Here is a 112,324-nt window from a genome sequence, read left to right as displayed (position 1 = left end):
AGGCTTTTCATTGTTTATTTTGTGATGTTATCTGTAATCCTATATATATAGTATGAGTTTTCAATGCCAGTACAGATTGCAGAGATGCTCTGTAATGTTGGCCCTAACCCGTTCAATAATTCAAGACAAGGTGTGACTGAAAGGATTTCCATCGACTGTGTTTTAGCTGCGACCAACAGGTTGAGTCCCACAGTGACTTAGACATCAATCCTCACTCTTAAGGTCCGATCAGTCATGGTTCACTGGCACACAGAGGCATAAATCCACCTTCAGTGTGCCAGCTTGTCAGGGGCACTTTAAAATATTTCCCTCCACCAGCTTATAGCTACAAAATGTTATCTGTTGACTGTTGTATTTTATCTTGTGCCGCTTCCTGAGTCAAAAGTACTAAAATGAAGGCAAAGCTCATTAGTTCAGAGAAGAGAAACTGATTCTATTTGCTGTTTGATATTATTTATTTCTCTCAAACTGAATAATTGTCTCATGGGAAAAGTGCTAAAAGCTAAACGTACACCAGCAAAAATCATGTACTGTAAATATAAACAAACTAATCTCCGTGTAGAGAAGATTTCAGACAATTTATCTTTTCTCGGCTCGGCCATACATTACTTTGACTCTGGAGTCTGGAGAGGGGATCAGGGGCTCGGGGGCTCGGGGGCTCGTTGGCGCGGTTGCTGCAGTTTTATTTATCATTGTCAAACTTTAAAGGAACATACAGAAACTGTCACACAGGCTGTTTTATATTCCTCTGAGAACACACACACTGTATCCTCCCACCCATCCAACCTCTACTAATGGACTGCTTGCATGAAGTTAATGGTCCGAGCACTACCACAAAATTGTTAAATTAAAAACATGCTCTGGTTGAGAATGCCAATAAACTCAATTGAAATCAGAGCCAGTGGAGTGGGAGTGAAACACTTTGCACCATATCTGACACATCGGAATCGAGCATAAGCTCAGTATTTGTTAGTACACACGGGGAAATGGGCCAGAAACACAAAGCTCAGTAAAATCACGTCTCAGTAACTTCAGTATGATGTGAAGCAGCAAAATGTTGCCTGTGAAAAACTTCGCGCAAATGTTTGAGTCAAGTATCTTTTTTAAAAAATATGAGCTTTTCTTGGTAAGCATGTAAATGTTTTTAGCACTATCATAATTCAGAAATAGAAACACAATCTGGCAACAGCTTTTTGTGGAAAGTACACAGCAAACTTTATTCAAATGTTGCCATGTTTATTAATACAGTGCTCAAATTGGACCCAAGTGCTGTAGCTCAGCAGTTGCATGACACGATCTTTGCATGTATCTTGGACATATTTGTATATATATTTATATCTTGCAGTGGTGGCCGCAAATAGTCAAATATATGACAATTGAATCTGCCAATCTCAGTCTTAAAGGAAACAAAGCATCATTGCATTCGAACTGAATGTGGGTGACGAATGTCTGATTTTCAAGGAAAAGCTTGGTTTCTCCCAATAAATCATGATTTATTGACTAGTTTGAGATATTTATTTATTTTATTTATTTCTACATTTCTATAGCACGTTTCAAAACCAGGGTTACAAGGTCCATTACAAAGTGCATTATCATGGAGGCAATACAACAGTTAAAACAAAAATAACAGAACATCATCAAAAACAGTGAACAAGCATTTAGATATAAATAGAAATGATAGAATGCAAAATTAAAATATGTATAAGAACGTTAGAAATCATTGCACAAATGCCAGTCTGTACAAGTGGGTTTTTAAAAGTTTTTTAAAATGATACACAGACTCAGCTGCTCTGATACTGAGGGGGAGCCTATTAATAATACTGTCAATAAAAATAGAAGTAAGGGTACTTTTGTGGGCAAAAATCAGACGTGCCAGTAATTTAGGCCCTGCACCAAAATGAAGAAAAGAAGCCGAAGGGGAGCAAGCAGCATAATGTTACACATCTTAACTTTTACATAATGTACTCATTTTGCTTTATAACAGCCAGTTTAACTGAGTCACAGCTATTAATGAGGATCACAAATAACAAATGTGCAATATACTCACGTCGTCTCTCGTCTCACATTACTACATCACAAAAAGTTACTTTAACTCTCCAAAAATGTAAATGAAACTTCTTCCAAAGACACATTTGTAATTGCTGCCTGCCGAAAACAGAACAACCCATTCTTCAGTCATTCATGTGCATTTAAATTCCATTAAAAAGACGTAACATTGGTAATGGGGTTGTTTGCTATTAGCTTGTGTCTGATAAGTTCAATCACAGATTTAATGAGGACATAAAAGCACAATAGATCTTTTTTCCAATCAACTTAGCAGACGGGAATGTTTTTGTTTTGTTCTAAGTTCAACTCAACATTTAAGGACAAATCTGAAATTATGGAAGAGGATCGGCCATGTAGTCATGAGTTGCTGCTTTGTGTTTTATACTATACCTAACTCTACGTACCTATTGTTGAGTTTGTGTTTTTTCTTCTGTCTCTTGTTAATGTGCTGTTAAGTTTTATGTATTTGAAAGGTCAATTTAGAGACAGTTTGAAATAAACACTAATAATAATAACAAAGTCGCATTAAAGAAAATGCAAATTAGGAACGTTTCCATCAACTGGTTTAGAGTGAATAAACAAAGCTGCATAAAGTGTAATGTATTGCTGTAGACTAATCAATCAGTTAACAGTAGTAGAGAGAAAATATAATAACAAAAACAAAACAGGTTGCTAATCGGACAACTTTGGCCACCCAATTAAAGAAACAATGTCTTCAGGAATTAAATTAAATTGGGTAACTTATAATTGTTCTTTCCTGTCAGAGCAGATACAGCTGATCAGTCATGTGAGTTAAATGTTTGATACATCAGAACCACCTCAAGGAAATATAAAACTTTTATGCGTATTTTCGAAAGTTTTTGTGCTTCTATCAAGCTTTTTCCATGTGAATCTTCAAAATGCAAATCAATTGGCAGAAACACAACTATCGTCATCAAATGTTGTTGGGAAGAGGCTCAATAAGGCTTCAAAGTTAGGGTTACATAGCCATTTTTCATAATTAAGTTATTACTTGTGTAGTTTTTGTTCTGAATTTATGACTAGAACAACTGGACACACATTGCTGAGCTGCATCTCAAATTAATCTTCATGTTTCCAGCTTTCAGATGATGTACACCACTTCTATGATGCATCTACTGTTGACCTTTTATTTACCCCCTGGCCTGGATGGTACGGGGGTTACTATAATTTTTCCAGAACAAATATTACCTGTATATATTCTCTTTTCCAATTTGGTCAACACACACTATCTTTCACACACCCCCACACACACACACTGACACTGTGTCCAATAATGTGTGGGTGGGAGGGTGCAGGTCATTTGTTAGTCTGGAAGACAGCCTGGTGTCTGGCCTGGTGCTGACATTTAGCTCTGCACAACGCAACAAACTGAGCTAATCAGTTATTGCAGACGGCAGCAGGAGCACAGATGGAGAGCTGTGTGTTATAGAGCCGCATGACTCTTCACAGACTTACAGAGTGAAACTATTACTGGCTCAGGATGCTACTTGTTTCTCACAGATCAGAGGCAACACATGCATGTATTTATACCACGTCAGAAACAGATATATTCACATGGACTGTATGTACTCCTCTCACTCTGACTGCATAGAGATGAGATATGAATTCATCAGAGCGGACCGAGCAGGCACACTGTTTTGAATGTATTAACCACACCATGACAACCAGCATTATGAGAGACTCATTTATTATTCTGGTAATCAGTCTGATCTGATGCTGGCATTTAACACTGGCTACAACACTCAATAAACCAACAACAGAGACAGATTGAGTCTGAAAAAAAAAACAGCAACAAACGCAACATCCTCTGAGTGAGTCACACTAAGACGCAATCAAAGAGATAATCATCAATCAATCAATTCCCACAGTAGCAAATAGCTGCGTTGATTTCTCTGTTTCTCCAATGTACTTGAAATGGTCCTGCAAAGGGAAATTTAGTTTTATAGATCTGGATTCAGGCAATTTTCTGGCGAGTCCCCAAATGATGTTTTTTGTAATGAAACTGAACCCAGGGTGACAAACTATATTAACCGTGTTCAGGTTGCAAGTTGTAAAAGAGCACGAGCCAATGAGCTTGAAAATTAAAAGGTCAGCTAAAGGAAATAAATGATCTGAATCTAAAAGGGGAAAAAGAGATTGATTTATATGTAATTAATGTGTTTACTACATTTCATGGCATGCCATGTCAGAGTTGTGGAAGAATTTCAAAGCTGAACCTTGTGGATAAGTAATGTCTTATGGCCACCAGCTTTTACTGAAAGGTTCGTCTACATTTAACACCACATATTACAAGCTGTTCTCATTTACTGTTAGTAGTCATTACAAAAACTAATGCACTCATATTTAATAACCCTTGTAACTGTGAGCCAGGACTTGCAGTTGACCCATATTGATGTTTTTTTCAATGGTGACCTCCAGTGGTCATTTTATTTATGACGGGTCAGCAAAGGAGGAAGCGAGGTGACAGAGCATAAAGACCAAAAGTGTTTAGGTCGGTTGGCAATTTAATAGGTGGGTCAACCAAACACAAAGGACTTTTATTCAGGAGATCGTGTTTGAAATGGATGTTTATAATTATGACTTAGATTTCTTGAGCTGACAAATATGTTTTTCTACTATATTATTATTCTACGTGATACACGTCTATGTCTGATGAAGGCGCAGTGATGTCCAGCAGCTAATTGTAAGAGGACTTTACTCACAAGAAAACACAAATACCCAAAGAAGGTCTTTGACCAAAACATTGTATGAAATTGTCTTTATTGAGCAAGTGAACTGTGACTATGTGCAGAGCTACATCTGTCAAAAGTAAGCAAAGAAAGGAAAGAGTTCCGATGGCAGGACGTTGTAGGGTGATTGATTGTAACTGTAGTAATCAAAGACACAAAAAAGATAAACAGCTCAAATTAAAGTTTTCTCTATAAATAAAATATGTGAAATTGACTATAATAAACGTGCAACAAAATAACTGTGAAATGATTCATTACACATTTTGCTCAAACATTTGACAGTCAATCCAACTTTTTTGTCTTATTGTTTATATTCCTTTGTCAAATGTTATTGTGCTTTGTGCTTCTGAGGCGACAATAATTGCCTCCTACCGTGTTAGAAAATACTCCAGTACCTTCTGTGATTTCTGCTCCAGGTTTACCAGTTGATCTGAAAGCTCTCTAACACCGTCTCACTGGTGTAATATTTGTGTTGCTTTGTTTGCAAAGCGAGAATTGTTTCTCTGAGGTCAAAGCAAAGCAGTCAGCACAAGCCATTACTCTGAAATGCTGACAGCCACTTCTATTCAATATATTTGAAATTGTTGAGTTGAGTGAGCCTCTCGCTGCGGTCCTGAAGCTATTGAATGCATCATTTTTTAAAACAACCTAAAAACATTAAAACAAAACAGGAACATGCTCTAAAATGAAGGGTTTGCAATGCAATCCACTGCTGTATATTTATGAATGGCTGCATGCAGTTATGATTATTGTCCTGAGTTTCATGTGTGATCATTTGATTTAGTGCAGAATACGGCTTTATGACATCACTGTAGTTTGAAAAATCTGCATTGCTATGATAAAATTGGCTTTTCAGCACAGACTATATCCACACTAATACATTTGGAAGAACATTCCAAAAAAACAACAACATTATTTTCAAATTAAAATGATTTCTGTTCTCACAAACATCTTATCTCAGGTCAGACATAATCTCCGTCCGTAATAACACAACTGAAAGAACACATGTAAACTGGGTGTAAATGTATAAAAATGTATGCATTTCAAAATTTAAAATGTACTCATGTGGATGTAACCTTACTTTTATGAAAACGATACAGACTTTTGCTGTTGGAGCTGATGGAGGTGGGGGTCGGGTGGGGGGACTGGAGGCAGAGGAGGTTACATAGATTGCACTTTGTTGAATTCCATTAAAATTTCATCCCAGGGTTGTTATCACACATCAGGTTCATAAATTCACGTTGCTTGTTGCAGTAACTGTGAAAACGAACAGCGGTTACTGGGTCGAAGATCCTGGTACACAAGATTATGAATACTGGAGCTGTTTGGATAATAGTGGAGAGGAAAGGCCTGTGTCCTTGCCAGTTCACGTTTGATGAATGGGCTACGGCCCCCTTTAATAATTTCAGTCCAGATGCCCTTGAAAGATGCTGACACCTCTGGTGGAGCTATTTAATGACCAGCAATCCATGGTGGTGGTGGTGGTGAATAACATATATGCTCTTTAATACATGTATGCCCCCAATAAAAAACAACAACTAATGTGTCAAACATGAATAATTGCCAGAGCATTTATTCTTTTCACCTTTCGTCTGCAGTACAAAGTGGCTAAGTGACTTGCAGCAAAGGTCAAACAAGATACATCGATTTTTCCAGAAAGTGCAGCCGACACCGTACAGCATGGACAAATGACTCAGGGTCATTTATATATAACATAGATTAAGGGGTGGATGCAGCCATAAGATTTCATGCTTCACAGAAAAGTAATTTGCTACTGGCTTGAGAAGTTCATCAGGTTAATCATGTCTACAACATAAGAAACTTGCACCTTTTAAGTCGGTACACACGACAGGCCTCCTATAGACCTGTTGTAAACATGCTCTGTGATTGAGAGCTCATTAAAACTTTTTGTGCAACCCTGTTTTGTTAATAAAATATTTTAAGCCCAACAGCACAATGACATCTGTGTGAAGCCAGTTGGGAAGATATTTAGTTTTGATACATTTGATGTAGATTCATCATCTACTTTAGTTTCACCTTGCAGGCCTTTCACAAACGTTTTCTAGCAGTGCAGAACTATGCATTATATATATTTAATCTTCCAGTGCTCAACCTTTGCCAAAGATTTGGGCACCACATTGTTTAACGATTTCAAAAAGTGTATGAAAAATGTGTAAAAACAATGTGTTAACACATTTAAAAGATAACACTTCATCACTTAAAAATTTGATAATTAAGTGGATCCCAGCTTCATTAAGCATCCAAAAAATAAAAAGTGTTCATTACCTCGTGCACTAAAGTGGAAATAATTTCATAATGGAAAAGAAACTTGTGAAGGTGGAAGAACAGCTTGGAAACCTGACATGTTGCATGTTGAGTCCAGTCCTGGTTGGGCATGAAGGTGTGTGCACTGATTATTCCTGTGTGGGGGTGTTGTTGTGATGTGTGTGTGTGTGTGTGTGTGTGTGTGTGTGTGTGTGTGTGTGTGTGTGTGTGTGTGTGTGTGTGTGTGTGTAATCTGTGTGATGACATTCTAATAATTTCATTAATTATAATGAGTTCCTACTCCTGAGGCTGCTGAGCCTGTTTGTATTCCATCATTGGCTTTCTGGTTGATTACACTTATTTCTGCATATTTCAGGTGTGTTCACCTGTGTTTAAATGTAAGGTTAATTAAACTTAGTAATGGGACATGAAGGTCATCAGCCACTATATTTGAAAAAATTAAATACACCTTTAAGTACATCATAGATCATTTTCACACAACACATTTTGACATATAAAAGTAGCAAAAATGTAATAACTTAATTATGGTTGAACTATTTTTAGCTGCTTCAGCTCCAGGTCCTGCTATTGTTTATATGGCTCACTGTCACTCTGTCATGACTTACTGGGACAAATTAATAAAACAATAAAACAGAGATTGAAGCATTTCTCATTACTTTTTGTGACATATAATTTTAAGTAGCACAATCCATTCAATAATCACTTTATTCATTCATTACTCTTTTTTTTAAATATATGGACATTATGAGTTCTAATCAAATCAAATCAAATCAAATCAAATCAAACTTTATTTATATAGCGCTTTTCATACATAAAAACAAAGTGCTTTACAAAAAATAAGAATAAAAACAGACAATAAAAATGACAAAACCCACCCCTCCCTCCCCCACATACACAGTATACATACACACACATGCACACACACACATTTAGTCATGCACGCCCACAAACACACACTCAGACTCACACACAGCACATACTGATTGACAGTGTAGAGAGATCGCAAGGCACCCAAGGATCCAGATGAGGAAAAATGCAAAAAAAACCAATATTAACAAAGGATTATGTCATGGATTATGGAAGGACTTTCATAAGATTTTATTTGAACAACAGTATTATATCTGTGGTTTAATATTGTGCACTTCCAGTTGGTTATGAGTTTCACAGATGATAAGCTGCAATCTGTGGCAAATCACTGGGGCGTCTCCTGAGTGTTGTGTTGTACTGTTTGCTTTGATTGCATTGTGCTGTTATATTCAAGGTGTACATGAGGTAGTGTGGATACATCTGTGTGTGCTTGTGCTTAATTATAAAGTCTCAGTAAATTGTTCTCATAGTTATTTACTGTTGTGCCACATATCTTTGTTTATTTATAAAAGGCGTTAGATTCAGTCAGAATTTAGTCAATTTGACTTATATTATACTGCACACGTTGTTTTTGTGTTTTTTCCACATTTACTTCAGTTTATCAAGAATTTTCTACATTTTACAATTCTTCGTTCACCATGGAGGCCCAAGAGGAAAACAAAGTTATCTTCAACAATTTAAGGTAACACAGAGTGAGTAATATACAAACGGTCATTTTGCAGGTGAAGTATTCCTTTAACTGAAATAAACAATAAGTAAAACTGAATTTTACTGATCTTTTTTTCACTTTCTACAAGTGAAAAAATGTAGATGGTCAAATATGCTACAACTGCATTGTGTGATTTGTTAAGCTTGTTTATTTCTACTAATGCCTTTCAGAATGGATAACATGGTCGGCCATAAAGTTGGAATAAAATATTTTTATACCGCTTTCCATGAAATTATGGCAATGTGATTTATTATTGACAAAGTGTATGTCTTTTTAAAACTTTATGAATCAATCTCTTCCAAACATATCACAATGAAAATGAAACCACAATTAACAGAGGATTGTGTCTAAAAACAAATCATTCCTACTTTATATGTGACCGTGTATATAGCTAATATTCATGCTAATCACTATTTAGATCATATAGTGATCTTTATGGTTTCATTGTGTGGACAAGAGGAGGAGGACAAAAGACGACAGGAAGCAAAACACCGGCAGGTAAAATCACAAGAATGCCATTGAGATAAGGAGAAAACAGAAAGGACAAAATAGGAGAATTGATAAAGGTTTAACGACATAGGAGACGTAATCGTTACATTACATTACATTACATTACATGTCATTTAGCAGACGCTTTTGTCCAAAGCTACTTACAATATGTGCATTCAACCTGATGGTACTAGACATAGACCACAGGAATCAAGTAAGTACATAACTTTAAGAGCTAACTGTCATCGCTACAGGAGTGCTATGTGTTAAAGAAGAAAAGAATAGAAAAGAAGAAGAAAAGAAGAGAAAAGAAGAGAAGAAGAAGAAAATGTGTCAACGCACAGATTGACCATTACATTCCACTGACAGTCTTTCTCCATATATTACATATAAACATACATATTACCGCTTCCTGGATGACATATGCATACATGTAGACAGAAATATGTGTTTAAACAGCATGTGGAGACACAACTGAAACGGGTGATTTAGTTTTAAATTGTTGTTGAGGAAAACCCAAAGTGAACAGGAATAATCTAACAAATGTGTACATCTTCTACTATCAATAATGGTAGATAGCTGCTAAAATGTATTCTATATTACAAGGTTTTGCCTAGTAGCCATTTAAAGCTCAATGATGTATTTAATGTAACATGGAAGAGCCATACATAATTATGGTTGAAGCAGGAAGTAGCATGACATTTCCACCATAAATTGAAGCACAAAAGGCACAAACTGATGCATAAAAAGCCACCAGGGTACAGGAAATGGAGTGACATAATAAGTTCAATAAAGTGAATGAGAAAATAAATTTTAAAAAATACCTTGTAAGCTGAATATTAAGTGAAATGTTATGTGAGATGTGCCTGTGAAAATTCAGTCTAAATAAACTTGATCAAGTGAGCAACACATGCATATTAAATAGCTTGATCATTAATTTGTAAAGATATATGTAAATGATCGAAAGGTCATTCTTGTCAGGTAGTCTGGGCTTTATTTAATGTGTGATGCTAATGATTCAAAAGTCCAATTACCCCTTTGTCCTTTTCTCACTTCCACATGCCTCGCTACCTCTTTCTCTAAATTTGGCTTTACCCTTTGTAAGAAGTGGTGGTGAAGCAGGGGAGCGTCTGGGGCCTGCAACAAAGATGAAATCGTACAAAGAAGGGAAATGAGTGCAGAATGAACAAGTGAGTGAGAGGACAGGCTGTGCTGTCATTGTGATGAGGGAGCTGAAGAGACACAATTACTCTTTCCAAAGTCGATTTACTAAGTCGAACAAAAAGAGAATTACTCACCATTTCTGAGGAAAAGAAAGAATGTGCAGTGATGACTGCTAAACCTGTCACTTCCTGCCACGACAAAAGAGGCAACCAGAAATATGCACGAGTACCATATTCTGATTATCACCACCATCTCCTTTGCTTTTATTTATTTATTTCATTGACTTGTTTCATTTAGGGCTACCCCTTTTGATTATTGGACTAATTGCCCATTTTGGTCCTAATTCACTAAGATTTCTTAGTTTAATAGTTATTTTTAATGCTTTTTTTCCATGCTGAATGACTTATTTCCTAGCTACCTATAAACACATATCTGGTAGACATAAGATTTGAAGTGGTATTTTTCATGATTCTTTATGGAGGGAATAAGTTTCTCAGATTTTTACGATGAGAACAAATTTAATCATTTATTATGTTCAATGACGTAATATTGCTGTTTATTTTTAGGTTTGTTTTATTCATTGTATTTCGTATTTGTGCTTTAGCAGCACATGTCAAATGTCATGTGAATAAAACCTGCTGAATGTAATTGAACTGAGTCAGCAGAGTGAGAGTGTCAGAATGTGTAAATATGCAGTAAACACCAGAGTTTACTGACTGTTATCCCCAGTTCACAGCCAGCTCATGGCAGAGACTCGTCCTGCTGCTCCAAGTATTTGACAAGATTACAGATTTTCAGCAGCAGAGGCCTGACAGCTCTGCAGCAAAATCATATTTTCAGATTTCAAATGCACATCAGATGTCACCCGAAAGTTAAACTCTGAACATGATCATTAAACATGAGAACTGTGAATTCTGCAAGCTGCAAGATAACAGCTAAGTATAATCTGATTGTGTCCAACAAAATCTTATTGATTTTTTCTTGTCACATTAATTTCCCTTTGTGCACTTATTGTTTACCTTGAAGTACCAAACATAGGAAATAGAAGGGATCTCTGCAGTGTGAGTTGTGATTTCTGTAAAAAAAAAAAAAAAAAAAACAACAAACACTTTAAATAATTTGTCTACTTTGGATCATCGGAGACCAAAAAAAAGATTGTATTTCAAAATTTGCATGCAAATTAGTACACATTTATTAAGACACAGGTTTAGAAAACTTGTAGACAAAATCAGCTTGGATTTGAAAGTAGTAAACACTGTTGCTCTTTTGGCAGTTTATTGCACATTTGAGCAGTCTGTCCTCAATTCGGCTTAATTGCGTAAATTGATTCGACCTGCATCCTTCTTTGATACAACACTTCTTGTTTACAGTTTTGTAACAGCATGAAGTGGTACTAGATGTGTTTCAGAGGACTGACACACTTTGGTACAACGAGAGAGCAATTGCAGATCCTTGGCAAACAACTAAGATAGCTGTCCAGAAGGAAGAGAAAACTGAGAGAGCTCTGATATTTTGTTTTTCTGAACTGAAACAAATCTGATAGTCCTTCTGAGTATCACTCCTGATTCCCTAAAGCAGTGTGGGGAAGTTTAATAAATTACATTAGAATGTTTTTTCATACAATGAACTGTTAAAGAAGCATGAAAGCTACTGCTCTGCATGTTGACTGATAGCTGAACCTGCAGGGACAGAGATGTAAAAAAAAAAAAAATTAAAAAAAACACCAATTACTCCAGTAACTGTGCTTCACAAGTTTCATCACGGTGTTTTGGTTATTTCGTTAAGTTATTGTTGCAATAGGTCAGGGGTCAGCAACCTTTTCCATTAATGGAGCCATTTTTGGCCAAAAGAAGCCTGATCTTTGAGCATTACAATGAAAGTAATTTGCCAAGTGAGAAGAACTGGCGGTAAAACGAAAAAAATCTGTCTATTTTCCTCCAGGACTTTTCTTTCATCGCCGGGCTTGAGAATAGAGAATAGGGAAGAGTCAGATTATAGGCATAGGCTATGATGCACATTTAAATTGATAATAATTTAAATTGATAATAATTTAAATGTGCATTATAATTATAATTGAAAATGTTAGGGTACATAATTTTACAATTTGAGAATGTAAGAATCATTACATCAATGTAGATTATAACAATGTAAATTGAAATTAAAATGTAGACAAACAACCTTTATTCATTTCCATATATTTTTTTGACAAAGCAACAGGGAGCCACTGGAGAGGGGCCAAAGAGAAGTTTGTTTGAAGCTGGGTCTCAGGCTGCAGAGAACACTAATCATTTTATCCGTTTAATATGTATGTCTCAAAAAAGGTAACAGATATTAGATGATACAGCACTGAAGCAGTATTTACTTTATTTTGAGTCTGACCTACTTTCTGAGAAGTCTTTTGTTTATATGAAAGCAGTCCACAGTAAACACACAGGACACAGTGTCAGGATGAGCACATACCAGACTACTTACTACACTGCCACCTGTGAGCATAGCCACTTTACTAAAAGCTTCATTTTACTCTTCTTCTTTTTTTCATTTTCCATTTTCCATTTAACAGCTGGGGACGCAGACCAGATGCTAAAACTCTATTACTGTGGAGAAAAAAAGGATTTTAAATTGAGCTGGACTTAAAGAGAAGATAGATGGAGGTGTAGGGTCTGTGCAGAATGAGCTGGTATGGAAGCATCTGTCACGTTGGCATGTAAAGTTTACATGATGGCTCTCTGTTCTGTGTGTGTGTGTGTGTGTGTGTGTGTGTGTGTGTGTGTGTGTGTGTGTGTCTGTGTGTGTGTGTGTGTGTGTGTGTGTGTCTGTGTGTGTGTGTGTGTGTGTGTGTGTGTGTGTGTGTGTGTGTGTGTGTGTGTGTGTGTGTGTGTGTTTGGGCCCCCTGGACAGAGGAATTCAACCCTCAAGTTTAAACTAACAATACCATGAATGGTATCTCTGGCATTTTTCAAAAGTCTGGCATGGACACAAAGAAAATGGTAAGAAATAGAAAATATATCTAAAAATAATAATAAAGTGAATGTAAAGTGATATGAATAAAAGTATGAAGTATGTGGAAATAAAATAAAACATGATAATAATAATAAGAAAAAGGACAAATTATATATCAAAATGTGCTGTTTGATCGGGATCGGTGTGCTATTACTGTTCTCTACGGAAAATACAAATTTTTCAAGACGTAAGTCATGAAAAACTGCGCAAAATTTTGCATTGAAGTGAATGGGACGGCCAAAAAAAAATGAGCGAAAAAGAACAATAATTGGAGATTTTCAAACGTCTACTTCTCCGGCATAATTACAGACTCCATTTAAACTTTAAACAGTCTTGTGTATTGCTGTATTAATCCACGTTTTGATAGGTCATATAGTTTTTTATCAATCCCTGTTCAATGACCATGATCATTTTTGGAGAAATTCTGAGATTATAATGGGTGTGTATTGCATGGAATGTATGTGTGTGTAATGCATGGAAGTGTGTGTCAAAATGTGTGATGTCATCGCCGAGTGTAGAGGGAGAGAAAAAATTGTCAAAAAATAAATTTGAAAACTGTGCTCCACGCAAATTCCACTCTACAGAAAAAATGTATACATAGAAACTTAGGAAAATTTGTCTTCTCACTCACAATCCTTTGGTAAAGCTGTCAGAGTTATAGTTTGGGCCTAGGACGCACAGATGCACCACCAACATGCACCAACAGCCCCATTGACTCCCATATTAAAAGCGCAGGAAGATTTCTGTAAGAAAGCATATTTAACAGTTTTTCAGATCGCTCTTACAAAGCTATTTATTAATTTTTATTCACAAAAAACATATGTAGCTGTTCAGGAAGAACTCAGGACGCTCAAAGTGAAAAAGATCAATGATAGGTATTATGGTTTTGCCAAAAATGCTTTCTGTTCGAGGCCAGAAATTCCAGTCTGTCCACCTCTGGCTGCTGTCACTGTGCCGGAACATTCTACAGCAGCAGTTCATTCCGTTGATTGCTCTGCTCTGATTGGTCGACCCCAAAGCCTTTCATCCTTTCATCCATCTCTCACAGAAAGAGAGAACCAGATAGACAGACAGACAGACGGACAGACAGACATGCACGCACACTCCTCCAGATACAAATGCTTCACACACACACACACACACACACACACACACACACACACACACACACACACACACACACACACACACACCAACTTTACACCTCAAGGCTCCCCTGAGCCCAGGCTGGGCTCAGGGGAGCCTTCCTGCCCTGCGGGGACATTTGCTGCTGCCTATATGATGGACACGTGGGACAGGTGGTGTGTCATGTGCCTGGCAGCTCTCTCTGTGGAGGAATTAGAAGATCTTTATCTATTCAGAACCATGATAAGAGGATTTTTGCTGTTTGGATTAGGCTTTGCCCTGGTTTATAGAGACACACAGGAAATGGTGTCAGCTGTCAAAGGCCCCACAAGGCTGCCCCTGATGATTGAATCAATGGGCAGGTCTGACGGAACTCAGACTGTGGTCACAAACAGCACCGTGGATAAAATTCTGGAGCGAGTGATAGCCCTAGAGAAGCGACTGGATCGTCCCAGGGACCAGCAGGGACATTATTACCATCAAGAGGATGAGTAGCAGAAGTCGCTGCCACTTTCACCGACAGTCCAAATTCCAATCTTATCTGGCTTCCCCAAACAGCCCATGGACAAGGCTGTCTGCTAATCTCCCCTGCTGAGCACTGTAGCGAGATCCTACCCCCCGTCCTCCATCCATTCAACCTCCCACAGCCACCTGTGACTGTCTGCCGTTGGCCGGGAACCTAGGAAGAAAGGTCATCTCCATAGCAACGGCTAGGCTATCGCTTTTGTCATTCCAGCGAGCTGAGACGGGACTGATTAGGTACTGGACAAAGGCGGGCCTCATGCTTACACACTCAAACTTCCCCCCAACCCACGCCTCCGAAGCTTCGTACCCCCAGCGAGACAGGCGGGTCTGGAGCAGCGCCGCAAATGGCTGCAGGTCCGGATGGCTGCCTGACTATGCTGGAACGCAACCCACATCTTAACCTTCTCTTCATACTGGCTCCTATGTTTGTTAAGTGGAGTCCTCTGGCAGACTTAGTTCTGTATATGTTGATGAGGAATCAGACCATACGCCAGCCAGAGAGATGGAGAGATTAATGGAGAGCGAGATGGAGAGAGAAATGCCAGAGAGATGGAGAGATTAATGGAGAGAGAGAGAGAGATAAGGGAAAAGTGAACAAAAGAACTATAGAAAAAGAAAACAGACAGAGACAGATTTTGTCATTTACTGATATGATTAACAAATTATAGTAAGCTTTGTCTTGACTGCTGTTGGGAAATGTTTTGTTAAACCTACTGAGGTTCACAATGATCATTTCAACAAATATGTTTATATGAGTGTGTTAGATGTAACTAGATCTTTGTCGTTATTATCTTTAAATTACAGAAACATATTATATTTGGTTGACTGAACTCATTGAAGTCTTTGTTTGACAGTTTTTGGGATATTTAACACAGAAAGAGACATGGTGCTTTTTAGGATGTTAATCACAGCAGCTGTTTTGTGTTGGCCATGTGGATAGAAGATGTAATTACATTGTGCGTGATTTTACATGTAATTGTCCATTTACATTGTAATTGCTGCGGGTAATTACATACTAAAGCTCGATTTTAGTCGGTTTTTGTTGAAGGCTCTGGCTCTTCTGATGTGTCCACATCATACTGTGTTAAAATAATTGATTATTTTCTATATTGGTAAATGATTTGATGCTTTATTTCTGCTTCTCTGTCTCTGTTCTCTGTGAGTGACGCAGGTCACTATCAAAGGTCAAACCTTGACTGTAATAAATACATCTATGCATTTATATTAAGTCAGACAATATGATTTGATACATTGATTGTGTTTGTGTGTTAATATTGATGTAGAAAACTATGATTACTTTAATTACATATATTCCATTTGCTTAAACTGATTAAGATTCTATAAATTACAAAGAATGACATCCAGATATATTGATGCATAGTTTTTGCTGTGTGTGTATGTGCATTTGTGAGTGTGTATGTGTGTCTGGAGAGGGGAGACCACAGAAGGCCGAATGAAAATCCCGTGTGAGAATCTCTGTAAGTCATAACAAGGAAAAATGTTTGTGCTAACAAGTTTGTTAGCAAGCCACAAGGCTTTGTTATGGGAAGCAGTGATTGTATTGCCCAGGTGGCCTGATGTGTGACGGTATGAAAGAAGACTGGCGAATGAGCTGATCAAGAAGTCGGGACTTCCTGGAAGAAATCGACCAGCATGTTTTGTAAACAAATGTTAGTATTTTAATGGGTTCCAGGGAGGGAGTCGGGGTTCAGACTTCACGAACTGAAACACGTCTGTTTGTATTCAGGGACATGAGTTAATTTTGAACCCAGAGATCTCTGTAAAGTGCACATTTTTTGACGTATTGTAATAAAACTTTTGTTAAACTGAGAAATTTGGACGTCTCCAGCTCTTCATTTCCCCATCAAAGAATGCGCAGAAAAATGGTGAGGTTTTTTCTGTTGGTGACAGATTTTTTCTGTCGGTGACAGATTATCAATTTTCAAGGTATCCTCATGCAATTTTTCTAACAGGAGGATAGACACCAACCCTGTATGATGTGGCACAGTAGAGGCCTCAGAGAAATTAGAGCTCTATAGGTTTCTGGACCAAATGAGGTAAGGCTTTGGCAGGAGGTCTGGAAGGATGAGCAACAGAGGTGCGCCTTCTTTTCTTGGGTGGTTCTGCAGGAGCAGCAGAGTGTGAGTCAACGAAATTAACAACCTTAACAAATTTTGTTAATTTTATTCGATTTTGGAGTTAAAATCTTCTTTGTATTTTAGCTACAAGTGAGCTGAGTGGCACAAGAGATAAAAATTCTTCTTGAGAGTTTTTTCTATCCTAAATAAGAGACTCTAAAGTCTCATCTGGTTGTCACTGGATGCTGGTCTCCTGACACCCTCTGCCTGGCATGCAGAAACCCTCCTTTTTTGCTGTAGGTATGGTCCGACAGGTGGCTCAGAACATTACTCTGCAACAAGACACACTCATGTTGGAAACAAAAGCACAGTTAGCAACATATGGCATTGATGAAAGTAAATTTAGTTTCCCAATTTTCAACCAAAAATTTGAGGTTCCCTTGAAATCAACATTTTCTACTCTTTAAATTTATGGGGACCAGATTAAATTTTCTGGGGCCTCCAGAGCGAAGAATGAGCTCCTGGGCCCCTTTAACCCGTGTACCTCACATGATCTGTACAGTGGGAAAAGTTTTTCTGTGTTAAGGAGCTATTTCTGTTGTTTTATTGTTATTGTTTAAATATTTTTATCCTAACATCAAATCCATTTTACTTTGAATCTGTCTATCCTCTGTTGTCCTCTATACATTTGATTTTAGTTTCTATATTGTAAAAATAGAAATATATCAGTGGTCTTATACTGTAATTTGTCTTTAATAACTTTAAATTTTAATTTAATTTATTTTTAATGTGTATCTGAATGATTATGAAATATAATCATTTCTCATTGTAACATTTTGCCTTCATATGAATTGCATGAGCATGATGTGCAAGCTGCTGGTTTATCGTGCTAACATCCTTTTTTATTACTATTTAACATCACTGTTTTGAAAAACATGACATACATACAGAAAATATATACATAGGTCGCCCATAAAGTTGGAATAATTCAGTCAATAATAAATCACATTGTCACAATCATTTCATGGCAATAGGTCAAAAATATTGTATTCCAACATCATGGCTGACCATGTTTATATAATGGCTGTTTTTTTTTGATGCCATTTTGAACCAACATTTTTAAAGGTTTCCCTAAAAATTGACATTTGTTTTCACAAGCATGAATGATCAATTTCTACTCCTGAAGTTTATGGGGGCCAGATTCATTTTCAGGGACCTCTCGGACAAAAATTGAGCTGCCGGGCCCCTTTAACCAGTGTTCCTCACATGCTCTGTGTGGAAAAGTTTTTCTGTGTTGATCAGTGTGGAAAGTTTTTCTGTGATGAGGATCATTTACTTTTACTTTTGGTTCATTGAATAGGTAGCATTTTAGTTATATTGCCTATGTACTTTTACTTGACTTATATTTCAAATTCAGCACTTTTACTTATAATGGAGATCTTCTCCGCTGTGTTATTTCAATCTTTTAGTGTCTGAGTGCTTCCTCCACCACTAAACTGCATATATTATGTGACACATGTTGCTATAAACTGTACAAAATGGCACATCTACAAAGCTCAAACTCTTCAAAGCTGCTAGCTCATGGCGACATTTGTATTGAAAATATCAGCATATGTGGGCTGGCAGTTAGGTGATAAATAAATATTTTGTATTCATTTTTTTAAGGCCTATACAAATATATAATATATTGTTGTATGTTGAATACAATACATGCAGAGTTTTGTGCTTCATTACGGTAAAAACAATCCTCTCTTACATTATTTATAATGAAGTTTATTAATTTCTACTTTAATATATTGTCTGTAAGTGGCCCCGGGGTGGAGGAGGGTTTAAACAGAGCAGACTGACTAAACATCAGTAAACTTTGAGAGATCTGAACGTCTCAACGGTCAAATACATAGAAATCAATGCAGATTGTCAGTGTTAAAATCTCACATTTTCCATGATGGAAGTCACTTTTCTCGCTGTAACTTTTCACTTTGCGTCTTTAATTCTTGACAGGATGCAAAAAGTTCAGAGTTGAAGACTTCATTTCTGAGAAATCATCGAGTGAAAGTTCAGAAATATATTTTTTTGACCTTTTGATAAGTTGTTTTTGTTTAAATTCTGATCTTATCTACTTGACTTACCTAATGACAAACATAGCAACCATTGAATCTTTAAGGGCTATTTCTGTTGTTTTATTGTTATTGTTTAAATATTTTTATCCTAAAATCAAGTCCATTTTACTATGAATCTGTCTATCCTCTCTTGTCCTCTATATATTTGATTTTAGTTTTTATATTGTAAAAATAGAAATATATCAGTGGTCTTCTGCTGTAATTTGTCTTTAATGACGTTAAATTTTAATTTAATTTATTTTTAATGTGTATCTGAATGATTATATAACACAATCATTTCTCATTGTCATATTTTGCCTTCATATGAACTGCATGAGCATGATGTGCAAGCTGCTGGTTTATCGTGCTAACATCCTTTTTTATTACTATTTAACATCACTTTTTGAAAAACATGACATACATACAGAAAATATAGCCTATGCATAGGTCGCCCATAAGTTGGAATAATTTTGTTTTCAGACACAATCTTCTTTTAATTGTGGCTTCATTTTCATTGTGATATGTTTGGAAGAGATTGATTAATAAAGTTTTGGGAAGATATTCACTTTATCAGTCAATAATAAATCACATTGTCACAATCATTTCATGGCAATAGGTCAAAAATATTGTATTCCAACATTATGGGTGACCATGTAGATATAATGGCTGTTTCTTTGATGCCATTTTGAACCAACATTTTTAAAGGTTTCCCTAAATATCTGAACGTCTCGACGGTCAAATATATAGAAAACAATGCAGATTTTCAGTGTTAAAATCTCACATTTTCCATGATGGAAGTCACTTTTCTTGCTGTAACTTTTCACTTTGCATCTTTAACTCTTGACAGGATGCAAAAAGTTCAGAGTTGAAGACATCATTTCTGAGAAATCGTCGAGTGAAAGTTCAAAAATATCTTTTTTTGACCTTTTCATAAGTTGTTTTTGTTTAAATTCTGATCTTATCTACTTGACTTACCTAGTTACAAACATAGCAACCATTGAATCTTTAAGGGCTATTTCTGTTGTTTTATTGTTACTGTTTAAATATTTTTATCCTGACATCAAATCCATTTTACTATGAATCCGTCTCAGTCCTCTGTTGTCTTCTATACATTTGCTTTTAGTTTTTATATTGTTGATATAGAAATATATCAGTGGTCTTCTGCTGTAATTTGTCTTTAACAACTTTAAGTTCTAATTTATTTCATTTTGAATGTGTGTATGTATGATTATGTAATATCATCATTTGTCATTGTAATATTTTGCCTTCATATGAATTGCATGAGCATGATTTGCAAGCTGCTGGGTTATTGTGCTAACATCTCTTTTTATTACTATTTAACATCACTGTTTATAAAAACATGACATACATACAGAATATATATATATATATATATATATAAACACACACACACACACATTTTGATGATCAGGCCCTAATAGAGTAAGGAATAATAAATAAAATAAATAAATAAATAACATTTAATAAGAATTTGTTTGTGATACATCTGATGTCATTTTTATAGTGGATTAATGAAAGAAAATGTTTTTTTAAATGTAAGTTAGAATAACTTGTTGCATATTTTAATTAACAAGATAGTCATCAACTCTCATGAAGCCCAATGACGCAGTATAAGATTATGACTCACAATGTCAGAGTGCAGCATTTAAAACAGGAGAACATTTCAGAAAATGAAATCTGTAACAAAGACATGTTTCCCATTTAATTTTAGATAACCAACCTACTTTGTTGTGCATCATTTATCCTGACAAATCTGATGGAGTATCACCACCTTCTGGGCTGTAGAAACTAACATCATTTATGATTTTAACAGTTTTGACATTTTAAAGTGTTGTCTTTAGATTTAACGTGCATATCTGCTGTCATCCCCTGGTCAGCAGCTGTGAATGCAAATGCTCACCAAATGCCAGGCATTTGGTAGTTTTACTAAATAAAAAAATAATTTGGTCGTTTTCTCATGCTTTGAACTTTTCACATTAAAACTGTAAAGTTATATCAACATATCCTGATATTTACACTAGCTAAAAACCACAGTAGACGTTGCCTAAAAATGTTATATTAGATAATTTGTTGATATTGTTCAGGACTTCATTCAGTGTTTTCTGTTATGGCCAGTAGGAGGCAACAGAGCTCTATCACGCAGAGGGACTGGCTCTGTTCATGACTCGGCTGTGCGCCTCAGTTTCTATCAGCAGTCTGTGTTGCCATGTCCGTTTATTATGCCTTTCCATAGTGCTGTTTTTTATCTTTACAAGCAGACTTCACCCTTTGCTACTTTTCTACTGCATGAAGCAAATTAATTCACCCATCTTATTAATTACACATGTAGGTGTTGAATAATTTTCCGCCTATTTAACAAAATGCTACTTTTCTGGTAGGCTACATTTTTTTTTTAAACTGAAAACACTAACGTTATATTTGTCCAAGGTGCTTACCCTATAACGAGATAGAGGGCAGTTTTAAAACCGTACTATCGTTTAAGAGTCTGAATGAGTGTCTTGACCTAATAACCTCAGGGATCATTTTACACGTTTCTCTCGCGATATCTGGCAACCCAGTAAGCAGCCCTCCCCCTGTCAGCCCGTCAGAAAACAGACTGGAGGTCCTCTGTCACCCGCGGAAATGTTCAAAACAGAGAAACTAAAAGCTTTGCTGAATGAGCGACTGAAAGCCGCCGCTGAGGACATATTCAGCATCTTTGAAACAACTATTAAAGAGTACGAGGAGGCGGTTTTTCGTTCAAAACAGGATGTCGACCAACAACGGAGGAGGCTGGTCGGGTTGAAAGGTAAGTTAGCAGCATGATGGACTCATGTCAACTTTATCCGCTGCACAGCGCCGAAACTGGAGAGTGTTTACTCTTGATTTACTTAGAAAATCGTTTGTTGGAACGTACTGGAGCCCCCTCCTGGGACACTCCCTAAATATTCAGCAAGTAGCGCCATTTTGCATCCCTGAAGGGAAGAGGGGGATGCAAAATGGCTGTCACTGGCAAACTGTGCCACACAACGGGTTTGTTGGTATCTTGGTAGGAGGATTATAGGTAACAGGTCCTGAGTCTGAAACCTTTTCACCTCCTTACCTCCTCCAGCAGCCAGGTTGGAGAAGAAAGAGGGATGGGTGGGTGGAGTCAAAAGGGTGAGAAAAAAATCATGAAAACTGTTTTTTTCTTTGCTTCTCTATTGTCAAAATAGATTTAGATAAGTCCATTTTGCCGCATAACAAGTGCACAAAATGTGATTAGTAGCCTATAACACAATAGGGCCGAACAATTTGGAAAAATGATCTAACTGCAATGATTTATAATTTGCTATATGATTTATTATTGTTGCCTTATTATTCTCAACTACAAAAAAAATACATTACACTGTTTATGGTGTGACTTTTGTATGGCAAGGATCTCTAATTAAACAGAACAAGATTATGTTTTTTTTCATAAGCCTGGCCTTTCTTGTGTAGTTTTCTGCTAAATATCCATTAACCAAAATATTTGATAAAGCTAAATCTGAAATGTCTTTTCTCATGTGTGATACTGTCCAGCCCCCTTGCAGCTCTCCATCCAGGAAGAGGACACTCCCTCTGAGCAGGATCACTGTGAGAAGAAGACAGACCTGTGTGAGGATGACCTGGAGCCCCCGCAGATTAAAGAAGAGCAGGAGGAGGAACTGTGGACCGCTCAGGCAGGGGAAAAGCAGCAGGGAGAAGCTGATACTAAAGACTCTATGTTTAATATAATTTATGTGCAAAGGAATGATGACGATGGAGGAGAGCTCCCAAATCAAAACCAAGGAGTTGAAAATAAAGGAGACCATTTGCTCAGCAGCTCACTTGAGCAGCTGAAATCTGAACCTGATAGAGAAGCCTGTGGTGCATCAGAGCCGACTGGTGACTGTCAGATGACTGGAGTCAGTGACGATGAATGGAGAGACAGCGGAGGATTTCACTCCAGTGGGAACAGGAAGAAACTACAGCAAGCTGGTGAGACAGCAGACAGGCCGTACACCTGCAGCGTCTGCAACATGAATTTCAGGATTAAATCCATTCTGACTCGCCACATGAAGACACACACGGGAGAGAAGCCTTACAGCTGCAGCATTTGTGGCAAAAGCTTCATCCAGCGCTCATATCTGCAGACTCACATGAACTCTCACTCCGGACAGAAACCGCACACGTGTAGATTCTGTGGCAGAGGGTTCACACAGGTTGGAAACATGAACGCCCACATACGAATCCACACGGGGGAGAAACCTCACCGCTGTGCTGACTGTGGTAAAAGTTTTAGAGAGAAAGCAGATCTCATCAAGCACACAATAATACACACTGGGGAGAAACCGTACATTTGCACTGTATGTAACATGAAATTCAGCGCTCAGTCTAATTTAACGCGCCACATGAAGACTCATTCAGGGGAGAGGCCATATAGTTGCACTGCATGTGGGAAAAGATTCATTCGGCGTTCCCATTTAGTTATTCACATGAAGACGCACACAGGAGAGAATCATACACCATAATTACAATTATTTTGGTCAATATTGAGATCAAGATTTATTTCACCAGGAAGTCTGAATTTATTGAACTTTACAAAAACAACAACATATCTTTTTAGCAGTTGATTTTCCCAAATTTAAAATATATATTGTTTTAAAGAAATACATGTAAAAAAAAAAAAAAGAGAGAGAGAGAGAGAGAAAAAGAAACCAAACAAATAATATATAAATATATTAAAATACTGTACAATGACGGTTTAATCTTGATTACATTGCTTTGATAATCGCTGGAAGCCAAAAATCTAATTCAATTAGTCGCTCAGCCCTGTCATAGTATTTACTTGATCATTTCCTGGGTAGAGTGGATGAAGATCCAAATGAGAGGAGTTAAAACATTTTAAAGTTTTTGTACAAACCGTGTTCTCTCTGTTGTTGATTTATAGTTGTGCACTGCAGAATAAAGGACTCAGCAAATTGTAAAACTACATGTTTCTCCAAGTTGTGTTGTGTGCAGTTCTCAAATGTAATTCCTGTTGAATGTGATACTCTACTGAATTAAGCAAAGGGGACGTTTTCCCTTCTCCATTTCCAATGATTTAGACCAATGAAGCTGGACAGCACAGATGTATTGAACATATTAGGCTTCGGCCATGTGGTTGGATCATTTGTTTGGTTATTAGCCTGCACAGCATAACAACACTGATATAATAAATATGGCCGACCTGGTTATGACCTCCATTCTCATGATTCACACAAAGATTTTCTTTTATATTGAAAATTCTACAGATCTGTTTATAATGATTGGATCAGGAATATTTAGAGATGTCGGAATGAATGGAAACAGATCATAGATGATCAGGAGGTTGTACAAGAAAAGAGAAATACAACCACACTTTCATGCCAGGCAGCCGGGGGAATTTAAAAAACATTTCTCTAGACACTGCAGAGGAAATCCTTCAATGCCCTAGGCAAACACTGACAAATCTAACTTTACCTTAATTGCTGCACAACCAGACTCAGTGGAATTTGTTTTTGGTAGAGTAATGTGTAAGTAACCCTCAGTAAACCCTGTCAGCAGGACAACATGTTTACCGATACTGGCTGGATACCAAATCCAACAAATATTGGAGCATAGTTATTCTAAACACTTACAGGCTTACAAAATTAAAAGTTGCACTCCAGTATAACATTTAAGAGCAATCATTGATTTATTATGTAACCATTTTTGTGACTTTTTTTCAATACCAATTGACATTTTTAGATAATCTAAAATGTCACCTTTTTTACCTAATTCTTACTTTACTTATTTCTTCAAATTGCCACTTCTTCCAATGATAATCCCTTAATAAACCATCATGTCTTGGTTAATAAATATTAAATAATTTATGGTGGCCATGTAAGAGGAGTCAGTTTTACAAGAGTTTCCAAAGATAAGAACACAGAAGAGTGGGACTGAGTAGATAATATTAGATGATACTTTATTGCTCCCACAACAGGGACATTCACTAACTGCTGTTAGTGCTGCGGTTCAACTGCAAATCTTAGGTCTCGCACAAAAACTTACGGCAACTGAGCTACTAGATTTTTTTTCTTTTTTTCTGCACAAGACAAAGACCACAGACATGCAAGCTGCCTGAGGAAACAGGGTTAGTAAACACTACATATTAGGATGCAAATTCTTCCTAATGCTAAGCATGATTTTATTCTACAATACTAGTGTTAATGTTGCTGAGTGTGGCTGTTTAAGTATGTTTGGTGTTTTCACTTCAATGTATACTACTGTATGTTCATTTCTGTAAATTTTCACTGATGAAAATTAAATTAGATAGATGCTTTTTACTGAAACCTTAAAAAAAACGGCCCTGGGTGGGCATCACATCTGGTTTTATATACTGTGTATAAAACTGATGGTCCCGTATTCTACAGGTTGCAAATGTTAAATGCTTGCACAGAAGAGAGGACCTTGGAATCATATTGACTTTTAATGATTCACAAAGGCATAATGCATTTTGAGACATAGTTTAGGGCTATTTTAATAAAGAGTTCTGCTTTGCTGCTAACACAAAGAACCCTTCTGATAGAATCAAAACAACAGCTCTGTTGGAATGGACATGAAATATTTACGTCTCTAAATACTGGTTACTGCTTGGATCCTGATTATCCAATCACAATCATGTCATGACTTTGAGTACGCTCTGAGAGAGTGACAGACATCGGACAAGACAAACATGGTGCAGCGACTGCAGAAAGGAAGGAGTAAGAGCCCATTTTCAATCAAAAATATAAATGTATGTTCATGCTGGCCAAACAAATCTGCTGTCTGCATAATTGTAACTGTTACAAATATTTGAAGTTATTTTGAACATATATCATTTATTTACAGGAATTTTTCAAAGTCCGATGTCCATTGCAATGGGCAGTTGGGCGACTTTAGCTAACACTCAGATGTTTAGTGTCAATATATTAAGGAACAAAATACCTGTAAGCTAGGTAAAGTGTGGTGTCACAGTTTATTTATTCATGATAATATTTTTTTTAAATATACACTGCTCAAAAAAACATCAAACATCAGATCTTGATGAACAATTTGTTCAAGGTGAGAATCTTTACTGATGTACATTGTATAAGAAATCAAAATCACATAAAACGGCCAATGAAAAATTTACATCCCAGGCTGATCCAACTTTCATGAATTTTTCACAGACACTCATAATGAAACTCAGTAGTGTGTATGGCCTCCCCGTGCCAGTATGCACTCTTGACAATGTCTGAGCATGCTCCTGATGAGTCGGTGGATGGTGCCTGGGAGGATATTCTCCCAGACCTGGATCAGGGCATCAGTGAGCTCCTGGACAGCCTGTGGTGGCACTTGGACTAACTATAACGTTCCATAGGTGCTCAATTGCACCTAGGCCAGGGGAACATGAGGGAACATGAAGCCAGTCAATGGCATCAATGCTTTCATCGTCCAGAAGTGTGGTATTAGTACTTTTACTGAAGTAAAGGATCTGAATACTTCTTCCACTACTGTCTTTTTTACTTCTTTACTTTTTTTATTTTACTTTTTTTTAACATTTATTTTTCTTTCTTTCTTTTCTTTTTTTTTTTTTATAATTTTTTATTTAAAAAATTCCGCTTCTGCGCATGCGCGGCTTTTTCCGCTTCTGCGCATTGTCCAGAAAAGCCGCGCATGCGTAGAACCACAAAAAGCAGCGCATGCGCAAAAGCGAAACCGGCCGCGCATGCGCAGAAACGCAGAAAAAAAAATAAAAATAGAAAATTAAAAAATTAAAAAAAATAAAAAAATTAAAAAATTAAAAAAAAATTAAAAATTAAAAAAAAAAATAAAGAAAAAAAAATACATGTAAAAAAACACTTAAGGCAATGAAATTCATAGGGGTGGTATAGACTGGCCCCTGTAACGCACACACCCCGACGGCAGCATGCCCCGAAACGCGTGTACTGCGAGGGCCCGTTCAGTACTGCTTGTTATACTATGGCACCCGGGCTGTCTTCAGTATTTAGTGAATTTTTTCATTTTACTGGGAAAATATTTTATTCATAAGCAAAAATTTTCTGCCTCCAAGCCAACCTTTCCTCATTTTTTGGTTGAATTTAATTCACTTTATAAATCTTTAGCCCTGGTTAAAAATAAAAAGAATATACAATTTCTAGATTACTAAAAAATATTTGATGTACTCTCTGGCATTTTATGATGTAATGATTTTGTATTAGCTATTAGTATTTATTCATTTATTTTGTTTTTTTATTATTTAGGTTCTATCTTATCTGAGACTTTGGGAATACATTCTGTAAATTCATTTATTTTATTTATTGACTTTTCGTTTTTGTATCTGTGAAAGAGCTCTTATGTATTGTGGAATGTGTTAATGTTTGACATAATTTGTAAATTGAATACTTAAATAAAGTAAAAAAAAAAATTAAAAAAAAGCTTCATTATGCAGAATTTTCGAAACTTAAACTAGTGAGATATAAAATAATTCACCCCCCTCAGAGTTGTCATGGAAGCGAAAATCAGCTTTTGAGAGTAGAGGCATCGTTTGAACCAGGCTGTAAACATGTTTATTTCTACTGTGAAATCGGACATTTTAACATGAGAGTCAATCTAACTTGCTCCCTTCTGCAGCCTGCCTCGAGCGGCGAGTCGAGGAATTGCAGTTTTTGGTACTTCCGCATAGGCTTCACAGCTCCGGACCGGAGCTTGCCGCTTGGTCCTAGTGCCGTCCACTTCTCTTTTGGACGGTAAAAACTGCAGGGGACAAAAACGGCCTTTACTTTTGAAAAAGTGTCCCCCCCAAAATATTACGTCCGTGATTCCATTATACTATTCTAAACTATAACGGTTATTACCCGCTTAGTGATCTTGTCGCTCCACATCAGAAGAAAAAAGCGGAAGTCCTCTGATGTCATTTCCGATGCGCGAAGCAGAAACTTTGGCGCCCCAGACTTTTAAACATCCTCAAACACCTCTGGGATATACAGCGGGAAGATGATCAATAAGATGGCTCCAATCCCGGTAACTTTCGCGGAAAGGTCGCGTTAACTGACTGTGTTAGGGTTGCCAGTAACCTCATAGTTGTGGAGTTGCAGAGTCTTTCAAAGTCGAGCAAAATAAGCGCTCTCCTGATAGCTGTGTGGTAAGCTGCGCTGACCCCTCCGTTGACAACAAAGTCAATCCGTAGCTAAAAAGATATCGCTAATTAACAGCATTTCACGTTAGCCCTGGCGGACAATTTGTCTGTTGGGAAGAAGGAGCACACATACCGGTTGTTTGAGGAGAGTCACAATGAACAGGACCAAACTGAAGAAAAACATGGTGAGTTCAGGGGGTTCAGCTCGCTATTTATTTTCATTAGAGTGGATTAGGCAGTCACGTTACGAACTAAGCTGTAATAAAACAGTGCAACGATAGCTGGTAAATGTGACGCCTGTCACCGTTAATTATGTCCACAGTCTCTTGATAACTCAGCTGTGTTTCTGTCTGGTTTGATTGATTTCTATCGATCCCTCCTGTGCAGCCATCTTTTATTTTTTTAGGTCAAGAATGTAAATGACCAGGAACAGAAAGCTCCTTATTAATACATTTAAATGTAAAACTGTGAGACGTTCCACACACCTGAGGATATCGGTCACATGCTAATAAATGTGTAACTTGCATAAGCCTGTGTTGTCAGTCTGTATTGTCTAAATCAGAAGTTCTTAGTTGTTTTTTTTAACCAAGAACCTCTTGCAATTTACATTTAGTAATGTCTTAGACTACAAAAGAAATGTTTGATAAAGATGTTGGCCTTGTGTTAAAAAATATGTCTATATATGAAGTTCAGGTACTGAAGCATGTACTTATGTACTAGTGTTTACATACGCTTAATAAAACAGTGATTCTTAATAGGACATTTAAAGTCATATCTATTTTTTTTTTATAAAAATGTGACCTATTAACTATTTTAGATTTAAAAATGTATATATAAATTGTAAAAGCATTCCATATCAATACAAAACAGCAGAAAGAAAACAAAATGTATTCCTGCAACATGCTTGGTTGTTGCTGCCTTGTTATGGAGTTTTTGTACCCCAAAAAACTTTCTACAGTCAGGAATGCTGAACATGAAGCTCTGTTAACATGCAACAAACGTAACCAGTGAAATGCTGTCAAATGTTTTCTTTGTGGTTTCTGTCAGGCGCCTGGAGGACAGAAGAACATTTCATCCTTCTTTTCCTCTCAAAACCACCAGAAGGTAAATTATATTCTTTCTTTTTTTTAGTTTTCAAAACGTGTCTTAATGCCATTGTTGATCATTTAGACATATGGCTATTTTGAGAGACAATTGTTCGTAATGTGCATATAGTAATCAAATAGGTAGATTTTTTTTAAATTTTACACAGGCTATGGTAGAGGCATGTAGTGTCACTCAGTAAAAACTATTGCACAACTTTAGGAAAGGATTACACTTAACTGTAAATTGCTATTATACGGCCTTTAAGAACAGGAAAAGTCAACATATATAATTAATAACATATACAAACAACTAATACACCATAAATATAGTATCTACCAAGTCTAATTTCTTGTTTATGTGAGCAGCACATCCTTCTTGTACATTAAACGCCTCTTGAAGTTGCTTTTGCAGAGGAATGTTCCTGTCTTACCAGTCTTATTAATTTTTTACCTAAATTATTTATATTTAAATGTATAACATTCTCTTCTGTATTTTGCTTGCTTGTCTCTTTTTCACCTTTTCACGTCATTTTTTCCCCATCTTTTTCCTCTATTCTTTTGTGCTTTAATGTGATATTGCATTTCTCTTTGATTTACATTAAGAATTTACTAATATTTTTTAGGTAATTAGTTTAAATAGTGTTTCAACTCTGTTTGTTGACTCTCTTTGTTGCTTTTAGGACTTGTCATCTTCCACCAAATCTTCCGTCCCTGGCACAACACTCACCAGGACTGGGCCTCAGATCAAAGATGGTGAAACCTCCACATTCAGACCACATTCCCCCTTAAAGAGGTGTATCCTTGGGGACCTTGAAAACCTCCTGCCCTCCTCACCAGATCTTCTGCTCACTGTGCCTGAGACCCCCAACAGTCAGATCAGGCTTGCCTCCTCTTCGTCCTCCAGAGATCCATGTCCACTCAGCCCCAAGACCAGCAGAGAGGTGTCGAGCCTGGAGATCCTCGGCCAATTGTCTCCCATCTGTCGTAGTCCACGTTCCAAAGGGCAGAAAGCACGTAGAAGTATGGCTGAGGAGGGAGGGGAAACCCAAGGGCAAGAGGGATGGTCTGGCTCCGTAAAAAGACTCATCAGCCCTCCCCAAGAGTCCAACAACGTCAAGAGACCAAGAAATGTCAATCCACCGGCACAAAGAACTGCACTCAGCCCCACAGGTAGCGCCCTGAGAGTAACAAGGCCTGTGTTTAGCCTTTTGAAGACACCACATTTCACCAGTGGCCAGTCAGAGGGTGATATCCGAGGTACTGAAGTGGTCTTGAATGACAACAAGAACTCTTTTGGGGAACTGAGAAAAAATCAGAAAGATTGTGGTTTTACTGTGATCACGGAGCAGAAAGCAGCTGATTGGAAGGCCAGTGGAAACCCACACACTCGTCTGGATGTGGACACATACACTCTGACTGCTCACATGCACAAACCTAGTGCACAAGCTGTCAAACCTGCAATGCAGAGGGGTGTAAAGGAGAGAAAGGTCGACCTTAACAAGGTAGAAGCTACAAGAACAGCAAAAGCATTTAATGGAGACGGAGAAAATGTGAAATCATCGGATCAGATGCAGACTGGAGGTAACACTTTCAAAATAGTAATGTAATGATATGTTTTGATGGTTTATCTTTGCTTTGATGATAATGGGTCATTGATAATGGAATCGATACATTGATTCAGATCGATGGAGTGTTTAAAAGTGTTTCTATAAGTCTACATTAAACATGCTGCCTTTAAGACGAGGATAAGACAAGATATAAGCTATTTCATATAAAATCCCGGATTAATTTATATTGAGTGTTATATGATGTCAATAATATATTTTCACAGTATAAATGCAGCTGTTATTCACAAGCATTTCTTGTTTTTAATCCTTGCTTACGTCTCCTTTTATTTTGTTACTTTTTCGCATTTAAAAAACAAAACAGGAAAGACGTCAGTGTCTCATGTGGAAGAGGGGTTGGATGCAAGCTGGTTTGCAGAGCTGATGGACGATAATGATGAAGGTTTTGTGATAAAGGACGAACCAAAAAAACCCCGGTGAGAAACACTTGAAGGTCTTTATTTTATTATTATTGGAGCTGTATTACTGGAGCTGTTATTATTTTATTTTATTAACCAAGTCAAGTGCTTGGACACACATATACTCCCCATGTGTGATGTTCCCTTTTCTACTTCTCCTTCATCTTTTCCCCTCTATTATTGATATCAGGAAATGTATTGTTACCTAACCGCAGCAACAATACATTTCCTGATATCAATAATAGAGGGGAAAAGATGAAGGAGAAGTAGAAAAGGGAACATCACACATGGGGAGTATATGTGTGTCCAAGCACTTGACTTGGTTAATAAAAGCTACTGAAAAGCATCTATCTCAGTATCAGTTCATCCCTCTGTGGGCTGATGGTAGCCTTGTAGCTGAGGTGAGTTTAAGACTGGAAAGTTGCCAATGATACAGAGGACCTTAATGTTTCTACATTCAGATTTTTAGATATGATGCATGACAGATGATTGAAAAAACAAACATATGACACATGTCCTCTCTGTTTACACAGTAAGGTACCGGACCATGTGATCCTTTCTGGAGGCCTAAACAACCGTTACTGGGTTGTCGATGTGGAGGAGAGGCCTGGCCACAAAACACTCACCATCTCATGCTCCAGATCTCAACATCCAACCGAGACGTGCCTACTGAAAGATGGATGGTAATGTCTTGTTTGCAGGTCTTACGCCCTCCTCACATTGTGATTCTATTCCTTATTTTCATCCAAATGTAAATTGGATGAAAATTTACCTACAAGCCTAGTTTTGTGAAAGTAGCACTGACTTTTCATCTTCATCTATGAACAGGATTTCTCTGTCTTTTTGTCTCTGTCTTCATCATGCATGTCTTTGTGTCTCTTCATTCCTATGAAATGATCATTCGCTGGGTGTTTCCAGGGAGATGACGCCTGTCTGTCGTGGTGATGTTGTTCATCTAGAGGGTCACTCTAATGGTGGATCCTGGGTAGTGGACAGGGAGCAGGGCTTCTTGGTTTTACTACCTGATAGCCTCATCTCAGGTACCAGCATCTCAAGCTCCATCCGCTGCATGAGACGTGCAGTTCTGGCAGATATGTTCAAGGTAAAAAACGTTACTATTGCAATTATTATCACTACTATCTTTTTGTGTTGGTTAATGTATTGTTGTTGTTTTTTTAACTTACTCTTTTATCTTGAAGTGGACAGCACACTGAACATGCACAATACCACAATGTTAAACTCTGTTCTTTCCCTTCCTTTTTGCTGTGATGCAGAGTTTTGACGGAGGATCAAAGCAAATGCTGAATGGCACCATGGTCCATGAAGTCTTCCAGAGAGCAGCTACAGCTAAAGACTTTTCTTTGGAGACACTGAGTAAGCTGGCTGACCAAGCCCTCTGCAGTCCTCAGTACCTGGGAGACATGTAAGTACTTAACTTACGCCCTACAGGGTGCTGCAGACCTTTTTTATGTGGGTAATGATACAATATGGAGTTTGTCATAACGAAGCACTTGACAAATTAAAAAAATGTCAGAGAAATACTGCACATTCACTTGGAGAACTTTCAGTTCTGCTCTCTTCACATCATTCATCTCCTGAGCGCTGAATAATATACTTCTACTCAACAAAAAAGGAGAAGCTTTCTTTGTATTTATGTCATGAATACCATTTATGCAGCCCAGAATGTGGCCATGGCTAAAATAATCAACATCCTGAATGGAGCATCCAGGCTACAGGAGGGAGGTCAATATTCACTTAATAGTCAGTTTCACCACAACCCGGGTGTGCAGTAATGTGCTGCCCACTGCTCCTAAGCATGGTGTGTTCACTGGAATGTTCAAAATGGATGGGTTAAATGCAGATGTTGAATTTCCCAATTGTGGGACTAATGAGGAAATCTTAATCTTTATCTTAACCTTAAAGGCTTTTAGATCTGTGAAATTGGAACTTTTTAAAAACGTTTTTCTGGTTAATATATACTTTCTGAATTGTGTTGCATGTAATGTATCACTTTGTCCATGTGTGTTTAGGTACAGTTTGGGTGTAACCCAGGAAGAGATGAAGCAGGAACTGCATGATTATCTGCCCTCACTGGAACATTGGGCCAAAGAATACCTGAGCTCCACAACACCAAAAGCCATCAGCCTAAAAAGGTATGTACGTACAGTACGTTCTAAAAAAGCTTGCTACCTGTTTGTTTTTGTGTTTTTGTTTCGTATCTCGTATTAATCAGTGTAATGATGAATATCAAAAGCATATTTGACCCTTCACTCCGCTCCACCCTTTCAGTGTTAGTCGCTGCTAGTCTGTTCAGCTGTTCAAGCCCAAATTCTCACTTACTGCACTCTCTAAAACATTGTCATATTTTTGGATCAACAAAAAATTGATGTCAGAGAGAAGCAGGCAGAAGGTTATAATATGCATTTAAGGATATATAACCCCAATGTCAAACTGACTCAGCAGCGAAAACTGGTTTGGGATTGTGGCTAAAGCCTCCAGAGCACAGTGTAAAAGTGCACACCACCTCCTAGAGTCCTATTTTTTAGTAATTTTGTGTATAAATGACTAATTAGTACAAAACGTTTTGTCATCACCTCGGGCAGCAACATGCAGCTGCATTGTTGGTTAATGTTCACCTCTGAAGTACTTGTTTTTGCCACTTATAGGCTCAGCTTGTTTTTGTGTCTGACAGGATCATGTATAGGATCCCTATAGATATAGATCATTTTTAAAAGAATGAAATCCTTTATGTTTAACCTGAAATGGCAGCTTTATTGATGATTGGCCAGTCTGTACATGGGATGGGGCGGGACTTGGCAAAGGGTCAATTACCCGAACCCAGTGCCAATAAGATTTTTTCACTTTTAAGTGCTGTTTTTATGTCTGTCTGTGTCTGTCTGGACCTCAGCTCCAGCAGCAGCAGAGCTCCGAGCAGGTGTCAGGACTCGGCAGCTGTTGTCACTGTAGCAGAGCTGGCAGACATAGAAGAGAATGTGTGGTCACCAAGATTTGGTCTGAAAGGGAAAATCGATGTGACAGCGAGGGTTCAAATCCAAAGACCACGAAGCGGTAGTTACAGAACCTCAGAGGACAGGACCGTCCCCCTGGAGCTGAAAACTGGAAAGGAATCAAACTCAATAGAGCATCGCAGTCAGGTTGGTGGACCACAGCGCGCTCAAATATACAGACACACACTCGTAAATTGGTGGGGCAAATTGTCAGCTTACACTCAAGCAAATTTAATGACATTAAAAAATTTGCACAACTATGGTTTTAAGATGTTTGCATTTAAGTGTTTTCGTGATTGTAGGTGATTCTTTACACTCTGATGAGTTTGGAGCGATTCAATTCTGATGCTGGCTTCCTGCTTTACCTCAAGACTGGCAACCTGCACCCTGTAGTGGCCAGCCACATGGACCGCAGAGGTACAGTATCTCAACATCAACCTGCCCAACACCAGTGTTATAGCAATTATTTTAAAATACTATTTTATCTAAATAATTATCGTAGGATATTCTACTGATAAATTGTTAATGTATTTACACACACACTCATTTCAGCTAAATTGTGTGTGCTTGAACCACAACTAATGGTGCAGTGTCTTACACTTTTATAGCAGCCTCTTGTGTCATCATTGCTGAACTCTGTTTTTCTCAGAGCTGCTGAAGCTGAGGAACACGTTGGTTCATCACATTCACAACTGCGTTGAGACGGAGGCGAAGAGGAGCCGCCTGTCCAGACTTCCTGAGATCCTGACAGACAGACAAACCTGCCGTTACTGTCCTCAGCAGAGAAACTGTGCTTTATATGAGAGGTAAACGTTTTAAACTCACTTTGTGGATATGTCAAACATTAGGACTTTTGGTAAACTTACTAATTAGCATCTTATAGTTCATATAATAAACTATTAATGCAGATTATGAAGTAGTTGAGTTTGAATAGTGGTGAAATGGTGGCATTGGGCTCTCTCACTCATCCTCTTTTCCAACCGGCTCCTCTCTTGTGGCCTCTCTTTTCCTCGTTCTTACCACCCCAACCTTCCACCAGATCGATCGGTGGCAGCTCTGCAGACGACTGTGAGGATGTTGTGCGTGACTTCCTACAGCAGGAAACGGGTCACCTTCTCCCACCACATCTTAGCTACTTTTCCCACTGGCTGCTGCTCTGCTGCCTTGAGGCTTCCAGCATGGAGGCCAAAAATAGCAGAAAGCGTGTGTGGCTTCAGACAGCTGAGGAGAGGTAAAAAACTGGTTTCTCAAATATAAACAATAAAGACGAACCAAATATTGAATATAAAAACCTTTAACACACAGTATTTGTTTACTCTGACCTGTGTTTCCAGTGAGAAGAATGGGAGCTGTGTGGGGAATGTGCAGCTCAGTGGCCCAGTGACCGTGAAGTCTGAAGGGGTTTTCTTCCATCGTTTCCAGCGAAGCAGTGTGGTGCCACAGAAGAGTTTGGCCAGCAGCGGTTTGGCCAGCAGCGGTTTGGCCAGCAGCGGTATTGCCAGCGGGGATCGCATTGTTGTTAGCGATCTGGAAGGTCGTCTTGTTGGTTTGGCAACAGGATACCTGTGTGAGGTCAGCAGGACATCAATCAGCTGCACTCTGGACAGGTGAAAAATGAACCCACATGTAAAAAAAGATGACAAAAGCTTGCACAACCAGAAGCTTAATACTAGGTGCTGGCGAGAAGAACACGTAAAAGCAGAAAAATAGTGTCCATATACTAGATAATGCTCCATGAACATATATTTAGGGCCCGAGCAGGCAACGACCTGCGAGGTCCCTATTGTATTTCGAATGTTTATTCGGGACACGCGTCGGGGCATGCTGCCATCGGGGTGTGTGCGTTACAGGGGCCAGTCTATACCACCCCTATGAATTTCATTGCCTTAAGTGTTATAGTGTGGCCACGGTACCAAATATGAAATTAGACTGCCACCACAGTGCCACCTAGGGGCCGATCAATAAAACCTTAAAGGGTTATCTTCAGGAGGGCATTGACAATAATTGTACCAAGTTTTGTATAATAATGCACAAACTTTCCCTTTAATCCTCATACAGTGTCTGAAGGAGGACTCTTAACTGATATGTATAAGTTAGAAGAGGCAGGTAGCAATGGTGGAAAGTAACTATGTACATTTACTCAAGTACTGGACTTAAAGTAAAATTTTGAGGTACTTTTATGTACATTTTATGTAACTTTATACTTCTAATCCACTACATTTTGAGGCAAATATTGTACTTTACCTCTACATTTAGCTGACAGCGTTAGTTAGTTTTCAGGTCAAGATTTAAAATGAAAAACATGATACATTTAAAATGATTACCCATTTTTATAAATTAAACCACTTAAAAGTTTAGTAGGTAGTTAAAATGAGCGGAGTGGAGTCATTTCACAGTGTGGTATTAGTACTTTTACTGAAGTAAAGGATCTGAATACTTCTTCCACCACTGTCCTTTTTATTTCTTTCCTTTTTTTTTTTACTTTTCAGGTCAAGATTTAACATAAAAGATGGTGCGCATGCGCGAGTCGCTGTGTCGTGCGCATGCGTGGCGCTCTTAAGTATTTTGTATCTCCAAATGGGTTGGACGGATTAACACCAAACTTGGTATACTTATTGTCAATGCCCGCCTGAGGATAACCCTTGAATATTTTTATTGATCGGCCCCTAGGTGGCGCTCTGGCGGCAGTTTAATTTAATAAGTGCCACTGTGCCCAGACCATAACACTTAAGGCAATGATATTCATAGGGGTGGTATAGACTGGCCCCTGTAACACACACACCCCGACGGCAGCATGCCCCGACACGCGTGTACTGCGACGGCCCGTTCAATACTGCTTGCAGTCCGAGTTATTCTTATTTTCCTCAGATTGAATGAAACCACATATACCTGCCATTTTAAATATTACCACCACAGGACTATCATTTTTTTAAAAAACTTTTTTCTTCACCAGCTGCTAAACTTAATTAACACCTCTTTTTCTTTGTTTACTGTGTTATCTAGAGACCTGTCTAAGTTCAGTGGTGTGTTGTTTCGATTGGATGGGGATGAAGGTGTGGTGGGCCTCAGCACTCACCTCACAAATCTCTCCAGACTGATGGAAAACTGTCAGGACAGGTTGGTACAGTTAAATTCAATAAGTCAAGTTATGATGGCATATTATGCATATAATGGCAAAACCAACTTGTGCCTTTGGAAAACACACATTTTATGTTTGTGCAGTGATCGTCTGAGGGAGCTGGTTGTTGACCTCCGTCTTCCAGAGTTTATTTCCAACCTAAGCTCTGTTCTGCCTCGAGAGGCCAAGGACACTGTGGCCAACATCCTCAAAGGTAATAAAGCTGTCTTCCATCGACTTTATTTGTCCTCCTTATACATTTGTATTCTACTATCCATTTCTGTGGGGGACAATGTTATAAATGCGAAAGTTATTAGACATTATACCCACTTCACCAGAATTTTCACACAGTTGCCAGAGTTATACTTTCATAATAAAATCAATAATAGAACATTTTCTTTTAAATTAAATTAACTATCAAATGTCCACAATTTTCTGGTATACAATATATCATCATTTGAATATTTAATCAATTAATGCATTTGTGTGTGTATGTAGGTCTCAACAAACCCCAGAAGCAGGCCATGAAGAAAGTGTTGTTATCTAAAGACTACACGCTTATTGTTGGCATGCCGGGCACCGGGAAAACCACAACAATCTGCACTCTGGTAAACTCCTAACCATGATCTACAAACGTCACCTTACCCAAACCACAAATCAACTTTATTTACTCCCTAATGAGATCTGAACTCTAACCCTCTCTCCCCCACCTTTCCTTCTTTATTTCTCATGTGGCACCCTCTGCTTGTTTCTCTTTTGTCTATTCCTCACTATTTCCTCTCAGGTTCGCATCCTTCATGCATGTGGGTTCAGTGTGCTGCTGACCAGCTACACCCACTCTGCTGTCGACAACATCCTGCTGAAGCTAAAGCGCTTCCGGGTTGGGTTTCTGCGTCTTGGGCAGGGGCAGAAGGTGTGCTACAGTTTGGCTTCTGTTATTCAGTGTGTAAAGTACTAAGAAAATTAGTCTACACTTTCTAAATTAAAAGTAATATAAACTCTCATTTCGTAGCTATATCTGCTACTTTAGGAAAAAAAAGCTATTCCATTCTCTCATTTGGTAGCACAAATTACTACCAAGTATTATTGAATTAAACATTATTTTGTCAAAATAGTGACATTTTGGATGATGGGAAGAGTTAAACAAAAAGAACCCTCAAAAGTCTCCTGTTTTGTCCTCTAACCTGCTCTGATTTCTCTCTTGTTTTTGCCGCCCCCCCCTCCAGGTTCATCCAGACATCCTGCCTTACACAGAGGAAAGTGCGAGGAAGAAGGGAGTTCACACTCTGCCAGAGTTGGAGCAGCTTTATAGCAAGGAGGTGCAGAGATAGTTTGTTGTTTTTTTCTTAGAATATTAAACCTCTGATCTCAGTGTTGTTCCTGCATCAACACGTCACTTGTTATTGTAACTAACACCATTTAAATACAATTTGTAAGCATCTCATATAATGATCCTCTCACTTTGTCTAGCTGGTAGTGGCAACCACCTGTATGGGCATCAAGCATCCCATTTTCACACGCCGCCGGTTTGATTTCTGCATCGTGGACGAAGCTTCACAGATCAGCCAGCCTATCTGTCTGGGACCTCTGTTCTATGCCAAGAGATTTGTTCTGGTCGGAGATCACCAACAGCTACCACCTATCGTACAAAATCAAGAGGCGAGGTAGAGAATGCATGCGTGTGTGTGTGTGTAGATGAGGTGTATGTATATATGTTACCTTAAGTACATTTATTGTAGTTATTTGTCTTTATTTTAGGTAAAACCAGTCATTAAGTTATGGTTAAAGGCAGGTTTCAATATGTACTGTAGGGAATGTGACGGGTCATTTTGACGTTAACTGATATTTCTGTTGACATTATTTTTAAAATTAATTTCTTTCTTTCTTTTCTCCTCCAGGTCACGCGGGATGGACGAAAGTCTATTTAAGCGATTGGAGCTCCACAGTGAAGCAGTGGTGCAGCTCAACGTACAGTACCGGATGAATAGGTACACCTACATAAAAACAACACTTAACGCTTCAGTAATCCTGTCATGTTTATTATGAGCTCATCGTTTGGACCATTCAAATAGTAATGTTACCCTTAACTATATATGTAAATAAATGGCTAGCTATTTTCTGTAATAAATAAAATCTGAATTACTTTGATTTCAAATCTACATTGCCAGTAAAAAGTTTGGACACAACTTTATTTTTTATTTTCAACATTGTAGATTAATATTTAAAGAAATCAGAACTTTGATGGAACACATGGAATTATGTAATTAACAAAATGTGTCAAACAAACCAGAATGTTTTATATTTTAGATTCTTCAAAGTAGCCACCTATTGCTTTGGCGGTCTCAAACACATTAAGAAGGCAAGAAATTCCACAAATTAGCTCTTGACGAGCCACAGCACCTCATGAAGCTGACAGAGAAAACAAAAGTGTACAACGCTGTCATCAAAACAAGAGGTGGATACTGTGAAGAATCTAAAATATAAAAAAATATTCTGGTTTGTTTTTTTCTCTCTTTACTACATAATTTTATAGTTTTGATGTCTTTAGTATTTATCTACAATGTTGAAAATAATAATTAAAAAAATAACATTGAATGAGAAGGTGTGTCAAAACTTTTGACTGGTAGTGTAAATTTTTTTAGTGGAGTTGTATGAGGTACTTGCGTAACTATAGTCCATTTATTTACCTACAGCAGTAGATTGCTTATTTTCTGTGACTGCTCTCCAAACTAGGGGCGTGCTGACAGTCTATTGTCTGTAATAGGCTACACTCACAGTGAATAAGTTCCTCATACAACCCCACCTCAAATTATCCAAACTGTTCCTATGCAGAGAAACCGTTTACGCTCTTCTCTTGCTTTAGCGTTGCAGAAAAAAACCTAAACCTATTCACTTTACAACAAAAGCACAGGAGTTGTTTGGACAAAGAATAATGAGTTCTACCCTATAATAAACAGTGTGTGCTCTGTGTTTTTAGGCAGATAATGTCTCTCAGTAACTCGCTGATGTATGAGGGCCGGCTGGAGTGTGGATCGGAGAAGACAGCCACTGCCCTGATCACCCTACCCTTCCTGCAGTCTGTGCAGTCGGAGCTTAGTGCCTACTCTGAGACTCAAGCGCAGCATGACCTGGCTTGGATACAGACGACATTGTTGCCCAGCAACCCTGTTTCCTTCCTAGATTGCTCTATGGTTGGTAGAATATACAGTGCAAGTCAGCCATTAGCTAGATGTTGAAAAATTAAAATTACCAATGAAGGTTAGCTTCAGCTGTTCAAAGGTCTGTTATCAAGCAAATTAGTTCTGTTAGTCTGACAAAATACAAATCAGTTCTGATTTAAACTTTATAAGTTTAGATATTCTTTAAAAGGTTTTTCTTGCTAGGTTTTTAACTCAGATGATTGATACAAACTTTATCAGGTCTGCTTTCTTCTGAAAGATCGAGGTATTAAATCAGCTGCTTCAACAGCGGAAAAAGTAATTTACAGTATGTGGGGGGGGGGGGGGGGGGAAATCATAGGGCTGTTGACTATCTTGTTTCTCTCGACTTTAGGTGCCAGCACTGGAGTCTGTGGAGCAGGGAGGTGTAAGCAATCACACCGAGGCTGCTCTCATACACAAGCTGCTCTCACTGCTGATAAAGGTACATCGATTGCCCAATTGATGCTCAAGCATTTATGGTATAATACAGAATAAATGTTTTATGTACAGTGATTAAATAAAAAAAAAACTATAGAAATAATGGGTGTATACTTCTCATTCTAACCCATGCTTATTTTACTTTCTTCAGGCAGGGTGTAAGCCCAGTGACATTGGTGTTATCGCCCCCTACAGACAGCAGTTAAAGAGCATCTCTGCTCTGCTGCAGTCTTCTGCTTTCACCGGTGTGGAAGTGAACACAGTGGACAAATACCAGGGAAGGGACAAAAGTCTGATTGTTTTTTCTTTTGTCCGGAGCACTGCAGAGGAAGGAAACGTAAGTGTTTCTCTTCCCGTCTCACTTTTTTTTGGATTCCTCTTTCATCAATGTGCTCTGTGTCAGTGTGTCACTGAACAAGAAAATGAACAGGTCAGCGGGAACCTGATTCTCCCTCTGCTTTTTCTTCTCACAGTTAGGAGAGTTGTTGAAGGACTGGCGTCGCCTGAATGTAGCCATCACCAGGGCGAAACACAAGCTGCTGATGGTGGGCTCAATCACAACGCTACGACGCTACGCACCTGTGGAGAAACTACTCAACCATCTCCAGCAAGAGAACATGATATCCTTTAATGACACAATATAAAACTCTTTGATGGGAGTCCTGTAAGTAGTTATTTATATACAGCAGAATTACCTTTACAGCCAGTAACTTAAGCAAAAATGGTGGTTGAGGCTAAATGACTGCTTCTATGCATTTTTGATTTATTAAATAGGGTTATATTAGGAGCAGTCTGTGTGTGTGTAATAAAGTGACGTTGATGTTTGAAAGGGTCTGTCTGACAGCAGGGTAAAGTGGGAATCTGCACTGATGCAAAACAATGTAAAGTGTAGCAAAGTGTATTTTAGCCACCTAAAAAAGATACACAAAATAACAAACACTGACTACAAGACTCCCATTTTTCTGTGAAGTAAAATGACTGTTTTTGTCACTGGAGTCTGGTGGCATTGAAGAGAGCAAAGATGAATAGAACTGGAGTTCCACCCATGTAAACTTAAACAGCACTGTCTGGCATCATAGAAATGACTGAATATTGTCAACATAGTTTAAACTTACACCAATAAAGTTTTTGAGGTGCTTTAAAATACTTTTTATAATACTTTTTAAACCACAAGACTTTATACAACGACTCTAGATAAGAAAATCATATAAACCTACTTTAAAATCTTAACTAGCCATTTAACTTGTGTTGTGGTTCCTTTTGGTTTTTCAATGTATTGTGTGTTCACAAAGTTTTTTCCTGAGCCCTTACTTCACATCATCCAACTCCCACCAGCTGCTCACATGGCCTTACCGAGCATGTCACTGTGATAGATGTCTATGGAGCCATGGTGGTGTTTCTGGTCATCTGCCTGTCTCACACTGGAGCTGCTGTGGATCACCTCAACAAGGCAGATGGGGCTGTGATCAGTTGACAACAATTCAAAACCTAGTCATAGCTCACCTGTCCATCTGTGAAAAATAAGTATTACTACTAAAAATATCTCAGAGGCTGCTAACTGTCACCTTTTGACAGAATGTACACATGTGTACCTTTTGATTTTTCCCCCCTATAAATAATTTGATGGTGTGTAACACTAATCGATACATACGCACTAGGACAGACACCCGAACCTGTAGGTTATGGAGGGGACAATGTCTCTCATCTGCACTAGTTAAACATTCTAAGTTTTATATGTGATTTTAATTAAGAGCCTTAATTTCAGATTGCTTTGTTGTGTAACATTGAAATACTGAAACACATGCACCATCCAACATCTTTCCCATCTGCACTGTTTTTTTGCTAATCAATAAATGGGTAGTTTAGGCTTCAGGAATCCAGACTGGAAAGGCACAACCTCATGAACTTAATTAATGCACTCCGGTTTTAAGTATCTGTAGTTAATGTCTGCTGTGAAACAAAGTACTGGATACTATATCATTAACAGTTTCTCACAAACGTGTACTGCATCCGTAAAATGGCCTTACAGTTGTGTTAACTGACATTGCGGGATTATGGTACTATGCATCAAACCTTAACGAGAAATACTTCATACACTGATGTTTTTCATCAAATACCTCTTCATACACTGTGACAATATGTAGGACCATTGGTACTTTATCTCAGTATTTAAAACCTCAACACAGAAAGTCATTATTTATGTGAATATGGAGACCAAACAAGTTATTTATAGTTCATGTCACTCTGCTCGCTGCAACAGTCAGATAAGCTCAGAAATTTCTATCAGTTAACTGAAACACATTGAAGAATGAAAAACCTTTCAGACTGAGAAGTACAGTTCAGTTTTCATCTGAGAAAGGACAATTACAAAGAAATTGAAAGGAACTTTTATACAAGTAATTACCTTCTAATTATTCATAAGTTTACTATAATAAGAAAAAACTAGTTAATTCCTTCATGTACAGCAGAATTCTAGCAGACCTGAAGCTGTACATAGACAAATGATTTACAAAAGAAACTGGCTTAATATTTACCAGTTAAAACTCCAGGAATTGGTAGGAAAACACAATTTAGAAAGAAATATATTCTGCTCAAATTTAATTTCAATTCCAATGGAATGTAACAGTTTAACTGATTATTAATTTTTCATTACTGTCATTACAGTGTTTCTCATAATGTACTGGCAACCAAGCTAACAATGATTTGTTTGATTTCCGATTATCCTTTTACATGTCTTGTTTCTGTATTTTGTTATTGTAACTTTAATATTGTAATTTTTTGTAAATAAATAATACAAATAAAATCAAAGAATGTTTCTTCCATCTTGTAGTGTATGTAGGCATGCTTAGAGCCTGGACAATTATGTGTTTTTCTTTTTATTTAAACAATTTTTTTTCATAAGATCGTACACAGCCTGTGTCTGCTTCTCTGTGCGGGTACATAAAGGTGTTGGTCTGTCTAGCTATGTTGATTCTTCCGTCCTCTCAATTCTAGTTCGAGCTTGAGGCCTCGACTGGAGCACTGGTAAACTGCAAAAACACACACAGAGAGACAGTCTATTGTGGTTAACAACATCTGCTATTGGTGTAATGAAACATTGTTTAATGGTAGGTAAAAGAGATGTTGCCTCTATGGCTTAGTTAATTTAAATTGCATTGGTTTGGAGGGTGAGGGAATTGGGAAGCCCGTGGAAGAATATGTCAGAATAATAGCGTTTTGTAATGTATATTTGGCAAAGCACAGCATTGTCCTGATGTGTGCATCTGACCACATACTGTACATGCTGGGTCGGTGGGTTGAGAGGAAAGTCCATGATGTACCCTTCCCCCTGCTGGGCGACAGCCAGATCTCCACTCCTGGTTTCAAACACCAGTTTGGGATTCACATTTTCTAACAAATGTAATATATACACATGCAACATTATGGTCAAAGACTAAATTACAAAGTAGTTATAATATTAATGTTGAGTGTTGGCTAACAATATTTTGTGTTGTCTTATATTTAGCTGCACTGTGTATTACATGGAAGAGCATCACAAGAGCTTTGTTCATGTCAGGTAAATCATTGATAAAGTATTTCAAAATGCCTCCCAGTGTGTGTGTTTGTTTTGTAACTTATTCTTATACTTGAACAGCACTGCTGCAGAGGCCAGAGTGGCCTGACTGCACAGATTCACTTCAGTGGTTGGTGTAAACCATCAGAGTCGAAACCTGGATCCTGTTAATCACGTTGTCGGACAGGTGCTTTAACACACACACAGCTGCACATAAATGGCACCCTCTGTGGACATTTAACACCGTAAAAAAAGTTGGGGGAAAAACAGTTAAGTCAAATTCTGTGGATTTGACTTTAGTTAAAACATTTGAATGGCTCAGGTGGTAAAGCATTCTAGATGGCACTTCACTTATGCTTGAAATGCAAAAAAAAAAAAATGAAAATAGCAACAATAATGTCTGGCAGAAATCATGACCCACTTACTCAACATAATCCACAGACCTTGTTGCAATATCAATCTAGATTGATAAACAGAAGTAAAGCTAAGAGGAAAATATGCTTTTTTTTTTAATTCGGGGTAAACTCCCTTTAACAACGTCTGAATTGTTCATATAGCTATTGGATTACCTGCAATGAGTAATGTGTCTTATGACTTTATCAAAACGACTGCTTAAGTTGTATCAGTTCCATCAGTTTGTTTGGCATCAGTACACATAGTTTTTAAACACAGATGTTTCAGTGAAGGTGGTAAATGAAGGCTGTCCAGACTTTGCTCTGAAAGGTAAACATTTTGATTTGTATTCCATGAGTTCTGTGTCTGCTGTGCTTTATGTACTGTACTCACAGCCACAGTGTGTGAAGTTGTATGTGCTATTAAGCCGGTTGAAGTGCTTATATTGCCATGAAATTAACTGTGCACATTGGACATGTGATGACTGTTGTGGCTCTATTCCACTGTTTATCATCAGGTGTGACAACTGAAAGCATCACATCCTCACATTTAGGAAGCATTGAACTGAGAAACTTGACTTTTTTGCTTTAAAAATATTAAAACTAAATATTTAATGTTTTGAAATAGGTGCCAGTTAATTTTATGTTCATCATGGGCTAACTGTTACAGCTCTAATTCAAACCGCCTCCATGGGTTGTAAATTGGTTCATAAATGTTACAACATGTGGGTTAATAATTGTAATGAATTGTTTCAATATTAGAATGAACAGTCTGGACACTTATATGTTTTGCTTTTTATTTAAACCATCTTGGGGATTTTACAATAACTGTCCCATCATTTCATTTCATTGGTCCGTAGCTATAGTGATTGTTCCCTGCAGCACAGTGACTGTCTGTCCAGCTATGTTGATTCTTCCGTCGTCTCTCACTTCTAGTTCCAGCTCGCCGCCTCGACTGGAGCACTGGTAAGCTGCAAAACACACAGAGAATAGTATGAGGGTCAGTATGGTTCAGTTTTGTAGTAATGGACAGTCTATAGTGGTAAACAGCACCTGCTATCAGTGTAATGACACATTGTTTAATGGTTAGTAAAAGACTTTGCCTCTAAGTTGCACTGGTTTGGAGTCTGACAAGTTGCTGATAAAATCTGATATTAACGTGGAGTTTGTTGAATGAAGTACCTAGCATTTTCTTCTTTCCTAGCTCCTTAGACCAGTAGCTACCCAGCACGGTGTGGGCAGAACCTGCAGGGACACAAAAGACATAAGCCAAGAAAACTGTTAGATTACATTTCACAACAGTGTTGTAGTTAGTAGAAGTAGTTGGTTTACCAGTAACAGGATCCTCAGGGATGCCATTCCAAGGAGCAAAGTATCTGGAGTAGAAGTCGTATCCTTTCTGACAGTCTGGAGATTCTAGAGGACAATGTGATTAGCAGTGTTGTGAACATCATTTTTTTATGACTAATGGGCAAAAACCTTTAATAGACTGAGATGCAAATGGGCAAAAACCTTTAATAGACTGAGATGCAACATATAAACAAATTAAAAACATGTTCCTATGGGTCTTTAAAAGTTGTTTTGATGTGTTTTTATTAATGTTATTAATCAGGGTATGTTCTGATATCTGCATGTGTGTGTATTATGCACTTTCATCATTGTTTCTGTGCCACATGCTTCAAGAAAGTGTGACGGTCTAATGCATGTGCCAGCACCATAGAGAAGCCATTCAAGCCTCCCAATTGTTGTAATGTTGTCTTATTAACCTTGATCTGTGTCTCAAACTATGCTGTGTTGGGTTCTTGAAAAACTGCTTTTACTTATTTCATTAAAAGACTCTGCATCTCTTCAATTTGGTCGCACTGTTAATTTGAATTCCTGCGTGTGGTCTGGTTACCTTTCATGGTGATGATTATTCCTTTGACTCTTCCACTCGTCTCACTGCGCTGAAGAGCAACAGGGTCAACCTTCAGAGTGCTTAGCACTGAGCTGCAGAAAACACATGCAGCGCATAAGCACAGTCACAAACAAACTTGGAAAGACACAAGTGAGGAATTTAGGAAGTTTAGATTGTAACCTGTCATGGCTATCAGCCAGTCGAACCATTAGTTTCTTAGTGTTGGCACTCAGATAAACACCCTGAATTGGATGGTTTCCAACTGCAGTCTGTATCCCACATTTAGAAACAAAGACTTAGATCAGCATAAAAACACAGGACTGTAATTATACCGACACATAATTCACATTCAGAGGGATTCAGGAGTCTGCTGTAAAAGCTGCTCTAACAGAGTGTGGGTGTCTTACTGACCTTAATGAGGTCTCTGAACTCGTTGGCATCCTGGAAAAACAGGTTAATAGAAAACATGTCAGAATAATAGCATTTTGTACTGTATGTTTTGCAAAGCTCTACAGCATTGTCCTGCTGTGTGCATCTGACTATACCTGCTGGGTCGGTGGGTTGAGAGGAAAGTCCATGATGTACCCGTCCCCCTGCTGGGCGACAGCCAGATCTCCACTCCTGGTTTCGAACACCAGTTTGGGATTCACATTTTCTAACAAATGTAATATATACACATGCAACATTAAGGTCAAAGACTAAATGACGGACTAGTTTTACTGAAGTGTTCAAATGTAACTGACTAATGTGTGTGTTGGCTAACAATACTTTGTGTTGTCTTGTATTTAGCTGCACTGTATATTACATGTAAGAGCATCAAAAGAGCTTTGTTCTTGTCAGGTAAATCAATGGTAAAATATTTCAAAATGCCTCCCAGTTACTTACTCTTATACTTGAACAGCACTGCTGCAGAGGCCAGAGTGGCATGGCCGCACAGATTCACTTCAGTGGTTGGTGTAAACCATCGGAGTCGAAACCTGGATCCTGTTAATCACGTTGTCAGACACACACACAGCTTTAACATGTAGTCTGCACATAAATGACACCCTCTGTGGACATTCAACACTGTACTATGTACACTGTACTAAAAAAAGTTGGGAAAAAACAGTTGAGTCAAGTTCTGTGGTTATAAAGGGTGACTCAGGTGGGTTGTTCGATCCTTGGCCCTGGAAATTGAAGTGGCCCCGGATAAAAAACTGAACCACAACTTGCTCCCAAAGGCTGTGCCACTGGTGTGAGTGTGTTTACATTACTTGGGAGCATTGTGACCTTACCACCAATATATGAATAATTGTGTGAATTGGTGATTTCAGACTTGTAGCCCTGAGTGGCTGTTAGACTAGAAATGTGTAATACAAATACAGTCCATTTACCATTAATTCAATAGATTCTTGGGCTGTGCGTTAATGACAAACATTCCTCTCTGTGCAGTTCTACCAGTGACTGTATGCTGCATTTTTAACTGACAGCTCATTGCATTGTTCTTCTCATTCCCAACAATGCAAGTCTTAGCTGTGTGTTCAACATTGTTACCTGTCAGACTGCTGAGGACAGGTGTTTTTTTCTGAACACACAGAGGCAAAATAACCTGAGAATATCTTTAAAAAAGAAAGTTCACACTAGAATCAAAAATACATATTTTCCCTCATAGCTGTTGTGCTCTTTGTAAATCTAGATTGTTTTTGTGTATTTTCAAGCATTGGTGATATTGGCTGTTGAAGTCTGCCTTCTCTTGAATATAATAAAACTGCACTTCACTTGTGGTGCTCAAAGCACTGAAAGAAAAAAAATCAACAGAAATGTCTCTTTCCACAAATCATGACCCAGTTACTAAAGATAATCCACTTTTGGTAAAAGACTGTAACAACATTCGGGTTAATTACTGTAATAAATTGCTAACCTGTCCCGGACTGGTGCATTTCTGTTGAATCAATCTGACAAATCTGAACTGATGATCAATAATAAGTTATGGTATGGTAATATATTGAACCCTGTATGATCTGACCTGTGGTAAAGTTGTCAGAGGGATTGATTCTGGTGATGAAAGCTGTTTCTGCCAGATTCATCTCTGCTGCTATCCTCTGATACAAGTCATCACTAAGCTCCTGTTAAAAACACATACATCATATACATCTTTTATTGTGACATGTTTTCATTGTACATCGAGCTACATGCACATGGATGGATAGATTTTTTTTTAAAAGTCAGGCTTTTTAAACTACAATAAACTTTGTTATCATGTGACTTATGAGCGACAAACACTGATGAAATGTGATGTCCAATTGATCAATTAACCATTGAACAATCAAATAAACGTTGACACCAAACAAACAGCAACCCTAAATGTCTTTGTGTATATTTTTTATAAATTCTTACTCACATGCATAAGTGGACAAACCGCCGCAGGGTTTCCCTTGAAGCGTAAATTAGTGAAGGCGTCTAACGTGAATACAGGAATCTCCATCATAATTAGACAAAATGAAAAAATGGCTTGAAACAAAGAGTCACAGTTGACCCGCTGCTGCCGATGAAATTTAGACCCTGTGTGTCCCAGACCCTTTACGCCCCTCAGCGTCACCTCTTCACTAGTTGACGGATTTTCTACCTTTATGTTTTCAGCGGCAGGATTATAAAGACTCTTCGTCACGTGCTCGAAATGAGTCTGTAATTGCCTTGAATATAGGCCCATAAGCGCTGTTTACTCAATAAAAACATATGAACAATATGAAAAATAACTAGCCTATTTTTCACTGTGCATAGATAGGCCTACCTGAAAATGAAATAATTGCTCCTTATACTAAGAAATGGACACAGTCACAATATTCCGAGTTCCACATCCCCCCTCTCTTAAAACACCTACAAAACGTTTATAATAGAAATAAAATTCTCTTTGCATATTCAGCATTTACAGTTGGTCAAATCAATTCACCCTGACAAAAACAGTACTGGCACAAACTACAGGCTAGCCTGCTGTATATATTCTACAACATAGGGGATGCAGCTTCATTTGTGCGTGTGTTGCTTTTGTATGTTATTATTATCTTATTGTTTTAAAGTTGCCATATTTTGAAGACGTAAAATAAATATAAACTAATTGCACTTTTTTCTACTTTTTAAAGTTACTTTTATTTTGTAATTATATAATCCAAGTTATATGTAGTGCATTACTACCACACCATGATTACAGATGATAAAATGTACAAACATGCGTTTTCACTCATCCTTCCATAAGTTTATTCATATTCATATTGGTAATATTATTACTACATGGATGCACATGGATGGATTTTTTTTTTTTAAGTCAGGCTTTATAAACTACAATAAACTGTGTTATCATGTGATTTATGAGCTGAACTTTGATGTCCAATTGACTAATTAACCAGGGAACAATCAACCAAACGATGACGCCAAACAAACACCAAAACTTAAAGTGTAATTTGTATATATTTTTATGCATTCTTACTCACATGCATAAGTGGACAAATCGCCGCAGGGTTTCCCTTGAAGGGTAAATTGGTGAAGGCGTCTAACGTGAATACAGGAATCTCCATCATAATTAGACAAAATGAAAAAAAGTCTTGAAACAAAGAGTCACAGTTGACCCGCTGCTGCAGATGAACTTTAGACCAGGATTACAAAACGCTTCGTCACGTGCTCGAAACGAGTTAGTTATTGTCGTGATTTTTATTGATGTTTTCTGTTTTCTGGGCTGTCTATAGCTACTTTTCTTTAGTAATTACTTAATCCCAGTTATATGTAGTCAATTAGTACCCTACCCTGATTACAGTTGATGAAATTTATAAACATGAGTGAAAACTCATCCTCCCATAACTTCCCCATAAGTTTATTATTATTTATATTCAGAACTATATTATTATTATTATTATTATTATTATTATTATTTCTGTTTTTGTTGGATTGTTATTTTTATTTTATTTTTGATTACATGGTCAAATCTCGCGAGAACATACCTGAGCGGGTTCGCTGCTGGTAACGTTGGTGACACCTGAGGCTCGGGACAGGAGCAGGAGACCGGGAACGAGAGGGAACTGTGAGATCATTTAATCGTTTTCAGACATTTGTCGCGGATGTGCAACACATTGTTTTGTCTGGGGAAATGTTTACATGCCCACTGACAGCGTCCGGTCGCTGAGAATTTCACTAGTGTGCCCAGTACGTTTGACCGCTGTCAGTGTCCTACAGTTAGCATTAGCTGTTAGCATGCTAGTGTGCTAATATTAGCACGTCAGGCAGAGCGACGTTAGCATCATTGGGGCAGCCGGTGTTATGTCCTTACTGGTTTCCACACTAACTGGTTGCCGTACTCGTGTGTGCAGCTGTTTTCTGCCTCATTTAGCAGATTCGTCGCATATTTAATAAACCTATACAGTCATATAAATAATGATTAGACCACCCTTGTTTTCTCCTTGCTTTCTTGTTCATTTTAATATCTGGTGCAACCAAAGGTACATTTGTTTGGACAAATATAGTGATAACAAAAAAAAATAGCTCATAAGAGTTTAATTTAAGAGCTAATATCGAGACATTTAACATGGTTTTGTTGATAATTTTGGTTATTATCAAGAAAAACATGGAAACTGTCTGGACATCAGTTCTTCAATTTAACTTTTATGAGCTATTTTTGTTGTTATCGTTATATTTGTCCAAACAAATGTGCCTTTTGTTGTATCAGGGATTACAATGAACAAGAAATGGAAGAAAACAAGGGTGGTCTAATCATTATTTCCATGACTGTAGAGGTGATGGTTCATAAACAACTAAATTGTGTCGCAGTGAATTGGAATCCAACTCTAACCGAACTTGCAAACATTATATTTTCTGCTTTCTTTTTATGTATAGGTGGCTGGTGATGTAGTGTTCACTTTAACAACAATATAATCCACGGTAGATAGGAGGTGCGACCTTGAAATCACCAGTTATACGTTTAATAAATATGTTACGAATCTGCTAACGGAAGCAAAACACAGCTGCACACACCAGTACGGGAACCAGTTAGTGTGGAAACCAGTAAGGACATAACACCAGAATACAGGCGGACTGTATTTATTTCTGTGTCGACCTTCAAAGAAGTAACTTTACTAAAGATACATATACCTTCTACTTGTTAGGGCATGTTCGGAAAAAATGTGTCAGTGAGTGGAAGTTGAACTGTGGTGACGTTAGCCAGCAAGGCTCTTGGTTTTTCCAACACTTTAAGACACAGTTGGAAGGAGGAAGTAACACACGTTAGCTTATCGTTGACTGTGACAGCAACAGTGAGGTATGAAATATCGCTAAATTATTAGATATTTCCTACAGACTATTTGTTGTTGCGTTTATCATTCTGGGTACACTGTTTTCGTCTCCGGGTATTGTTAATTTTCCTACAGATTACAAAACAGTTGTTTATCATGCCAGCTTCCTGCATTTACACAGTATTAAACACTGAGGAGGACATCTGTAATTAATCATATGCAAAGTAAAAGTTGTCTTTGCTTTTCTTGCCACTTTCTTTGCTACTCCACTACATCTCAAAGGCAAATATTGAACTAGTAGAAAAATATGATTTTTTTAATCAATGGATTAGTAATAATCCATATATATATATATACACTCTAATATACTAACAGTACAACAGTCACACATACATGTTTCTGCGTTTAGTCGTTTTACTGTTAATACTTTACATACATTTTCCTGATTATACTTGCATACTTTTACTTGAGTAACATCTTCAATGCAGGACATATTTAAGTTTAGTGATTTTGCTTGAATAAAGGATCTTAATGCTTACCACTTATCATCATTAACAGTAAGTTAGTGAATGCAAGACTATGAAGACATTTGTTAATGATTAGATATGTTTTGCAGGGGTCATCAGATTTTGTCCTTAATTTAGACTTTGGGCCACGGGACACCACACACTCAGGAGCGATAGGAGGTCAGGGGATACAGGAAGCACAGCGTTATTTATTGATGACTTTGTGATAGGCTTAGGCCAAGTGTCTGTATCTTTATAATATTATTATTGAAACAGTAGTTAAATTTGTTTCTGCTGTGTTGTGGTCTCTGTGGCAGTGAGGATGTCTTTGAATGAAGAGGGTTATGTGGTTCGGATCAGAGGACTACCGTGGTCCTGCACACAGGAGGAAGTTGCCAGTTTCTTCTCTGGTGAGTACACACACGTGCACACACACAGCATGAACAGTGTTAGTAAGTGTAAGAGTTCGATTGCACATATAAACAAACTCAACAATCTAGCTTAATGTTGAAATTGTGATAATGTTTAACAATTTATCCATCATTGTCATGATAATGGTTTTAATGTTTAATTCAAGTGAATATTCCGTACTTTTTGCAATGTGTTGAGAAATGTAAACATAAAAACATGGTAACTTTAAAGCTGCACTGCCAATCCAGTCTGCTTAGCATTGCAATATAAATAGTTTTGTGTTGTCACATAAGCGTAAGTGGAATCTAGCTGCCTCATTAACATTGACTTTGGGGCTGTGTTCAAGAGTCTTAATTGACTCCTTTAACTTGTCTTGTTTGATGCACAGACCAACATGTGTTTTTTTCAAACTTTTCTGAGTTGTTACGTCATTTCAATGTTCATATTTCACATGACTCCAGAGAGCTTTTCCCATAGTTTGTAAGGACATCTCTATCAATCTTACTTACTTACAGACTGTGAAATTGTTGGGAAAGTAAACGGAGTGTGCTTTACCTACTCTAAAGAAGGCCGTCCCAGTGGAGAGGCATTTATTGAGCTGAAAACGTCAGAGGATTTCAAGAATGCCCTTGCCAAGGACCGTAAATACATGGGACACCGATACATAGAGGGTAAGCAATATAACAGATAACAAATGACTGTTGGACCAGTGGGTGTTTACATGTATTGACCTTCTCTCTTTCTCCAAACAATTTCGCATTACGTATGTCCCCATCTGTCTGTGTCTGACTCAGTGTTCAAGTCAAACCGTAGTGAGATGGACTGGGTGCTGAAACGTAGCGGTCCTGCTGACTATGACAGCTGCAGCGGCTGCATGCTGCGACTTAGAGGCCTTCCCTTTGGCTGCAGCAAGGAGGAGATTGTTCAGTTCTTCTCAGGTACATGAACATTTAAACTTTTTTAAAATTATTAATGAATTGTACTGATATCACAACATTTATGTTAATATGAGGGATTGTTTTTGCAGACACATGTAGTTTTTTGACTTGTTGACAGCACAGTGTAAAGGTGCTGACAAAACAGCAGCCAGCTTTTAAATGTGCAGAATAGCATCTTAGTTTATAGTGCACGACAATCAAATGAGACAAACCTACTAAAATAAATGTCCGATGCATGTAGGCTTTGCATATATTTCACTCATCTCTTGGTCAATATTTACATACAGCCCTGTGTCACATGAAATGTCTCCTTCCAAAGTGGAACAACAGTGAACTTTACACTTACTTTGATTGTATAATGAAAAATGCACACTACTGCCAGCTGCACTTTGACTGGTGCGTTCCACTTTGCTGATCAACCCCATAACAACTCACCACAACATAAGCTTACGATAACATTCAAAGTGCATTTTTCATATTCTCCAACACTTGCCAAATCGTTTCACATTTTGTATTTCTCTCATATTACAAAGTGGCATTAATTTGACTTCTAGTCAGACTCATGTCTGTGTGTCAAGGCCCAAATGTCTAGTGTGTGTTTGTTCTTGTAGTATAGTTATACTGTTTTTACCAATGTGTCCTCCTTATGAATTGTTAGTATGCCTATTAACTATTACTTTAGTGCTTTACTTTATTTAGCATTGTGTGCTATATGACTTGATATCATGCCTCCTTAATGGCAGTAAAAGATAGGATGGGCTGGGCTGGTTTGGCTGACAGGAGACAGTCCCATGATGCTGATCTGGGGTCCGATGGCAGCCACTGGCAATGGCATCCTTTATTTAAGATAATCAACACTTGATAATTATTATCGGTCAGTGTCACTCAACAATAATATATGATGATTTTGCCAGTGACCTAAATTCAGGTGTCTATCAAAGATATCTTTTTTTGTATTATTCCACTTTGATTTTTATAGCTGCTGACTCCAGGCCAGTATGTGTTTAATTCCCCTGAAGGGCACCTTGTATAAAATTAATCCTCTGAGATGCCCCTTTTTAATGCAGTCTTATGAGATACTACAGCTGATATTTATTTACCGTCATGACATGCGTATATTAATCCTGAAAGCTCCAGTGATGCAGTGGGTGTTGTTCTATCTATTCTATACATCTATCAGTCTACCTACCGACCTATGTATTTATGTGTGCTTGGGTTGAAGGGTTGAGAATCGTGCCAAATGGGATTACTCTGCCAGTGGACTACCAGGGGAGGAGCACAGGGGAAGCCTTCGTGCAGTTTGCCTCAAAGGAGATAGCAGAAAAGGCTCTGGGGAAACACAAGGAAAGAATAGGGCACAGGTGGGACAGACGGGAAAGGGACGGGCTGGACTGGGTTGGGCTTCTGTTGCAGTATTTAATGGGTGGTCATATTAGAGTAATTATGGTGTTAATGGGATGGGTTCTGTAATGGTTGAATGATAAGCATGGGTTGGTGTGCTATAATAATTATGGTAAAACAATAATAATGAGGGTAATTTAATTGGGTGGGTCATGTGATATTTATTAAAATGATAATGGGATGTGTTAAATGGTTACAATGGTGTTATGTTGAACAATGGAATAAAAGGTCATGTATCTAATCTGTAAATTAAAGGTGGTTTGAGTATTTTATGCCATAGACAGGTTTGCTGTTGGTCGTCTAAGACCTGGGAGCTCTTTTAATTGTGTTAGAGCAACAATGCGGTATATTAGATAATTTTATTGGCGCTTCCTTTATATTCTTTTATACATACATCTTAAAGATAATTTACTATGGAAGAGGGGATTAAGCGTAGAAATACAGCAGAGGTTAGTCAAGGCAGCCTCTACCATTAAAGCATCAAACGTCTTTCTGCAGTTTTTAATTTAAAATGTTCAATGCAACCCCTAAAAGCCCAGTAAGGACTTTCTTTAGTTTTATAAAAACAGGTGAGCTTGGCGTAGAAGTCCTTTACTGCAGCCCTAAGCCCAGCTAATGCTGAGAGTTTGTTGAAGTTGTTCAGTCATTCAGACACTTAAACTACTTAGACAGCTATTTAGATTATATGTTTTTGTGTGTTTATCTTCTCACTTGTAAATCATGTCAATGTTTGTAACCTGAGCTAAGCCATTTCTACTCCTTAACCCTCTCCTCTGCCCCCCTCCACCCATGGGCCTTTCATATTGCAGGTATATAGAGATCTTTAAGAGCAGTCGCAATGAGATCAGAGCCTACTACGAGCTGCCCCGCCGGGGGATGGGAGGCCAGAGACCGGGGCCCTACGATAGACCCATGATGGGGGGGCCCAGGGGTGGGTTCTTTGGTCCCGGGCCTGGCCGTGGTGGGGCTCTGATGGACACCATGAGGAGTGGAGGGGGCTATGGAGGAGGTAAGCAGCATTCTCTGTTTTTTGCATACAGAAATATTCGTGACTGCAAATGTGTCATTTGGAAGGCTATGTTTTTGGTAATGTATAGTAATCTGAGAGGTAAGACAGGGCTCACTACTGCTGTTATTTAGAAGAGCAGTGTGTTGTATTTAGTGGCATCTAGTGGTGAAGTTCCAGTTTGCAACCAACTGAATACCCTACTGCTCACTCCTCCCTACAGTGGGACAGTAGTTTCAGTTGACTATAAAATAGAGTTATTATTGTACAACATTTCTGCCAATAGGTCCCCTAAGTCCTACATGCTGTTTCTGTATGTATGATAGAGATGTTTGTAAGTTCTAGCTTATTCATTTCTTCTTTTTTTTCCACTTTTTCACAAAATGATCTGAAAAGAAGAAAAGCCTAAACAATTTGAAACCTACAGTATACATACAGTCAGCTGAATAAAACAGATAATACATTTCTAATTGTGATATATTTTAGAAACCCTTTCTGTCGTAGTAAGTTTACCATTCAACTTTTTCCACTCGCCCACACTTAGTGTCATTATTTAAAGGTTTACTATCCAGATGGTTTGATATTTATTTATGTTAATGTTTGTGTGTGTCCAGGTTACGGTGACTTTGACAGCTACAATGGTTTCAGCAACTACTGTTTTGGCAACGGCATGTTTGATGAGCGAGTGAGAGGAGAGAGGGGAGGAAGAGGTAAAGTCCAAAATGTACAGGATGTCCATAAAGTCTCTTTACAATTACATTTTTTTAACAAAGGCAGTTGATGAGATATTGTAATCAGATTTGTTGTATGTACTCAGTGGTTATCAAAGTTTTTAATCACATTGCATTTGTGTATTTTAGGTACTCTGTTGATGAAATAGGCAGCAGTAAATGAACCCCAATAAAAATGGCTACTCCTCAAGAGAAGGCACAATGGGTTTCATGGTTTATTGAGACAAATTCGGATATGCAGACTCAGCGAAACTACAGAACTAAGCATGGAAGAGATCCACTGTCACGTTGATCAATTTGTGCATGGGACATGAATTTCATGGAGACAGGGACAGTGTTGGATAAAGAGAGGAGTAGCCATTTTTATAGGGGTTCATTTGCCACTCCCTATTTCATCAACAAGATACATGAAATACACATATACAATGTGAGAAACATGTATATAAACAACCAATCTGATTAAGATACCTCATCTATTGCCTTTGAAATAATTTTTTTTTTATTGTAAAGAGACTTTATGGACACCCTATATTGACCCTCTAGAGCAGGGATGAGCAACTGGAGGCCCGGGGGCCGCATACGGCCCACGCCCTCACTTGAAGTGGCCCTCAGTACAACTACATGCATTTGAGCATGAAATCTTAAAAGTACAGTGTAAAAATGCCCAAAATTACTTCTTGCAATTAATGTTGGTCTGCTGTTCTTGCACTGAAAAAAATCACAGTAAGTAGTTATTTCTTATTTGCTTCAAACCTTTTGTATTCCTATTTATACTGTTATACATGCATTTGAGCATGAAATATGTTAAGTTACTGCACTGTAAACATTTAAAATTGCAGTTTCATCATATCTGGTTAAGTGTACAGCCCAATATGTGGCCCTGTGGTAGTGTCCATGAAAAATTGTGGCCCCCTCCAGCATTTAAGTTGCCCATCCCTGCTCTAGAGTCTGGCATTTAGAAATGCCGAATAAATGTTTGACAGTCTCATTTTAAAGAGTTTAGCATCTCTGCTGAAAGGCTAACATATGTATGTTTCCCTATATATGATTTTCTTTTTCTTTCCATTGTCAACTAAATAAAAAGTGGATATGAAAAGATTACTTTTCTGTTTGACATCACTAAAGGATGCATATGTAACCTGTGGATGTATCTGTGTGTTTTGGCTCAGCGATGGGAGGCCACGGTTACGGTGGTCAAAGTGATGTTTGTTCAGGCTTCCACAGCGGCCATTTTGTCCATATGAGGGGATTACCTTTCCGTGCCACAGAGGGAGACATCGCTAAAGTAAGAGCATACATGCACACAAACACACAATCAGACCACACAAATAAAAGCACAACGTCAGCAGTAAAGGCGGTCCTTAATGTAGCTCAGGACGCATTCCTGTACACGCTGCGGAAAGAATATGGACAAAGGGGGCCCAGACCACGTGCGAATCAGATCACATACATCTTGAGTGTGTTCACACCTGTTCTTACCTGTCCACTTGTGATTGGATAGTGACTTTTATTATTTATTTTAAGTTTTTCAAACAATGGGGCTCTCTGCTGGGTATCTTCAGTCTTTAAAAGCACTGAATTCTGTTTCCTCTAAAAACAAAGCCTTAAATTTGACTTACAAAAGTCCTAGACATGTTTTTTTCCTGCTGTAGGCAGCGATGTCAGTTTTTTCGCTGTTGGGAGTAGTTATACATGTATAAAGTGGGATTACTGTAACACTGGATTGTGCTGCACTGTCAGTACTGCTAGCTACAGCATCTAGGAAGCTCATCAAGTGTTGATTAAAGCAAAAACTTCAAAGCAGTCATTTGTAATTGGTTAATCCATCTGTCTATTGAATTAAATGAATTACTTCATTGGAAATTATTGATATATTATCTGGGGAAATACAGAAAAAGTCAGATAATGTCATAATAAATTATTACTGGTTTTCCATCATACTTTCATACTGGATAGTTTGATTGTGAACAGGTATTTAATTCTATATGCTCAAATAAAAAGCTCTTTAACTTGATAAACACTGCAGAAACTCTGCAGATATATATAATGAAAAACTTTGTGACTATTGGACATGATCTGTCTATGCCTGCCTGCTCATGTGTATATATTTGTATGTACATCTTTTTCTGTTTGTGTAGTTTTTCTCTCCTTTGAATCCACTGAGGGTCCACATTGATGTGGCTCCTAACGGCAAGTCGACTGGAGAAGCAGATGTGGAATTTCGCTCCCATGAAGACGCTGTGGCAGCCATGTCCAAAGACAAGAACCACATGCGTACGTCCTCCCTTCTTCCTCTTCAGCTTGTCTGTAGTAATGTTGGTTCTTGTGAAACTTTACCTACTGTACGCTATGTTCACAACACGTGCTGATAAGTGGATCAGTTACATTGTAGAACCAGAAAAAAAGTACAAATTCAAAGATAACCTGACAGGGTTTTCCATGGTTGACTTGGAGTCAAGCAGGTTTTAATGTTGGGATTCATTTTTAAAAGATAATTAATTTAATTTACATGAAAGAGCACAAGAAACAAAAGTTATTCTATATAAATGATGGATTTATGTTTTCTCCACAGAGCATCGCTATATTGAGCTGTTTCTTAACTCAACAGCCAGTGGAGCAGCTGAAATGAGTGAGTTTATCAATTTTTTAAGATGAGTAGGGTATAAATAAACGTTGGATATTAGCTCATTTTATAGTTTTAAGTTCACTGCAAAAACAAATATACATATTTCTTCTTCTTACTTGTAGTACTATTTATCAGTCTAGATTGTTTTGGTGTGAGTTGCCTTCTCTACAATATAATGAAACCAGATGGCACTCAGAGCGCAAAAAATGCAGTCTCTTTTCAGAAACCATGACCCTTTTACTCAAGATAATCCAGTCTTTGTTGTGAGCCACTTTACAATCTTCTCAAAAAGACTAATTTGATACTACTAACTCACCTGCACTAGCTAATGGTAAAGCTAAGCCTAAGGACACCATTAATGTTTACATCTTGTGCTGTTATGAGCTCAAGCCTCTCGTCCATTAACAAATGCATGCTTCATTCTGCGTGTTATAATTTTTCAACACTTGGCAACTTGTACCAAAACAATTTCGATTGATAAATTGCTCTACAGGTAAGAGGAAAAATAGGCAGTGAAAAGAAAAAAACATACCTCATTCAGTTCTAATTCCTTCCATCATATTTACACTGAGCTCTCTTTTTGAAAACCCTCACAGGTCGTGGTGGCGGTGGTTATTATGGTAACTCAGGAGGGGGCGGAGGCTCACGGAGCGGCGGGCTGCGGGGTTCATACTGATGATGTCATCCCACTCTTCCGATCCATCCTGACGCTTGTCTCATGTCTCATCAGGCCACATTTACTCGATTACTTTTCTAAGCAGGAGAGCTGATCTGAAGTCAATTTTAACAGTCGTTTCTTTTTATTGTGGGGATTACCAAAACTTCACTTCAGCACAGACCAGAAATGACCTTAACAAGCTATAATAACACCATTCCTAAACGCATATGAAGAACAAAGTAAGTCATTAATATTAAGAAGTTGGCACTGAGCTTGGTAATGGGTCATGTAGGAGATTTCTTGTTTGTTATTGTAATATAGTTTTACATGAAAAGTTAATTTTCTCTACTTTTCTGATTAAGAGAAATCAACACCTATTTATTTTTTAAAGAGTTTTAAATGACATTGGAATGTGCTGTTTTTTTAAATGACTTTATTTGGATGCACTTTAATTTGTCTCGTTTCACATCTCGCTGTTGGCTGGAGATGTTAGTCAGTGCAGACGAGACAGAACTTCATTGGAGGAAATAATTATTTTGTGGCACTGTCAGGACCGGGCATGGTCACTTTGAATCTAATCAGTTGACTAAAACTTTGTATGAATGATGTATAGAGGTAAATGATGCTCTTTAGGTGGTGGGAAAATGAGCAGCAATGTGAAAACATTATAAGCATCTCTAGGAAAGAAATTCTGATTTGAAATGTAAAATAAGTTTTTTAAATGTTTGTTTATTCTGGTTTAAACATTTTGAGCAGAACATCTGACCATCCTGTAGTATACTGACTCAAACTGGATTTCAGATCAGCGTTCCTGCTTTGAAAAAAGTGTGATAAATTGTGAGCCAGTGTGTTTTTTATGAATGTTTTCACAGTTCATTACAGAATTTAAAACTTAAGTTGAATATTATATTCTACTCTCAAAGAGTGGACGTAAAATAAAGTCTCTATATTTGAGCTGTGAGATAGCTTATGCAGCTGTTGTACATTTTGCCTAATAAATTTTATATTTAATTCTCTTTCTGTCTCGACTGACATCACTTTTAAAGAGGTATTTGTATCAAGGTTGTGAATACATCTGAATAATGAATAATAAATTAATCTTCGATATGAGGTGTGTAATCAAGAGACAAACAGCAGTGACAACGTGAACGTTTGCGATGTGATTTAATCAAACTGCTACACAGTCAAGGCAACGTACTGTTGGCAATAGAGTTAATATTAAACTGGCAGGATTTAGTAATCTAAAAGGGCCACAGTGATATCAACATTATGTATATACAACACAGTGGTACCAACACTGTACACGTCCCATTGAAAGCTGGGAGCTTTATAAGAGTGACACTGTACAAAAAGGTTTCAGGCCTGGGTGCATTTCAGAAACATTTGCCTAAAGTACTTAATGATGATATGATAAATTGGTGCGTTTTTAAATATTGGAAACAATAACAACACTTGTGAAATGAACCCAGGCCTGTTTTATCTCTTCATGGGAATGAATACTTCCAGTTCTTGAAAAGTCGGGTTGTAAACATTGTTTCCAAGTACAAAACCAGAATGTGCAGAGGAACTCATATCATAACCCGTCACTGAAGACTGCACAGTCATCAGCTTTAGTTTGACAACACAAGTACTAAAAAAAGGAACAAAAATGATTTAGAGTTCCGAACTTTCCCTCTGAGGAATGGAGCAGCAGTAAAGTGTGGTTCTTCTATAACGTCTCCATCTGCACTAATCACAACTCACTTCAAGTGAACTGGGAAAGCTTTAACAAGTTCCCTGGACTTCTGAAAGTAAAAATGAATGTGCATAAAACACAAAATGAAATATAAATACTCTTAAATCCATCTATATTACAGGTAATACAGGATTGGCAAGTGTTTAAACATACTTTGTGGCTGTGGTGTCAGAAGTGTGTAACACTCAAGTCTGTTCTTAACGACCACTATCTAGTCAGTGAAGTGATCATGTTGTACACTAGACGTCAGGGGTTGAGTTCAGAGATCAGATAAAGAGCCAGTTAGTCTGATTTCAATCTGTCACCAGAGATGACGACATCTGTTGCTCTTCTTGGTCCGTAAAGCAGCAGCCACTGCATTAGTGTCTCCAACTTGCAGTGAAATGTGCCTTTAATCTAGACGGCTTGCTTGGCTAGTGTAGGCTAGTGTTTAGTGCTACTATGAAATATTGTAGATTCTCGCTACAGAAATCCTCTCTGTAGAAATCAAGGGCTCATTTTGGCAACACGAGAAGCACAAGTAGGTTATATTCACTGCACTTACACAGGCACAAACAGCACCAACAATGTTTTTTTTAAAAAGGAGAGAAACTTTCAGTTCCTCTGAAAGCCCCATGGGGAAGTCTAGTCTGGTTGTAGTGTCAGCAGAGCAAACTCTGCTCAGAGCTGTGAGCGTTCCTGGAATCAGTTTGCAGAAATCAAAAACCGGCACAGAAAAAATGAGATCAGTTCTGATTTTCTCACAGCCAACTACAGCTGCACAATTAATTGAAATTTGATCAAAATCACAATATGGACTAGTGCTATATCCAAATTGCAGATGATGCAATATTTGTTTACGGAAAAATGTGTAGGAAGGAGACAGTGGATATCAAAACACTGGAATACAACTGCCAATATTTTAATGACTACATTAGATTCAGAAAAGCAAAGTTTCAACCCAACAGGGTCTTCATCAGTCCAATGACAAAATAATGTATATTTGGGCAGTGAGCAGCAAGCTGTATTCTAATATGTGGATATCCATTCTCTTCTACCTTCACATGTACTGTTACCCAGCACCGGGCCTAAAGACAGATGTGCACACTCTGCAAAAAGTGTGAAAAAAATACCATTAAGTATGAATTAATTTTGCAGTGCTGCAAAATGTCTACAAATCATAAGAAAAAAATATTTGTTGGGTAAAGATCCTCGCAAACTCTCTGATCATTTAAATATATTTTCAATGAAAATAAGAACAATGACGCAAAAAAACATAATTTCCTCTAATATTTTAAAATTTATCACAACTGGACATTCTTTTCCAAATCTTGTAGCCCTAAAGCCAATTAAACAGAAATATATCCAGTCTATATTTCACTTTAGTATCCAGTAGAGTTGGATTTGATTGTTTGTGCCTGTGTAAATATTTACGTTTGTGTTTATTTCACACCACCTCAGAAGACAGTGCTTTGCAGTCAGACTCACTAACAAGGCCACGATACTGTTTGTATAAATTATATAATCTCATCTGTTTGGCTATACAGTTTGAGGCTTGTGCATGCATTATAACGATGCAGTACTACATGAGACTGGAGGTTTGGTTGAGGATCTGCATTTAGATGCAGCAGTGCTCATCACAGTCAGTGCAGTTTCACTTTCAGGTCTAAGTAAAGTCATTTCTCCTTTCATAGCAGAGCTGTGTGTCCCCAAACAGTTCACATGACTCCCTCCTTCAAATTCAATGACATCTAAGTTTACTGTAAATGGTTTCCTTTGTATAACTGATGTATATTTATGATATATAATGATTGTTTATGACATTAAAGCAGACCAAAGATTCTCCCTCCTTCAATAGTTTGCTTTGACAGCCTCCTCCTGTGTCTGATTATAAGAGACGGTGTGTAAATGTATACTGCAGAGCATCTGCAAAGTAAGTAGTGACAACAACAAAGGCGAGTCAGAATGATGCCCCTCATTCTGTCTATGAGGGACTTTTTTTTTGCCTGTACATGACGACAAATTAAATGTAATAAATGTCTATTTCAAACAGTGCTGAGAGATGTTGGGACATGGATCTTACAGAGGTCTGGAGGGTGGGGATGTATGAGTCTGATCTCGTGGTCAGATTGTTTGCAGCAGAACAGCGGTGTGGGGCTCCTTCACGTTGGATTGGAGGAGCATCGCTGAAGGAGGAGCGCGTGGCAGGTGTCACAGACTCGGACTGGTTTCGGCGAGGCGGGCAGAGGGAGCTCATTGTCGGAACAGCTGTTACAGAAAATCTCCCCACAGTTCCTACAGTGGTGCTGCAGAGAGAGAGTTACAACCACAATTACTACACGCTGTCATGTTTGGTGCATATCAGCTGCTGAGAGAACCAACTGCTGATTTATCTTCTGTCCACCAAGTAATGAATTATACATTATACACACATACTTGGGTCTCTTTGAGGCTAAAGTCATAACTGCAACCTCAAAATCTAAAATGGAAAATGGATGTGGATTACTAATGTCCTCACCAAATGTCAGATGATTTCAAGTGCTAGTTTTTATCACATATGGATTTCAGATGTGGGAACACAAAAGTGGAAATCTCCATTTCTTATTTGTGGTCATTAGTTGACTGACCTTTCGTCTTGAGATGGAGAACTCCTTCTCACACAGCTTGCAGTGGCTGGCGTCCTTGTCCTTCAACCAAACCTGACCCCCCTGCAACAGCATGACACACTGAATCTCTGTTTCACCCAAACTTTACATTATAGACATCATCAAACATCCTCTACTTTCCCTACCTGCTCTTTCATATATATATTTTTTCTAACTGACCATCTAAGCAATTGACACTTTTTCACTATCTCTATATCTCACTGTTACTTTACCTGAAGAGCTTTGTTGGCTTCTTTGATGTCCTCAATCTTCAGTTTGGATCTGATGATAAAAAAAAATGCTAGTTATAAAGGAAATAAATAAAAACAACCTTTTTGTCTTTTGTCACCTTTCCCTCCGAATCAAAGACAAAAACAGTAAACATATTAGTAAGAAGTTTTTTTTAATTGATTTGAGGATTTCAATTTTTACACAGGACATTACGTAAGGTCAAAGGCCTTTTACCATCTTTTATGGTGCAGACATTTTTTAATGAACGAATACGTACTCGCTCAGTTTGGAGCCTAGTTCCTCCAGAGCCTGTTCTTGGTCCTCACAGATGGTCTTCAACTGAGTGTTTTCATCCTGGAGACGATGGAACTCCTGGGAAAAATAAATAATTACAAACACAAAACAACAACAGTGGACATGTATCAGATTAAAATAGATAATTTTCTGCGAAAAATAGGTCTGCCAAAGGGAAATACTATGAAATAGCATGTTATACTATACTATTTTATGTCATTTTTAACGACATACTATACTATGACTTTTTTTTCTATTTTTGAACAACATTCTTTTATGACTTTTTATTTCTTATTTTGAACGACATACTAGACTATGACTTTTTTTCTCATTTGGAACGACATTATATTATGACTTTTTTCCTCATTTTGAACGAAATACTATACTATGACCTTTTTTCTTATTTTGAACTAACTATACTTTGACTTTTTATTACGAATGACATACTATACAATTACTTTTTTGCTCATTTTTAATGACATACTTCAGTATGACTTTTTTTATCATTTTGAACAAAATACTATACTATGACTTTATTTCTCATTTGGAACAACATTCTATAATACCTTTTTCTCATTTTGAACGACAGACTGTACTATGACTTTTTTCCCTCATTTTGAACAACATACTATATTATGACTATTTTTCTCATTTCGAACGACATCCTATACTATGACTTCTTTTTATTATTTTGAATATACTGTACAATTACTTTTTTCTCTAATTTTTAAGGACATATTATAATTTGACTATGACTTTTTATGCCACTTTGAACCATGCACTCTCTTGCTTCAGATATAATCTTTATGCATGCTCTGGTAAACTCTCCCTCAAGAATATTCTGTATTATCTTTGATTCTATTTCCTGATTCTTTGTAGATTTAATTTTTTACAACAGGTTCCACACACAAAGCTGTACACATTTAATTATACATACTATACAATACCGCTTACATGGTACATTTCTTTCTCCACTGTTTTACCTTCTTAAGTCCGTTGATCTGGAGGGCCTCTGTGCTGAGATGAGCCACAATGTCCCTCTCTCTGTCCAGATCATTTTGTAACGCCTGCCTCCACTCCCTCTCGATCTTCAGGTCCGTTTCCAGCTGCTGGCTACAGGAACACCACAAACATGTACATACGACACCAAAAACAAGAATAAAGTAACAAACAAGAGACAGGGAAAGAGAAATAATGAGCAACAGATTATATGACTTCTATGGTTTCAGTACATTTGTTTTAATTGTGAGTTACTGCTCCGAGGTTCCTGAATTAGAATTATGACAGTTTCAGTTTTAGGAACAAAAGCTTCATCACCACCGGTGCTACACAGTTTATGGTGTATTATTTACTATGTTTCCCTCTGAGAGCCACACAGTAGACTGTAGATTTAATGGTGATGTATGTGCGTGCATGAGTCTATCAATGTGTCCGTCTTTGGAGAGGGTTGGCTTACAGCTGTTTTTCTCTGTGTTCGATCTGACGCTGCAGGCTGTCGGCCTTGTTGGCAAAGTCCAACTTGAAGCGTCTGGTTCCCTCCTCAGCCGACGTGCGGTGCCTCTCTGCCTCCTGTAATCTGCACCATTATAACCAGGGACAAACTCAGGACCATGGAGAGAAAAAACTGGCGGGGAGCATGGAGGGAGAGGGACAAAATAAAAGAGAAATAACGGAAGCAGGATGACGGGTAAGGAGGGAGGTTAGGGACTGAATTTCTGGGTGGAAACATGAAGGATGGATGGCGGAGGATAAAAAAAGAAGGCTGTGATGAAGGATGGTGTTGTAGTTTGCTCTGTTACAACACCAGAGAGTGAAACTTAAAGTGCAACAAGGGATGACGAATAATAGGGTTTTAAGCAGAACAGTAAGAAACACAAAGGGGTGAAGAGTCAAAATAAAGAGGCATGATGAAACAATGAGGAAAAAACACCTTAAAGCAACTGAACGGACAAGCAAAAAAAAACGATGGCTAACTGAATGCTGTATCTTAGTGCACTCAGATACTTGACATATGCACAGCAATTTGAGTCTGAAAAATATGCCAATCTCATTGTTTTTCAATAAATACTGTACAGGGAGGAAACTTTCAAAAAATGTTTTCGTGTTATGAAGATTTTATTTAAGTTTACATCTCAGATACTTGAACAATGAATCAGCACCCTGATTTACAGGAGCTCCTTAAAAATCACACAATAAAAATTTTGTATCTACAATTTAACAGCACTCTGAACGGGGCCAAGAACTCACACTACACCCGGCACTTTCAAAACATCTAACTTTATTGGTCACGGTGGTAAAAGACAGTAGTTGTAAGTTTTCAACAGCTGTACTGAGTGTTTATTCTTCTACCAACTGAGAGGAGTTACAGTACTATGAACATGGAGTTAGAATAGGTAGAATGATTACTTCCTGATCTATCACAGAAGAATAAATATGCCAAGACGTCACACAACAACACACTCAAGTTCCCTTGAGAGAAGCTCCAGAGGTTTACAGCTCTGTATCTACAATTCTTTACACTTGGCTCAGTTCTGGCTGTTCATGAATTGAGCTGCTGGTCCCAATGAGTTGTACACATCTGCAAAACTGGACTTTTTTCAGTTTAGGTAAATCTATGCAATAAGGAGACAGGCTGTGTCCGAAATCACTTCCCTTTAAATTTAAAATGCACTATTGCTGCCACTTTAATTGAGTGTTGGAAGTCTGAGTGTAAAAATTCTCTATCCAATATAGAGCGACCTGAAAAATGTCCAACAATAGAGCCAATAAGTCCAAATGAAATCTTGAAAAAAAAAAAAGGGCCAAATATTCACTTTGAAAGTACCACAAGAATGAAACCATCATGATACATTTTAATGATCCCCTTAGTTTATCTATTGGACTTTAGAGGTGCTGAGTGCTCTATGCTCAACTTTTTTTTAGCCTTTAAAGCTTATGTTTATATTAATATATTTGTTAACATCTCCTATTTGTGGTCAAGAGTGGTGTACTTTGCTAAAGTGCATATGGTTGTATTGAGTGTACCTGCGTTGTAAATAATGTGTTGTTGAGATACAAGTACATTTATTTATAGTTATTGTGCTGTTGGTTGCTGGGACAACGTGTCCTTGCCCAGGGTTATGGTTGGGGTTAGGGCCCACTGCCTCATAATCCGCCTAGGACTGTAGAGTAAAACAGTGGTTCACAGCCTTTTTCCTTAAGGGAACCCTGACTAAGTGACATATTTTATTCATATTTCGTATTATATTCAATGCATGACAAACAGTACAAAACAAATTATAAACTGTACAATTGACCCAAGTAGTGAATGCAATAACTGCAGAAAGTTTTGTGTAAAACGAGCAATTTGGTTACATTTTGAGCAGACTATTTCCTCTTAATATTGCTTCAAAAAATGACTGTTCCTGTTACTTTTACAAACTTTTAATACAATTCTATCTATATGATGTATTTAAATTGTATTTTAACAATCAAACATACATTAGATAACAGTCAGAACCATAAAAAAAATATTTAATTTAGTTTTCTTAACAGTAAATGTATACAATTCTAAGATATAGGTCAGCTGTATATTTCTTACACCCTTGCCAACGAAGGCCTCATGACCCCTGTTAGACTTTGTTAACCCCTATGGGGAGTTGAGACCATCAGGTTGGGAACGTCTGGAGAAAACTACTGAGTGTGTACTATAAAGGGTGGTGAGTGAGTGAACTGAGACTGATTTCAGACACAGCGAGGGTCATCACAGCCAGTCAGAAGCAGGTCAGGAGGTGCAATGCATGCAGAGCAAACTGGCACCAAATAAAAAGCAGGAGGCTGCACAAGCAAACTCCTGTCTGACTGAACATCTGTAGTGAACACCGCTGACTGACTGACTGACTGACTGACTGTGATAAAATGCAGGCAGCTGTAGAAACACTATGTCTAGGTTGTATGATAGTTTTCATGTTCCTGCCGTAAATAATGTAAAAAGAAAGCCAAGCACAGGTTTACAAGTTACTCAAGAACCTCTGCAGAGCCAACATGAATGTCACAAAGGGACAGTATGAAAATTATTAGGGGAGAGTTACAAATTTATTTTGTTTTGCTGAGGGGGTTGTAGCCTAAACTTTCTGGGAGAGTGGCAGCAGTATCTTTGGTGGCTGAATTTTATTTCAGACACATGGTTTTAATATGTTTGCCACAGTTTTAGTAACTGCGAATTTCACTTCTATTGTGTAATTTGGTAGCTATGTGAAATTATTACTCCATGAACATATTAACACATAAATCTCACTACACTAACATTCTTTGTGCAGTATTTGTTATTTATGGCAAAAATAAATGGGCTAATCAAATATCATTCGATATTGTGGGGAGGGTTTTGCCATTTTTCTCTTGATCAAGGAAGAAAACACTAATTACATTACAAAGGGTTTTGTTTATTAAAAAAGTGTATTTCCTCCCAACCCCAGTCATCTTCGCACAGTCCCCAAATACTACAGTGACTCAACTCTGTTATTCAGTGGCCCTGGGTGTTTCCAGATAAAGTAGATGTGATATGAGTGGGACAGCCCACTACACTCATTCTAACTCAATGTTAACAACAACAACAACGACCCTATGATTACATCTCAGAGTCAACTATCTTACTGTCAGTGTTACTGCATATAAACTGACTACTGGAGACAGGAAAAATGAGTAGCATATGTATGTGTGAGTGTGTTTACGCCTGAGCATGTGAGTTAACAGATGTGTACGATTAGTTCAAAAATGTTCTATCAAAGTATAACTGATGTAATATTCAGACAGTTCTCTGACAGCACAAACAACGTCTGAGGAAGATTTAACTACAGATCATGAAACATATTGCCGTGGTGTATCCTATGAATCCCAGTGATCTGTTGGTGGTTAGGAATGCACGATATACAATGGTTGATAACGGGACATTTATATTACGGATTTTTCCTTGTATAATGAAATGATAGCTGATAAACAGAGCGAGCCAAATTGCTTTTCTCCAACCCTTATCTATTTCTCTGTTAAGCATAAACGTCTACTATGTGATCAATAAAACCCTTTATTTTTTGTAATTTGAATTTAATTTAATTCACTGACATGTCTGAATTGACAGGTTATTATTAAATTATCTTTGTGAAGTTTTTTTATGTACTTGAAAAAATAAATGAACATTTGAAAACCCAGAACTGTTTTTTTATGTGTTAACAAAAGTGATGTTACTTAGATTTGGTCAGGTCAGAGCTATGGAATAATAAAATGTTTAATTATTAGTTATTGGCCATGAGAAGCAGGTAATAAAACGGTTATCGTATCAGCTGAAAATATTGTGCATTCCTCCTGGTGATGTAAATGTTTCAGGAACTAAAGGACCAAACCATTCATACCAGTTTCACCTGATTCTGTGGCTGCCCTGCGGCCATCAAACCATCTGAATATTATGTGCAAAAAAACAGGAATGTTCCTTTAAGTTCAGGCTGTTTATTCATTCAGTCATAAGCCATTGTGTGTCTGCATGTGCGCGTGTATGTGCATGTTTGTCCTCAGAAAGAGATGTCTTTGACGAGCTTGTACTGGTGCTCTGTGTCTGTGCTGGCACACTTAACAAATGACATAGCAAGCGTTCTGGTCTGACTTAGCAGATCCTTATCACTGCACAGGGGAGCAGGGATAAAATCAAGAAATAAATGAAACATGGTTTCAAAGGAGCAAAACGGATGGATGGATGATCGGATGGATGGTATAAAAGAGACGAACAGAAGGGAGGAAAGAAGGAGGAAAGAAAGGAAGGAAGGAAGGAAGAAAGGATGTCAATACATCAGTATTCTAATCGGCCCCGGTTACACTGAACACCTTAAGTGACTTTTAACCTCACAAGCACAGCAGTAAGTGTGAATAAAAGGCATTAAAACACAAATCTGATTTCAGGCTGCCACTGTGATCAGATTTCTTTAGTTTGGATATATTTCCCTCCACAGTAAGGCCATGAGTAATGAGAAGAGATGGGGAGGAGAAGCATGGAAAGGTAATGGAGTCAGACGGATGAATATAACTAGATCAGACAAAAAGTGCAATTTTCAGGTGAAGTGTGCACAGAAGTATATGATCAACATGAGAGAGGTGAGCCTGATGTCTCTAAAGTGGACAACATGTTAAATTGGGAGGGGGAAATGATCTAGGTCTTTTTACAGTGGCTCTGTCAAGACATATTTAACTTCTTTGTCAGATTTTTCTGCTTCAACAACACAAAACAAATGAGAGAAAAGTGTAACCGGGGTCTGAGTCCTGTCAGCCTACTGTACAAACACCTTCAGAGCAGCAAAAAACATTCACAACCAATCACAAATAGGATGGAACAGATTTAAACCAATGGGAGAGGGGAGGGATGACCCAAGTTGACTGGTAGACAATGAGGTGAGGAGGGTACATAAGGCTCCGATGAACCAGAAGGTTCTCATAAAGACTGATGCAGAAATATGGAACATTATACACTGACTGTGGTTCAGCAAGAGAACACAGCATGCATTAAAATATCATCAGAGTCATTTATTAGACATGATCAATTAAAGACTGCAGGGTTTCCCCAAGGAAATATTTCAGCAAATACTGGTGTCTTGTAATCAGTGTCAGTCAATGTCAGATGCAAACCATAATCATGTCACTTCCTTTTATAAGGTTTTGTTATGTTGAACATTTTGGACAAGCAGAATAGAAATAAGCCAGTTAGGAGGAGTCATGGATTATAACCTTCTTATCAATTTTCCTACAAGAAAGCCTGAAAACTCAAATCCTTTATTCCATGTTCTCCCTCAGTGTTTTATTCTGCATAGCTTCAAACTACACCATGCAGAACTAATAACAACTATGTGCTTTTTAGTAATTGTTTAAAAAAACAACAAACATAATCATCAGGTCTTTATAAAAGTGACACCTAACGAAAACCTGACTCTTAGACATTTTGGGCTGAGAACTACTCCTTTTTTTTGGACTCCATATATATTTTGGTTCAATGTTAAAAGTCAAAGCTGTTAAACGGGTCTCGGGGGGAAATGAAATGAAATTTACTTTCATAAAAAGGTAGATTTTTTTTTTTGGTAAATCAAAGACAGACTGGAGTTCAAAGGTTTTAACAGAACAGCAGAAGGAGGGACTGAGGAGACACAAGGGACAAAGTGATTTTTCCTTTATAGGTAGCATAACTCACCTTTGCTCCAGCTGCTTCATAGTGGCAGTGATCTGATTGGTCTTCTCCTCCAGACGAGTGATGACGTCGTTCTTCTTCTTCATCTCCTCATCAGACGACTAACAAATGCAAATGGGTCATGAGTAATAGAAGTAATTACGAATAAGTGCAACCAGATGAAGATGTTCATGTTTGTACCTGCATCTTCTGGTACATCTCTACATTGATGACTTTGACTTCATCCAGTTGATTTCTCAGTCCGATCAGTGTGTCCTGTTGATGACAAACAAAGACTTCAGTGGTGTTCTGACTGTCCTGGTTGTATGACTGCTTCTTGTTTCCAACAGAAGTTTCACTGTAATTGAGCAGGCTCTTCTTTTATTAATTTTCTTTCATATCATTCAGTCATTTAAAGCATCTACAATCAGTTTATACAGTCTCAATTTAAAAAATAATAACTAATGCCTCTATATGACCTAAAAAACATACATTGTGAGATGTGGTTTTACATCAGGGGTGCACACCGAGGGCCAATATATTGTAGACTTTCTTTCCAACCAGTCTCTTTAGAAGGTAGTTTCACTGATGAACTCCTTCCCTCAAACTAAAGGAGTTCTGATTAGTTAAATCACCTGCTAAGTGACTAGCTGGACAGAAAACCTGCACAGTCTTGGCCCTCCATGACACATGACTGGTCACCACTGTTTTTTTTCCGCCAACATCATATTACAGTTATTAATTTGACATAGCCACAAACTAATACATTAACTCAACGCTTTGCAACCTGCAAACAGCTGTGTGTCAAAAATTAAGTTGCTTCTTTCTTTCATGAGCTTCACCAGATTAAGAGCTGCTTATGGAAACACTCCTTCTTTTATCCACAGGGGGTCGCCAAAATCAACACGAAATTAGAGATCCTTGTTTGATTTCAGGCATTCATTATAATCTTTATTTGTTTATCTATTCATCCTCATTTATTTACTGTGGGTCTGTACAAAATTAAACCCACTATACAGTACACTTCACACATACAGTGATAATTCAGGGTTTGACACTTTAGCAGTGGTCAAATTCAAGCATTTTTCAAGGACTTTCAAGGTCAATTTTCAAGCTTTTCCAGTACCTTACACCGGTTGTAAATTGCATGTTTTAGATAAGTGATTTCACTTAACCATACCAACAGCGATGGTATTACACTTTTAGAACATTGAACATGTAATTATCTATAGTCTATGGATGGATAAAGTCAGATTGCAAGAGAAATACAGTAAGAATTTCAAGCATTAACAAGCACTTTATCCAAAATCCAAGCACTTTTTAAACCTTGAAAATACAACATTTAAATTTAAGCATTTTCAAGGATTTCAAGCACTCGTACGAACCCCGATAATTATTGGCCAGTGTTGTTGCTTAGTCATATTCATGTCTACATATTACATTTCAAGCTTTGAACTACCTGTAAATATATCTAGGACAAACGGTATGTCACAATGCATGATACAGATATTGTCATGTCATAAGCCAGAGGGACCTGTGCAGTAACGATGCTGACATTACTCTGACAGCTGATCACCTGAGGTTGATTTTAATGATCTCAGCAGCCTCCTCACAAAGATGTCAGGAGGCTGCTGTGATGTGATGATGCTGCTGCGCTGGCAGCTACTGCATGTCACAGCTTGGCTACAAATGTCAGCTGGCGGTGTTTCAGCTGGAGTTGACATGTTGGTGGTGAGAGGCCTGACGCTGGCAGGGCCGCCAGAGAGAAACAGGCACAAGAGCTAGTAACATATTACTGCTTCATTTGAGTAAGTACAGGCGGGTGCTATATGCTATTTATTATATTTTTAGTTTGTTGTTGTTTAGTTTGTACGTAAATGCTAAATGGACCTGCACTTATATAGCGCTTTTCTAGTCGCTTTGCGATACTGGTGGCAGAGGCTACCCTAAACGGTGCCACCTGCCACCATTGGGAATTTATTCACACACCGATGAACACAGCATCGGGAGCAATTTGGGGTTCAGTATCTTGCTCAAGGATACTTCCATATGTAGGCTGCAACGGCCATCATCGGATTGAACCACCAACCCTTCGGTTGGGGGCCAACCAACTCTACCAACTGAGCCACAGCCGTCCCACTAGATGTTGTATGTCCTAAATTGACCAATGTCTCTTTGTACATTGTTAAATCTTCATGTTTTGTGCATTTACTGTAAGTCATTCTGTATATTACTGAATACAACTAAATGTCTTTTGTTTTGAAAGTAATTCCTTTGAGTACATTCTGTCTGTTTTCAGTTCTCAACATATTTTGTAAATATATCAGTATCCAAAAAGGAAGACTGAAGTGATGGACAATGTGAAAAGAAAAATGCATACTGACCTGTTTTTCATGAATATCTTTTTCCAGAAGTTTCATGGCCAGCTCCATTTCCTGTTTCATTGACACCTGCACTAGCAGCTCATTCTCCACATCCTAAAAATGAACCACAGACATGTATATCATCTGGTATTTTACTGCCATCATGTTTATTTTACACACATTTTTAAATTTTACACACAAGCAGTCACAGTCTGACCTGTCTGAGCTGACACTCCTCCTTCAGTTGCCTTTGAGCCTCGCTGTACATCTCATCCAGACCTTGACGCGAGTGTTTGTATGTATCTCTCTCCACTGAAGCATCGCCTTGAGTTACCTATAAATAATATGAACAGAAGAAACATGTCAGCCATGTCATACATCAGATTGTAGCCATAGCTGGTAATAATTGCTGGACTATTAAGTGGTTTCAGTTTTGGCTGCAACAAAACTTCACAGCGAAAATATTTTTGTATTTTTGTTTTTGTGTGATTGTATACCTCTAAATGTTGTTGTGTCTTCAGCAGAATTATGCTGTTTTCACTCCTCAGCTGCTGGTTTTCTTCCTGCAGTTTGATGATGTTGTTCTTGGCTATGGCTAACTGCAAACACAAATGTGGACATGCACAAAGACATAGAATAATTCAGTTTATCACCAAGAACAGTGGACAATAATGCTTACATAGACACTCTGATTTCATTGAAACATATTTGGCTGAATTATTATATTAGATTCTGTGAATAACTAACATCTAACAGAAAAGCAGGTGGCTTTAAATCGAATCATATTCCTTTAGGGCCCGCTTGAACAAGATGTAGAGATATCTAGACTTCCACCATTAGTTACAATTTTACACACAAGTATTTTGAGTGTGGGTCTCACCTCCTCTATGAGTTTAGAGTTTGACTTCTCGAGAGAGTCCACTCTGCTCTGAAGACCATGAACTGTGGAGCTAAACACAAACACAAACATTTATTTTTATAATTCACAACTGAGGTGCTAAAAGCTGTAACTTACAGATGTTTTCTCCCTCTGTGACTTACGAGCTGACCTGAATTTGAATTTTAAAATCCCCAGCAGCAGCAACACTGTAGTGACATGTTTCTGTTCAGAGATGACTCATACAGTTCATCAAGGAAGTAACTGACAATGTAGTTTAACGTCAATACAAATACTAGACGTCTGTTTACAACCTTCCTAACTCAGCTGGTTTTTAGCTTCATCGCAGCTGCAACATTGGAAGAAAGACTCATAAAAATAATAATATAATTCCTTTTAAGGGAGCAGATCAGTCCAGAAAGAGGAAGTGTGACTGTCAGTCTGTGCTTTAATGAGTCTCTCTTTGGGGACAGATGGGACAGAGTTGCACTTTTGAAACAACCAGACTGGTCTCAACAGAAACTGACTGATTACCAAGTCTATTTTAAAGTGCAGTCAGCCATGTTCCTTTGATTCAAGACATCAAACATCAGAATTAAAGCAAAATGTGGGCTAGAAACCAGGTAGAATGACAGTCTGTCTCATTCAGCAGCTGTTCAGGTAAAAAAAAACACACAACATTTTAACAGAGGACTTCCATTTCTTGTGATTCCCTTCAACTTGAAGTCAATACTACCATCATGTCCAGGAATTATGTGGAAGACCCTGTAGTCTGTTTCTAAATAAAACAAACTGAATGTCTTACTTGAGTTGTCGGTTCAGTTCCTCTACGTAGTTCTTCTGATCCAGTATGGTTGCTATTTGGCTATTCCTGTTGAAACAGATATAAAGCACAGCTCTGCATTACATTTAGGGAGTCCAAGAGACCCAGGGTAAAAATAAATCAGAGAGACAATAAAATACTCTACCTCTCTTCACTCCTGTAATCATCAATGTCATTCTTCAAGTACATGGAGAAGTCAATCACCCCAACCTTAAATAAGAAATTAAATAAGTTAATATCACTCAAGTCAGCATGTTCTGAAGTAAATGACTGCACAGCGATTGACTTGATCAGATGAGTCATGCCTTGAGTAGCTGTAAACCACCAGATCAGGCAAGAATTGGGGATGATTACAATTATGAGGTTAATGGAAAACAGAAACAAAGCAAACAAAATGCTTTTTTCAAAAAAAATTTGATCAAAATTGCTTAATCAAAACAGTGACTTAATCAAATCAGCCACAATATTTGTTAAAGTCAAAATGTGTTTCTAAACACCACTGTGACTCAAGTGCTGTGGTGCTGCAGAGATGTCCAGACCTACAAATCATGTCAATTGACTTAAGAAAGAAAGAATCTTTGGTTAATACAGATACTTGCAAAGAACAATGAAATATGATCATTTCGATATACTGTATCTTTCAACGAAAATGAGAATAATGATGCAAAATTGATCTTTCCTCCAATATGATGAATAATAGCACAATTGCAATACCAGTCCAAACTATATTAATAAGATATTTTTTATCCAGTGCAATTACTGCATTTATTAATAGCACCAATGTGTCTGCTAACCACACATACAAACTATCACAGTAACAATCCAAAGAAATGTTCTGTTTATACATAATTTAGAAAGGAAGCAGAGCTAGAACACGGTCATTAAATCACTTATCTGGACGTAAAAATAAAACATTTTTTAAAGCATTCTGTGGTTCCACACTCTCACATGAGGATTTCTTGCTTTTCTCTTTTTTATATTACTGTATATATTATAATCATACACTAAATATATTGGGCTCTGGGAAGTTGTGCTTTTTGTTTACTCTTTTTTGACATTTATATTCAAATTAATAATTGAAAAAATATTTCCCTTCTTCCCAGATTAATCGATAATGAAAACATTGTGAATTGCTGCCTTAAAAGAATTGTACAATCTCTGTGTGGTCATTTGTGTAAAGGCTCATCTTGCAATCAGAAAATGATTGGCTCTAATTAAATACATTTCCAGATCGTTTTATGTTCAAATATCTGAGCCACGATCAGTCAGGTGTGAGGACAGTCTTAACAGTGTGTTTGCACGAGTGAAACAATGTGTTTGCACTCAGGACAAAGTCTCCACCCATGAAGTGGAAACATGACACCGGTGGGTCTGTTCCCCATCTGCCTGATGCCAAGATAACATGACGAAACATACAATTCTTGTCTGCGAACCAGAGTCACTGAAGATAAACTGTTTCATGTCAATGAACAGGTAAGCACAGGAAGTGGAGTTCTTCTTTGTCGTCATAAGACATACATTTATTTCTCCACTTAGTATGCTGGATGTATTATACTCGCAACAAGACTACGTCTTCATGTCGGGTGTAAATGTGTTGTTTTAGTCACATGATCTAAATAGTGTCTCAGAGCAGCGGTTACCTGAGAGTCCAGGTCCTCGCCTTTGACACACAGGTTAGCATCGATGACGTTCAGGCCCACCAGCAGGCCCACGATCACAGCTCCCTCCTCCTCCAGCATCAGCGCTGAATTCTCATAGAAATCACTGTGGAGGAGGAAACAACAAGGCAAACACTGAAGGGTACTATTATGAAAGAAAATGTCTTTATTTTAATTTTAGCTCTGTAGAGTTGTTACTGTGAATGTGAAATGTCTTTGGTGTTAGTATAAGCTGTAATTTTTTTTAATGTCAAATCATTTTCAGGGGATTTAAAGTATTATTACCTGCTGGATGTGTGCACAGAATTCTCATTATAGGCTGAATCAAATTCAACAATTTAATATTATTTCCTATTATCATTATAAATTAAAAATAAGAATAATAAATTAGCCAAACATCCTTCTTAACCATAACAGCCTAAATATGTCAATCAAAAACTCTTATGATTTTGTTTTTGAAAAAAATGATACTGTTATATAAAAGGTGCATATTTCTTAAACTAAATAATTGACCTACTTCTTTGTGTGTGTGTGTGTGTGTGTGTGTGTGTGTGTGTGTGTGTGTGTGTGTGTGTGTGTGTGTGTGTGTGTGTACCTTAGCAGGTCTTTCCTGGTGATGAGGAGTCGTAGGTAGTCAGCCAGCCGTTTCTGCATGAGAGCCAGACGCAACCAAGCTCTGGCCCTGCCTAATGGAGTCCTGGAAACACACACATGCACACAGACGCAGATGATCAGATTATACTTGTAGGAAGTTTTGAGGATGTACGCCTGGTGGTACCGGACCATTTCTAGATTGGTCTTTAACTTTGTTGTGTTATGTGTATACTATAGTGTACATTTAACTTGAGCTCATTTATTTAAATGTTCCTACTTTTCAGGACATCAATCTGACTAGAACATCTTTCATTTTGCCTGTGTCATAGATTAAAACTGTGGAAAAAAGAAAAAGAAGCGTCTGCACAGTCCTAACGCTGCTCTGCTACATGTGTCGGTCTGACTCAGCACCGCCGAAGGAAACACATTCTGTTCTCCATCTGAACCACCACAACTGTTCCCTATTTTGCTGGATCAGACGTGAGCTGAATATTACTCACTTGATTTCAGGCTTGGAAGCTCAGACATGTAGGGTCTGATAACTGAATAACAAAGTAAAGCATGACACAGAAACCATGTTCATGAATTAGGAGTAAAGCCACTAGAGGACACCACTTAAATATTAATATAGGAAGCACCAGTATGTTTTTAAAAGTTGATATCTATCAACACACGTTCTCTTATAAGTCATAGTCACAGTAGCAAGTAACAAACAAAAAGAAAAACGCTGATTGCACAACCAGCCTGACACTGGCAGCAAATATGCTGCTGCACCATTACTGATTCAGCTTTTAAAAAAAGGTGTCCACTGCTTATGTTTAATGACTAATTTCAAACTTGAGTCCGACTAACTCGATTATATTGCACAGTTACAAACAGAGAAACAAAGAAGACAAGTGGTGATGAGTGAGGCAGCAGGGAGAGGAAAAGTGAAGTGAAAGTAAACCACACTCAGGTATTTCCCTGCTCTGGCTCACACTACTTTATCATGTTACGGTGTGTGTGTGAATGTGTGTAGTTGTGTTGTTGCCCATGTTTCTCCAGCATGATGTTAGGTGAAGTCTTGTGTGGGCACAGGTGTGTGTACTCCTTACTTAAGTCCAGGCAGGTCTCGTACAGAGGCGGAGATCTCTGCTGCTTCAGGACACAGTTTCTCCACCAGCTCAAGAGGACCCCACAGGGACTTGTTAAAGCCCAGAAAGGACTTCTTTGCTGCAGAGAGGAGAGAGGAAGAGACACGCAATGGTGTATGAAAATCTAGGACTGGCATCTTTTTATGAGGGAGGCTAAAACACAGTTGCGCAGCTGAGACATCAAATTTTAATACGCTGGGAAGTCCTTCTTACCTCTGAGGCCATGTTTGAGGCAGTGCTCCATGACGACGAAGAACTGCTGGAGAGGCGGGTAGTCTGAGTCCAGAGTTCGTCCAAAGCTCAGAGCCGACTCAATCAGCCCTTTAATACTCAGCTTGGCCATGTTCAGCAGGTTGGCTCGCTCCATGGCCATGGGGTCTCGCAGGGCTACAGGACAAAGCCAAACACACACACTTAATGTATGCTTCAAGTACTACTATCTGGATTTAAAGGATGGTCACAAAAAAATCTACAAATGACCCATTATCTATACATATATGATATTAAAGGGCTTTTTTAATTCATTATGAAGAAATGTTGAGTGAATAACATTATTAGTGATGTGTAGTTATTGATGAGTATCACGTTGAGTTTAATATGGGAACAGTGAGTTGATTTGTACAGTGTAAAAAAATTGCAATTTAAACTTTTTTAAAGTGACAATACAAAAGCATGGGCTCCTTGCTAAAGACTATAACATCAACTACACTTAATTTATATATAGAATGCAGATACTTATTAAAGGGTTGTCCTCCATCTTAGAAGTGGTAGAGCTTAATTTAATGAATATCCAATCAAGTCATTAACCCATTTGCTCCCAAAGACTATACTTAGAATGATAAGGATCGTCACAACATTTGTTCTGATTGGCCTAAAGTCTTGAAACATGACACCAACATACCTTAGGCAAGTATCTAACAGTACAGCTTTGGCATTTTAAAATCACATGAAAAATCAAGTCAACATCTTTTTTAAGATTAAAAAGTGGGAAATGCTAACATTGTATTCATTTATTTTTTCCATATGTACACATTTACACTCCATGTGTGCATATATTTGTTATGCACTCATATGTGCATATCTTTGTTATGCACACATATGCACCCCCCCTAAACTATAATGAAATCTATTGCAACAAAGTAGTCCTATGTAGCAAAGACTATGTATTTTATGATAACAAAAAACTTTGAATGACTGAAAAATTATTCAGATTTGTGCTTAGGTAAGCCCAGGAAACTCTTGAAGGCTGGGCACAAATGAGTTAAGCCCTGCAAACGTACTCTGCTTGTAAGGTTTCTTTCTGAGGAATACGACTGAGTCAGTCAGCCAGGTTAATGTCTTACAATGGATTCTCAAACTGAACTCATTATCAGAAACATGCTTACTGTAGGGAGGTACTTCAAATGTAAAGTAAGTGCTTTGAAAGCAGAATCCACCCTAAAAGCAGAATGCTAATTGGATTTCCAGGTCAGGTCTGTGCAGTCACACACATCATCAGGAGTTCACCCTAACAGATCAGAATGTATGATACATTTGTGAAAAAAGTACAAACACTGACTAACTGCAGCTGCTTCTGCACAGACAGAAAACAACATGGCTTGTAACATTTCCCTTTTAGAAAAACTTCAGAGCCAGAGACCCTAACCTCCAATAGTGACATGCTTTCAATCGCTTTGTACATGGACCTCTGGGTTAATGTGTAGCCAAACACCAGAACAGGACAAAACAATGTCAGGTGAAAAAGTGCAAAGATGTTGCCTAGCAATGTCGGTGCTTTAATTGCCTCAACATGTTGGCCCAGAGGAAGAGACACTGACAAATCAACAGATGATTTCAAGGTAGCAACATGACTTTTAGTTGCCTAAAAGTCATGCCCAAGGGCAGTGAGCCCTGAGGATACTGAGGGAAAAAACAATAACCCTCTGATTGCTTGAGTCACAATGTGCCTCCAGAGTACGTCAAACAATGAGGATATTGAAAAGCTACAGCACTAAAGTGTCAAGATGTTTTGTTAAATGATGATTTGATTAGAAACTAAATATAGTGAGTGTGTGGGGACACTGGTGGGCACACTGACAGAGAAAGAATAGAGCTCAGCTCTGCTAAAACAACAGAAGATGTCACTTGACAGAAATTTAACCAGCAACTATTACAATAACTGATTTAATCGTATAATTAACTTGTCGGGTAAAAAATACATTTCATGCATCCAGCGTCCTAAATGTGATTGGAATAGAATAGTTAAAATTGAACATATTTAGGTTTTGGACTGTGAGTTGGACAGTACAAGATCTGAGGACATCTACTTTTGCGTCTGGAAAGTTGTGACGGACATTTTGTGCAGTTTTTAAAAAAATTTTATATCCAAAAACAGCAAGAAAAAATCAACCGAATGAGATAATTGCAGCTCCACATGGATATACTACAACTTAACTGAGTCTGTAGTACTGTCAAAGCAGCAGAGACATACAAACAACACCAAAGCAACATGCCGTGTGCAAAGCACAGTGATAGCCCCCAAGGAAAAAGGATGATGGAACAATTTTCCATTTGCATCAGTACAGCATGTGATGCTTCAGTTAAGTTGCATGGTGGGATAAAATCCAGCACCAGTACAGTAGCACAGCTAACATTAAGAGACAATGAGGATGAAGCATCAAGCATGAGAGCAGCACTGATCTATGAAAAATCAATGTGCCACACAAAGGGTGATGAGGTAATGTTAGATATGAAAGAGAGGAGGAGGAGATGTGTACCAGTTTGGTTTTCCACAATAGTATATCCACACAGGCCAGCTCAATCTGTGCTCCAATTAGGACCTGACTGAATGATTGATTGTCCCTGAAGAACTCAGGGGGATCTGTTCTGTCTCAAAGAGACTGATACGCTCACAATTCCTCGTGTCTTTAACCCTCTGAAATCTTGGGCTATTATGTCCTCTAAAAAAACTGTTAAAAAATCTTTACCATGCCATGTTGGTATCAGTTTTTTCAGCGTTACCTCACCTATATGTTCTGATAATTTATTTTTAACTTTGACTTACTTGATACAAATGTTGTACCCAAAAGAAACAAAAGGAAAACATAAAATCTGATTTTGAAAATTATATTTTCAATCACACATTTCAATTCAATTCACAGAAGCTTAAATGTTGCAAATATGAATACAGGTTTCAAATATTACATATAACAGGTAAAATGAGGATAATCTCTAGTTCTATATTTTTATACTAAATATATTTGACATTATCTCTTGTTTTACTTGGCCGAATATAATCCAAAAAAAATCTGGCATGGAGTTTCAAGCCAGAACTTTAGAGGGAAGCTGATGGAGAGGCTCAATGTTGCTTCATTTTTATGTCTTCACGTCATGAAGAAGTAATGTGCAGGTGGTCTCATGGACTCTAGAGAGATAAAATGAAAACTTACTGACGTGTTATTGTTAACCAGACAACCTCTTCATGAACCTCACGCCCCCTGATGCTGACAATACTCTACCTTGGACGGTCCAGTCCCCGGGCAGGGACGTCCTTTGCTCCGACACTTTGGGCAGGACGTGAATGCTCCCTGAAATGGTCTCGGATGCTTTCCTGGCCAAAGCGAAGATAGGAGCCTGCCATCGACCGTCTCCTCCTCCTCCTCCTCCACCACCACCTCCTCCTCCTCCTCCTTTCACCGTGCTGCTACTGTTAGCTTTATCCCCAGCACCAGATTTCTCCTCCTGCAGCCGCAAAATCCCAAACACCTGAGCTTTCTCTTTGCTGCTGTCTGCTTCAGACAGAGCCAGGTCGTGCTCTGCGGGCGATGCCATGTTCACGTACCTCGGAAATTATTGTAACGGTGCGAAAACTGCCAGATTAAAACGGTTTGACAACCGTTCGCGAGCTAGCTTTGACATACAATTCACCGAGCGACCATTATGTCAACCGCAGCATTAAAATACCTGTGATTACCACCGGGCAGAGCAGTGACAGGTTTCTCTACAGTCAACATGAACCGCGGTAACGTCCCCGGACGAACCGTAGGCGTTGGTCTGGAGTTACATGGTGGACAGCTGCTCCGTGAGACACAAGGCTTTCTCGTTCATCGCGGTGGTGCTGTGGATATTTGTTTATAGACAGCAGACCTAACCGACTGCTGGCTTGTGACGGTCCCGCTGCACCCTCCTGAGGGGCGGTGTCAACAGGCTCACAAGACACACAAAAGACAGCACTACGTAATGATTTCAGCGGCTGCTGTGTTGTGGACGTGGCGCCCTCTGCTGCTGCAAGTGAGAACTGGAGGGCAGCCTCCAGGTGGAGGCTGGAGACAAGAGGGCCCACACTACTATTTTAACCATCTGGGGTCTATGATGGTGGCTTCCTGATTAGATCATGTGACATTTAACAAAAAAAACTAGGACACATGGAGCGCTGCTTTCAACTTCACTCCAAAGTATAGACTTGAAACTTTCTTCCAGTATTTGTTTGACATTCCTGGGTCATATAAAAACAAAGATATGATAGTTTAAATTTGAAAGTACATAAATATTTGAGCGTTGGTGTAGCTCTTTGTGTAATTTTGCACACAGTTTGTTATGAAGAGTTGCAGCTAACAAGGGAAAAAAAACACCTATAAATAATCATGTTTTTATGGGACTTTTTTTGTATATAGTTTTATTTTATTTAAATTTTACCTTGTTATATGTTCATATTTGTATCCTATGTTTACATTTTCAAGTTCCAAAACAGTTCATTGAGCACATTTGTGGTTTTTATTGTAATAAATAGTATCATTTTTCAACTCAATATGTTGATGAAGTAGGTTAACGTTAAAATGGATACCAAATATGGGTAAAGTAAACATTTTTATGTGGTACATGAAGGGCAAAATCAAAAGTATTCAAATCAGCCAAAATAGGCTCGGACCCCAGAGGGTTAAGAGAGACGAGTAGGTTAAAAAAAACTTACTCTTGGTCGGTTTATAAGTGTGATATGTAAAATGCAGTCAAACTGTTTAACACCAGCCTGACATAATGTAGCACTGCCCATCACTACTCTTTTTATATTTATCTTATCTCATCTCATCTCATCTCATCTCATCTTATCTTAAGCAAATGCATTTACTCTTAGCAGTGGCGGACTCAGGCTGTCTGAGGGGCAGGGGCAAAAAAGACATTAAAGTAAACATATCAGTTCAAGAGGACAGGAGCTGCGTGAGATGGGACAACTTTCTTCTAACATGTGGGTAACCTATATGGATTGGATCCCACCAAAGAGGGCACATCATCACATCTGTTTTCCAAGAGGGCACTTTTTCGACAATTTTTTTGCATAATGGGCATCAAGGTAGAAGGTGGCCCCTCTCAATTTGGGGGATTTAACGACACGAAGACGAGTCTATATTCTGTGGTTGAAACTTATTAAACAGGTTCATTAATAATTAATTAATAATTTTAAGCAAAATATATATATTTTTAAATACCTTAAAAATAAATACAAATTGCAGATGATGTAAGTAAACAGTGAAATGAATGACTGAAATATTTTTTATTTATTTTATTCTCAAGAGAAATTTACAGAGTTTGGTGTGTGGTTTGCTCATAATTTGTGTGGGTGGGATTCTGCTGGGGGAATTTGGTCTGATAACCTCAATATTTCCAAAGTCCTGTCTAAGGCCCTATTTTAAATGTAGAATATTGAACCCACAGAGGAAATGGTAAACAGCAATGCAAAACAGAATTTAGAGGCATAACAGTGGAAACAATAAACACCCACACAGGCACCAGTAAAGAGGAGGAGAGTAACATGAAGACAATAGACTCTGACAGCTATGGAAAACCTGTTTATGGTTTCAACTGAAACAATCATCCTACGTGGAATTTATAGCTGGCAAGTAATCATTATTTTAATCATCAATTTATCTGCTGATTATTTTCTTGAATAATTTTGTCTTAATATTTTAGTCTATAAAATGTCATAGAATTGCAAAAAACTTGTTTGTTTGACCAGAAGTCTACAACCCAATACAGGCTACATCCTCACTATTATAGAGGATGATAAAACAAGCAAATACTCTCATTTGTCAAAGCTAAAACTTGTGACAGTTCTAACTTAAAGGCAGAATCAGTCGAATTTGTCTGTTGCAGTCTGTAAACATAACATTCAAAGTTGGAGTGTTTATGTTTACAGTATGTGCTGGCTGGCAGAACCGTGGCTTGGCGAGCCAGTGAAAGAATCATGTTGAGCTGTCTCTATGGAAGAAACTAAGAAGAGAGAAGGAGAGAGTGACTGAGCAAGAGGCTGTCGGACAAGAGTACGTCTCCGACCCGCTTTTAGAGTGCTGCAGGAAACTAAAGGCTGCAAGACAGATGGCGAGCTGGTCTTCTTGCTGTTGGAATATTGAGTAATATTAACTGGTATGCTAAGGCTTGTGTTGCTGTGTGGCAATCATGACCAGCTCTGTGTACATTATTCCTTACATAGAGTACGACCCTCTTGCCATACGAGCTGCAGCTGGGGGGTTCACACCCAGCGCCCAAAGGCTGATGCCCAGAAACATCCCATGTTTTAATTAATCAATCAAATTTTCAATCAATTAATATACTACATGTTATAACTCTATTTAAAATTGTATCAACAGTGTAATTTTCTTGACCAGTCATGAGCACAATGTGAATCATTACAAACTGTTAATGTTTTCATAGATTATGCCAAAGTGCCAACTCACTGTCTTGATTGATTGGTGACTTGTTTTAATGTAAGAGTCGGCTAAAGCTGACCATCTGCAGGACCAGGATGATGCTTCATCTAATCATAGGCTTTACTGACATTTGACCTTACACATTAATTACTGTGTATCTAAAGGAGTTATAGGGTCAGAGTGGAATCAGTATAAATTGGATATTTCTGCTTAATGTACTAAAGTAGACAAGAGTGAACTGCAGACAGGAGAGCTGTTTGTATAGAGGTATAGAGCTGTTACTCACAAGTCCTTACAGAATATTATATTTAATTGTATATATTAGATCAGGTTACAGGGGGAGTTGACAGGAGTTATCTTCATATAATAGAGTTATTCAGTCAAATTACACTTGCCAACCTACCTTGGCTGTAGGCTAACCGCTCCATACTCTCGCTGTGAGTGATGCCCCAGCGGTGGAGACTCTGAGGGGAGTACATGGTGAGAAGGACTGTCCTCTGCCCAATGTCTTGTTGCAAGGAGGATTGTAGATCAGGCAGACCCCTGAGTCCTGAAGTGTCTTCCTCTGGTCTGGTTCCTGTTGAGCTGGTGCCACACTGTCAAGCTTTCTTGGATTTTATGATTTCCTGGAACCAGATGAACCTCTAATATTCCAGTTTGGTCACTGGATGTGCTGGGCTTCTGCTGAACTGCACAAAACAGCCTGGAACAAAACATTGGAGACCGACCCAATTAGATGTTAAAAGCAGGGAAGAAGTGCAGATGAAGATATCTCTGTTTTTTTCTATTTTGCTAAATCATTGTTTTTGTGCGTGCAATCCAAGGGAAATCTATCAAACAGGACTTGGGTTGTTTGGATGAGATACCTCTTTTGTATTTTCATTAATCTTGTCTTTTTACATTCTGCACGCAAAGAAATATGAAAAAAATGCTATCCAAGAATGGCTTTTATCTGTTTATGCAAATGACCATGTCAAATGCTTTTGATATATATTCTCCTCAATTCTGTACACAAGCAAGGATAACTTCAAGTGTTACATTGCTAGACATAAAACCAAACATCCATTTATTCTGATTATCCGACCTCAAAATGTACTCATGTAATATAGTCTCAAAGGTTAGTTGCTGTATAGTCTCTGTCACAAACATTACATCTTTACCTCCCATCTCTCACTGATTCAAACAAACACGACTCACACATTCACCACAGGATGACACCTTCTTCCCTCTGATATTCTCCAGACACTACTAAAAGTGAAAACAGTACAATCACTACCAAAACTGACATTAAACTATAGAATATAGAATATAAAAACCTTTTCTTCGACTAGTAGCTCATGACAAATGTATCCAGTGGGCCTCCATCTCACCATGATGTAAGAGGAGGATGTGAACGCCTCCGACCTCACCAACTGACGAATGATAGCTCCATTACCACACGCAGCAAGAGAAAGTGTCCTAGCATGGAAGCAACAGAAAACTGCATTACTAGAACCACTGATGTTTTTCCTCTTTTGTTTCCCCTTCTTCTGCTTCTCTTCCTCTGTTTGCCATAACTCTCTCTCTCTCTCTCTCTCTCTCCCTTGCTAATAGCTGAGGGCTGACCAGAGATCATATGACCTGTTTCTTGTAGATCCGTTCGCCTCTAAGCTGACTCTATACTGCCTGAGTTCATTCTCTGAATAGCCGCAATAAACAGAGAATTCATAGTTCCGACTTGATGTTGAGGTCCATTTCTTTTTTGTTGTTTGTTTTTCTGTTTTATCTGTTTTCTGCCTCACAGCGAATGCCTTTATATGTTTACATCCCCTGATATTTGCCTCTGCTTTTGTGAGGCCTGATTTTGACTGCAGGTAACTACCTTTGATAATGTGCAAAGATTCACCAGTAATGACACTAAACAACTATGTTTAGAGATACACAGTCGGCCGTAAAGTTGGAATAAATTTTTTTTTTTGCTCCTTCCCATGAAATGATTGCGACAATGTGATTTATTCTTCACAGATAAAGTGTATATCTTCTCAGAACTTTATTAATCAATCAATTGTGTCTGAAAACAAATATATTCCAACTTTTGGGTGACCATGTAGATTTGTGTCATAATTATTTGTGTGAACTGATCATCAATCTGTGTGTAAATATGAATCTGTAAATATAAAACACCTTCCACAAATACATAACAAAAAAAATGTGTAAAGTCATCAAAAATATTCAACAAATTTTAAAAAGGAGAAGCAGGTCAATTACAACTGCTTCAATTACATAGCGAAGGCATTTCCGGCAATAGGCTAAGCTAAAAACAAGCCTTAGTGTGTTGAATGTCACATGTTGGCCTATGCAGTGCATGTGTATTGCTGTGCATTGTGCACTGTATGTAAACAACGCCACCACTTCTTACATTCCTTCATCAACTGTTGCCAAAAAACAATTATTTCCGCCAACCAAAAATGTTGGATGGAAAGAACAGAAAACTCTTTGCTGCACTTTTACACAAAATGTGTAAACAAAATGTGTAAAATCAGTACAGTACCCGAGTAAATTAACTTGGTTACCTACTACCACTGAATATCAGCATTTGGTCTTAGATGTAAGTGAATTTAATGTAATTAATTTAATATTTTTAACCTAATGCAAGAGAAAAATGCGTAACAATGTAAATATCTCACATCAAAAGCACACATGACAAAGGCTCTATTCCATCAATCTCCTATCGCCCTGCATCCACTTTATCTTACTCATCTCTCTGCTCTCCCATCATCTCCCAACCACACCTAAACAAACACACTACTTTCAGGGTGGGTTGTTTGTGCCATATGACCATGTTAATCACTGTAGGAACACGCCCTTAGACATGACAGACAGCAGCAGTGACCAATCAGTAGTCCTCAGTGGAACCATCCCCACCAATAGGAGGAAGAGATGCTGTTTCATCGTAGTAGCAAGCCTTTCATTCTGCAGCAGTACTGCACTGATGCTATGCTCACAGATTCTGATACTGTGATTTATTAGTTTGAGCAGTAGAAAACAAGAAACAGTAATCATGCTGTCCCAAATAGCAGAAGAGATAGGAGAAAATGTTACACAGTAAAAGAACCTGTACTGTAATTACACCACCACCATCCCTTACTAACATATACAGCGTGTTGCCATGCAGTTACTCACCTCAGGCATTAAAAAGCAGTGTTGATCCTGTTTTCTGCAGCTTGTCAGCACTCTGTAGTCTGGTTCCAGGAAGAATACGTCTATGCTCTGTTCCTGTCAGCAAAGTCTGAGGCAATGACTCTGTGGAAACTGTTCAGGACGAGGCTTGATTCCTCTATTTCCTGGCAGAACGTAGAGTCCAAGATTCAGGGTGTCAGTCAGTTGTGGCAGCTACAGGCAGCAGAAAGTGACTCCTGAATGTCCCATGATGGACACTTCAGATGGTACCATTACTCTATCTATCTATCTATCTATCTATCTATCTATCTATCTATCTATCTATCTATCTATCCATCCAATGTAGAGGTCCTGTGAGGCTGCTCAATCAAAAATAAGCCTCTACACTTCTGAAGCAGTAAGCCGGTACATGCTCTGGAGACATCACCGACAGAAACCACAACCATCACCCCACGCAGCACCCAATGACAAGAGAGCAGGAAGCCAGGGAGAGGGGGAGGGGTTTCGGAGCAACTGCAAAGAAGGGAGAAGGAGGCGAGAGGAGAGAGGAGAGAGGAGAGAGGAGAGAGGACGCTCGTAGGGGGATGTAAACAGTAAGGCAGAGAGGAGAGAGAGAGCGAGAGGATGGGAGAGTACAGCACTGAGGCACTGACTTGTACTCATACATAAACCACACCCACATATTAGCATAATGCACAAGTCATATGAATGGAATACATGAACATATGAATGAAGAAATGCTGGAGAATGGTGCCTTCTGCAACAGAGAAGGGTAACGCCTGTTGTTACAAACCAATCCCATGAACAGAGACGGATGACTTGATTTTGTGTGTGTGTGTGTGTGTGTGTGTGTGTGTGTGTGTGAATGACTTTGCAGCTCAGAAAATGAAATCACAGCAACTAGAAGGTACTCTTAGTGAAATATAAGACAGGGCTAATTCTGCTAATTCTTTCCTACAGACCAGCATAAAGATTGAGCTGCAACAGAAAAGACAAAAGACATCTTTGTACACTTGGGCGGATGATAAAGAAATAAATACTTAATGGCCCATGCAGCAATTTTACCAAAAAATATATACAAACATAAACATGTCTAATGCTAGAGTTTGCTCTATAGATTCAAAAGTTAAGTTTCTAAATTAAAATTGCAATTTGTGATAAGAATTTTGGACATAGGGCGACTGTTTGTGTACATAAAATCACCACTCCAATGCCTCTACTGTTAAACAGCAACACATTTTAGCAGCAGCTACTCTAAGATTTATTTTTTAAATCTGTAAACTAGCTGGTCTGACTCACAGGATGTAGACTGTTGGGATACGCCTATCACCGACTTTCTCCCTTTCTCATTCTGCTATTTCTCTATTTGCACAGGCACTGTCACTGCAGCCAGGGCTTAGTGCCACACAAGACAATTGTGATTGGTTTAAAGAAACAAGAAACAAGCTGGGGTGTTATCCCGGAATGATAGTAAGTTTAGCCAGACCTTTCTCCAACTCTGAAACAGCAATGTGGTGATAGGTCTTGCTAGACTAGAAAAAAATAACAGGAAAGGGAAAAGTATTTCTGGATAAAGAAAATATTTATTTGTTAAAAAAAAGATATATATACAGTAGAAATTACTCTTTCAAATTGATAAAGGAGATATGTTTATGTACAGTCACAGAGTTTTGTATAATCTACAAAAGCCATTTGAAAAGTACCTAAGTACTAACTTGCTACCTCACTTCCCATATTTGTAGCTACAAGGTTAAAGAAAATACTTAGATTTTCAGTCATATATACTTTAATGCATGTATACCAAATTAATTCTATGTTTGCTCTTGTTTTATACATAGTAACAAAGGAGTGGCTCTATCTATACCTTACATTCAAAATTAAAGACTCTTCTCTGTTTTCAACCCAAGAGATAAAGCTCTTAATAAATAGATGGATGCCACTGATAACACGGAATTGTAGAGATCTACATATTGATGTTTTTAATAGCAGTGGAAATCAAAAATAAATATTAAAAAGTTATGATGGTTTAAAACATCTATTTACAGGTTCAATGCTTATAGAATCATAAACTACTACTGATCATAGGAGTTTTTATTGCCTTACTATTTAGTCCTCAAACTCTGCAGCATAAAGCACTTGCTGAAATTTCATCCGTACCTCCATTCTTTTTTTAATGGTGAGTCTTTTCAGTGAAGGCAGAAGGCTGAGCAGAAACAGTTCATCTTCATCTCTGAGGTTAGCGAGGGCATCTGCAGAGCTTATCTCCGCTTCTGTGTTGGTTTGCCTTTTACGCTTAAGAGGAACTCCCATCTCCTGATGGTTGTTTGGACAAGACTCCACAAGAGAAAAGCTAGTACTAACGACGTGCAGGGGGGAATGCAGCTCCTTCTCATCTTTATCTCGCTCTGTCTCCACATCATCACCACTTCCAGCTACCTGTGTGTCATGAAAACGGCATCTAACATTACTGGTTAACACTGACAAACACTTATGACAAGCTTCAATTTCTTTGTGGATCACAGCCTAACATATAAAAAGTCCCTTATACAACCTTTATCTTCAACTCGGAACAAAACAGACTGACAGGTTTGGATGAATTTCACCTTTCTTTTCAGATGTATATAAATTATTTAAAATATTAAAAATAAATACTTTTTAAAATTATATTATTAGTAGTATTTTATAATATTTGGTAGAGCCTGAACATTATTTGGCAGTTGGTTATTATGGGCCAATATAAGCACATCACAGATATATTGTTGCAATGTGATGTTAAAGGTTATCATAACACAACCTACTCTGTCCACAACATCCGCATTTTGCATTGATACATTTTGTAGCTCATTTCATGACATTTAAAGGCTATGCAAACTGCAAAAGGGGGTTTCAGTTATACCTTTCAGAACAGTCATTTACACCCACAGGTCTATTTATCAAAATAAAAAAAATCAACTGTGTGGGTGTAACAAGGCTGTGCAGGACTTTTAAAGGTGCTGTACATGACATTCACAACATCCATTTAGCAGTGTACAACTATTTACTTTTAGATACAGTGGAGTAATGGTGTTCTGACCATTTACATTATTTAGTGAAGACAAATATATACTTTAAACATTTTCTACTTTTTGTGTCCCGCAAATCGTCACACTGTTAAAATAATCATCATTAAAAAAAAGTCATTTTTTGTTTTTTTACCTAAATCATCTCCTCATGACGCCGGCCACCTATGGTAAAATCGCCTACATCCAGTTGATCAGATCATGTGATTTTACCCCTTTAAGATAATCACTTTTTTGACAATTTGCAACATTCATAGGCCTCTGATAGGAACCCAGCAAAGAAGAGCTAGAAGGAGATTGTTTAGTTATCAGTTTAGTTTATCAGTGTTTTATTGTTGACACTAATATTGGCAACATTTTACTCTAAGGTGTCTACATAAGAGTGACATGAGCATGTCATAAACATGTCATGGGTCATGAACATTAATGACACTCTGAAGTAACATTAATGCTCATGATACTTATATTAATATATTATATATACTATATTAATGTCATGTTTCTGACAGGCTTGTGTGACTCTCTAGACACCTTCAAAATAAAGTGTTACCATATTTTGCTTAAGTCACAAAGGCATGTTAAAAAATTGCCTAATTCACTTATTTCTCTTAAGTTACATAACTTACACACAGTGTTATTACTATGCCAATAGCCATCCTTTGTTACATCATTTTTAAGTGAAATGATCAATAAATGTCATATGTTACACTTTTGGTGAAGTTTTTGTGTTTCCTGCAAAATTTGAAAAAATGACTTGGGCGATTATTTTAACAGGGTGACGAAATGCTTGTTTCCACCATGTGCTTTTATTTTGAAAAAATAAACCCGGATATTCTGAGAAGCGGTTGCCAGTGGTGATATCTCCTTTGATGTTATTAGTACACATGAAATAAATGTAGCCTAGCTAGCGTTGGGGATATAAGGGTTATGTATAAAACCATATTATATATTGAGTAATGACAGTGTAACTATGGTTAGTCAGCCTGCCGTTAGCTGTGGCTATGTTTCCATGGGCCCAAGTTAAAAACCAAGAAGAGTTAAATTACCTAGCTGGCGTTAGTGTTTTAAAAAGACATTTTAAATAAATGAAGGACAGACAGGTAAACACACCTCGTCAGTCTCTGCCCTGGTTTTGACATAGGCGCTGAGCCAGGCCAGCTGGTGGTAGAGCACCGGGACGGGCCGCTCCACCGGGATCTCCTCGTCTGTCAGCAGAGGGAAGCTTCGCTTGGCCAGTCGCTTCTTCGCCTTACAGAACTTGTCGCGTAGATTTTTCCATTTGAGCTTCACCTCCTCTTCAGACTTTCCCATGTTGTCTGCGATGTCTCTCCACGACAAGTGCCCCTTCAGATTGTCTTTGTAATCCCGCCGCGACTGGTCGTACAGATTCGGGTGTTCACGTATCAAGTCCGCCAGCTTCTTCTCCATAGTGTTCATTTTGTTTTCTGTTCATTTACTTCAAAGCGAAGTTATTTCGTCGGCAGACAACGATCGACAATGTTCGCTTTCCTCGCAAGGTTCAAGCCGGCAGAAGGAAGTGCGATTCAATTCAAAATAAAAGTTTTATCAATATCATTTTTTTTCATCACATTATCACATTTTGTTAGGGAATTGCAATAAAAACAAAAGCTTTCCATACACCTGTCGGGGAGGCCGGGGTTGGCTGGAACACTGCTGTATTTTTCGTGCATAATTAATGTTAGAATATCGTCACAGTTTTGGAGGAAACACAAAACACTTCACCAAAAGTGTTACATATGACATTTATTGATCATTTCACTCAAAAAGGATGTAACAAACTCAACTCTTATGTATACACTTTAGAGTAAAGTGTTACCAATATTAGTGTCAACAATAAAACACTGATAAACTAAACTGATAACTAAACAATCTCCCTCTAGCTCTTCTTTGCTGGGTTCTTATCTGATGCCTATGAATGTGGCAAATTGTCAAATAAGTGATGATCTTAAAGGGGTAAAATCACATGATCAGATCAACTGAGGACGTAGGCGATTTTACCATAGGTGGCCGGCGTCATGAGGAGATGACTTGGGCAAAAAAAAACCAAAAAACAATTTTGACAAAAAATGACTTTGGCGATTATTTTAACAGTGTGACGATATTTTAACTAGCAGCATATAAAAGGAAAGGGTCCCAGCTCTAAATATATATGCTTTAATGTACAGAAATTCTTTAAATAATTAGGTGATAGTTTAACAATTTAATTACCGAGGTCTTCCAGACATTTAAATGAAACAACACCAACAACATCTAGGCTATTATTTTTTTAATAAAAAATAATACATATTAAGGTGTATCTAAAAGATGATGATAGGCCTATTTGTCATCATTTTTACTTTGCATCGCTGATCATTGAATTGATAGACCACTCCAGATCAGTGGTGGAAAAAGTATTCAGATCCCTTAGTAAAGTAAAAGTACTAATACCACACTGCAGAATGACTCCAAGTTAAAGCCTGCATTCAAAACTTACTTAAGTAAAAGTACAGAAGTACCAGCATCAAATTGTACTTAAAGTATCAAAAGTAATAGTACGTATGCAGAATGGACCCACTCATATTGTATATATAGCATATAAGCAGCATGTAATGACAGGGCTATTTTTACTTAATACTCTGTTATGAGGTTTAATTTAATTTATTTTAAATTACTTTAAATGTTGGCCTGAAAAGTAACTAAAACTAGCAGCTAAATGTAGTGAAGTAAAATTATAATATTTGCCCCTAAAATGTAGTGGAGTAGAAATATGAAAGTACATATGTGGAAATACTCAAGTAAAGTACAAGTACCTTAGAGTAAATGTAGTTACATTCCACCACTGCTCGAGATCAATGTATCTTTACACCCATACTTTTTATGCATACTTATATAATATAATATATTATTATTATAAACAGCCACCATTTCTATCACATATCTTTGTAGGAAAAACAATTTCAATTTCAAAAGAATAGGCATCAGTCTAACTAAAATGATAGACCTATGATTCTTTGTACTTTGATTCAGCAGTGCGCTGTGCTTCCTGCCTTTGTGCACTAGATGGCGCATTTGCTCTTTTTTCCCCCACAACTCTACTTATTCTTTTATTGCCACTGTTGACTCAGTCAACAGTTCAGATGGTTCAATAAACCAAGATCTGGAGGAAGCACAATACAGTCCTAGACATAAAAATAATCTTAATGGGCTTCTCCCTTGAAGGCAATAAAGGGACCAGAAATCATGTGGCGGACTGTGTTGGGCTGCCATTGTCCATAATGTTTTGGGATTATAGTATTTTATTCTCTCTTTTCCCCCTCTATGTGTGTCCTTTGGGTTCAAAAATATTTTTATCTATGCTACTGAAACATAGTAGTGGTAAACACACACCAGAAGTGATGGTTATGGTATAAACTTCATAATTAACATAATTGCTATCAGGTGGTGTATGGCTTTTTAAGTGCATGTTTTGTATATTTAAAGAAAATATCCTTGAAAAATCCAATTGTTTGCCAAAACATCATAATAAATCATTTAGTGTGGTGTGCAGTTTTCTGGTTTATTCTATGTGTAAGCTACTGTCAAGTGTCCCTCTTATAAAACATATAAATAGACTTTCTTTTGATGCTTATTTTGTCTAATTTAAATAGTTTTTAAATGGTAAGCACATGAAGACTCCATGCAGGTGTGATGAATACTCACATCACTGCATTAAATTTCATTTACATTTGAAGGCCACATTGGCGAGTCGTGACAGATCAAACGTCGTCTCTGTTGGAGGCAGTCTAAGTGTCACCTGGAAGAGTCCTGATGTGGGACAGTACAGATTACAGGGACAGCACAATGGATAACACCAATTATGAGGACATCAGCTATTATCACGCGGATGTAACAAGTGACGGCACACCCAGTTACAGTGACAATTACCGTACAACTGGCTAGACTACTTACGCAGGGTCCACATGAGGGGGCAACCTGTCATTATTGGGATCCAGAAAGTTAAGACACCTTCATTTAAAGAGAAAACAGATATTATAAAGACAGCTCACGTGATGGTTAGCAGTTTTATCCCATTTGGACTGATAAACATGAAGAGTTGACGTTCTTGCTGCTGACAGAGAAACAACTTGAGATAATCAGCTGCAGGTCAAATATACATGAAGGTTCAGCTCACCTTTTTCATGCTTTATGTGCAGAGTCCTGAGAGGTCTCTGTTAATGTATTTTTAATGTATTTTATTTTGTAATTTTCTGCAGGGTCACAAGATTTTTGAGAATTAAAAATGGGATGATGTTGCAGAAGTTAAAAGTTAAAAGAACAGTGCAATAAAAGGGTTGCAAGAAGAAAAGTGAACCCTTATGAAACACCATAGACCACACCAGTCGTGCTTTCAGACAAAGGAAAAAAAAAATTTTTTATAGAGAAATCTTTCCAGTTCAGTGTGCGTCAAAGTCTGGTTTCAGATATGACATTAAAACACATACAGAGGGAGGTATCTCTGTTCAGAGAGAACATAAACTGTGCTTTTCCTCTTTGATTTAGACTTTTGGCATATGAAGCAACTAAACCCACTAATGCATTAACATTTTCAGCAGACCAGCATCTTCCTCCTGCAGTGATTGTGGCTGACTGCCCGTCAGCAGGCAGTAAGGAACCACAAGAGAGCAGCGGAGCCTTTATCTTCCTTCACGAGCTGCAGCAGCAACTTTTCCACTTTGTGTGACTAGAGAGCTCATCAGAAAAGTCCTGTGTCAGCATCAGCAAATGGAAGCTGCATGCCTTCTGTTTGTCAGGTAAATACAAACAAGTCATACAGCGATACATTCTAGTTTGGGAAAAAATATTGCTGCCCATTTAAATAAAAATAATCACGCCAAGTAGTGACACAAGCCTAAAAAAAAGGATTATACATGCGATTTTCAACCATTATTGTTAAACTCAGAGGAGATTTAATAGGTATGTGGGATCATAAGTTAAATGGTAGTGCTTACATGCTAATGTGAAGATTTTCTTTTCATTTCAACATATAAATCTACAACATGTAGGATGTTTAATATTGTTTTTCACAGTGGTTATCTGACAGTTTTGCAGCTGCCAAGTACAGTTTAAACCAGTCTGCTATTGATCCACTGCAGTGGCTGAGAGTTGGACACTTCGCTCTGCAGTGTTTTGACGGCAGTTGTTGTGTCTCTGCCACTTTCCCTGCCAGGCATTCAGGAGTTTGAAAGGCTGACCCTCTGGTCATGAGGTCACCTCTGCAACCATTTGACTACTGTCCTCCACAAATGTTTATATTCTGTACTCATGTTTGTCCTCTATGTGCTGGTGAAGTATACGTTGAACCTGTTCAACTTTAGTACATACATTTGACAAAAATAAATAGCTTGGGGTTCTTAATGCTGATGTGTATGTCCGTCTGCTGTGTTATCTGAGCTTAGTGAGTGACTCAACATCTTAAATCGTCTCCCCACACACAATCTCTCTCTCAGGCACACACACACATTATTGTCTGCAGTGTGAGTGACATATTTATCTTCAGAGGAAAGGAGGAGGGAGAACAGAGCAAGATACACAACCTAAAAACAGACACAGGCAGGTAGTTACAGATAAATCTGTGGGTAAGTGTGCGTGTGAGACGAGCTGAGCTAGTGAGCCAGATAATTTAGATCAGTGAAGAGTAGTAGTCTTTAAATGAGCAGTTTAATAGACCCAGCTGGAAGATCTAAAGGAGAATTGGCAATCTCACGACTGCCAAGATTCTTTTTATCGTTCTTGTCTAGACCTGATAATCTATAGACCTTAATATCTGGTGAGAAGGAGAGACATTTTCCAACCCGAGTGTGTGTGTGTGTGTGTGTGTGTGTGTGTGTGTGTGTGTGTGTGTGTGTGTGTGTGTGTGTGTGTGTGTGTTGTTACAGAGCAGCTCTTTCCCAGACCAGTGATAAGTGTCACCTCAGTGGGGGCTTTGACACCTGGGCTGGTGTAAAGGGGGGTGGGGGGACGTGAGAAGTCTGGGGTTCACACCTCATTGATGGTAGGAGATGATCCTGTAACTAACCTCCTAATACACACACACACACACACACACACACAAACACTCATACAAGAAATCCATGGTGCATGTTAAAGGAACACACTGGTAGCTTTGTTTTAGATCAGTAAATTAATATTCCCCCCTGAAATTACCATTTATTTATCGCTTAATCGCTGTGTCACCTTGAATTCTTGTAGAAAATTCTATTTTCTTTGCATGTCTACACTGTGAATCTGAACTAAATGGAAACTAATGGCTGCCTGGGAGGTAGGAAATCAGTCTGAAACGTATGGTATGTTTTAGAAAATGTTTGCCGCTTATGTAAATTACATGAGGAAACCACTGGAATGAGTCTTTCACTGTCATGACGGCCATTATTTTGTCAAACTGGATTCCTTTCCTCAAAAACATGTCGACAAGTTAGATGGTTATTTTACAGTGATGTAAAAAAAGAAAAAGCGCCCCTGTTGTCAATGGAGCGAGTTATTGTCCCATTGTTTCACTGCTGTTTGAGACGTCTTGGCAGTTGTTTGGAGAACCTTTCTGTGTGAGATGTGATCACACACAGCATCATCACAGTTTGTGCCACTGTGTTCAACGGTTTGGAGGAGTTAATGTGTTCCTCAGGTTCTCTAAAGCGGAGCAACAAGGCCACTACTACTACTACTCTCTCTCTCTCTCTCTCTCTCTCTCTCTCTCTCTCTCTCTCTCTCTCTCTCTCTCTCTCTCTCTCCCTCTCCCACACACACACACACACACACACACACACATCCTGTTCCTTTTGACGGATACATGCTAAACAGAGACTGGGACTCATTTGTACTATTTAAGGCTTCTGTGAGAGTTTTTTTCTTCCTTTCTTGTGCCTTGCTCAGCATCCTACTCATCTCTTTCATTAACTCAGTCTGTTTCACACACTTTCTCTCTTGCTGACAAGGCTTATCACAGAGCTGTGTGTAGAGATACAGGCTATAATATGCTAAGGCAGATAAATCTAAGAAATGTAGCTGACACATGAAAACGACTTGCATCCACGTCCAATAATCTTAGTATAGTTTAGGTCATGTTTTAAAAGAGTTCAGACACAGCTCCGGTCTGCAGCTGCCCATTCTGTCGGTTTCCACTCTAGATGATCACTTATATCTTGTGTCAGTACAGTATGACTCAAATTTTTGAGAAATGCATTGAGGAAACCTTTAAAATTAAATTATCTGACTCCAACACAAAGTCCTCACCTATTTCTCTGAGCCGATCGTTTGATGGGGAAAGGATGAGCAGGAGACGTCTGAGTTCTCAGTTTAACTTTTTTAACAAAAAAAACAATATTAGCACATGATCATTATATCAAAGCATCTTGCATGCACAGAGAGGGCACACATAGATAGAAACGTACGTCAACAGAGACAGACAACAGAGACAGAATAACAGATTATTTCTAACAAAAGTAAACTTCTCCTTGAGGTATTTTATATAATATTTTATATTAAATTTTATATGATCAATTCGACTCTAAGACTATAATATAACTATATTTTAGGCTTGCAAAGTGTTTTATGGACAATCCAAATAAGTGTTAGCAGAAAGGGTTTGAGGAAATACAGAGAACTTTCTGAAATGCTCCACTGTTGTGTGGAATACACCAGATAAATGTAGACTGACAAATAAAATGGTGCGTTTTTAAAATTGCCAGCTTGGTTTGAACACAGTCACGGAAGATAAATGTGTGATAGGACGAAGTGAGGGTGGTCGAGTGTGTGTTCATGTGTGTGTGTTTGGCAGTCCCATGTTAAAGGGAAGTGTCTGTGCTTATCAAAGAGCAGGATGAGGTGACATGTACCTGCTGAAGAGCTATCAGCTTTTTACTGGGCTGTTACGCCCAGCCACACAGAGACAGTGTGTGTGCGCGCTGTATGTGTGTGTGTGTGTGTGTGTTGGGGACTGTATTCAGAGTTATATTTCCATATTCAAACAATAATTTGGAAATGATGGGCTTCTGTTGTTTTTTCTTCTATAAAGTTTTAGTATATGTTTTTATTTTTATTTAGTGCAACTTTAAAGTAGTTTCTGCACCTCAGTTTGCAGTTTAAATTGATCAATGTGATAACTTGTTGACACCGAAGTTGTCTTCTGATTTCCCCCAAAGGTGCTGGTGTGTCCATTTGGAAAAAGATGACCTGGCAACACCTCAGGTGCACCTCACCAATGAAATGTTGACCTCCTCTCAGTCCTCTCTCATTTTTTCTTTGAGATCAAAGAGTTTCCACTCAGGCATTTACAGCCATGACTTGTGATTTAAACAGAGGAAGACGCCACCGTGGTGTGACAGACTTTAAAAGGTCAATTAAATTGCTGCTTTTACATTTCTTTTTGCAGACAGTGATGTTTTTTCAAAGCACATTTTGGAGGCAATTGTGATGACTAATTAAGATTATGCTTACCATGTTTTGTGGCTTGTTTTAGTGAACGTTGTGTTCAATTCACATCCCAGCTGCCTTGAATTGCTGCCATGTGGACAGATTTGCAACATAAATTAGAAAGCACCGTTACTACGGTGGCCGACGAGGGCCAACAAACTACAAAAAAACATTTCAATTTAAAAAAAAACTTTCTGTAGCGAAAACAAATACAACAACAGAAATGTGTTGAAAATGAAAAAACGTGCTAGAGAAAGTGAAAACAACTAATTAACAGCAAACAGACTGCAAATACAGAAACAATGCAAAATCAGAAACACACAAACCTTGAAAAAAAGTTCTCCAGGTCTGTCTGAAAATGTTTTGAACTGTTGTTGTTACAGTAATTCCCCATATTTTCTATTTAAGATGCCTTAATCTATATCTATATTTTAGAACTTTGCTTGTTCTTATAAACCAGTACACCACAGGAAATTCCTTATATGTTGAAACCCAATTAAAAAAGGCACAGATTTTGAAACTTTTAAACTTTCTTTGAAAATATATATGTCAGAAATGTGAGAAACAGACAGGTGAGTTTTACAGATGGCCAAACTAAGCTGTGCACATTTTTACTTGTGACTTTTACTTGTGCCTGTTATATAGAAGACCACATATGTATTGCACAAACAGGTCTGTGCTGCTATATTTAAATACTGTACATCTTAGCTAAAAGGAGGATATCACCAAGAGAACAAAAATAGCAAAGAGCACAATCTGTAAAATAATAACTAGAAGGCAGAATATGTACCAACAGACCCTTTGTCACCGTGGAAGAAGACGTTCTGTTGGTGAGCTCGGATCAAAGCAGATTTCTGAAGTAATCATCCCACAGGAGGGAGAACGGCCCTGCATTGAGCTTTGGGATTTCCCTGTTTTCCCGACCTTTGACCATGACCCCCAATACCCATCTCCCAAACCTGGCTGCTTGTTAACCTGGCCGTCATGCGTGTGACCCATCAGCACTTCAGAGGAAGTCCCAACACAAAGTCATCTGTGGAGGGTTAGACCGTTACAGAGAGAAAGAGAGTGAGAGGGAACGATATGAATGAGAAGGAGGGAGAGGAAGAAAGAGGAACGCAAGTGTCATGATTCATGCATTAACACAGGAATGCCATTGAGAAGTGGAACAGGCACGGTTGTTTACAACAGCAGGGGGGCGGCATGAGCATGCAACTGATGATCTAGTTAAAGGGAGAATCCGCAGAAAAACAGAATCCATATGTGTTATTGTTCCTCTGTAACACTTAATATATATATATTCTGCAGTACATACGCAATACTACTAATAAAGATTAAATTCAAATTTGTTCAATTGTTTTCACACTACAAAATTAAAATGTGGGGTGTCATGGATTTATGTAAAAGATGTAAAAGATTAAGTGGCAGCGAGGACGTTGGCTGATAGCAAGTAAACTGAATTATTACTTATATTGAGCAGACATATTATTTAGATAGTTAACATAGTACATTTTGTCATTTATCTTAAAGTTATTTTGCAGGATAACAATCTTGATGCAAATCATACAATAAGCTGTTAAAATATTGCTACATTGTTACAGTTTAAACTGTGTCATATGTACTGTGGACAAAATAAAATCTCAATAAATCACAATAAAATGTGTTAAAGTACCAATAATTTTAAATAAACTATTTCAGTGGCAGCTTGGAGGCAGCTCAAACAAGAATTCAATACAACACTGACATAATGTCACCTTTAAAGTTGATATTTACACATCCAGAAGAACAGTAATCACATTATTGTACATTTGAAATCACATTTTTATTGGTCCCCCTGGCAAATATTAGTCCAATATCCACTTTCTTTTAGTTCTTGAGTTTCTAGTCTTTATTGACTCCTGTTCACCAGTTAGTCGTTGACTGTGTCTGCCTGCTGTTTGGTGCTGAGCAGGTAGTGTACAGTGGGTTTTTAAGAGATTTTTTTGCAACCGCTGCCTGCTGTGGCTGAAACTGATGCTATGAGAGCGGTGAGAGTGAACCAGAACAGTAAAGTTGTGGGCCAGAAAAATCAAAACAATGACACTTGAGGAGCTGAGGGGAGTCCGCTGATACCTGTTTGCGGGATTGTTTCTTTATATAAAAACACTGATTATAGCAGCTTTAATGCTCTCTAAGAACCTATTTTCAGTTTAATACTTAAGCACATTTTCTACTTATACTGCTAAATGTTACTTTAAGAAAAATATTAAATAGTGGACCTAATATTAGATGTTAAGTCACAGATTTGAAATTTTTTTCCACCATTGTCTGAAGATACCAGCGGGTATATACCACTAGACTCATATAGTAACTCACATATATTGTGGATTACACAATAGCATAAAAAACCCACAGACATATGTGGAGATGACAGTCCTACAGTCAGAGACAAAACAATGGAAGTTTTTTTTCTTCCTCATTAAAAAAACACAAAATAGCTGCAGATGGAAGAAGTCACTGTGTCAACACACGCTGCACGCACACTGCGGCTCAATGTTTAAAGAATCTCACAGAAATTAAGTAAACACAGGTAAAGCTCAAATTAAATGTGTTGCACTATGTATGTATGTGCATGGGTTGAATGTCATAACATGTATATCTTGGTGGTTTTTGTGGATGTCAAACCAACACTATACAGACAGACAGACAGACAGACAGACAAAATTCCTTTCCTGACCCAGTGGAGAATGAATTATCTGGAGCTCTTTAGTTCTCAGCAGAACTAAAGACTTTATTTATAGTGGTAGGTAGGAAGGATGGATGTCTCTGCACAGTTGTCAGGAAAATACAACTGCACTAAATTCCACAGAAAGAGACCCTCATAGATCTGCTTAATAAAGACAGAAGACAAAGATGTGGAAATAAGTTGAGGACAAAAGAGAGAAAGTGGTAAGACTGATCTCAGAAAAACAAAACAGAAGACATCAAGAGACAGAGAAAGAAATAAACAACACAGACAAAAAGTGGTCTGAGGCTACAAGAGTTTGCAGCTTAAACGCTCACGCACACACAACCAGATGTGCTGCACAACTCTCCTTTGCATGCTTACATACAGAATTCAGAGAGACGTCTTGGTAAACCATAACTAGTTGACAATACTGTGGTCTGTAATGCTGTGTTTGCTGAATATTTTCTATGATTCAATTGTTTTTGCACAACATTACACCCCCCGCATGCACAGAGATGCTCTGTGACCATCATGCCTGCTTGTTGTTTTTTTTTTTATCTCTAGCTGTCAACAAAGATATCTTTACAACCGCTCAACACAGAGCCAAGAAACAAAGACCCTGTTTACACTTGGTTTTTAAAATGCATCTTGGGCAATCGGATCACATATGGTCGGATTAGACACACCATGGTTTACACCTGTGTGCACCATGCGTCTCCAAGGATGTCCAACTGACCACTAGTGTTCAGATTTAGTACCTACGCCACTTCCACTAGCCTCTTACCGTTCAAAGACCTTTTTAGTGGTTGTGGGCAGTGGATGTTTAGGGGGAGATAGCAGGGCAACAAGTTGCCAAGGTGTCAAGTTGTTCTGGTCAAAAATATCAAATTAAAATTACTTAATTAATTAATTATTGATTTTAAAACCTATTATGGTGTAGAAAGGGTCATCACATTACGGTACACTTTCTAAGTCCAGTCCATGTTCAACTGTGTTCCATAAGTTGTTGCAGCAATTTTTTTCACATCGAGTATGGATAAAAATGGTGAGAAAAACCCTCCAGAATATAACATCATCAATATAACACCCCCATCGATATGCCAAGACCTTTGGAACAACATAGAAGAATTCATGCTGTGATTTGGGTTTAAAATCTTTGGTCATTTTGGAGATTTCTGTATTTTCAGCGATTGGATGACGAGCACTTCTGTTCTACAAACTGCTTTATTGTCAATGTACCTAGGAAAGCTGCACACCCTCTGAATGTTCTAGGTCTCTAGTTTGTGGTTGTAAAATTTTATGAGGCTGTGATTATCCTAAAGGTCATCGCAGCTCATTTTATACAGTGAGGTCGAGACTCAAGAAATGCCCTCACTGCAATGAACTGGCTACCGACTACTGATGACTAACATCATCCCATATGAAGAGAACTGGGCTCATTAAATCCACAAGAGTCTCAGCTTTCCAGTGATACCCAGTTTATGTAATTCAAAGCATGTTTAGGGATCTCAGCATGCCCAAATATTCAAATACAGTAGCCAGAAATGGCAAATTTGTACTACATGAGAAAAACTATGTGGTTTTTGCCTTAAACGGAGTGTTGTATGTATGTAAAGAGAAGACTTGTGGGAACCCATAGAGCCTATTTTCATTCAGATAGCATGACGTCAGAGGTCACACTATGAAAATCGCATATCAACAACTCGAGTTGCTAGTTGCTATCTTGCTAGCAATACCCTCGTAAACGGCTCGGTATGATATGAGTTGTCAAGTTTTCTTTGGACTGAATCTTCAGCTCAAATCGAGATTAGAAATCTGGTTTCTCTTGCACCCCAACCACGTCATCAGTGCTCCTCTCCATTTATACGACCATTGGCGCTCGACCAACACACGACCTGCTTTGATGATGTATTTTCCTCTGGCTTCCTTGACTGGGACACGTCAGGACACATCAGCATCTACACTACAAAATACATGTGATCCGATCATGTGTCTTGGACTCTCTTTACACTACGCTAATAGTGTGGTTGGTGTGTTGTACAGGAGTGTCTGTAGTAAAATCCTACATAAATGTGAATTTGGGTATATTTTATGAATCTAGAACTAAAAGGTTATTGTCTAACAGCAGTCCCCCTGCTGACATTTAAAACAGAAATTCATACTGAGTTTTTCCACAACCCCAAACTCCAAAGTTCCCAGTATTAATGGTGTATAACTGATATTTATAGCAGCAATCAATGATTGATCAGTCATTTACAAAGTCGATAGTTTCAGCCTTTTGGGTGAACTGGCCCTTTAATGCCTAACCCTATAAAACTCAGAAATCAGTGTTGGCATTTGTGAATTACCCACCTACTGCCACTGAGTTTCTGGTGATTGCGTAAAATGTTTGTACAAGCGGAGTTAAACCTGTTTCACTCACATCCAAACACTAAAGTAAACTGACCAACTGGAGCCTTTTCACCGCTAACACACACTCACATAAAGCCCTACACCCACAAAACAGGCACACAACTGTCAAACACATCCACTAAAACACACAGAAGTTGAACATATCTTTAAACATCTATTTTTTTCTCCGTTGTTGGCGAGCGATACTATAAATTCAGTCTTTCTCAAAATATTCAGTCTCATAAATCAGGAAGCCATTGTCTCTACTTTTGGATGAGCAGTATGGCTCCTCTCAATGAAAACAAATCTGCATTAACACTAATAACAACAAAAGTATTACTTATGGAAAATGTAACAGTATATTTAAGGCATGTCTGTTAGTGGAGACAGTGGTGAGAGACCAACAAAAAGGGAAAGAATTTAGGTGGTTGACATTAAACCAAGATCATAATTTGGCCTCAAACACAAAACACCACAACATGGAATGAGTCTCAGCTGCCAAACAGCCAGCAGTTAGTCCCATACTGTTGTATTAGAGGGGGATCCCTCCTGTGTGTGTGTGTGTGTGTGTGTGCAGAAAAAGATTGTAAACTTTAAATGTCTGCTGTACTTATGCTTTTATATGCCTGTAAAACATCACTTAACAGCATTGAAATAACACAAAGAGCCTGTAACTTCAAATAAATTATACATGAGCTTAATACTCTCTCTCTATGATCATCATCATATATTAAATTAATTACCTGCATCATCTTCATAGCTGATGTATGTACCATCCATCCATTTACAGCATGGTCCTATTGTTTTGGCATTTACACACTCACTCACTCACACACACACACACACACGCACAAACGCCACTAAATTACCATAAAAAAACAAGAACTACTAAACTGGAACTACAAACCAGAAAATCAGTGTCAGACTAGCCCGAGGAGCCCGACACTGGGGCAGCAGGTTTAAATTGAGACAAATATTCTGTTTTTAATTCTGAAATTAATTAGATTAGTTAAGTCTTTAAAAATACTGAAAATGTTATTCAGAAGGGCTATTTGGAAGTTTTTTGGAGTCCATTAATTGACTGATCCAAATCTATGACGGACACAAACCTGGCTGACGCTGTGATCTGAGGCTAACTTAGGCCAACTTACCCTGATGTAGCTATACATTAGCTAGCTCATTAGCTAGACTTTGCTAATGTAAGTTAACTTAAGTTGTGGCTATATACAATGAAATGTGGCTGATTAGATTGTGACTCCGTCATGGTATCATGTGTCGCTTTTACAGGTCCCCCAGCCACACCTTTTAACCTCCTCAAGATTTGGTTTTATTTGTAGTTCAACAATAAAGGTCTTCTCTCAAAACCGACAATATAAGTTGTTTGTAAAGGCCAAAAAATATTACTCATATTTACGTTTTAGACTGTCCTTCACTGCTATCTTGCGGACGTAGTAGTAATGATTGATGGCCATGTAGAGTTTAAATAGCAGAATTCACACCCAACATGTGTCACTATGGGTGGTTTTGACAAATTACCTATTCTGTCGTTAAGGTTGGAGATCTTGTTGGTTGACCAAAGTTCTGATGGTACCAAGCTTGCTCAACTGGGCTCAAAAGGACAGGACTTAGGAAGGGCCAATTGTTTGGTTTGCGAGCCCTTTTGTTTCGGATTAGGTAAGTGATAAGTGAGTAAGGCCACATTTTATTTTGTAGTGATGCATTCCCTTTTTAGACTAAACAGGTCGATTTCAATGGAAGACCAACCAAGTTGTTCTCACTGCCAGTTGCTGGTTGTCTCTTGGTTCTGCTTGAATCACTACAAGAATCCATCACCAGTATCTAAGCAAAGACTAGGACAGAAACTATTTAGATAGGGTCAGTTAGTAAATGCTGGATGAGCTTGGGCTCTGTGGCCGCCCAACACATCTTGTGTGCTTGCAACCTTGAACACAGAATGAATAATAATGTAAAACATGTGCTTTTTGACAGTGTGATGTAGTGCCAAATTGACACGAACTTGGTGTTTCCTACAAGAATTTGGTGTATTAAGTATGGAATAATAGGCAGCAAGGAAATTGCTAACCCTAAAATGTTGTGTTTGCTGTCTGTAACGTGGCAGCTTGACAGAGCAGTTTTGGTGATAATAGCTACAGCTTATGCTTTGGTCTGTTTTGGTTGTGTGATCTTTGCTGTAGCTCAGTTTTCTTCTTTGTGTTTTACGTCTTGGGATGATTTGTTTGGCTTGTGTTCTCCTGCTTTTGTTTAGGGGAACTGTTTTGGTGTGCTACTTTGGTATGGCGATTATGTGGTCATACCAATTTTGTGTTTATTTGGCTTTTGGAATTTTGTGAAGTCAGAGCAGCTTGATTTGTTGGTTTGTATTGCTGCAGGACTCTATGTTGGACACTTGTGATGAGCCTCTGTGCCTGTTCAGATCACTGTGCTTTGGTCAGGGAACGTATCCGGAGGTGGAAGAAGTGTAAAGACCAATATATATATTTTATGATGAGGTTATTAATACTACTACATTATTGCTTAGGCAGCATTTATCATATTGCTGGTTGAGGTGGAGCTACTCTGACGTCTTTTTCTACTCTTTTCAGTAGTTTTGCCCTGTGGTTCCCAACCTAAGGGTCTCGATCCCTTGGATTGGACGCTCCTGTCATTGTCTCAGAGGCTGTCCTTGCTAAAGTCAGTGGACAGTTGGCTGGGATGGTTGTTGGTGAATTACTCACCTGTCTCATGTTTCAACCTGCCTCTGTCTACCAACATCCACCCTGCATCATCTTCATTTGGTTTGAACCTTTAGCTGCTCCAGAGCACGTCACTGCTTTCTTCACAGAACCACACACTCTATTGTTTGTTTAGTTACACAAATTACATTTGTCTTAAGTATATCTTTAGCATGGACTCAATCCTTGTCACGGGAGAGTTACACATTAAAGTTTACACAAAAGTATACATGTACACAAAAGAAGTGGGGGTCCCTGGAGAGGTGTCTCTGAGGAGATGGGCTGACATATGGCCAGCAGACCACTGCAATGGGTGGAGCAGGGTGTGTGTGTGTGTGTGTGTGTGTGTGTGTGTGAGAGGGTGGGGCTGCTGAATGGTCTGACTGAGGGTGCAGATGAATAGACCAGTGGTTTGAGACAGTTGAAACTCAATATTCATTTTCACTGTTGCCCTGCTGCTGTTTGATGTGTGTGTGTGTGTGTGTGTGTGTGTGTGTGTGTGCGTGTGCGCGCACGTGCGTGCATGTGTGTGTGTGTGTGTGTGTAATAAATAAATAAATACTTTCAATTTCTAAAATTCCAGATATTGTTCTTAACTCTTTTAATATAGACAAAAGTACACAATTTGTTGTTTGTTTCTCAAAATTCTTTCAAACCAGCATGAAAAAAACAAACTTTCAGTAAGGTGACAAGAGGCATGTTTCAAAGAAAACATTTAGGATGGATATTTTAGCATAAGCTAAAAATTACCTTATTATTATTTTTTATTTTTTTACCTCTTACTGTAAAATAATTAATCAAAACTAATCTGAACACAACACAATTTAAGTTTCCCTAACTGTATTATTTTTCTTCTAACTGCTGATATATTTCCATATTTCTTGATTAGATTACACAGGAGCCTGGCTGGGTTAGTAGGTCTCCTGGAGACAATGTCCTCAGTTGGCTACAGTAAAAAAAAACAACAACAGTGTGAATGTGAAATGCAAAAACGTAGGAGCAGGTCGTCTTGGAGGGTCAACCTCATTTCATCAACATGTGGGAATTCCTCCACTCTGCCAGTCAATTCCTAAACATAAACACATACAAACATTCACACACGCACACACACACACACACACACACAGATAGATACATACACACACACACACACACACACACACACACACACACACACAGAGCCAGGGGTTGTTTGACGGGCTATTTGACTGAATGGCCTATCGCCATGGTTACAGCAGCACTCCATCAGTCCATTCAAGGAACAGATGGCCGATGTGCAACAGGAGGCATATGTTTCAATGAACACACACACTCGTATTCAAACAGGGACACACACACACACACACACACACACACACACACACACACACACACACACACACACACACACACAAACACGCATGGATGCGCCCCCGCTCAGAGGGAGGGTATTGAACAACCAGCAGCATATGTTCCACTAGTCAGAGAGCATTCATTCAAGGACAGACAGAGAGAGGAGAAGGAGGAGGAGGAGGAGGAGGAGGAGGAGGCTGGGAGGGGAGAGATGGAGATACACGAAAGGCAAAAGAGGGAGGAAGGGATGGGTGGAGGTGGAAAGAGATAAAGGAGGATGAGAGAAGGGAAGCAGGGAGCTGATTGGCGGAGAAGAGTGAAGTTGGGATCACAAGCTCAGTGCAGCAGCAGCAGACGGCTGCCTCGCCAGAAGGAGTAGTTTGGAACCAAACACACAGTGTCTATAAGCAAAGAGAGGACACACCTTTGTCTTCTTCGCTGCTGGGTAAAAACCTCAAACGTCCGGTATGATTTCTGAACTGTAGTTGGTTGTGAAATCTTTCTACAAGCAAGTACACAAATGCACATATGGAGAGGAATGTTTACAATAAGAAATTAATGATAAATTATTGTTTTCTTGGGGTTAGAGTGACTTTTTTTTTCAAGGAAATTCCCATTATCCTCATAGTTCTATTCAATTCATGTAGTTATTTCTACACTGAGAATCATTATAACTTCCAAGGAGGAACTTTCTGCCCATCACCTCTAGAAACAAGAGATATAAGAACATAGAAAGAATCAGAGCAGCTTGGTGGTTGGTGGAAGACGCTGCTAAAAAATCTTCAGACACTGTGGCCCTCAGCCACATGTCTGTCTGTCCTGTGGTGCGCTGTGAGTGGGCGTGCAGAGGTGCTTCTCTTCAGTGCAGCAGCAGCAGACGGCTGCCTCACCAGGAGGAGTAGTTAAACAACATCCAGTGAGAGAGTTGATGTGTTAATTCTTGTCTCATTTGTTGTCTGATACTCATCAAATTCAGTGCCATGTGGTGGTTTTCCAGTGGTGGAAAGTAACAAAGTACATTTACTCAAGTACTGTACTTAAGTACAATTTTGAGGTACGTTTACTTTACTTGAGTATTAACATTTTATGTAACTCACTTTAGGGGCAAATCTTGTACTTTTAATCCACTACATTTAGCTTCCAGCTTTAGTTACTTTTCAGGTTGAGATTTAAAACAAAACAACACAAAGTATGACTATTAACCACACCCTCATCCTCTGTTTGAGAAAAAACCTTTGTTAGTTTAACAATGCTAAAAGTCCGTCGGTCTTCTTTTCTCTGCTCTTCAATTTCACTACAACATTATGCAGCAATCAAGAGTGTGCTAGTTTTGGTTACACACACACACACACACACACAGAAAGTAGTCTGGGAGTTGCTCCCTCTGTGTTTTTTCCTCAGCTAAAAAAAGCAGTTTATATTTATAGACGCTGCTGTAAATACAGCAGGGTTATATTTGGTCACTATGGTTCGGTGTATTTTTGGATGCCTGTGTCACTTTGGTGCGTGCCTCTGTAAAATCGACAGAAACAACAACAAAATAACAGAGCCATTTCTGTCGCCAAGAGTCTTTTCATTGTGTGTCTACACACACACACACACACACAGACACGCACACACACACACACACACAGTGAACCAAGAAGACAAACAGGCCTTCTTCTTTGCGTGTCAATCGACATACAACAGTTTGGATGACGAGAGAGGCATAATTTTATAAATACAGCTGTTCATTAAGACCAAAAATATATAATTTGTGATACATT

At 38.2% G+C, this 112,324-nt stretch overlaps 6 protein-coding genes across 12 annotated transcripts; 3 read left to right on the top strand and 3 right to left on the bottom strand.

Moving 5' to 3' along the window:
- Nucleotides 1-21,750: 21,750 nt before the first annotated feature.
- Nucleotides 21,751-24,131, top strand: LOC131989334 (zinc finger protein 32-like). The gene is made up of 2 exons (XM_059354527.1): nt 21,751-21,947; nt 22,700-24,131. The coding sequence occupies exons 1-2, from the start codon at nt 21,782-21,784 to the stop codon at nt 23,668-23,670; spliced, it is 1,137 nt and encodes a 378-aa protein (XP_059210510.1). The 5' UTR covers nt 21,751-21,781; the 3' UTR covers nt 23,671-24,131.
- A 3,466-nt stretch (nt 24,132-27,597) lies between these two features.
- On the top strand, nt 27,598-44,116 carry dna2 (DNA replication helicase/nuclease 2). The gene is made up of 25 exons (XM_059358354.1): nt 27,598-28,483; nt 29,346-29,402; nt 30,064-30,964; nt 31,313-31,424; nt 31,940-32,089; nt 32,325-32,508; nt 32,681-32,829; nt 33,437-33,559; nt 34,315-34,561; nt 34,717-34,831; nt 35,064-35,220; nt 35,454-35,645; nt 35,749-36,021; nt 37,418-37,531; nt 37,637-37,746; nt 38,031-38,140; nt 38,317-38,445; nt 38,759-38,851; nt 39,003-39,196; nt 39,431-39,520; nt 40,510-40,723; nt 41,085-41,174; nt 41,322-41,507; nt 41,644-41,792; nt 42,489-44,116. Exons 1-25 carry the CDS (start codon nt 28,454-28,456, stop codon nt 42,538-42,540), a joined length of 4,221 nt encoding a protein of 1,406 aa, XP_059214337.1. The 5' UTR covers nt 27,598-28,453; the 3' UTR covers nt 42,541-44,116.
- Nucleotides 44,117-45,909: 1,793 nt separating this feature from the next.
- LOC131988508 (phenazine biosynthesis-like domain-containing protein 1) lies at nt 45,910-50,637 on the bottom strand. 2 transcript variants are annotated; one of them, XM_059353650.1, is made up of 10 exons: nt 50,480-50,637; nt 49,018-49,117; nt 47,898-47,996; nt 47,558-47,667; nt 47,424-47,453; nt 47,193-47,281; nt 47,013-47,104; nt 46,448-46,531; nt 46,298-46,360; nt 45,910-46,086 (listed from the first exon to the last, which is right to left on the bottom strand). In XM_059353650.1, the coding sequence occupies exons 1-10, from the start codon at nt 50,564-50,566 to the stop codon at nt 45,962-45,964; spliced, it is 879 nt and encodes a 292-aa protein (XP_059209633.1). In that variant the 5' UTR covers nt 50,567-50,637; the 3' UTR covers nt 45,910-45,961. The 2 variants fall into 2 exon arrangements, with proteins under 2 accessions (XP_059209633.1, XP_059209626.1); XM_059353643.1 differs by lacking the exon at nt 50,480-50,637 and adding an exon at nt 49,393-50,425.
- Nucleotides 50,638-51,000: 363 nt separating this feature from the next.
- Nucleotides 51,001-61,560, top strand: hnrnph3 (heterogeneous nuclear ribonucleoprotein H3 (2H9)). 4 transcript variants are annotated; one of them, XM_059345788.1, is made up of 11 exons: nt 51,001-51,063; nt 53,091-53,183; nt 53,700-53,855; nt 53,979-54,122; nt 55,345-55,483; nt 56,333-56,532; nt 57,144-57,239; nt 58,430-58,545; nt 59,399-59,534; nt 59,833-59,889; nt 60,483-61,560. In XM_059345788.1, exons 2-11 carry the CDS (start codon nt 53,096-53,098, stop codon nt 60,560-60,562), a joined length of 1,212 nt encoding a protein of 403 aa, XP_059201771.1. In that variant the 5' UTR covers nt 51,001-51,063; nt 53,091-53,095; the 3' UTR covers nt 60,563-61,560. The 4 variants fall into 4 exon arrangements, with proteins under 4 accessions (XP_059201771.1, XP_059201800.1, XP_059201792.1 ...); XM_059345817.1 differs by having other exon boundaries at nt 51,002-51,063; nt 53,751-53,855; XM_059345809.1 differs by lacking the exon at nt 51,001-51,063 and adding an exon at nt 52,053-52,293 and having other exon boundaries at nt 53,751-53,855.
- Nucleotides 61,561-61,691: 131 nt separating this feature from the next.
- rufy2 (RUN and FYVE domain containing 2) lies at nt 61,692-90,240 on the bottom strand. Of its 3 annotated transcripts, XM_059345768.1 has the most exons (21): nt 89,896-90,240; nt 88,050-88,191; nt 87,137-87,436; nt 80,267-80,440; nt 80,015-80,132; nt 78,922-79,023; nt 78,309-78,432; nt 76,814-76,878; nt 76,651-76,716; nt 75,849-75,918; nt 75,466-75,567; nt 75,186-75,302; nt 74,990-75,082; nt 72,807-72,881; nt 72,630-72,727; nt 66,885-67,004; nt 66,412-66,541; nt 65,412-65,506; nt 65,137-65,185; nt 64,886-64,966; nt 61,692-64,564 (listed from the first exon to the last, which is right to left on the bottom strand). In XM_059345768.1, exons 3-21 carry the CDS (start codon nt 87,210-87,212, stop codon nt 64,421-64,423), a joined length of 1,899 nt encoding a protein of 632 aa, XP_059201751.1. In that variant the 5' UTR covers nt 87,213-87,436; nt 88,050-88,191; nt 89,896-90,240; the 3' UTR covers nt 61,692-64,420. The 3 variants fall into 3 exon arrangements, with proteins under 3 accessions (XP_059201751.1, XP_059201741.1, XP_059201759.1); XM_059345758.1 differs by lacking the exons at nt 87,137-87,436; nt 88,050-88,191; nt 89,896-90,240 and adding an exon at nt 83,551-84,237; XM_059345776.1 differs by lacking the exons at nt 61,692-64,564; nt 64,886-64,966; nt 65,137-65,185; ... (4 more) ...; nt 88,050-88,191; nt 89,896-90,240 and adding exons at nt 67,525-71,077; nt 83,551-84,225.
- A 1,215-nt stretch (nt 90,241-91,455) lies between these two features.
- LOC131990344 (uncharacterized) lies at nt 91,456-94,505 on the bottom strand. Its single transcript, XM_059355640.1, has 2 exons — nt 94,062-94,505; nt 91,456-92,328 (listed from the first exon to the last, which is right to left on the bottom strand). Exons 1-2 carry the CDS (start codon nt 94,386-94,388, stop codon nt 91,999-92,001), a joined length of 657 nt encoding a protein of 218 aa, XP_059211623.1. The 5' UTR covers nt 94,389-94,505; the 3' UTR covers nt 91,456-91,998.
- Nucleotides 94,506-112,324: the final 17,819 nt, after the last annotated feature.

This window comes from Centropristis striata, chromosome 2, assembly GCF_030273125.1.
Source record: "Centropristis striata isolate RG_2023a ecotype Rhode Island chromosome 2, C.striata_1.0, whole genome shotgun sequence".
NCBI classification, from domain to species: Eukaryota; Metazoa; Chordata; class Actinopteri; order Perciformes; family Serranidae; genus Centropristis; species Centropristis striata.
Note: the sequence above shows the minus strand (reverse complement) of the source record. Positions and strands in the feature narration are given on the sequence as shown.

Coding starts and splice junctions, on each gene's coding strand:
- LOC131989334 (XM_059354527.1), top strand. CDS start 21,782: ATGTTCAAAACAGAGAAACTAAAAGCTTTGCTGAATGAGCGACTGAAA. Junction 21,948..22,699: donor GAGGCTGGTCGGGTTGAAAG/GTAAGTTAGCAG, acceptor GATACTGTCCAG/CCCCCTTGCAGCTCTCCATC.
- dna2 (XM_059358354.1), top strand. CDS start 28,454: ATGAACAGGACCAAACTGAAGAAAAACATG. Junction 37,747..38,030: donor TGTGGCCAACATCCTCAAAG/GTAATAAAGCTG, acceptor GTGTGTATGTAG/GTCTCAACAAACCCCAGAAG. Junction 38,141..38,316: donor CCACAACAATCTGCACTCTG/GTAAACTCCTAA, acceptor ATTTCCTCTCAG/GTTCGCATCCTTCATGCATG.
- LOC131990344 (XM_059355640.1), bottom strand. CDS start 94,388: ATGAACACTATGGAGAAGAAGCTGGCGGACTTGATACGTGAACACCCG. Junction 92,329..94,061: donor CCAGGGCAGAGACTGACGAG/GTGTGTTTACCT, acceptor CATGACACACAG/GTAGCTGGAAGTGGTGATGA.
- LOC131988508 (XM_059353643.1), bottom strand. CDS start 49,701: ATGGGCCTATATTCAAGGCAATTACAGACTCATTTCGAGCACGTGACG. Junction 49,118..49,392: donor CGGTTTGTCCACTTATGCAT/GTGAGTAAGAAT, acceptor TGTTTTTAACAG/GAGCTTAGTGATGACTTGTA. Junction 46,087..46,297: donor AGGAAAGAAGAAAATGCTAG/GTACTTCATTCA, acceptor TGTGTTTTGCAG/CTTACCAGTGCTCCAGTCGA.
- rufy2 (XM_059345758.1), bottom strand. CDS start 83,863: ATGGCATCGCCCGCAGAGCACGACCTGGCTCTGTCTGAAGCAGACAGC. Junction 65,507..66,411: donor AGATCAACGGACTTAAGAAG/GTAAAACAGTGG, acceptor TATTTTTCCCAG/GAGTTCCATCGTCTCCAGGA. Junction 64,967..65,136: donor AAGCCAACAAAGCTCTTCAG/GTAAAGTAACAG, acceptor ATGCTGTTGCAG/GGGGGTCAGGTTTGGTTGAA.
- hnrnph3 (XM_059345788.1), top strand. CDS start 53,096: ATGTCTTTGAATGAAGAGGGTTATGTGGTTCGGATCAGAGGACTACCG. Junction 53,856..53,978: donor GGGACACCGATACATAGAGG/GTAAGCAATATA, acceptor TGTCTGACTCAG/TGTTCAAGTCAAACCGTAGT. Junction 58,546..59,398: donor CAGAGGGAGACATCGCTAAA/GTAAGAGCATAC, acceptor CTGTTTGTGTAG/TTTTTCTCTCCTTTGAATCC.